The sequence below is a fragment of the Alnus glutinosa genome, chromosome 3 (assembly GCF_958979055.1).
Source record: "Alnus glutinosa chromosome 3, dhAlnGlut1.1, whole genome shotgun sequence".
NCBI classification, from domain to species: Eukaryota; Viridiplantae; Streptophyta; class Magnoliopsida; order Fagales; family Betulaceae; genus Alnus; species Alnus glutinosa.
The window spans coordinates 29,984,533-30,128,711 of NC_084888.1; the positions used below are offsets into that span (position 1 = coordinate 29,984,533).

The 144,179-nt window shown below is 38.7% G+C and overlaps 5 protein-coding genes, 1 long non-coding RNA gene, 1 other non-coding gene and 1 pseudogene across 10 annotated transcripts; 3 read left to right on the forward strand and 5 right to left on the reverse strand.

Annotated features, from left to right (window-relative positions):
- The first annotated feature begins 15,187 nt into the window (after positions 1 to 15,187).
- On the forward strand, positions 15,188 to 68,055 carry LOC133862931 (BEACH domain-containing protein C2). Of its 3 annotated transcripts, none has more exons than XM_062298855.1 (32): positions 15,188 to 15,493; positions 15,942 to 18,032; positions 20,436 to 21,223; positions 23,538 to 24,248; positions 25,177 to 25,311; positions 26,816 to 26,920; positions 27,166 to 27,279; positions 28,689 to 28,765; positions 32,288 to 32,369; positions 32,795 to 33,127; positions 33,582 to 34,147; positions 36,562 to 36,646; positions 36,855 to 37,049; positions 39,012 to 39,557; positions 39,636 to 39,779; positions 39,947 to 40,423; positions 41,403 to 41,548; positions 46,649 to 46,718; positions 46,876 to 46,959; positions 47,798 to 47,854; positions 47,994 to 48,062; positions 48,144 to 48,230; positions 48,311 to 48,427; positions 54,545 to 54,694; positions 54,855 to 54,939; positions 55,040 to 55,160; positions 55,322 to 55,418; positions 55,511 to 55,624; positions 59,511 to 59,880; positions 65,666 to 66,438; positions 67,203 to 67,325; positions 67,586 to 68,055. In XM_062298855.1, the coding sequence occupies exons 2-32, from the start codon at positions 15,986 to 15,988 to the stop codon at positions 67,661 to 67,663; spliced, it is 8,946 nt and encodes a 2,981-aa protein (XP_062154839.1). In that variant the 5' UTR covers positions 15,188 to 15,493; positions 15,942 to 15,985; the 3' UTR covers positions 67,664 to 68,055. The 3 variants fall into 3 exon arrangements, with proteins under 3 accessions (XP_062154839.1, XP_062154838.1, XP_062154840.1); XM_062298854.1 differs by having other exon boundaries at positions 15,188 to 15,390; XM_062298856.1 differs by having other exon boundaries at positions 15,188 to 15,390; positions 32,798 to 33,127.
- On the reverse strand, positions 53,198 to 53,336 carry LOC133865116 (small nucleolar RNA Z247). Its single transcript, XR_009899646.1, has one exon. It is a non-coding gene; the product is annotated as a small nucleolar RNA Z247 (small nucleolar RNA).
- A 2,057-nt stretch (positions 68,056 to 70,112) lies between the features above and the next one.
- LOC133862947 (uncharacterized) lies at positions 70,113 to 71,627 on the forward strand. Its single transcript, XR_009899337.1, has 3 exons — positions 70,113 to 70,402; positions 71,271 to 71,372; positions 71,469 to 71,627. It is a non-coding gene; the product is annotated as an uncharacterized LOC133862947 (long non-coding RNA).
- A 654-nt stretch (positions 71,628 to 72,281) lies between these two features.
- On the reverse strand, positions 72,282 to 74,526 carry LOC133862945 (uncharacterized). Of its 2 annotated transcripts, XM_062298873.1 has the most exons (4): positions 74,275 to 74,526; positions 73,313 to 73,418; positions 72,863 to 73,216; positions 72,282 to 72,749 (listed from the first exon to the last, which is right to left on the reverse strand). In XM_062298873.1, exons 2-4 carry the CDS (start codon positions 73,416 to 73,418, stop codon positions 72,715 to 72,717), a joined length of 495 nt encoding a protein of 164 aa, XP_062154857.1. In that variant the 5' UTR covers positions 74,275 to 74,526; the 3' UTR covers positions 72,282 to 72,714. The 2 variants fall into 2 exon arrangements, with proteins under 2 accessions (XP_062154857.1, XP_062154856.1); XM_062298872.1 differs by lacking the exon at positions 72,282 to 72,749 and having other exon boundaries at positions 72,762 to 73,216.
- A 243-nt stretch (positions 74,527 to 74,769) lies between these two features.
- On the forward strand, positions 74,770 to 79,156 carry LOC133862943 (uncharacterized). The gene is made up of 5 exons (XM_062298869.1): positions 74,770 to 74,975; positions 75,070 to 75,101; positions 75,960 to 76,189; positions 78,610 to 78,739; positions 78,834 to 79,156. The coding sequence occupies exons 1-5, from the start codon at positions 74,810 to 74,812 to the stop codon at positions 78,969 to 78,971; spliced, it is 696 nt and encodes a 231-aa protein (XP_062154853.1). The 5' UTR covers positions 74,770 to 74,809; the 3' UTR covers positions 78,972 to 79,156.
- Positions 79,157 to 84,010: 4,854 nt separating this feature from the next.
- On the reverse strand, positions 84,011 to 92,180 carry LOC133863332 (cytochrome P450 704C1-like; annotated as a pseudogene).
- A 2,257-nt stretch (positions 92,181 to 94,437) lies between these two features.
- On the reverse strand, positions 94,438 to 98,207 carry LOC133862935 (cytochrome P450 704C1-like). The gene is made up of 6 exons (XM_062298861.1): positions 97,789 to 98,207; positions 96,649 to 96,864; positions 96,277 to 96,567; positions 95,875 to 96,195; positions 95,320 to 95,523; positions 94,438 to 95,067 (listed from the first exon to the last, which is right to left on the reverse strand). Exons 1-6 carry the CDS (start codon positions 98,140 to 98,142, stop codon positions 94,879 to 94,881), a joined length of 1,575 nt encoding a protein of 524 aa, XP_062154845.1. The 5' UTR covers positions 98,143 to 98,207; the 3' UTR covers positions 94,438 to 94,878.
- A 27,308-nt stretch (positions 98,208 to 125,515) lies between these two features.
- On the reverse strand, positions 125,516 to 129,974 carry LOC133862936 (cytochrome P450 704C1-like). The gene is made up of 5 exons (XM_062298862.1): positions 129,413 to 129,974; positions 128,551 to 128,835; positions 127,628 to 127,966; positions 126,370 to 126,570; positions 125,516 to 126,068 (listed from the first exon to the last, which is right to left on the reverse strand). Exons 1-5 carry the CDS (start codon positions 129,932 to 129,934, stop codon positions 125,853 to 125,855), a joined length of 1,563 nt encoding a protein of 520 aa, XP_062154846.1. The 5' UTR covers positions 129,935 to 129,974; the 3' UTR covers positions 125,516 to 125,852.
- Between the last annotated feature and the right edge of the window lie 14,205 nt (positions 129,975 to 144,179).

Consider the following 144,179-nt stretch of genomic DNA (forward strand, 5'->3'; position numbering starts at 1 on the left):
TTTTCATTCTCAGGCTAATCTTATTCAAGAAATAATCTTCAAATTTTATGCCTGATTTTCTCCTGCATCATACTCAAAATACTTTTTTTTCTTTCTTTCTTTTTTAGTTTCTAACTTTTCAATACAAACTCCAATATGTATATGTTATCTATCTCACCCTCTCTCTTTTTTTTTTTAAATATTATTTTTCAATATATTGTTTATTGTAAAAGTTGAGGGAGAGAGAGATCGAGAAAGATGGAAGAAAAAAGAATAAGAAAATACTAAAAAGTGCTACATACAGTGAACTTTCGTATAGCAAAATGAATAAAAATGCTCTATTTTAAACTATTTGCTGGAAGTTTAAAATCAACATATGCATGCGACACTTCATGTTAAAAAAAAAAAAAAAAAAAAAAAAACACGCATGCAAGCCTTCTGATTCGGTTGAAAGATTTTCATGATTTTTTATTTGTTTCTCTAAATTTTACACATTAGATTGATTGATTTTATGGTTTTTTCTTTTTATAAATGACTCGGCACCTGCTAATTAATATGGAATTGCATTGAGTGCTAATGGAATGATTTATTTTAAATTTAGACAAGACCTAAAAAATTATATTATTGAAATTGAAATCAAAGACAAAATCTAAATTAGATAAAAGCCTAAGCTGCAGCTCGATCCAAGTATGATTTTCTTCCCACCACGTCTTTCCTGATCCCCATAAAAGCTACACTATAAGTCTGATGCAAATATCAATGTTTTTTAAGTAGTAGAAATTCCAATATCCCGGTATCGAATTATTATTGGATTTAGAATGCATGAATCATTAATAAATTTTTTAATTTAATAATAATTTTAAAAGTTATGTTATATTTGAAAATCAAAAAAGTAAGAATCTTATGTCTAGCAAATTTTTTTTTCAATTAAAATGGAATAAAAAGAAAAAAGTCTTACGTTTTACTTTATTCTCACTGAAAAATGCGACTGACCGTCGTTCTTGACTAATAACAGCAGCAATTATTAGCACGAAATATATAAAAGATAAGACCAAAGCATCTGTATCAAGTTAGTTATTTTAAATTTTTCTCTAAAATTTAAAAAATATGTTGCAACAAACTCCCTATAATTAGGCCGTATCTTTCTTCTTATAAATGTTTGACTTTTAATAGAGAAATTAGTAAATTACTAGCACGAGGTTGGAATTTTATGTCATATTCGTTACTTTACTTGTCGGGTCTTTTAATGTGTTCTAATCTAAAAAGTATCACTCTTTCTTTATTGGGCAGGTGAAATATTGTCACTTTCACTTTATTGGGCAGGTGAAATTGTGAATTTAAATTAGGAAAAAATTATATTTAATTCCCAAATTTTCAACTCATTTGGATTTAAGGAAAATGATAGCATGTCCGATAATAGTGATTCTTTTAACTATTCAAAAAAAAAAAAATATATATATATATATATATATATATATATATATATATATATATATATATATATATATATATATATATATATATATATATATATATATATATGTTCTTGAGAGGTAGTTCAATCAGCTGAGGATCATGTCTTATGAAGCAGAGGTCACTAGTTTAAATCCTCTTTCCCCCTCTTGTGTGGACATGTTGAAAATATATATATATATATATATATATATATTTTATTTTAATTACTAGTTTTTCAATACAAACTCCAATGAATTATTTATCTCATAACCGGCCGGTAATCGAAAACCGTGTATCAACCGGTAACCGATAATTGAAAAACCAATTTGATACTCCATTGGAAATAACCAGTAACCAGGTACCCAGAGCCAATTACCAGTTTTAAGATTTTAATATACCCGGTTATAAACCTGAAAATCGGGTGTATATATATATATAATAGAATATTATTTATTTAAAATAATACTGGTTAGGGACGGGTTACTGTGTTAGTCGTGCTTCCTTAGTTCCTTTAGGGTTTTCACTTTTCGACTTCCGCCTCTCTGCTTTATGAGTTTGCGCCTTCCGCCTCACTTTTCACTTTCCCATTTTTTAGGATTTTAATTCTCAGTTTCCCCTTTCCGTTGGACCGCCTCACTTCGACCTTCGAGTCTCCGACCTTTTCCCTCACTTCGACCTCCGACCTAAGACCTTTCCCTTTCTGAAGCCCACGCCGTCAACGCGTCTATGCCTTAGCCGACGCCAACGCCTCTGCTACTGCATCTCAACAATCAGTATCTATGCCATAAACTCAACCGATGTCGTCAACGCCATTTGAGGTTTGTGATTAAGTTATGGAGCTCTGCCTCTGCCTCAATCGGTCTTAACTTTCTGGGTGTCTGTGATTCTTTAACGGGTTGGTTTACTTTTCTCAGTCTTTCTTTTCTTATTTTTTTTGTATGTTTTTGTGTAATATTACCTTACATATGATCCTTACTTATCATGTTTGGTCTGTTTGATCTCCGAGAAAATGCTGGAAAGTGGAAAATTGAAGTTTATGCTGATTACTTGACCCATTCTCTTGATATGGTTGTGTCATTTTGGTGGCAAATTAACTATATCTATAATTGTAAGTGGTTAAATCAGGACCCATTCCGGATAACCGAGGTAGCTGGTTAACTGGCTACCCGGTTTCGGAGCTGGTTGGTAATTTTCAATAACCGACTACCCTGAAGTTGGTTATCGATTTTAGCCAATAACCGATAACCGGCTCCGAGTTTTCACCACTACTATCTCACCCTCTATTTTATTTAAATATTACTTTTCAATGTATTTTAATATTTTTTTTTCAAACGACATGGAGAATTCATATCTGCGACAAGACATTTAATTTTAACAAATGACATTTTGTGTTGAGCTACATATAGTTCTCTTTATGTATAATTTAATCTGCACAATACGAAATTTACTTTATTCTAAAAATAAAATAATAATGAACAAATTTAGACGACATGTTGGTTTTAAGTATATGTAAAATTATGAGTGTATGTACTGCTTTAGGGGTGTCATTAATGTGACTTTCCATTTTTCTCTTTATTTTTTTCCTAAAGTCTCAATATATTGAGATTCAATTATTTGTAATTATTTTTATCATAATTGGAACCTTAATTAGAGAGTATTGGCTAACTTTTTTTTTTTTTTTTGTCATAATTGAGCCCTTAATTTTTAATTTTAATTTTTATAAAATAAAACTTAATTATACTATTACTATATTGCCTAATTCGCCTATGAATCGACTCTACACTTCATTCGAAAGAGAAAGCGCATCATTTGCTAGCATATGAGCTGCACCATTCACTTCCCTTCTAATGTGAGACACCCACACTGTTGTAAAGAATTCAATATTATCCTGACATCGCCAAGTAATTGACCATAACAACACCAATTTTTGTCGTCCTTTTGTAATGCATGCACTACCTGTAAAGTATTTCCTTCCAGTTCCACATTTTACCACCCCAATTATCTAGCAAAAATTGTAGCCCTTAAAGCTGCAAGGGATTCTACAATAGTCGGATCAATAATATTATCTTTTGGAGCTGACAACGTTGCCAACACCTCTCCCATAAGATCCCTCACAATCGCACCTATGCTCATCTTATTATTTTTCTTATCTATCGCAGCATCCCAGTTCACATTCTCAAGCCCCCGTTGGGGAGCTTTCAGCTATGTCACTTTAAAAGGTTTCAAAAACAATAATTAGCTGACATGAACTTTAATTGAAGAAAAAAGCAAATGTCACTTTAAAAGGCTTTAAAAATTATAATTCTTTAACAGTTGTAGTCATGTAGGGATGGAAATATCACTTCAAAGATAGCTATATTATGTAAGTAGAGTGGTCAAATTACTTTTTGCAATTTTCCATTCCATACATGATGAATAAGACTGCAAATTTTTAACACAATTTGAAAATTTAACACGAAATTAATAGATCAGGGTAAAAGAGTTTAACCCGTTTAATTAAATGGGTTGGGTTATGGTTGACCTATATAGTCTTATACCATGCATCGGCATAACCTAAATCTCACACGTGACATAAGGGCTGGCAACTTTATACACAAGCCGCGAACCTGACATAAACGCAACTCAAACTTAGCAGATTAGGATTTAGGGGTCTAACCCATTTAATTAGATGTATAGGTCAAGTTAAAGTTTACCTATATAGTCTTATACATATGTTTCGACACAACCCGAAACCGACAAGCAACGTAAGGATTGACAATTTTTTACACGACCCTACGAACTCGACATGAATTTAGGGGTTATGGTTAAAAGGTTTAACCTGTTTAATTAAATGGAGTGTGTCAAGGTTGACCAATATAATTTTATACCCTCGACATATCACTGACCAACACGCAAACACCAAATGCTACCCTATGATACATCCCAAAAATGTAACACAAAGTAAATAAGATTTAGGCCTCGTTTGGTTTGCGGAATAGATCCCTGGAATAGAATGACTATTCCATAAGAATAGTCATTCTTATGTTTGGTAGGGATCTGTTCCTTAGAATAGTTATTCCCATTGGAATACATATTCCCTTACGAAGATGAATACCTATTCCTCTAAAAAATGAGAGGAATAACTATTCCAATGGGAATAGACTAGATTTTCCAGAAAAAACCACTATTATTTTTTATTTTCTTTCATTTTTTTTTTCAAAAAAAAAAAAGGAAAAAGAAAAAAAAAAAAAAAGGGAAAAAATGAAACCCCACCCCCCTTTAACAGTGACTGGCCGACCACCCACCCTATTGTTTTCAAATTTTTTTATTTTATAATTTAAGTTTTTATTTTATTTTTAAATATATATATATAATGTGGTTTTTTTTTAGTAATTTTGATTATATTCCAATTAATGTATATGAATTGTTACCAAACTAAAGATTAAGAATAACCATTCTATTCCACCATTTTCTATTCCTAGGAATAGCTATTCATTTTCATAATGGAATAGTCATTCCGCAAACCAAACGAGGCCTTATGAGTTTTGAGTTAAATAGACAACCTAGCGTCAAGTAATGGCAATATCAAAACTGTTGTCTTTAAAAGTATTTTTAAACTTATTAAGCCAATTTTATTTCCTTTATAAACCAGGCCTTTATCATCAATATACTATCTTTTTGTCATGGTCTTGATTTTCCCAAATGTGGAACTGTGATAAATCAAATTGGGAAGCACATTAATAAACATATAAAAATATTTGCGTGCTTACACAATATATATGGTTTAAACTCGTGGTAAAGACAGAAGGCTAGGGGACATTCTCTCCATTTCAAATGAAATTGATATATATTATCTATTTTATTGTCAGAATTTAAAATTTGATTCATCTAATGGTGTACATAATTTTACATTATTTAAATTTTAAAATACGTGCTTACATTAATTTCATGTACATCATTAGATGTATCAATTTTAAATCCTGACCTTTCATTTGAAATGGATAGTATCTATTTTATTAAATGAAATTGAGAGGACTCTTTTCCGAGGACATGCATCCCCCTTAAGCCCCCATGGCACCGCATAAGCAAAAATAAAATAATAAAATAAAATAAAATAAAAAGGCCTTTTAAGTCCAAACCCAAGCTTCACCCTCCCTCCAATAAAATTTTAAAATAATTGACCCCACCCTCCCACCTAAAAAAAGAATACATGGACTTTTTTAACCCCAAACCTAAGTGAGTGCCAATCCTATATATATATATATATATATATATATAAAAGTACATATATCTTCATCAAATAACTACTCAATTGTTAATTTATTCTCCAAACTATCAATTGTACGTGCCATATTCTTTCTCAAATTACTAAAAAAATGTCAATGTTCTCCTTAAGACCAACAAAAAGACAATTATATAGAAAAAAAAAAATTATATATATATTTGGTGTTCTAAACCCCTTAAAAAATTATATTGAAAAAAACATCTAACAACATAATTCTTGAAATAAAAAATTTATGGATTTTAAGCCCAAACCAAAAATGTTCTTGGGTTAGCCACCAAACATTGATAATATATATATATATATATATATATATATATTATCCCCTGAAAAATAAATTATATAGAATGACATCCAATACATTATAAGTTTTCACACTTTTTTATTTTTTTTACCTAGTCATTAACATTCTTTATAACTTTGTTCATTCTTCAACAGTTTGACTCTTCATTGTTTTCTTTCATCCTGCCTCCAATTTATTCATTTTCTTTCTTTCCCTTCTCTACAAGTAGAAAATGTCAAATCCCAAAAGAAAAAAAGTTACAGAAGAATAAAGCCTAGAGGATACTCAATATTCCATAAATCTTCTTCTTCTCCTTCTTCTTGCTGCTCCTCTCCCCTTCCAATTTTTCTTATTCTTATTCTCGTAGCCAGTCTCACTGTGTTATTTTGACCAGGTTATATATGGAGTTAATTACTTAACTGTTAGGTAGTTGTTAAATTGCAATTAACGCAAGCCACGCTCATTGACAGATAAATTAGAACTTGTTAATGAAAGAAAACGTAATCTAATGGAAAACTAAAGAGAAAATGCGGAAATAAAATAATGGAGACAAGAGAATTTTATGTGGTTCGGTCTATAACCTACGTCCACAGAGTAAAGCCCAAATGTCTACATTGTTGCTCTTATTGCTTAATATTTTTACAGTACATGAGACTCCTATTTATATGAGGATTTGGGTAGATAAGTATGGTAATCAAATCAATATTATTTGATTACTATTAGAACAAATTCCGTTTGGTAACTTGTTAACCTGCGAGAGCCTGCCTCATAACCTGTAAAAGAGAAAACTGCATCGAGGGGACTCGATAATCCCACTCCGATGCTTAAGTCAATATTATCTCAAGCGTATATATCTTTGGTATCACAGAGATCGAGCAATCAAATCGTACTTGTGTAGTTGTGTGGTATTTATAGACGGAGTGTCGAGAGTAGTCATGTCTATTCATTGGACCACGTGTCTGGTCTGGAGCATTTGTCGACAATCTAGATCGTGGGATTGTGGTACATGCTCCACAATGATCGCGCAGTTGGTCTTCAACCGGCTGTAGATCGTGGGGCACCTTCCATGATAATCGCTATGGTGCAGGTCGTGGAGTTGGTTTTCAACCGATTCTAGATTGCGGTATGTGTTCCACGATTATTGCCAAGTCGGTTAAATTTGGGGCTCGGTATTATACCGATTTGGGGTGAGATAACCTCGGTAAAATATTATTATGAACTATTGGGCTTTGCCACTAACAAGCCCAATAGGTCTGGTTCTGGTAACTTGTTGTTCGACCTGGTTGAGCCAAAGGCCGGCCCATTCGGCAGGGTCAGGATAATTTCTCAACAATTACCATTAAATCTGATTATAATCAAATCTTATAAAGGAAAGTCTTGTAATATAAAATATAAAATATTAATATAATATATTTCCTATATTGATAGGAAATATATTTTCTAATAATCTCCCCTCAAACTGAAGATGCAAGGATTCTAAAGCTTGAGTTTGCAACAAATTCTTCTTCTTCGTTTGGAGATGATAGCAATCGACGACAGTTGACGTCGATGATTGGAGGAAGTCGACGACGCTGGAGGTGCGCTTTAAATATCAATAGGCTAACTATGGGCCAAAATCAAAGTCAACGATGGGCTAACATAGACATGGGTTTGGAACAATACCACAAATGCCAAAATAATATGAGCCAACTATGGGCTAAAATAAGAGCCAACTATGAGCTAAAATGAAAGCTAACTATAAGCTGAAATGGGCCTGGGTTTTTAAACAATACCTCAAAGGCCAAAAGATGGGTCTCGGTTAATAATTGAACAAACAATAACCAAAATAATGAGCCAACAAATGGCCAAAATAATATGGACATATTGGCTTATTTTGAATATTTTTTTTTCTTTAATGAACGAGAATTCTTCCTTTCTTTTCTCTCTTCTCTTCTCTTTTTTTTTTTTTTTTTTTTTTTTTTTGTCAGATACTATGTAAGATCTATGATAAGGAGATTTGCTAAACATTTTTTTTTTTTTTTATAAATACCACTTTCATTCATCAAGAGCAGGTTACAAGCAATAAAAATAGAGGGGTGGGATGCCCCAACAAAAACCCAAATCTAATACAGCCGTGCCTATCACAAGAAGGAAGGAATGAGTGTTTTTTCAATTCCAGAAGAACTAAAAATGTCCCGGCCCTATTAACTTTGGACAAAGCCAAGGATTTGTCCAAACAAGTTGGACTTAAGACCAAACCAGTGAAGAACAGGGGCATGACCCGTGCAAAGGCCTTCCACCCTGTCCAAAACAACCTTGATGAAAGGATTGGGCGGGCACTGATTCGGTAAAGGGAGTAACAGCCCCTATGCAAGGGGTAGAGAAAAGCAGGCACAACTAATAACAGATCAAAAACTCTAGAGAAAGGGTCTACATGAGAGACCAAAACCCAACCACATAAATTATAAAGACAGAAAACAGTTAAAATATTACAAAAAACCACAGTTGCAGACCGGAGGACAAAGTCGTTGAAGGTGGAAATCTGCTTGAAAATCATATGGATCTGGCGCATGGAGTGCACGCTCCGACGAGTTGGAACCAGACAACTAACTGGCTAATGGTGGCTTGAAGAGGAGAGATCCGGGAAACCGATGGAGTGGAGCGTAAGGTGATGAGGCCCCCTGAAGATAGTAGATCTAAGTTGAAAAACATCAAATCTAAGAGCTTCAAGATACCGGTTGTTTCCCGGCCAAGAGCGGATGAAGACGCTGAAGTCCGATCTGGTGGTGTAAAGAGCAAAACAGTAAAAAACATAGACGAGTATATGGAGTTTATGTGATTCAGTTTATGACCTACATCCAGAGAGTAAAACTCAAAGGGCTACATTATTGTTTTTATTGCTTGATATTTTCATAGTACATGATACTTCTATTTATAAGAGGATTTGGGTAGATAAGTATGGTAATCAATGTGATTTGATTACCATCAAATCTGATTACAATCAAGTCTTATACAAAAAAGTATTGTAATATAAAATATACAATATTAATATAATATATTTTCTATATTGATAGGAAATATATTGTTAAATTGTTTGACTGCCTATTTGCTTTTATTGTTTGGGTGTAAGCAGATAATTAGGTGAAAACAAAGGGAAAATTGCACCGTTGGTCCCTGTGGTATGCTATAATTATTTTTCACTCCCTATGGTTTAAAAAGTTCATGGGAGGTCTTCGTGGTATGTAATAATTACAAATCGATCTCTAGCGTCAAATTCTGTTAAAAATTTTAACAGATTCCGTCAAATGCCACGTCAGCGACACGTGTCGCTAATAAGATGGCGACACGTGTCCATCTTAATAAAAAAATAAATAAAAATACCTATTTAAAAAAAAAAAACAAAAAAAAAAGCTGAAAGGGTGGCTGGGGTGGTGGCCAGCCACCCTTTTAGCTTTTTTTTTTTTTGTTTTTTTTTTTTTGAATTTTAATTTTTTTTTTTAAAAAAAAAAATTAGTATTTTTATTTATTTTTTAATAAATTTATATTTTTTTATTAAAATGGACACGTGTCGCCATCTTATTGGCGACACTTGTCGCTGACGTGGCATTTGATGGAATCTGTTAAAATTTTAACAAAATTTGACGCCAGGGATCGATTTATAATTTTTGCATACCACGAGAACCTTCCATGAACTTTTTAAATCATAGGGAGTGAAAAATAATTATAGCATACCACAGGGACCAACGGTGCAATTTTCCCGAAAACAAATGACAAGTCCCGTTCATTATGTTGATTGTTAATGCAACGGTTTTGTTGTTTTTCTTTTAATTTTCCGGTTACTTATTTAATTTTTCTTTTAGGAAAAACAAAACAAAGAATCAGTTATTTGTGCAGTTGTTTGTCAAAGAAAAAATCTAACATGTAACTAAGTTCGTATATTTTTATTTAACTTATGCACATACTTTTATCGACCTATTGAAAGAATATGTTGTATCAGTTGCATGAGACATTGAGATAAACAATTTACTAACAACAAATTATTATTATTTATTATTCCAATCCCTCCCAAAAAAAAAAAAAAAAAAAAACTTAACTCCACCATTGATTTAAAAATATCCTAAAATAAAAAATAAAAATGTTCAAAGGTGTTAAACCTTTACTTTTTTCAAAAGCTTAAGCACGGAGGAAAATATTAATTTTATAATTTAATTTCTATTCTAATACTCTCCTCATGTAATACCCTAAAATAATAAGATAAAATAAAGAATAATTATCCGCTTTATAAAAACCAATAGTCGTGACTTAAAATTTATTTTTAAAATCAAATCGACAAGTGCCCTAAACTATTTTTCCAAAAATCCAAACAATTAAATATTTGTTTAAAATAAACTCTAGCTGAACATTTGAATTTCCCCTGGAATGTTCGAAGTTAACCCTAGACTCGAACTTTTGATGCATCTTTGGAACATTCGTCTCTACCTGAAAAGCAAATTTAACTTACTAGCCACATCATCCAACCTTATCCACTTCACTCGTGCCTATAAAAGGACCCCTTACGCCATTCAGATCTCATTCCTCACCAATGCATCCCAGTCACCCAAATCCTTGATAGAAAAAGATTCTAGAGAAATAAAAAAAAAATGATTTTGGTGTTGTTTCATTTTTATTAAGGTAAACCATAAACCTTGGCCCTTAAATTCATTTTTCATGTTGTTGATATTCTGTCCTTGTGATTTATCATACTTTTTATGAGTCTTAAGCATACCGTGATGAATTATAATTTATTTCTTTTTTTTAAAAAAAAAAATATAGTTTTCCAAAAAGTTAGGAACTTGCTCTTGTTTTTCATGAATTTTCACGTTGACGTGGTTTAACATGTTTTTATTAAGCTATTAGAAGCTTAGATTAAGATTTTTTATGTGGTGGGTAGAAGTTCGGAGTATTTTTTTTTTCATGAATTTTGGCATTCATTGAATGTTCCACTGCATAAGACCGAATGTTCGACCTTGTTAGCCGAATGATCGACCTCGATACCGAATGTTTAACAGTGACTAGAAATAGGTAATTATGAGTTTAATAATAGATTATGGTACTTAGTGTATTGCTAGGATTTTTATGTGCATGATTTAGAACTCTGTGTATTTTATGTTTAATATTAAGGTATGTTTCGCAGTAGCGGGAGTTTGAGGTGTCCAAGTTTGTGGATAAGTGATTTATGTAAGTAAATACTTACAGACCTAATTTAATTTTAACGTGCAATATGTCAGATGACTGAGTATACTTTACTTTTCAAAATAATATGTCATGAGCCTACTAGTTTTGAAATATGTTTAGACTACTTCAAATGGATAAACACTTATATATGATTTTCTTAAAGTAAAGGACAATACTTGTATCGTATGACATGGTACACTGGTAAGTGCGGTATGATGACTATGAATATACAATTATGTGGGCTTCACCTTATGGTTAAAGAGATTTACTTTTATGTTTGGCATTGGATCCAATAGTTTTTTGTGACCGGCACACCTTGTACGGATTGAGCCACCATCACAGCTTTGCTAGTAGCGTGGGCAACCCGAGGTCGGACTAGATTGGGCTGCTAGTGTAAGACTGTATGCAGCAATATCTAAAGCATTGGTATTGTATTACGGGTCCCTCGAAACAATGTCAACCCTACCAAAAAAAGGGTGAAGGGCTTGGATAGACCATATGGAGGATAGCTATGATTAATGAATATATATTTATATATCATGATTTTTATTTATTAAAATATCAGTGATTGTTACCGGAATTACAGCTCACAATTCTTTAAATTAAAATACATTTTTAATGGAATAACAGTGGAGGCAATACAAATTATATTTGTGAAAACTCACATTTAATATTTCAGAGTTATGAACTATGCATAAATGGTTTTGTAGTAATTTGCTTACCATGTCGTGGACTTATTCCACGAGTAATAATCAGAATTAAGTAATTCTTCATTAACAAGTGAGGCTCAATACATGGAATATTTAACTGAAATGATGAGTGTATTATAAATTAAAGGTTCAAACTTATGACCTCTGATTCTAATACCATATTAAATAATCATTTATCACAAAAGATTAAAGTGACATGGGACAAAAATTAGCTACAAATCAGTTTAATAAGCTGACAAGTGTCATAAAATATGTAAAAGACACATATGACTTTTAATAGATTTTAAAGGTATTAACTTCCCTTTTGTTTTGTTTTGTTAACTTCCCATTTGTTTTGTTTTGTACCCATTTTTCGAAACAATTTTTCTCCGCTCTGTGCTTGCTTGAATTTGCAGATGGATATGCAGTCCAGCCATATGCACTGCATCAGCGTCAACTGGCGGGGGAAGATGTAGTCCAGCCAAATGCTTGCTTTCAATTTGTGTTTGTTTCTTAAGAAAATATTTTGTATAATAGAAAAGTTTTCATTTTGTTTCCCATTTGAAACTGCAGTAAAATTCCTAGTCAATTATCTTAAGCTAGAAACAGAGTTTCACACATGGGGTGTTTTTTCCAAGTTTTTCTCCACATTATAAAAGATTTGTTTTGCTGGCAATTAGCTCTGTCACATCTGTTTCCAAAAAAACTGCCTCATCACCATAAAGCAAAAAACTGGGAAAAAAACTTGTGAAAAAAATAATCTAATAATAAGAATGCAAAAATAAAAAAAAAAAATGAAAATGAAAATAATACCGTTAAAATCCATTAAAAGGCACACGTGTCCTCTCACATGCTTGGATACTTGTCAGTTTATTAAACTCGTTTGTAGTTAATTTTTGATATTTCAGTAATATGTTAGCTTTTTTTTTTTTTTAATGGAAATAAATATTTCATTTCTTTCAAAAGAGATCAAAATCTCCATTTAAAAAAAGAAAAAGAAAAAAAGAAAAAGAAGCGATCAAAATCTTAAATAATAATCTTACCAAAAATAAAAAATAAAAAATCGTGAATAATACTGAGGTGGTTGGCCCGTCCATTAGTCCTTAAAAAAATTATCCAGCCCAATCTTGCAAACAAGGTCTTATTTAGAAAACCATTAAAGCCCAAAGCCATTCTCCAGCCCAATCCTTAGAAGCACGAAAAACCATCCTTGACCTCCATGCCCTCGACAGTCGACATTCTCTTTTGGGGGCTATTGTTACTAAGGCCCTGTTTGAAAACTCTTAAACCCCTTTAAAAAAAAATCTGCTTCAAAACACTTTATTTTTTTATATTATATTAATAACTTTTTAACAATTTTTTTAACTTTTTATATCATATTAATTACTTTTCAATAACATTTTTCACTTTTCTTTACAAAAGAATTCAAAACTTATTTATACTTTATTATTATATCACATCATTATTGGGCCTCTCTCTCTCCTTGAGTCTGGGGTTGACCTTTCTCCATAAACTTCTTCCCACCGTTTCTTGCTGCTTGCCGGGGCCTCCCTCCTCCCGGTTTTTGTTCTTCTCTTAACCCTTTTTCGGGCTAGAGATCCCTGGTTTTCTCCAGTGGAGGCTAGAGTCTCCCAGCCGCTAGGGCTGTTTGGAGTTTTGAGTCCCTCCGGACTTGTTTTTTATGGTGGATTTTAGTCCTCCAAGTCCGTTTGGACTATGGAGGTTTGTGGAGTCTTTTATTTATTTTTAGTTTCCTTCGGTTGGCAGGAAAACATTTCAGAGAGGCGTCGGAGGGGGAGATTCCGCCGTTTCTGTGGTTGGATGAAGTTTTGGGTGGGTTTCAATTTTTTCACTCTTTGAGGCCAGATCTGCACTGTTTCATAGCCCCCCAGTTGACACGCGGCCCCTTGCCGTGCTTATCGTCTTCCTCTGGCTCAGACGCTGCCTTCTATGGCCGGGTAGCTCAGCGGTGACCAGCGCGTGGTTTCCATGCGTCAGGGTGCTCTTCACACTTTGGCCGCGTGTGATGGCCACGTTCCGTATCTTCGCCGTGTAGGGTGGTGCCAAAGGGTTTTCTTGCTTTAGGCTGTTGCAGGGGTTTGTTCTGTAGCACATGCGCTGTCTCTGGTGGTGTTTCCTCCGACGGCAGTTCCTGCTTTGGGTTTTTTTTGCTTTTGACAGATTGTATTTAACAGTTTGTTTTGGTTTTATTTAGCTTGGTCATTGCTTTTAAGCACAGTTTTGTAACAGACTCCATAGTGCAAGCAGATGTTCATATCTCAACGTAGAAGCACATTTATGTTGATTAGGCTTATTAGTAGCAGCTGTTGGTATAATCTGTGTTCTGAGTAACTGTAATGGGACACCTGTATTATGTTGAGTCCCTGTAATCTGTACTTTCGTTACCTTTGGGTGTTATTAATGAAATCTTTACACTTTCACTTCAAAAAAAAAAAAAAAAAAAAAAAAACTTTCTATTATTATTATTTTTTAAAAAAACTACTAAGACTTTACCAAACACACCCTAAAAATACACATGTGGCTGTGGCAATTAAAAACCGTTCTGCATTTGCTTTTTGTTTATTTGTATGGATTAAGAGTGTATTTGCGGCCATTAACCTTGAGCGGATATATATCATATTCGCTATTTGCACATAAATGCGTAAATAGTAATATATTCACATTAGTAATCCATATATATATATATGTATAAATTAATTTTTTCCTATAAATCAATGTTGTTTCGGTATTTAATCCCTACATGACGTCGCTTCGTTTAGGAAAAGGTGTAGAAAATAAAATCTTAATGCCATGTTATATTTCTTTCCCTCTGTCCGCAGCTGCCGCTTTCCTTCAACCTTTTCTTTTACTCTTGCATTCTAAAAGACGAAGCCCAAAATACGAAGCAAATGTTATGGACAGTTAATAAAAAAAAAAAAAGAGAAAAAGAAAAGAAAAGAAAAGAAAGGCTGCATACTTGTGTGTGGTTATGGGCGAATTCCATTTGCACTGAGCAGGCGGCGGTACTTTAATTCGTCCACCACATAGTGCAGATACGAAATAAGATATATATTTTACAAATTAATGATACAATTAGCATTTATTAAAAATTTGTAAAAAGTGTCGTGACTTTTTGAGTTTCGTTCGTGCCCCTTCCAATCAAACCTAACTCATCATATGTCTCTTCGCTTACAAGCCAAGGAAAAAACAACCTTGGAAATACCCATAATTACGATTGCATGGGTACCTAAGTATTAAATTATTAATCAGTATTTTATCATTTTTTGACTGGGCAACCACAGGCGTAGCCTATTATTAGTTGCTAATAAATCCGCCACTCTCATTTCTCTCTCGCGCCCAATTCGCCTCCTCTTTCTAGTTTCTCCTCCCTCCGAATCGCTCTCTCTCTCTCTATCTCTCTGTTCCTTCACCGTGTCGATAATTTTATTTTCCCATTTTCAATCAAATTCTCGCTGCGAATCAAAGTCAGACCCGAACCGGACTTGAATTTTTGGGATCCAGTTTTTCTGGTATATCTTCCATTTGCATTTTTTCCTAATCGATCGAAATTTCGCTCTGATCTGTGCATTTTCTTTTTAAATCAAGGAAGCTCGGATCAGTATGCCTATTAATGTATGTTCTGGTGTGCCAGATCCCTTTCTGCATTGATAATTTTACAATGCGATGCGATCTCTTGTCGTTTGATAGTTCAATATGTATCTATATATGCATCTGTTCGTATGTATAATCTTTTTGAGCTAGATCTGTGATTATTTTGTTTAAACTCTCTGCCTGTTTGATTCAGACCTTTAATTTATTTTCTGTCTTGGATAGGATGGCCGTATTGGCCATAACCTTCTCTTTGGTTGGTATCTGTTTCCTTTCCTTGCATTCCATTTTCTACTAAATACGCATGGGGTTTAGTTAATTTTCAATCCTTAAAGACTTCATTTGATGTACACGTAAAGTTTTTAGCTGAAACAGTACTCTACCTTCTATTAAAGACGTGGTTTACGTGTTGAGTTCATTAGTTTAAATTGGTTATGATAAAATGTGACTCAGGTTTCTAAAATCTTTGTAGGTAGCTCGGCATGTATATAGTGTGAATGAGTATTTTTTAGATTCATGAGCAATACTAATATGGAAGAAGAAGAAGAAACAAAAAGAGTTAAGGGAATTTCTGAGAAGGATTCAGATAGTCATGATGTAACCAGTGGTGTACAGGAAAGTGTAGGATCTTCTTATCAAGAAAATAGCAAGACTACCAATGGAATTGGTGGAGAGATTGAAGATAAAAATGTAGCTTTGCTGGGAGTTGATTTTGTGACTACAGTTGTGGATGAAGAACAGTTTGAGCAGGTATCTTTGAAAGATCAAGAGAAGTTGGCTGGTGAATCTCAGGGTGGCGATGTGGATCCAAAGTGCTCTTCAAATTCAGATCATGTGAGACACTCATCCGTTCAGTTTGAAGATGCTTCTCAATTATCTAGCACATTTGGGGCAGAAATTGATTCTTCTGCAGTTGCTGAGATGAAACATGATCACCCTCTATCAGGACCTGGGCAAGAGAGACAATTAGGTCATACCATCAAGCAATCTTCCTCGTCGACTAGTCTTGATTCTGCTGCATATTCTCCCATTGGTTCACCACCAAAGCCTAAGCCAAAAGCTGTTATGCCAAATGTGTCTCCAGAGTTGTTGCATTTAGTGGATTCCGCAATTATGGGGAAGCCTGAAAGTTTGGACAAACTAAAGAATATTGTAAGTGGTGAGGATAATTTTGGAAGTGGGGATGAAATGGACAGCGTTGCTTTCTTGGTGGTTGATTCACTTCTTGCGACAATGGGTGGTGTTGAAAGCTTTGAAGAGGATGAGGATAACAATCCTCCTAGTGTTATGCTAAACTCCCGGGCTGCCATAGTGGCAGGCGAGCTTATTCCTTGGCTTCCATGGGTAGGTGATACTGAGGTTATCTTGTCACCTAGGACACGTATGGTTAGGGGATTGCTTGCTATATTACGAGCTTGCACGAGAAACAGAGCAATGTGCTCTTTGGCTGGTTTGTTAGGAGCTCTTTTAAACTCGGCAGAGAAGATTTTTGTTCAGGAAGTTGGTTCGGCAGAGCAAATGAGATGGGATGGAACTCCTTTATGCTACTGCATCCAATACTTAGCTGGGCATTCACTCAGCGTTGTTGATTTGCATAGATGGTTTCAAGTCATTACAAGAACACTTACCACTGTATGGGCTACTCGCTTAATGCTTGCCTTGGAGAAAGCAATGGGTGGAAAGGAGTCGAAGGGACCAACACGTACATTTGAGTTTGATGGTGAAAGCTCTGGTTTGCTTGGGCCTGGTGAGAGTCGTTGGCCATTTACTAATGGTTATGCATTTGCAACGTGGATCTATATTGAATCATTTGCAGACACATTAAATACAGCCACTGCTGCTGCTGCAATTGCTGCTGCTGCAGCGGCCAAGTCTGGAAAATCATCAGCTATGTCAGCAGCTGCTGCTGCTAGTGCACTTGCTGGTGAAGGCACAGCGCACATGCCGCGGCTATTCAGTTTCTTATCTGCTGATAATCAGGGGATAGAGGCATACTTTCATGCACAGTTTTTGGTGGTTGAAAGTGGTAGCGGAAAGGGAAAGAAGTCTTCTTTGCATTTTACTCATGCATTTAAGCCGCAATGCTGGTATTTTGTTGGTCTGGAGCATACTTGCAAACAAGGGCTGCTTGGGAAATCAGAGAGCGAACTGAGATTGTATATTGATGGATCCTTGTATGAAAGTCGTCCTTTTGAGTTCCTTCGGATCTCCAAGCCACTTGCATTTTGTTGTATTGGGACAAATCCTCCTCCTACAATGGCTGGTTTACAACGTCGGCGTCGTCAGTGCCCTTTATTTGCTGAGATGGGGCCTATTTATATCTTTAAGGAACCAATTGGTCCAGAAAGGATGGCACGGTTGGCTTCTAGAGGAGGAGATGTGCTGCCTTCTTTTGGTAATGGAGCAGGACTACCATGGTTAGCGACAAATGATCATGTCCAAAGTATGGCAGAGGAAAGTTCTCTTTTGGATGCAGAAATTGGTGGATGCATTCACCTTCTCTATCACCCCAGTTTGCTTAGTGGGAGATTCTGCCCAGATGCTTCTCCTTCGGGTGCTGCAGGTTAAATCATTTTCTATGTTGTTTAACTATATTTTGATTAACATCACATTTGATATAATTAGACAGTTCGATATCTATATAGCAAGCCTTTGGTACCTAATACATTGTACTCTTGTAGAGATTTTACTTGTACAGATGCCTGTGCATTGGGTTAGAGTCGGTAAATTAATATTGGGCGAGGGAGAGAGGGGAGTGGGGGGCCTGGACTCTAAGGATTCCTACCTTAAATTTTTTATTTTTTATTTTTTATTTTTTATTTCAAAAAAGCCTTAAATTATTATTCTAACCTATTCTTATGAGAGTGCACATGTATGCTTTTGATTTTTTAGTTTGAATAGAAGTTTATTACTTATCAAAAAAAATTATTACTTTAACTTATTTGTAAAGTGTGAATTAATCAGATATAATTTGATGGCTTTTTTGTTGATCTATTGTATCTGACACAATAATCTGTTTGGTCAACTCTGGTGTTCCATAAATTACTAAAAATTATTGGAGAAAAAGTAGTATTTTTCATAAGGATTGATATCTATTATCTGTAAGTGGCTATGATGCAGGAGCAGAAAATTAAAAAAAAAAGTTCACGGGTTACTGATCATGTAACTGTAGTATTGTTCATGCGGCTGTGGTGAAGCAGTGTCCAATTTTTTCATTTAGGGGTTTTTATGTCTTTTTGAGTTATTTTATTTAGGTTATTTTCCTTGGCTGAGATTTTAGTATTTTATTATTTTAAGCCAATGAGCTTTAGCTCAAATGGTACTTCCTCCCTTTGTAGCAAGGTGGAGGGTGAGGTCGTGGCTTCAATTCTCATTATTGTCGAACAAGAATGTGTATTTGAATCATATCAGATCTTGGTAAATTTACTGCGATGGATTATTTGGGACTATGTGAAGATGTGGGACATAATTCTTTGCCTACAACAAGTCAGTTAATTAAACCGTCAAGAAAATTCTTATGAAGTTGTGTTTAGGCACCAGCCACGACATGTAAAATTGCCTAATGATCTTAAATGTGGGTTTTTTATTATAAATATCTGTAGTACCAACCAGATCTATTTTTGTGGGTTTTTCCTACATTAGGCTAATTTGAACATGGTTAAAATAATTATTTGCGAGTCTCTTGATAAAATATTTGCAATTACTGTTTGAAGAATATAGTTTGGGGGGTTGTTCTAGTAGAGCTAGTCCTCTCAACTCTGCGGGTGGTTCCCAGGCTATTTCTCCTATGGAGTGGTCCTTGTTTTGGTCTTCGATAGGGTTCGGGGACAAGGGGGAAGAGGATAAAACTGTGGCTTTCCTATTTGCCCTTGATGAGGAACATAGGAGGTGGGATAAGATTGAGGGGTGCGAGCTTTAGGGGCTTAGGGTTGAGTTGTTTTGTGGGCTGTTTTTGTAGGGTCAGTGGTGAGGTTGTTGCTTCTTGTATACTCCGTGTGTACTAGGGGTGCCTTACGTTGTTTTTTTAATAAATTTGCAATTACTTATATAAAAAAAAAGAATATAGACTGGCCTGTTTATGCAGAGGGTTCTAAGGGAAATATATATATAAAAAAGGTCCAAGGTAAGTGAAGTATCTGAATCTTATCGAGAAAGATCTGCAGGGGTCATAACAGAATGATGAAGTTTGTGGATGTAACACTAGTATAAATTTGAAAAAGCAAAAGGTTGTTATGAAAATATGAGAATTTGCAGGTGAGGTTTAAAAAAATCTTGAGAATTGGATTTTGGGGTTTTGTTAGGAATTTTGAAGTACATAAGCAAGGTTGTGTAACGGTTTATACAACTCTTTAAGGAGGAAGGGTGGTGGACGGGGGAAGAGTCCTCTGTCAGCCTCCGCTTCCCTTTCCTTGCCTATGGAAGAAATTATTTTTCTTGTGAGGCTAAGCTAATGCTTCTCTAGCATTGTTTTAATTCAATTTTGTTAAATTGGATGAGTATACAAATGACAGAATAAGTTGGTTAATAAGTTTTTTTTTTGTCCTTTCTTTTATTTATTCTTAAACCTCCAATTCATTTTGATACTCATAATTTGAATTGATCCCACCTCTTTCTTGTATCTTTTGCTAGCTTTCAGATGTCAAATAATGCTTGGCATTGATATATGATTCCATGGAAATATCATTACTCTTAAAGAGTATATACTTAAAATAAACCTTTAACATTTATGTGTTTTGTCATATGCTTTGCTTACTTTTCTGGAATAGTTGCTTCTAGCTAGGCGTCTTTCTTGTATACTTATGTGTACTTGGGTTGCACCTTTACACTTTTTAATGAATTTGCGATTACTTATAAAAAAAAAAAAACCTTTTTTGGAATATGAAAATTTGTCTTATGCGTCGTGCCTCGAATAATTTGCTAGCCTGCTTGTGTCTTCCTTCTGAATTACCCATCAGTTATGATTCAGGCATGCTTCGACGACCAGCTGAGGTTCTTGGGCAAGTCTATGTTGCTACAAGGATGCGACCACTTGAGGCTTTGTGGGCCTTGGCCTATGGCGGTCCTATGTCTTTGCTTCCGCTGGCAATAAGCAATGTTCATAAAGATAGCTTAGATCCACAGCCTGGGAATCTTCCTTTATCATTGGCCACTGCCACTCTTGCTGCCCCAATATTCCGAATTATTTCTATGGCTATCCAACATCCTTGGAACAATGAAGAGCTGTGTCGTACCAGAGGGCCTGAGATTCTGTCAAGAATCTTAAATTATCTTTTGCAAACTTTGTCTTTTCTTGATGCTGGAAAGAGCGATGGAGTTGGAAATGAGGAACTTGTTGCAGCCATTGTCTCCCTTTGTCAATCTCAAAAGATTAATCATGCCCTCAAAGTGCAACTTTTCAGCACGCTGCTGTTGGATCTGAAAATTTGGAGCTTATGCAACTATGGACTACAAAAGAAGCTTCTGTCATCACTTGCAGACATGGTTTTCACAGAGTCATCAGTAATGCGAGATGCAAATGCCATTCAGATGCTTCTTGACGGCTGCAGAAGATGCTATTGGACAATTCGTGAGAAGGACTCAGTAAATACTTTTTCTCTAACTGAGGCAACGCGTCCAGTTGGTGAAGTGAATGCTTTGGTTGATGAACTCCTGGTGATTATTGAACTTCTAGTAGGAGCAGCACCTCCTTCTTTGGCTTCGTATGATGTCCGTTGTTTGCTAGGGTTCATGGTTGACTGCCCACAACCCAATCAGGTCGATTTACAATGCGGAAGATTTTTCTCTTAGTAGGATTCATACTGGTGTGGCTGTTTGCTTGATGCTGTTAATCTTTGTTTGTTTTTCTCTTTTGTTTTATATATTATTGACTTTTGCTTTTGCTAATGATGAGTCTTTTATTATTGGTTTTAAAATGCTTACAATATATTTTCTTGTGAGTTTTCCACATGAATAATTTTAAGTGATGAGTGCAATGTGCAAATTAATCATTACATGAATTTTGAGATGGTGGATGCAGTCATATTATGTATTATATATATATATATATATATGTTGTGTGTGCGTGCGTGCGTCTTTTAATTATATGTTTATACACACAAATAAAGGTTTATTCTTGTGGTAAATGTTTTTGCATGATGTGTTAATTATTGGTATTTTCCTTGTTTCTGTAAATGTTTTTTTGGCTCACGCCAGTACTAATTTCCCTTGTATCTTTTATTTGTGTAATTAGATTGAGATTTTGTGGGTAAAGCAGGGATGAGTTTTAAGCCAAAGTAGTAACTTGATTAGTTGAGATGAAAGTAATTTTTTAAATCTTTTCAGTGAGGAATTATGTATATTGTAAAATGTAAGATAAAGACCTATATGAACAATTTGATATTAATTTTATAAATTTAGTCCTTTCTCCTTTGCTGCCTGATTGCATCTTAATTTTTTCATCTTAAATTGGAGAGTCAATTAAAGGGACTTTTGTTGTTTTCCATCAAGTAATATTCCTTCTTCACTTTTGCATGAGTATCACCCGAAGTTAATGTAGCAGTTCTCAGCCCAATTGCTCTATATGGTAGCTATTTGTCCTTTTTAACATTGAAAAGCACCATTTAGTCCAAATATTGGAAGTTATGCTTCTGATTTTGTTAGCGAGAACACCAAGCCAAACTAGAAAGTGTCCTATATGTTGGTGAAAATACAGATTGGATTTAGAGAGCGAACTGAATTTTTTTTCCATTGTCAAGGTATAGAAGAAGTTATAAGACCGGAAATCGACTATCTTTATGTTTATTTTCATAGTTCTAGAAGAAAATCCAAACAAGGCCATGGAAAATTAGTTCTGGAAGAAAATCCAAACAGGGCTATGGTTTCACAGTGCTAAACTGTTTGTTGAGAACTTGGTGACATATCAATAGGTGCATATCTTTTGCTTCAATCATCTAATTTTTTTGATTTGGTTACCTTGTAAAAAACGTAGGCCTCGTTTGGTAAGGGTTTTGAAAACATTTTTCTACTTTGAAAACTAAAACCACACTTTTCTCAAAACCATTAACAAATAACTCAAAAACTCACGACACAAAACACTTTTAAAAAAAACTTTTTACACCTTTTTAGAGGAATATTTTGAGAGAATAGGTGCTTAATTTTCATGTGTAGGGGTGGCTGCACAACCACTTCTAACAAAGGAGAGGGATAGCCGCACGGCCACCCTGACTAGCTAGGGGTGGTCGCATGGCCACCACAACAGGCCAAGGGTGCCCGCGCTCAGGGTGGTCGTGCCGCCACCTTGGCTAGTTGTGTTGGCCAAACAGCCACCCCGATCAGATAGGGGTGCACCTTAACTACATAGGAGCGGCTGTGTGGCCACCTCTCTCCTCCGTTTAGGTTGGCCACACAGCCATTCTTTTGTTTTTATTTTTATTTTTTACAAGTAAGAAGTCAATTCTACACCTGATTGTGTTTTTTCAAAGTAAGCATGTTTAGTATTTGTTTCTTTGAAAAGACAACCAAACAATTTTCTTAAGTGGACCCTACTGAAAACATTTTCTCCAATGTGGACCCACCAAAAAACTCTTCTCACCTTTATACCACATCAAAACACTTTTTTCAAACCCAATGCAAAAAACATTTTTGATAACCATTATCCCATAGTTTTTTGGGGGAATGAAGATTCTGATTATATTCATAGAAAGAGTTTGGGTATGTTTGTTATTGTGTTTTAGGTGATGTTTTTTGTTTTTGGTTTGAAAAAGTGTTGTAATGTGACATAAAAATGAAATCTGTTTTTGTGTTTTGGGTTGTTTGTTAATGTTTTTGTTTTGAGAACAGAAAACAAAAGATATAGAACAAAACTTTTAACAAACATAGCATTTTACTTTTTTCATGGTTGTGGATCTCTGTGAACTTTGTGTTTTGTTGTTTCTACTCTTCAGAATTAGGCAGTAATAATTAAGAAACTATCCACTCTTTGTTATCATGGATATGAAGTGTTTATGGTTCCTGTTGATATTCAAAGGGATTTTGTATGAACTATTTTCTTATTATTCTACTAAGAATGAGTCCTATGTTCCTCATCCAGATTGCGAGGGTGTTGCATCTGATGTATCGATTGGTAGTACAGCCGAATACATCTAGAGCTCAAATGTTTGCAGAGGCATTCCTAGCATGTGGTGGGATAGAGACACTTCTTGTTCTGCTGCAACGGGAAGCTAAAGCCTGTGACTATAGTGTTCCTGAAACTGTGACTGCGAGTGATGAAAATTTGTCAGTCCAAAGACCCGAAGTAGATTGTGGTAGTGGGGTTCCTGAGAGAAGTTGTGGTGATGTGGCATCCATGGAGGAAAAAGAATCTGTTTCACATGAGAAAGATTTTGACTCTCACCCTCTGGAAAGTGGTATCAGTCCTGTTGCCTTTTCCCCTAGTGTGAAAATCGAAAGGATGGCATCTGCTTCCGAGAATCCTTTAATTAAGAACTTGGGCGGTATAAATCTATCGATTAGTGCTGACAATGCCAGAAATAACGTTTACAACAGCGACAAAAGTGATGGGATTGTTGTTGGGATCATAGGGCTCTTAGGTGCTTTAGTAGCATCGGGGTATTTGAAAGTTGGTTCAGGTGGTTCTTCGGATATGACAAGCAACATTTTCGGTAGTGGGCTGCATGACGGAGGTGGTACTATGTTTGATGATAAAGTTTCTCTTCTACTCTATGCTTTGCAGAAGGCTTTCCAAGCAGCACCAAATAGGCTTATGACTGGCAATGTATACACAGCTTTACTTGGGGCTTCGGTATGGCTTTAACTTGTCATGTCTCTCATATTCACTATTACATATTTGATCATCATTTTATCACTGATAATAATGGTCCACGCAAAATCCAAATATGCAGTTCTTTTCCTATGGTTTTATTTGGTAAAATCATGACCTAGCATGGGAGATAATTTCTTATTTTATTATTATTTTTTTGCATGTTTTTGGCATACAAATACATCCATTTGTATGCATGTATGTATGTATGTACGTTGGAAGGAATGGATATGTTGTATGTGTGTTGGTAGGAATGGATATGTGATATTCTGATTCATATACAGAAATTGTTATTCATTTTACAATGAAAGGTCTCAAGCTGTTTCAATTGCCATTATTTGGTCCACTCTGTTGAAAATTGAGGCTTTTGATGAATTTAATGTATGCACCCTTGAGGCTCTGCTGCACCCTTATGGTGCCACTTATCTCAAGATAACTGTTTTTGATTTTTTCACTTTTAAGTACTAAAATTATCTACAAGATATTACATTTTTAAAACTTTGCATCTTCTTATATTATAGGCTGCTGTATTGGCCTTCATGCTTTTGTGTATTTTTGTAAATAAATCTTTAAGTTGCTTCTTGTTGTGAGGTCATTGTTTTGCTTGTTTGTGTGGATTGGTTTTTGAACAGATGCTTGATTTACAGATGCAATTCTTTCACTCTTTTTTTTTTAAGGACCTTCAAATTTGCAAGGGATAGTTGTGTTCAAATTGCAATCTCCAGTGTTAAGATTCATTCAATCCACACAATTTAACTATGCTCAATTAAAGTTCTTTGGAAGCAACCTTAAAACAGTCCTTAAATCTCACTTTTTATGAGCTATGCTCGTTTCAGTTGATATCTTGTAAGCGTTATAAACATATACTTGAAATCAAGAATCTGACTAAATTTGCCTGCTTTTGTTTCAGATTAATGCTTCTTCGACTGATGATGTGCTGAACTTCTATGATTCTGGTCATCGCTTTGAACATTCACAACTTTTGTTGGTTCTTTTGTGTTCACTTCCATATGCATCTAGGAGCTTGCAAAATCGAGCTCTGCAGGTATTATTTTCATGCTTCTCGTGCTTCAACACATGAATTCCTTCTATGTAAATTTGTTGAATGAATGCTTGTGTGAGATCTGCTTGCAGATTGTATTGCATTTCAATCTGCATGAAGTCCATTATTTGTGGCTTTTGTGTTTGATATCTGTTAAACGGAGTGAGAATCAGAGTCTTTTCAGATTTTAATATTTGAGGGAGGCGAATAGATCTCAATGATATTTGAGATTATTTGTCTTGTTCAGTGATGTTGGAGTGCGGGGTTTCCATCTACTCGACAGCTTTTCCAAGCAGGTGCAGAGATATTACCGGAAAGCGAAGAAAGGCAGGGTAGGACAGGTGGACTCTTCTCTGGTTGCTGAGGCTGTGGTGGCGATCAATGTTCTGATTGCGCAGTCTTTGGGTATTCCTTCTTATCCCCCTTTCGGGGCCGTGGACTAGTGATCGACGGCGCTAGGTGGGGGAGGGGTTTAGGTTGCCCAGCCCTCGTCTGGTGGTGTTGGGCCTGCTTTTTCGTATCCGTTTGGCATTGAGAGGGGGGGGGGGGGGGGGGGTTCCTTCCCTCTTTTCAGTGGGTTTTGTTTCCTCCAAGGCCGTTCTTCTCGGTGTATGGGTGTTATCCCCAGTTTTTACCTGGTATGTCTTGGAGGGACCAACAGTCTTCTTGGGTCTTCGAGGTGGGTTTTCTTCGAAGGGGGTTGATCCTGAGGGAGGGATTGTTGTATTCCCTAAGGTAGTGCAAGATGCTAGGTCATGTTTGCGCAGGATGGGGATTTCTTTCAAGGGGTATGAGGAAGGTTTTCTGGATTTCTTGACTTTAGTTGATAAGGGGCAGCACTTTGTCTCTACTTCTAAGAAAAATAGGAAAAGAGAGGTCAAGAATCTAGAATGCTCGATCAATTTCGATGTTGGGGGTGTGGGTTCTAGCTAGGTTAGAGGCAAGAGGATGAGGGTTTAATGTAGCCTTTCTTCTATTTTTCTTTTGTTTTGGTGTCCTTCTTGTATACTCCTTGTATGCTTAGGGGTGCTTTTATGCTTTTTTAATGCTATTTCTTTTATTACCTATAAAAAATAAAATAAAAATTAACACATTATTTAGTGGCTGCTCATTGTAAAAGAGTTTGACGGACGTATTCTCTATTTTACAGCATCATTAGTATGAGGCCTTTGTTTTTTTTTTTTTTTTAATTAACTGATAGTATGCTGTAATACTAGTCTATTTTATTTCAATTCAATCTTTCTTTATGTAGAGCTCTTCCAATTGTAAATTGCATATATATTTGCTGCCAGCCAAGTGTTGGAGGGAGTATTTGGTGTGTTATCAATTGCTAGAAAGATACAACCTTTGCGGAAGTTAGTTAACTGCTTTCATTTGTTATACTGTTGCAACAAGTTGCATTAGTTTCTTGAATGTCTTGCTTTTGTTCTTCACATTTTTGGTTTTCCTGATTTGGTTCTTGATACTCTGGTTTAGTTCTGAGCTGTTCCTCTCTATATGATTTCAGGATCTTCTGTTTTTGGCTTGCAGTCATCCAGAAAATAGAAGCAGCCTGACAAAAATGGAGGAATGGCCTGAATGGATTCTTGAAATTCTTATCTCTAACTATGAGGTGATGCCAGTAGACTGATGGACTCTCCTCTCTCTTTATCTTTTTCTTTTCTTTTCTTCTTTATTTATTTTTATTTTTTTATTTTTTTAATGTATGTTTAGTCGTACAGATAAACTATGAAAAACGTGACATCTTGGGGCAAGAAAGTATTAGTCTTTTGTGGTGATGTGTGATCTTGTTTGTTCAGTATATGCCAATATGCAATAATCCTTTTATTGAGGATTCTAACTTTATTGTTTTTACAGATGGGTGCAAGCAAAAACTCTAATTCTACAAGCTTAGGAGACATAGAGGACCTCATACACAACTTCATGATTATCATGTTAGAGCACTCAATGCGCCAGAAAGATGGATGGAAGGTTATTTCATCTAATCTTAGACACTTATTGCCCCTGTGGAATTTCAGTGGACTCCTGCATATCGTTATAAGTCTGTTGTGTATTATCATATCGATGTTGATACCATGCCTTTTTGTGCAATGGTTTGTTGAGCATATCATGTTATTCGTTGTATTTGACTGAATGGCTGCTGCCTTGGAGCCTAGTTTTAGCTATCAAGTTAAATTGATGTTAACCTTGGTGGAAGTTGATATGAAATACTGGTATTTCTTTGAAATATTGGAAGTTTGTATCAAGAGCCAATACTTTGAAATGCTAAAGATCATGGAATGTGCAAGTCAACAAAAGTCTCAAATTTCACTGAAAGTTGTGGTTCAAATTAATGTGACGCATAGAGGTCGATGAATTGTATGATATGCCCTTTCAAATAATTGTTGGGACTGCATATATCTGGATTGTTGATTCTGGGGGACCTACACAATATGCATACGTGTGGACAGTTTCTACATCTTGCACAGTCCTGCAGTAATTGTGGGGATCTTTTCTCTCCCATAAACTTTTCATTGGTTGGCATGCCTTCGCAGGAAAAAAGAAAAGTGTTTTAGTGTCTAGTATATGCATTATTTTGATAAGTGCATGTGTGTTCCTGGTATGTGCATGAATGCAGGACCACTTGCTTGTTTGGTTTTTGTTGTTTCGTTATAATCAGTTTCTGTTGAAGGATGTCTTGTATTAGTCTGTTTCTAACTAGTCCTGTAGAATGAAATTCTTTGCACTCACAGGCACTAACTCATGCAATCCCAAGTATCACGGTACAGTTTTTCTGTTTTGATTAGTTGATGAAGCTGGGAAGAATAAAGTTTGTTTGCCTTGTAGGGCTTTGGTATCATATCTTCGATCATGTTAAAGCTGGGGAATTTGGTTCCTTTGGAAAGCTGGCTTTTGAAACACATGACCAATCTTGCTGAATCAACTTGCTAGTTTATTTAAAAGTAAATTAATGTGAAAATAGAATCTATAATAATGAAATGAAAGTAGAAGAAAAAATCATAAGTTTTAAAAATAATGGAAGTTAAGATATTTTTGATGTGGAGGCTGAGTTCTCCAATTAAGGTCAATGGCCTTACCTTGTTGAGGGTGAGCTAGTTGTTTGGCTTATGGACTGTTTTGCCTAGGTTTAACAACTGGCATTCAGAATCTTGAAATAGTGGTGATCCTACCTGTTAAATCTTAACTGGTTGATACAAAGTGTCTGTGATTGGATATACATATGCATGTTGTACTTACAAATGAATGCTGGAAGTTGTGTCTATTTTTCCCGTACTTATGTTGGACATCGATAGTCTGATCTTGATTAGATTTGCTTCCTTAATCTCTAAACATGTCAGTTTCATTTATATAGTTTGGTTATTACTTCCTTTTTTTTACAGGATATTGAAGCTACAATTCATTGTGCAGAATGGCTTTCTATTGTGGGTGGATCTAGCACAGGAGACCAGCGGATCAGGTACTATTATATATCTTTGGACTTATTATTCCTGTCTATTCATCAAAAAAATTATATATCTTTGGACTGTTCCGCAAATTGTCCCCTGTTTTTTTTTGAAAATAAATGATTTTCTTTACCTTAGTTTTACTACGATATTGTTTCTTCGTACCAATCAGGTTTTTGATAGGTTCGCTGTGAAATTTTTTCCCTTAAGTAGGGTTTGATTTGTCTGACCTGCTATATTGCCATCCCTATTTGTTGTGAACACGATCTAGTTTTTCTTTTAATATCATTTATTCAATAATTATAGAAAAATTAATATTTCGTATACGCAAAAACACACACAGAGGTTGTGCTCTTTATGTGGGACAATTTATCAAAAAAAAATTATGTGGGATAATTTTTCCATTGACATGTCCAAATTCTCTTTAATCATGCTGTAATAACTGCAGTCAACCGATAAAATTTTTGAACTTGAGTGGATTATGTGTTGCACTGTTTAAAAATAGGAGATAGATAAAGGACCGTGAGCCTTTGTGCCTAGCATTACCTCTCCCTTCTTCTAAATAGTTTGTTATTCGTATCATAACTATGACTTGAGTGGGGATTCTATTTTTTTTTTTCGCGGGGGGGGGGGGGGGGGGGGGGCGGGGGACCTATGGAAGAGGAGAGTTTTGAGTTGGGGGAGGATTGCGCCCATTGTTCAGCTTAGTGTTTAATACATTTATTAAAAAAGGGATAGACAAGGAAACATGTAATATTTATTTATTTTTTATAATTCCCATACAATACATTACAAAGGCTGATCCTTGCCGCTATCAAGGGAAGATCGAGAAGGGGGAAAATACAATTGGGAATGCTACCAGAGAATCTTGAGGAAGCGGCCCATTGAGTCAAGTAAGGTTATGAGTGCGAGTATTCTTGCTCCTATGAACCTTGGAGATTGACCAGGTCTGGAAAGAGGTAAGCACTCTGAGGATGTCTGAGATCAGTGGAGTGAACTACTAATTTGATATCAGGTCACGATGCTAAGGAGCGACGATCACTGCAAGGGAGTCGCCTTCCAAATTAACTGTTGATCTGGAAGTGATGGTCTGTGGACACAGTTAGCAGGGCTACTGAGGCTTCTCCCAACGTCGGATCACAAGATTTGGGAGGGGGGGGATTGCAAAATTGAAGTTCTAGCAAAAATAATGGATCCCTTGGAATTTGAACCTACAACAGCACAAATAGAGAAATTATCTCTAATTCTAACATCAAAATTCAGCTTAATGACACCTAAGGGAGAGGGGGGGGGGGGGGGGGGGGGGGTAGGGCGGGATAGGTGGGTTAGGGAGGAAGTCCAGGATCTAAGATGCTCCTTGCTAATTGTGGTTACATTATGTACAAGCTGAAGTGCATCTGGGTGGAGTTATCATGGACAACCTTGTTTCAAGTGTACTGAGTAATGTCAAGGGCGTTTGAGGTTAGAGTTGGAAGTGATGGAGAGACTCACCATGAAGGTTGAGAAAGTGGGAGGGTCAAATGATAATCTTGATTCAGTCAACATTGGTCAATTCCCAGAGTTGGAGAGTGTCTAGAGGCCTGGGGGAGTGTCTCCAAAGGACACGAGAAAAGTGGCATTGAAGAAAGAGATTTTTGTAGCTTCTAGGTGCAGAATTACAAACAGGGCAGGAGGATTCATGGACACTGGGAAGGAGGTGGGAGAGAATGCTACGTGTAGGGATGATATTCCAGATCAACTTCCCCATGAAGAGTTTTAAACGTTAATGGATCTTCAACCGCTGTAAAGTTTTCCAATCCTTTGTAGAAAGGGGATTGGAGCAATTGTAGGCTGAAATAGTGGAGAAGGTCCTAGTTTTGCTTGGGGTCCAAATCAGTTTGTCCTGAGTGGGAGATTGAGGAAGGTGGATGGCTAAGATGTTGGCAACAGAGTTGTCCGAGAAGTGGCGAAGTAGCGCAGATCTCCGGGAATTGGTGAGAATGAGGTCCCCCACTTTTAGGAGGGGATCAGGGCTATCATTGGGGTTCCTGGGAGAGGGAAGGAATGAGAGGGATCCGGGAATCGACGGGTCAGACGAAGCAAGGATATAGGATCCTTCTTAGACTTGGTAGCACATACCTTGCCGGATGATATCTGGATTTGAGGATGCCTTTCCAGATCATAACGGTAGTGGGGGAGGCTTGAGCTTGAAGGAAGGTTGTGAATCTGAAATATTTAGATTTGAGAAGGCGCACCCAAAGGAAATCTGCATTAGATTGAACCTGCCAAGCAAGCTTGGAGATAAGGGCTCTATTATTGTACCACATGAGATGCAGGCCGAAGGCCGCCTTGAGTGGTTGGTTGACAGATGGACTGCCAAGATTTAAGGGTGAGGTTTTTGTGATTTCTTCGCCTTGAAACCCCACCAAACGTTTTTGAATAGGACGTCCAAGGACTTGTAGACAGTTATGGTATAGGAAGGGAGAGTGGCTGCGACAGACTTGATGAAAGTGGAGCGGCTAGCATGGGAGAGCAACTTGGCTTTCCAGCCCTCGATGCGTTGCTGAACTGACGCGAGAAGATCTTCAAAAGCTTGTTTCTTGGATCGAGAGATGAAAACAGGTAGGCCAAGGTGTTTAGCTTTAGGTGAGAGCCGATTGAGATGGAGGATATCCTGTACCTGATGGATCATCTACGGTTTGGTGTTTTTGCTGAAGAAGATGGAGGATTTGTGGACATTGATTTTTTGGCCGGAGCACTGGGCATAGTGTTCAAGAAAGGTTTTAATGGAGGTAGCCTCGCTAGAGTTGGTGCGGCCAAAGATGATAAGGTTTTCAGAAAAGAGAAGATGGGAATATGGCAGGTGAGTTACATGATATTTTGATTCCTTTGAGATTTTCTGGCGTTCTTTCCAGAGGAAGAGTGGGGATAGAATTTCGGCTCCAAGTATGAAAAGTAAGGGAGAGAGGGGATTGCCTTGTCAAAGTCCCCTGCTGGATGTAAACTTACCAAAGGGATGTGTTGAAATCACTCGCTTATACTCACATGGCTCATTACCTATTATTTGTTAAGAAAAGAAAAAAAAAATACAAACATGTTAATTGGTGTCTTACTTGGGTGCTAGTTTGAGACACATCAATATGGCTAAAATGGCATTGCAGAACTGATTTAGTAGAAAAATAGGAGGATAAGGGCTCTTAGATTTGTCATTCTTGATAATATTTGGAATTTATGATTGGCGGAATATTTAGATAATTCTATGCCTTCTCATTGTCAGTTAAAGTCTCTATTGAAATGTGTCTTTATTGTTCAGATATTGCCTTTGATTAGGTTTGTCTGACTTAAATTTGTCTTGTGGTTTGTGCAAAATGTTATCCTTTTCTAGTTGTCTGGAGAGACTTTTGTAGAACATGGAAATGAATTGCACAAAAGCTAATATGTATGCATATGTATTCTGATTTGAATAATATCAGCAACAATAACTATTTTTTCTTTCATCTTGAAACTCTTGCCATTTATAATTGCCTTATTTGGTTTATCTTCCTCAACTTTTGAAGACGCGAAGAATCATTGCCTATATTCAAAAGAAGGCTGTTGGGTGGCTTGCTGGACTTTGCTGCAAGAGAACTGCAGGTTCAGGTAATTTTTGTATGTAAATGTTTTAAGTTTCCCTTGTTTGTTAGAGACATTATGTCAGGTATTTTTGGCATTTTATTAGTCTTTTGGAAGATTGTCTGATATAAATTCCTTTTTTCTTTTATCAAGCTAACTATTGAACACTTTTAGAACATGGCTATAATCAAATGTCCTTCTCTTCTTCCCCTTTTCTTTTTTCTTTTTCTTCTTCTTCTTCTTTCTTTCTTTCTCTTTTTTTTTTTTTTTTTTTTTTTTTTTTTTTTTTTTTTTTTTTTCCATCACGTATTGGAGCTACATTTGAGTAGCTAGTTATCTCTCTTAAAGTTCTTAAACGTAGGAATAATAAAAGCTATTCTGATTTTTATAGTTTCTAGTTTAATAGAAGCGGAAATCTGCAATAATGTCTACATCCAGCCTTTCTTTTGCAGCAGACTCAAGTTATTGCTGCAGCTGCTGCTGGTGTTGCGGCTGAGGGGTTATCACCAAAAGATGCTAGAGCAGAAGCAGAGAATGCTGCTCAGCTTTCAGTGGCTCTGGTTGAGAATGCAATTGTTATACTAATGCTTGTTGAGGATCATTTACGGTTACAGAGCAAACTCTCCTGTGCTTCACATACTACAGATGGTTCTGCATCTCCCCTCTCTTTTGTGTCTCCTTTGAATAACCGCTCAAATTCATCAACTACAACTGGCAGAGAATCATTAGAAGCTCTGGGTGATCGCAGATCATCATCGAGTGATACTGGGGGACTCCCTCTTGATGTATGTATACACTTCATCTTACACCATATCTCACATATACAACCATGCGTGCACACAACGGGATTTTTTTTTAATTTTTTTAATTTTTAATTTTTTATGGACGATCCTTACAGGTTAGTAATGTGTTTCACATAGTAAGCAATCCATAGAACTCTTTCATGATTCTTTTATATTCCATTTATGTATGTGTTATTTTTTATATATCAATGTGTTATTGACATGTCAACCTGGGTGCCTGGCTCTTAGGAGCAGAAACATTTTTCTTCTTTATGCTTAGCTTCTGAATGTCATCATTTGTTGTCTGGGTTCACTTTGCTTTTCTTGAGTGAGTAGGCTATTTTATTTCAGTTCGATTTTTATTGCCTATTTTCTTCTCATGCTGTCATGTTCTTGTATATATCATGATGGTAATTTTTTTATTCATAGGTCTTACTCATTTTAATATATCAATCAGGTCCTTGCATCGATGGCCGGTGGAAATGGGCAAATTCCTGCAGTAGCGATGGAACACCTTACTGCAGCAGCAGCGGCTGAGCCCTATGAATCTGTTGCCTGTGCTTTTGTGTCATATGGGAGTTGTGCTATGGATATAGCTGAGGGTTGGAAATATAGGAGCCGATTATGGTATGGTGTTGGCCTTCCTGCCAAAACAGCGGTCTTCGGTGGTGGGGGCAGTGGCTGGGAATCTTGGAAGTCTGCTTTGGAAAAAGATGCAAATGGAAACTGGATTGAACTTCCTCTGGTAAAGAAGTCTGTTGCAATGCTCCAAGCTTTATTATTAGATGAGTCTGGACTTGGTGGTGGTCTTGGTATTGGTGGGGGATCAGGTACTGGCATGGGAGGAATGGCAGCACTGTACCAGTTATTGGACAGTGACCAACCATTCCTGTGCATGCTTCGGATGGTGCTTCTTTCCATGAGGGAAGAAGATGATGGTGAAGACACTATGCTTATAAGGAATGTAACCATTGAGGAAGGCATGCCAGAAGGAAGGAAACCGCGCTCAGCTTTGTTGTGGAGGTAAATTAACCAAAGCTATTTCCTAGTTCCTTTGGATCTTAAGTAGTTCTTCTTGATTTTTCTTTTAGACAAGAAACGCTTGCAAACAAAGGGTTGGTTTGGCAAAATTTTAAGAAATCCTTCTCAATTTTAAAATGGAACCTTAGTACGCCAAGCATTTTTCCAAGGGAAACAGATATCATCATGACAACCCATGACACTAAAGAAGGGTTAACACCAAACAACCCCTTTTTGGAATGGAGCCACCACAATTTGTCCTCCCTTTCCTGTCTCACTCTCGCTAAATACAACGCCCTGAAGAACGAGGCAAAGGCTTCCACTTCCCAATCATGAACCGCTCTAGTAAAGTTCACGTTCCAATGAATGATATATCCAGAAAAATCCATGATAGTCGCAACAAAAGCATCCTTTATGTGAGCAATACCAAATAAAACTGGGAAGACTTCCTTAAGGGTTGTATTCCCACACCAAAGATGGGGAGATTTCTTTGAAGCTTTGTTTTCCAGTTCTGTATAGTCTTGTGAGGAACAAAGCGGCTATGGTGGTAGATAATATGGCTGTTCATAATGGCAATATTCATTGGAATGTTCTCTTTACGCGGCAATTACAGGACTGGGAGTTGGAGATGGTGCTCTCTTTCTTCGAGCGGTTGTACTCCACTCCGATTCGACAAGGAGAGGGTGACAAGTTAGTTTGGAACCTCTCTTCAAGGAGCTATTTTGAAGTAAGGTCATATTATGAAGCACTTAGTCGGAAAGAAGGTCCATCATTCCCGTGGAAGAAGATATGGTGTGCTAAGGCTCCGACAAGGGTGGCGTTCTTTGTATGGACTGCAGCTTTAGGAAAAATTTTGACTCATGACAATCTACGAAAGAGGAATATTGTAGTTATTGAGTGGTGTTGTATGTGTAAAAAGAAGGGGGAGTCTATTGATCATCTGTTACTTCATTGCGACACCGCCCGTGAGCTTTGGAGTTTTGTGTTTTCTTTGTTTGGAGTTGAATGGGTCATGCCACAATCGGTGATGGGTTTGTTGACTACTTGGGGTGCTTTTCGAGGGCATGGCCTAGCAAAAAATGTTTGGCGTTTAGTTCCTCACTGTGTTTTGTGGAGCATTTGGAGGGAGCGGAATGCGAGGCTTTTTGAAGATGTCGAGACGGTAATGGTGGTTTTAAGGAAGCGTCTTCTTAACACGTTATATCTATGGATAGCTCCCCATCTTTGCCACCTAGGTGTTTCTACTTTTGTAGACTTTCTTAATTTATTAGTTGTTCCTCCTGTTTAGGGGCTCTCTTGTATACTTCCCGTGTATTAGGGTTGCGCCCCTCTGCGCTTTTTTATTGAATTTTAAATTACTTATCAAAAAAAAGATCATGCCAGAATCTAACCTTGGAACCATCTCTTACCTCAAATCTAATATGACTACCAAACTTCTTCCAACCCCTTCTAATATTCTTCCATAAACCCACCACATACACCTTGATTGACTCCCTAGGACACCACCCTCCCTATGCACTTCCATATTTAGAGTCCACCACCACCCTCTACCAAGCCTCTCTCTCAAGACCATAGTGCCAAAGCCATTTATTTACCTAAGAGAGTATGATTGAACCTTAGCAAGTTTCTAATCCCCAACCCTCCCTCAGAAATCGGTGTACAAACCTTGTACCATCTTATCAGGTGATATTTGAACTCTTCACCTAGCCCTCCCATAATAAATCACATTGGAGCTTCTCAATACGGTTTGCAACACTCGCAGAGAGAGGAAATAGGGACATGAAGTATGTAGGTAAGTTGGATAGAGTGCTCTTGATAAGGGTAATCCTGCCACACTTAGACAAAGACAACCTTTTCTAAGTAGCCAACCGACATTCTATCTTGGGTTATGCCTAGACGAGTAATCAATTTGTATGCTTGTTGATGGTCTGTTGGCAACACTTAGAGTGTTATGTGGGATATGGTGTCTTCGTGTTTTTTGTAGTGTCTATGGAGGGAAATGAATAATAGAAGTTTTGAGGACCGTGAGAGGACTTTGGAGGAGATTAATGTCTTTTATTTTTAAACATATTGTATCTTTGGAGAATTGCTTTTGTTTCTCCTTTGGTGATTAGTTATCACGATTCTCTTGTTCTTTTTGCTCTTACTAACTAGTTGGCTTCTCTTGTATATTTCCTATGTACCTGAGAGTGCCTTACGCTTTTAATGATATTTCGATTATTTATCAAAAGCAAATTTTGATACAAACGTATTTAAAATGTGTAGTTGTAATCATATGGCAAATAAAGGCTCTTCTATATTTGGCTTTACGTGAATTCTGTATTTATGGTATCTTCAGCATAGTATCTTTGATATCCTGCTATTCCAAGTTTTCTTCAATATAGAGCAGTAAACTAATTTATGTCATGGATGTACAGTGTGCTTTCACCTGTCCTAAACATGCCAATTTCCGATTCCAAGAGACAGAGAGTTTTGGTAGCATCTTGTGTTCTTTATTCTGAGGTTAGTTCTCTATGAAATCAATTTGCAATGGTATACAGCTGTTTCATGTTTCCTCAGCTCTTAGCTGTTATGTTGTTTTATGGTAAGATCATAATGGAAAGTTTATTGCTTTACTTCCACTTACTTAATCAAGAGACATGGGAGCTATTACTGTCTTGATTATTGATAATCATTCTTGTAGTTACCTTACCATAAACGTATGTTGCAGATATGGCATGCTGTTGGCAGGGACAAAAAGCCTCTTCGCCGGCAGTACCTTGAGTCCATTTTACCACCATTTGTCGCTGTTCTGAGGAGGTGGCGGCCACTTTTGGCTGGTATTCATGAACTTGCTACTGCTGATGGTTTGAATCCTCTTATTGTTGATGACCGTGCATTGGCTGCTGATGCCCTACCAATAGAGGTTATCCAAGACTGTCTATCCTTTTATTTTGTTTTAAGTTGTTCTGGATTCATGGCCGCTAAAGTTTTAGTTCAATATTTCCTCCTGCTGACTATAATATGTTTCTGGCCTTAAAAGACTGAATGGTTGCCTGACACTCTTTTTCTTATTTCAACATTTATTCTTTGAAAAATGCTGTCCATTGATGAATATTGACTTGTTTTGCTCATTTTCCAAGATTCCATTTTATTGGGACACAAATTGAAGAATCATCTTTTCTGAAAGGTCCTGGTTCATGTATATTAATGTTAGTAAGTTAGCATTATGCTCAGTATTCAGGTTGGGCTCTTGATCGTTATCCCCCTGTTCATTATTTTGAAATCAGCCCAAGACTAACAACTAAGTTCATTAAACCCATTTTCCAAAGAGGCCCGAAATCACAACATTTTGGCTTTCATTGTTAAAATGCTGTATTTAATGGCGTTATCATTCAGTACTCAGGTATGATGGACTGCAATGCCATTGATCTAAAGAGGTGCAAGATCCAAGTCAAGATTTAAGAAAAACATGTCAATCAGTCCAAGTTGGAGCCGTTTCTTAACCTATTTTACTCGTTGGTTTTACACAGTATCCAATGTCTTGTATTCTTCACTAGCGTGGTGTAACGATCCACCACAATGACACAATATTGTTCGCTTTTGGCTCTTCCAAATTAGATTTCCTAGGAGGTTACCCATCGTGGTACTACTCTCGCAGAAGAACGCTTAACTGCTGAGTTCTAATTGGGTTATGGCCATCCTGACTTTAAAACGTGTTGTATTGAGAAAGGTGCGAATATACATATAAGCACATCCCCATTTCCATACTTAGGCAATGTGGGACGTCACAATCGCCCCCTCTTAGGACCCAATGTCTCTGCTGACAATTCTCATGGAATCACCCCATTCTTGGTGTCCCGGCGAGTGCCCACTGGCTACCCTCATGGGTTTGGGCTTGTGCATGCTCCCCCTTCATCTCAGGCTAGGCAATGACTCTGATGCCATTTGTAACGACCCACCCTAAAGACACAATATTGTCGACTTTTGGCTCCCCCGAATTAGACTTTCCAAGAGGTCACTCATCCTGGTACTAATCTCGCAGAAGCGCGCTTAACAGTGGAGTTCTGATAGGTTTATGATCATTACGGCTTTAAAACGTGTTGTGTCAAGAAGGGTGCGAATATACATATAAGCACATCTCCATTCCCAAACCCAGGCGATGTGAGACGTTACATGTGGGAAGTGGGATGGTATAACAATTTATATAAACACTATGTATGTACTATCTGTCTGCGGTCTCTAGACTATTCCTTAGTAAGGGACTTTATCCGAAAATAAAATACTCGTCCTTACCAATGGTGCCAAACTTTTCAACATTTTATGTTAGTTCTTTGATTCTGTGTTACTCTCAGCATTTGCATTTGTTTTTTTTTTGTTTTGTTTTGTTTTGTTTTGTTTTTATTTATTTATATTTTTTTTTCAGTGATTCATATTTCCTCTGGCCAAGTATTCCATAATTTATTTTGGCAGATTCTCTAATCTGTTTGGGGATAGCATTATAAGCACTCTACTTTTAGTTTCCGGAGCTAGACCATTTTTTTTTATATAGATTTCATGCGCTCACAGTTTGGAATGCTGGAAATTAAAATGGAGGGCCAATGTTCATGTCCCTTTTGTCATTCCTTCTTTCTATTAAACGATTAGAAGAGTCTCCTCATGTGCCCTTTCTTATCTCTTTATATGCCTTTTATATTGCTGCCTTTTTTGAGGTATATTTATTAGCAATGGTCTTTGGATCAAATGGCGTGTCCTCCCCCTGTAAACAAGGGGTGGAGGATGACATTACAGTTTCAGTTTTGATTGAGTCAGTTTCAGTTCTGATTGAGTGTTGTGTTTGCCTATCAGAATCTTTTTTTTAAAGATGTATAATTTTTATTTCTTTCAGGCTGCTCTTGCCATGATATCTCCAGCTTGGGCTGCTGCTTTTGCATCTCCACCTGCTGCAATGGCATTGGCAATGATTGCTGCTGGTGCTTCTGGTGGTGAATCCCTAGTTCCTGCAACAACTGCACAGCTTAGGCGTGACTCCTCATTGCTCGAGAGGAAAGCAGCTAGGCTTCATACATTTTCGAGCTTTCAAAAACCTTTGGAGGTGCATAACAAAGAGCCAGCACTTCCCAAGGACAAAGCTGCTGCAAAAGCTGCTGCCTTGGCAGCTGCCCGTGATCTTGAACGCAATGCAAAGATTGGTTCTGGAAGGGGACTCAGTGCTGTGGCAATGGCCACTTCTGCACAACGGAGGAGTGGTAGTGACGTGGAACGTGTGAAGAGATGGAATGTATCTGAAGCCATGGGAGTTGCCTGGATGGAATGTTTGCAACCAGTTGATACAAGATCGGTTTATGGGAAAGATTTTAATGCTCTTTCCTACAAATACATTGCTGTCCTTGTTGCGAGCTTTGCTCTGGCAAGGAATATGCAACGATCAGAGGTTTGAGCAGTGCTTGTCCTTTTTCCACTACTTATTTAGGCAGCATTACCTGATTTATCATTTTTTGTTACTCTCCAGATTGACAGGCGTGCTCAAGTTGATGTGATAGCTCGTCATCATTTATCCACCGGAATTCGTGCATGGCGCAAACTCATCCATTGCTTGATAGAGATGAAATGTCTCTTTGGGCCATTTGGGGACCAATTATGCAACCCAGCACGTGTATGTTGTGAGATAACTTTTTTCTGTTAACTGCATTCTTCAGTTATTGCTGCATTTGCGTTAGGTTCTCATGATTTGATAGCTCTACACCTTTTGTATCATTTATGACTTGTTGACTGCAAATATAGGGATCATATTCTCTGAAAGAAAATATTATGGATCTGTAGGTTTTTTGGAAGCTAGACTTAATGGAAAGTTCTTCAAGGATGAGACTTTGTTTGAGGAGAAACTATAGAGGATCTGATCACCTTGGTGCTGCTGCCAATTACGATGATCATATTGAGACGAAACAGGATCAAGAGAATGTCATAAATTCGTCAAATGCTCCTATTCTAGCAGCAGAAGCCATCTCGGTGGAGCTAGTCAATGAAGAAGATGAGCAAGTGGAAATAGACAATTTGGATGTCAGAGTCCATGAAACAGAAGGAAATGCAGATAATCAGCCAAGGCTGTCTGGAACAGCAGAGCAAGCCCTGCAGGCATCCCTGGGAAGTGATAATCAACTTGCTGGTGATCAAGATTTGGTCCAAAGTTCATCACCAGTTGCACCTGGGTATGTTCCCAGTGAACATGATGAAAGAATAGTTCTTGAGCTTCCTTCATCAATGGTCCGGCCTCTGAGGGTTATACGAGGAACTTTTCAAGTAAGTTGTACAAGCTTTAGCTTGACATTTCTTTCATTTACGTAGAGTGATCTCATTTGCTTTGCTATAATTAAATTCATATCTTGATGGTAACACAAAATCTTTTTGTGATTTCCATATCAATGTATCGGAGGTGTATAAGAAGTTAGAACTAAGGAACATCCCCATTCATGTCTAAGGGCCAACTTTGTATTGCTGCTGTTGTCCCTTCTATTTGTTGCTGTGTTATAGACACTGAACCTTGTTAGACACTGCTTTGAACATTGGTGGTGAGTGGTAACTTTTTTCTAGCAATGGTGTTATCATGTCGTCCTTTAGTGACAGAGTTCAAAGGCTCATAGGGTTTTTTTTGGTTGCTTTTGTTGCTTTGAGTGCTCCTTGTGGGTTTTGAATTTAGGGCTTAGGTCTTTGTGGGTTTGTTTGGGTTTCTTTTTGTGGCTTGGTTTGGTTGTTCCTGTGTATACTTTCTGTGTACTTAGGAGTACCTTACGCTTTTTGATAAAACATTTCTTACCTATAAAAAAAAAAAAAAAGAGTTCAAAGGTTCATGGTAGTCATCTTATTTTTAAATGAAAAATTGGCTTACAGACCAAAATCTGGATTGGATTAGGAGATATTTAGTGTTTATATCTTTAAATAGCATATAAGAACCAATTTCTTGCTTGTCCAATGTGCAAAAATGAATGCATTAGCTGTAATCCCTCCCTGATCTGCCTCTCTTTTGGTATGAAGAGCATGTAAATTTTGTTCTTGTTCTTTTATTTTAATAATTTCCTCCACAATGACTGACTGCCAAACCTTTTTCTTGTTCTTTCCAATAGATTGTTTTTGTTTTTTATTTTTATTTTATTTTTGAAGTCATGAGAATGGGAAGCTGGTATCAATATATCAGTGCTATAACATGTTCCAAGAAATTTGGCTTGTTATAATTATTCTTAATATTTTCAACTAAGCGAAGGCACCAATGTCACATTTCCAGGTAACAAATAGGAGAATAAATTTTATAGTTGATAATAGCGAGAGTAACATTGCAGCAGACGAGTTGGAAGGTAGTTCTGAATTGAGAGACCAAGAAAAGGATCACAGCTGGTTGATGTCTTCTCTTCATCAAATATATAGCCGAAGGTGAAGTTATCATTATATATATATATATGTTATTTTTATTGTACTTTATATTTGGTCTTGTCAGCACTGAAGTGAATTGAAGATATTAATTTCAGGACTGTCATTCAATATCCCAATTTTTTTCGCTGTAGGTATGAGATGTTAAGTGTGTAAATTGGCCGTGGTTCTTAAACAAAAAGACTGCCGAAAATCACGGTTAATCTAGCTTATTTATTTACTTTTAGCCATATGTAACACATTATATATTATGTTAGTCTTAGGGAACATAACCATAAATTTAGCTTATGAAAAAAGTTTGTTATTGGGGAGCTTTTTGATGAGTAATAATTTATTGATAGAAAAGACAAACCTGTCGCACACAAAAGTATACATGAGATATAACCACGCGAAATGTGTCTAAAGTCTAAAAAGTTAACAAGATCTAAAAGATTCGAAGAGGAGAAATTAGGGGGCATAGATTGAAGCCCAATCCAAGAGAAATCTAAAAAAATATGATTTTAAACGGAGCACGGTGGACTCGCAGTCGTCAAAAAGACACCGATTCTTTTCTCTCCAAATACCCCACATTAAGAATGTAGGAATAACTTTCCAGATAGTCTCTTTGGGATTTCCCCGCCCTCGAGTCTTCCAACAATGTAGCAACTCTAGGATGTTTCTGGTCGCATAGCCACGAAACTCCAAATAAGTTGAGAACCAAGTGTCAAAGATCACTAGCGTGGGAGATTTTAATGTTGTTCGTTTTCCGAGTGAGAGGTCGGGCATGGCCAGTTTCTCAGCTGCTATGGAAGAATTTTCAGACTTCATCTTCATGCAGAACTTGGTGGATCTACCTCTTCAAGATGGCCAATTTACATGGTTGAATAACCACACATGGTCTAGAATTGATAGATTCTTAATTTCTGTGGAGTGGGAGGAACACTATCCCGAAGTAGTCCAAAGGAGGCTTCCAAGACTTCTGTCCGATCACTTCCCTTTGTTTTTGGATTGTGGGGCACCAAGAGGAGGAAAAAGGTCTTTTAAATTTGAGAACATGTGGCTGAATTATGAGGGCTTTGTTGAGCAAATCAATAAGTGGTAATTGTCTTATGAGTGTTCGGGTTCTCCAAGTCACATTTTGGCGTTTAAACTGAAGGCATTGAAGACGGACTTGAAGAAATGGAATGCTGAAGTGTTTGGTGATATAGGGAAGAAGAAGAAGGAATTATTGGAGGGCATTTGTGAGCTGGATGCAGTTGATGAAGGCCGAGGCCTAGAGGAGGAAGAGAAGGTTCGCAAGATAGATATGTCTAGAGAGCTGGAGAAAACTCTTCTGTGTGAGGAAATAATTTGGAGACAGAAATCCAGAGCTTTGTGGTTGAAGGAGGGGGACAAGAACACAAAATTTTTTCACAGGATGGCCAACTCGCGTCGCAAATTTAATCAAGTGGATTCTATAAGTATAGATGGTGAAATCTCCAAAGACCCAAAGGAAATTCAGGAGCATATAGTTCAATTTTACAAAAACTTGTATGTTGAGAATTCTTTTTGGCGGCCAAGGGTAGAGGGCCTTTCTTTTCTTTCAATTGATGAAGATGAGAGTAGCTGGATAGAGAGAGGGTTTGAGGAGAAGGAGGTGTGGGAGGTCATCAGAGATTTCAATGGAGATAAGGCTCCGGGCCCCGACGGTTTCACTATGGCTTTTTTTCAAAAGTGTTGGGATATCTTAAAGCATGACATTATGGCTGTTTTTGCAGATTTTCACTCTCGAGGCAAGTTTGAAAAGAGTTTTAATGCTACTTTTGTCTCTCTGATTCCAAAGAAGAATGATGCTGTGGATGTGAGTGATTTTCGGCCTTTCAGTCTTATTGGGGGAATTTACAAGATTATTTCCAAAGTCCTTGCGAACAGGTTTAAATCAGTGTTGGGTAAGATTATTTCAAACACCCAAAATGCGTTCATTGGTGGTCGACAAATCTTGGATTCAGTGCTTATTGCTAATGAATGTGTGGATAGTCAAATCCGTTCAGGGGAGTCTGGGTTGTTGTGTAAGCTGGATCTGGAAAAGGCCTATGATCATGTGAATTGAGACTTCTTACTCTACTTATTACAACGTTGTGGCTTTGGGGAGAAATGGAGAGCTTGGATTCGTTTTTGTATCTCTACGGTGAGATTCTCCATCCTTGTCAATGGAACTCCGACGGGTTTCTTTACTAGTTCTCGCGGGTTGCGACAAGGTGATCCTCTGTCGCCTTTATTATTTGTGGTGGTTATGGAGGCTTTGAGTCGGATGTTGGCTGCTGCGATGGAGCAGGGTTCGATGACAGGCTTTACTGTGGGACATAGTGAGTCAGAGGCAATAGTAGTGAATCATTTATTGTTTGCTGATGATACGTTGATTTTTTGTGGAGCGCAAGAAGAACAGATTCGACATCTGAGGTGCATTTTCCTTTGTTTTGAGGCAGTTTCGGGATTAAGGATTAATTTAGGAAAGTCAGAAATTGTTCCTATTGGTGAGGTGGAGGATGTTGAAGGGTTGGCCCAACTTATGGGTTGTAGGGTTGGATCGCTACCTATGACATATTTGGGTATGCCTTTGGGTGCCTCTTACAAGTCCGTTCTTACTTGGAAAGGGGTGATTGAGAAAATGGAAAGGAAACTGGCTGGTTGGAAGCGTATGTATTTGTCAAAGGGCGGTCGGTTGACTCTTATTAAGAGCACGCTGTCCAATATCCCCACGTATCTCTTGTCGCTGTTCCCTATTCCTTTGAGGGTGGCTAATCGTCTTGAAAAAATTCAGAGGGATTTCCTATGGGGTGGCATAGGGGATGAGGCCAAATTTCATTTAGTGAAATGGAACAGGATTTGTACTCCGTTGCATTCAGGTGGGTTGGGAGTTCACAATCTTTCCCTGTTTAACCAAGCTCTTTTAGGTAAATGGTTGTGGAGATATGGTAGGGAGAGAGAGGCTCTATGGCGTTTGGTGATTGACGCCAAATTTGGGAGCCTAAAGGGTGGGAGGTGCTCTATTGAGGTGTCGGGTTCCTATGGAGTAGGGGTTTGGAAATATATTAGGAAAGGGTGGGAGAAGTTTTGTAATTATGTTCGGTTTGTGGTAGGGGATGGATCATATATCAGTTTCTGGCATGATCGGTGGTGTGGGGAGATTTCTTTGAAGCTTTGTTTTCCAGTTCTATATATTCTTGTGAGGAACAAAGCGGCTATGGTGGTAGATAATATGGCTATTCATAATGGCAATATTCATTGGAATGTTCTCTTTACGCGGCAATTACAGGACTAGGAGTTGGAGATGGTGCTCTCTTTCTTCGAGCGGTTGTACTCCATTCCGATTCGACAAGGAGAGGGTGACAAGTTAGTTTGGAACCTCTCTTCAAGGAGCTATTTTGAAGTAAGGTCATATTATGAAGCACTTAGTCGGAAAGAAGGTCCATCATTCCCGTGGAAGAAGATATGGTGTGCTAAGGCTCCGACAAGGGTGGCGTTCTTTGTATGGACTGCAGCTTTAGGAAAAATTTTGACTCATGACAATCTACGAAAGAGGAATATTGTGGTTATTGAGTGGTGTTGTATGTGTAAAAAGAAAGGGGAGTCTATTGATCATCTGTTACTTCATTGCGACACCGCCCGTGAGCTTTGGAGTTTTGTGTTTTCTTTATTTGGAGTTGAATGGGTCATGCCACAATCGGTGATGGGTTTGTTGACTACTTGGGGTGCTTTTCGAGGGCATAGCCTAGCAAAAAATGTTTGGCGTTTAGTTCCTCACTGTGTTTTGTGGAGCATTTGGAGGGAGCGGAATGCGAGGCTTTTTGAAGATGTCGAGACTGTAATGGTAGTTTTAAGGAAGCGTCTTCTTAACACGCTATATCTATGGATAGCTCCCCATCTTTGACACCTAGGTGTTTCTACTTTTGTAGACTTTCTTAATTTATTAGTTGTTCCTCCTGTTTAGGGGCTCTCTTGTATACTTCCCGTGTATTAGGGTTGCGCCCCTCTGCGCTTTTTTATTGAATTTTAAATTACTTATCAAAAAAAAAAAAAAAAGATCACTAGCGTACTCACAATGAATAAGGAGGTGATTTATGGTATCATTTTTTGCATAGGCAACATCAATTTACAAGGGTGATGCCCTCTACCTTCTAAGATTATCATCCGTGAGGATTCTACCTAAAGCTTCCATCCATGTAAAGAAAGCAATGCGTGGCGGGGCCTTAACATTCCATGGGCCGAGAATTGAGTTTACAAAAAGAGAAAAATGAAGGATTGGCCCTTGGTCATTATAATAGAATGATCTTCATTTTTAGTGAAAATTATTTTTTGTTTCGTTTATTTTATTTCCTGAAAAACGTGTTCGGTTAACAAAAATGGAAATGGTTTTCGAAATGTGTTTGCAAATAGATTATGTTTTCACCAAAAAATGAGGACAGAACTGGAAATTGCTCATTAACCAAAACCCCATCTTTTCATTCCTGTGCTCTTCTTAAACTTAGCTTTACAATTCGGTTCTTTCCAGTCAGGATATTCCAATAGCAGCGTGCAATAGTTTGCCCTTTTCTAATTTCTCTAATTTTTTGGAGTTCTGCTCTTCTTTTTCTATACATTAGGGGTTCTTTTGTATACTTCTTATATACTAGGGTTGTGCTCCTCTGCTATTTTAATGAATTTGAATTACTTATCGGAAAAAATATTTTGATAGATTGGATGGTTTTGTGTCAAAACTAACTCGCTATGAATTCTGATTTACATATGACCCTTAAGCACCAAACACCAAGGCTAGATTGAGAATGGTGAGGGCCAACTGGTATTGATGTGATATATCTTAATAGTTATTCAATACAATAAATATTGAGCCACTTGGAATCTACGAAGTGGCTCACAAGAGTACAGCCTGGAATCTTTCTGCTGTGAATGAGGATGGCCTTCTTGCATTGTTTGCTCACTTATGCCAGAAAAGTTGTTATTTCTTGTATTATCTTCTGTGTGGTTGTGTGTAACATAAAATGAAGCCATTGCCTCTCAGCTGTTCATGTTTTGTTATTTGATTCTATTCTGTTTTGTTTTGTTTTGTTTTCTTCATCTCTTTTGGCTGGGTTTTTTACCCCACAGATATCTCCTGAGGAGGAGTGCTTTGGAACTGTTTATGGTTGACTGCTCAAATTTCTTCTTTGATTTCGGGGTACGTCTGTTTGAGCTATGCCATCTTCGTTTCCTTTTCTCTGTGTTTATGTAAATGTAAATAGAAGCATTTTGATCCTCGTAACATGCCTGCTAATCAACCTGTTGTTGACATTTTTTTTTTCTTGTTTCTCCCCCTTTTATTATTTTCCTTTCAGAGTGTTGAGGGGCGAAGAAATGCATATCGAGCTATTGTTCAAGCACGTCCTCCTCATTTGAGCAATATATATTTGGCGACTCAGGTTTGCATCTTGTTGTTCCTGAAATATGTGTAGGTAATTCTGTTTGTGTGTTTTGTATGTGCGCTCCTGTGATGTAAAGATCGATTAGTGAAAATACAACGGGTGTACAGATGCTACTGTTACACCTGCAATCACTTCATCTGGGACCCAATCTGGTCAACCCCTTTGTTTAATTGAATATCCTCTCATGCCTGTCAAACTCACTAAATATCAAAACATTTCAAGATATGGAAATTTCCCATCCATATAGTGCTCAAACTAAAGTTTTGTCATACTATTTTTTATAAGATATATGAGTTTATGGATTAGACGTCTATTGGCATCCATCAATGTAAAATTTGGTGTATCTGACAGGCATGTGGAGGACATTTAGAAGCTGTTTGGTAACCGATCCATCCCATTTCAATTTCCATTTCACTTCTCCCAAAAAAATCAAATAAAAAACATTCCAACTTTTTTACACTTTTTACATCACATCAATAATTTTTTATTACTATTCAAATAAAAAAACTCACTACAAAACAAAACTTTTTCACTTTTCTATAAAACATTCTCAAATTCTATATCACATCAATCATTTATTACTACTATTCAAATAAAACATCCCATTTTTCACAACTTACCAAACAGGTCCTTAATCTGATGGTGGTGAGTGTAAAATGGGAGTTTTACACCTGGTGTAACTTTAATGCTTTTAATCTGAGGGCATTTAATCATAAAAGCACAGATCAGTGTTTGTTTGAGTAACCTTAATGTTGGATTATAATTTATACAAGGTTTCTTTCATTCATCTGTGCTTTTATGATCGAGTACTAATGTGATTATTTATTTGTTCTAGAGACCTGATCAACTCCTGAAGAGAACTCAGCTTACGGAACGATGGGCGAGGTGGGAGGTATGAATTCAAAGTGAACTTCAAATTGTCATAAATCTTGTTTTCAGTTGTATATCGTCAGTGCTTCCATCTTCTCAATTTTAATATGCACCATAAAGAGATGGGAGTTATAATTTGTAGAATCAAAACTCTTCTGCAGATCAGCAATTTTGAATATCTAATGCAGCTAAACACACTGGCTGGGCGTAGTTATAATGACATTACTCAGGTGGATTTTTATCAATAATTGTTCATGTTATATGAAGGAATTCTGTGCACCTATTACTAAGTTTCTTTTCTTTTCTTGCAGTATCCAGTATTTCCTTGGATTCTTTCTGACTACTGTTCAAAGTGTTTGGATCTTTCCGATCCTTCTTCTTATAGAGATCTTTCAAAGGTTGCATCATCTGAATATTTCTTCTGATCATTCTAGAATTTAACCTTTTCTGCTGTCTTTAAAGCCTCATATTCTTGCAGCCTGTCGGTGCATTGAATCCTGACCGTCTTAAAAAATTCCAAGAGAGATATTCTAGCTTTGAGGATCCCATCATCCCCAAATTCCACTATGGTTCACACTACTCAAGTGCTGGAACAGTAGGTTTTCGCTTCTATGTTATTTTTTGTTTTCAAAAGTTGGTGTTTGTATTATAGTGATATATTATAATTGCTGCAAGTTGGGATACTGCTAGCTGTGGACTGTAGAAACACAGAATATTTGGCTTTTCAAGCTTACTCATCTTGTGAGCATCTATTGATTTATATAGAGTTTGTACATAATACAAGATAACATCAAAGTACTAGCTTCCTAATCTAATACTATCTCTTAGAGATAAGCCTAATCTAAATACAAAACTGTGATCAGCAACCTAAAGTAAACAAATACAATTAAAACTCTTCCGGTAAATACTAGTAGGACTCTTTCTCTTTAGGAACCGGTTGTCACTAATAGTCGTGATCAACCGAGTTTCTCCTTAACACACTCACTAGAACTCTTATTAGTTTGAATAGATCTAGGAGTATGTTGTGCGTTATTATCCTCCCTCAAGTTCAAAGGGAGTGAGCGGACGTTGAGCTTGTAAGACAGATGATGAAATCTTTTAGAAACAAGTGGTTTGGTTAGCACATCTGCAATCTGATTAGCACTTGGAACAAATAGAATCTCTAGGTCCTTGGATGCAACCAACTCTCGAACAAATTGGAAGTCAATAGCAACATGTTTGGCGCGAGCATGAAAAATAGGATTGACAGACAAGTTGCTCCAATATTGTCACACCGTATCTTCGGTGGACCAGACAGTGTAAGACGAAATTCTTTAAGAAGAGAACGAATCCAGAGCAACTCTGCAGCCGTGTTAGCAACAGACTTATACTCAACCTCTGTTGAAGACCTTGAGACAGTAGGCTACTTACGAGAACTCCATGAAATTAAGTTGGAACCAAGGTAAACACAATAAGCACCGATTGAACGTCAATCATCACATCCTGCCTAGTCAGCATTCGAGTAGGCTTGTAGAGAATTGAATGAAGTCTAGTGCAAAAGTAAACCATGAGAGATGGTATGTTTGAGGTACCGAAGAATTCGCTTTACAGCTTGCCAATGGAGCTTGGTTGGACGATGCATAAACTGGCATACACGACTTACAGCAAACGCCAAGTCTGGGCGTGTAAGAGATAAGCACTGAAGTGAACCAACAACACTTCGATATAATGTGGGGTCTTCCATAGGATTGCCTGTGAAAGCACATAATGTCGAAGAAGATGCCATGGGAGATGGGACTAGTTTTGCTTCGGTCCTATTGGTTTTGTAAGTAAATCCTGAATGTAGCGTTGTTGAGAGAGTAAGAGACCATCCTTCATTGGTATGATAAAGAAACAGAGAGGAATTGTCTTTGGAGCCAATTAATCCAAGTTCAATCAGTTTTCTACTAAGACGAGCAAACCATGCCCGGGGTGCCTGCTTTAGTCCATAAAGTGCCTTCTTTAGCTTGCATATATGATGAAGGTAAGAAGGATGAATAAAACCCGGAGGTTGCTCCATATAGACATCCTTGGACAATAAATCATGCAGAAATGCATTTTGGATGTTTATTTGTTTTATAGACCACCCAACCGAGTAAGCATGTGATAGAAGAGTACATATGGTAGTTAGCTTTACCACAAGGCTGGAAGTCTCACCATAATCAATTCCAACATGTTGGTGAAAACCCTTAGCAACTAGTCGTGCCTTGTGACGATCGATAGACCCACTTGCCTTTCTTTTGAGTTTAAAAACCCATTTGCGGCCAACCACATTTTTAGCAACTGAAGATGGAACAAGAGTCCAAGTGCTATTTTTTATCAAAGCATTAAATTCAGCATGCATGGCAGACGCCATTCACTAACCTTGACAGCATTGGTGAAGCATGTACGTTTTGTAATAGCAGCTTCAAAGAGCAAAGCCCGAGGTAGAGGATAGCGCACTGTCCCGTCAGTGAGCTTTCGGATGGTGCTAACATTATTTTGAGATCGAGTCCGCATAGGATGTATACAGGTTGGTTGCTGATCAGGAGCCACATCCAGTTCTGCAGGAGATGAAAATGAAGGAATAGAAGGGCTAAGAGGACTGGCACGATCAGGTGAAGAAGGTAAAGTGGGGATAATGTCGGTAGGTGGAGTTGATATTGCCATTGAATGTGGAATGGATAAGGGTAAGGAAACAGAAAGAGGAATGGAAGAGGGAGGAGCCGGATTTGCAGAAGGTATTGTGTTTGAGAAGGAAAAAACATCTTCATGAAAGATGATATCCCTAGATATATAGATACGGCCAATTTCAATATGATAACATTTATAGCCCTTATGAAGAGTGCTATAGCCTAGGAAGACACAAGGTTTAGAACGAAGGGAGAATTTGTGAGAGTTATACGCATGAAGATTTGGAAAACACGCGCAGCCAAAAACCTTGAGAAACTTATAATCTGGAACTTGAGAAAAAAGTTTTTCAAAGGGAGAAAGATTTTTGAGTAAGGGAGTTGGCAAGGGGTTTATTAAGTAGCAGGAAGTTAAACAAGCTTCATCCCAAAATTTCTTTGGAAGGGAGCTTGTAGCCAGTAAAGCTAAGGTGGTATCAATGAGATGTCGATGCTTCATTTCCACACAACCTTGTTGTTGATGAGTGTGAGGGCAGAAAACACGATGGAGAATGCCAACAGATTGAAAATATTTGTGAAGGTTGCGATATTTGCCACCCCAATCAGTTTGAACAGATTTTATTTTGGCATTGAGAAGACGTTCAACCATGGATTGAAAATTGAGAAAAACTTGCATGACATCTGATTTAGATTGAATAGGATAAACCCAAGTAAAGCGACTAAAGGCATCCACAAAAGAGACATAAAAACGATTGCCATTTATTGAAATAGTGGGGGAAGGACCTCAAACATCAGAGTAAATTAAATCTAACGGATTACAAATAGAAGTTTGTGAAGCTGAAAAGGGCAATTGGTGACCCTTTGCCCAAGGACAGACAGTGCTGGGAGCCGGTGCCTTATTTGACAAAATAGGAAGCTGAAATTTGGATAGGACAAAGTTGACATTCCGAAGGGCTGGATGGCCCAAACGTTGGTGCCAACTCTGTGAAGAAGTCCTCTCACCAACGAGTGCTTGTGATGTGGATGAAGGCACTTGCGGAGGGAAGAGATGATAAAGACCATCCTTAAGTTGGCCGTGATGAACTGGCATTTTGGTCTTGCAATCCTTAATGATAAAAAAGGAGTGAAACTCAAAGAAAATATCATTGTCAAAAGCAAACTGACGGACAGAGAGAAGATTTTTGCAGATGTGAGGAACATGAAGTAATTGGTTTAGAAGAAATTTGCTTAGGTCTCCCTCCCAGTAAAAACCGTCTTGAGGGAGGGCCCTCCCTCCCTCCTCTTCTGGTCCCTTCCTCCTAGTGCTTTTCTTTTTCTTTTTTTTAGTCTTTCAGCTTGGGGTTTCTCTTCTTCTTGGGTGTAGATCTACGGTGGTTGGGTTTTTCCGGTGCTCTCGCGTCCTGCCAGAGGACTGCCGGCCTGCTCCGGTCTTATATGTTGTTTTGTGGATGGCTGCCGCGCCGTTGTGCATGGTTGATGGGTTCTTTTGCTTCTTGGGTAGTAGATCTACAGTGCTTGGGTCCTCACCCACGTGCACGTGCTTCTCTGGAGGGTTCTCCTTCGTGGTCCGGCTTTTCCCCGCCGCTGTAGCAGCTGCGGGTGACCGCCACGCGCTGGTGCCGGAGTGCGTGGCCGTGGGTGTTTTCTGAAGCTTGGGTGTTAGATCTGCGGAGTTTGGGTCTTCTTCACCGCGTACGCGCACCTCCGGCGGCTTCACCGGCGCTTTCCGCGACTTCTAAGGGTTTTCCGGCGGGTTTCTTGTCGGCGCCGGCGCGCGTGGCTTCACGCGCCACCGTATCTGCGGGTTTTTTTTTTTTTCCTGGGCTCTCTGTTGTATTTTGGGCCTGTTTTTCGGCTGCTGTTGGCTTGGGTTTAGGTGTCTTTCATGGGTTTTGGGTCGGGTTTTTTCGGGTTTGTTGGGTTTTTTTTTTTTTTTTTTTTTTTTTTTTTTTTTTTTTTTTGTGTTTTTGTGGGTTGGGTGTTTTTTTAGGGGTTTTTTCTGTAGCTGGGTTTGGGGTTTCATCAGGGTTTTGTTGTTATTTGGGTGTTTAATGGTGGCTTTTACTGTTTTGGGTTTTGGGGCTCTTGAGGGTTTTGGGGTTTATGAGGGTCTTGTTGGGTTCTGCTTTATGGGCTAGCTGAGTTGTTCCTTTGTATACTTCCTGTGTACTAAGGGGCGCCTTACGTTTTTTAATGAAATTCCTATTACTTACAAAAAAAAAAAAGAAATTTGTGACGAGAAAGTGAAAGAGTTGTAGAATTGGAGTGAGAAATAGACAAACCTGTACCATTACCTATGCGGATTTGATCTTGCTCAGAGTATTCTTCAGAGGAAACATTCAGATTCTGCAGGTTGTTGGTGAGGTGGTGGGTTGCACTAGTATTTGGGTACCAATTTTCTTCCCTAGGAAGATTAGGAGAAGAATAATAGGCTTGAGTAGGTTGATATGGAGCAGAAGGTGGTCCAGCAAGGGCTGGATCGGGATGCTGATAGCACCTAGGGGCAGTGTGCCCGATTTTCCCACAAAGCTGGCAGATGGGACGTGAAGACTGTGTCGAATCAAATGGGAAATATGTACCTCTGCCATGGCTAGGATAGACAGATCCCCGACCTCAGTAGTTGTTGGTGTTGCGGCCACGACCGCGATAGCCTCAACCTTATGATGGTGAACCTCGGGTTAAAAAATTAGCAGCAGGTGAGACATGCTCTACGGGTTTGAGATGATGTTCAATCCGCATCTCATGAGCAAGAAGGTGTCCATAGATTTCATCTAGGGACAAAGGATCCAGTCGAGTAGTTATGGAGGTAACAAAAGGATCATAATCAGATCCGAGGCTAGCCAGAAAATAAGAGGTGCGCTCAAAATCGTTGAGGTGTTGGCCAGCAGCAGCAAGGTTGTCACAAAGAGCCTTGAATGATTGAAAGTATTCCGTGATCGATGCGCTACCCTTCTTGGAAGTCGTATGCATCTTGCGCTTTAACAAAAGCCATGATCTGAGTTCTCCAACTAGGAAAGTTTGTATTGGAGAGCTTGATTTGCAGGGTGTGGTTCATGTTGGGGACAGTAAAAACAACATTAGATGAGGATGGAAAAAGGGTGGGATTTGTCTCTGCCGCCGAAGAGGTTGTAGAATCGGACATGATAATGGAAAAAAATAAAAAAGAAGAGACACTAGTCTATGGATGGCTTTGATACCATGTAGAAACACAGAATATTTGGCTTTTCAAGCTTACTCTTCTTGTGAGCATCTATTGATTTATATAGAGTTTGTACATAATACAAGATAACATCAAAGTACTAGCTTCCTAATCTAATACTATCTCTTAAAGATAAATCTAATCTAAATACAAAACTGTGATCAGCAACCTAAAGTAAACAAATACAATTAAAACTCTTCCAGTAAATACAAGTAGGACTCTATCTCTTTAGGAACTGGTTGTCACTAGTAGTTGTGATCAACCGAGTTTCTCCTTAACACACTCACTAGAACTCTTTTTAGTTTGAATAGATCTAGGAGTATGTTGTGCATTAGTATGGACCTTCTATTGGTGAATTTATTGATATATGTAGTTTATTTGCTTCTCAGAGAGGTTGTTGCAGGAACATTTGATCTCAATATATTATGTTGCTAGTGTGTATTGTATGTTGACCGTAATTAAAACTTCTCTAATTTATATATCGGACTTGTGCTGTTTGATTTCAGGGTCGTAGTTTGTTAGGTTAGTGGTGAATTATGGTAATTTTTTCTTGCTGATGGTTGACATGAAATTCTTGGTACATATATTATCTGCATTATATTATATCAAATATTGCCTGTTTTCCAGAGTTATTTCTAAGAATACAGACGTCAACTTTATTTGAAAGTAGTACACTTTTTATTCTTTGGTGATTTGGCTGTCTATGCTGAAAATTGGCAATTTGTTTGATTTATTTAAACATGACATTTCTGATACTTATACAATGTTCTTTTTCTTTTTTGCGCTTTTTCTACCAATCAAATTTAGTGTCGATTGGGTGAATTTTCTATATTATTAGTAGACTCTCTGATGACACCTCTCGTGATTGTTGGTGTTTCTTTTACAGGTTCTATATTACCTTGTTAGGGCTGAACCATTTACAACACTCTCAATTCAATTGCAAGGAGGCAAATTTGATCATGCAGATCGGATGTTTTCAGATATTGCTGCTACTTGGAATGGAGTTTTTGAGGACATGAGTGATGTGAAGGAATTGGTATGTATATGACCATTATCTTATAGGTATCACTTTTATATCTTCTACTTCATATTTCTTTAATCGGTTGTAATGTTTTCATCTGCTCTCGTCATTCACATTTCAACTGCTTATAATGGTTATGAATTTTGGAGTAAGTGTACATATTGTTGCACCTTAGGTTCCTGAGCTGTTTTACCTCCCTGAGATCTTAACCAATGAGAACTCCATTGATTTTGGTACAACGCAGTTAGGTGGAAAGCTTGGTACGTTCCTGAAAGTATTCTGTTTTAGTAATTCAGATAGACATTGGTGGCCATTAAACTGAAGTTGAAAGATCTACTTTCATTTATATTCACTGTACAGATGCTGTCAAACTTCCTCCTTGGGCTGAAAACCCAATTGATTTCATTCATAAGCATCGGATGGCTCTTGAGAGTGAGCATGTATCTGCCCATTTGCATGAGTGGATTGATCTTGTGTTTGGGTAGGTTTCCCCATTCCGTGAAGTAAAGTTACAATTTTCTGCGGCATTGTGCTCTGTTCTTTTGTTTTTGATTTTAATATGGTTGTAACTATGGTTATAATTTTCAACTTTGAGCTTTTCCTTTCCTTCTAGTGTTTACATCATTGGATTGGAACATTCAGGTATAAGCAACGAGGCAAAGAAGCTATATTGGAAAATAATGTGTTCTTTTACATCACCTATGAAGGGACAGTTGATATTGATAAGATCTTGGACCCAGTAAGTTGAGTTTTCTGTGCCATAATGTCTTCTTCCTTTTGGCCATTTCTTCTTATTTCTTTGTTTTCTGTTCCCTTTTGTACCAACAAAAGGTACAACAGCATGCTACACAAGACCAGATCGCGTACTTTGGACAAACCCCATCCCAACTTCTGACTGTCCCTCACTTGAAGAAGATGCCATTAACTGATGTCCTTCATTTGCAGGTAAAAATCAGTTTCATTTGGCTGAAGATTAATGTCCTTATGTTTGATATGGTTCTGCTTTTATGCGTGCATGTGGATCTGCATATACATACAGCATTGTTTGTTCTTGTTTATTTTTACTGTAGCATTATATCCTCAGTTTTTATGGTGTTACCTTCTACTCTATTTTTTTGATCTAGTGTCATGTATTTCATGATCATTTAAGCCATTCAAATGGGGCTTAAGCTTATGAGTCACACCATGGAGCTTCAGGAGAGAATGATTGAGCATAGGTTAAAATATATGAAGCAATAGTATTGGAGAATCAATTTGAGTTTATGCCAGGACAATCAACCATGTAGGCTATTTTCTCGAAATTTAGAGAAATGAGTATAGATCTTCATATGGTTTTTTTTTCGATTTAGAGAAAGCGTATCATATGGTACCTATAGAAGTAATGAGTGGATTTTAGAAAGGAGCAGAGTTCTTCCAAAATATATCAATTTTGTCAAAGATGTGTATGAGGGAGTGATATTTAGTGTAAGAACTAATGGAGGTATCACAAGTGCGTTTCTTATCACAATAGGTTCACATCAAGGAGTAGCGTTAAGTCCTTATCTCATTACATTGGTTCTGGATGGGCTTACTTCATCGTCTCGTGATGAGATTCAGTGGTGTATGCTTTTTGCAGATAATATTGTGTCAGTTGATGAGACTAGAGGGGAGTTAACTCTTTAAGCGGAAGTTCAGAAAGATACTTTTAAGTTTGAAGGATTTTGTGTAAGTGGGACTAAAACTGAATATATGGAGTGTAAATTCATTAAAAGTAGAAATAGAGATGGAGGGATAGTAATTTTTTTTTGAAAAAATACCAAGATGGCATTACATTAACCCAGTAGCTTAACTGGTAATGCAAAAAAGAATTGCCACTAAAAATCAAACATTATCTTTCAACATTTCAAAGGCTTAAACACACTCACCCAAACAGATCCGTCTACAGCGGGTCACATTCTGGAATCGGATCCGCGTTCAAGTCAAAACCCACCTTCACCTCCACCACACCCTCTTCTCCCCTCTTGCCCTTCCCTTTCACACCGTTATCATCCGCGTCACTCTCCCTCTCCAGTATTGCCCTCAATCTCCTTGACCCTTCCTGTGTCGTCATCCTTCCGCCGTTGCCGTCAACCTTCATGAAGTAACTGACCACCATGTGTATTCGCTTCAGAATCGCGAAGAACTCCTCAACCTCGTCCTCCATTACTGTATCCTCTCGCAGCCTCCCGAAAATGACACCGTCGTTGTCCTCCACCTGCCTCCTCTTCTCCTCCACTTGTCCCTCGCTTGCGAGTCCCGCGCTCCTGGAGGTGACCCTATCAGAAACTACCTCTTTTTTCTTGCCTTGCTTATGCCGTTATAGGGATAGTAAAATTGGACGGTCAAAAGATACAAAGAACGAAAACTTTTAAGTATCTTGGATTGACTATTCATAAGGATAGGAAGATTGAGGAGGATGTAGCTTATAGAATAAGAGCAGGGTTAATCAAGTGGAGAAGTGCATGTAGGAGAGCATTATGTGATTGTAGAATACCTGTTAAGTTGAAGGAGAAAATCTATAGGATCACCATAAGACCTCCTATGCTTTATGGTGTGGAATGCTGAGTTCTTAACAAGCAAAATAAAATGAGTGTAGCTGAAAATAGAATGGTAAGATGGATGTGAACAAAAACTAGGAAAGACAATGTAAAAAAATGAAGTTATCTGTTCAAAGGTGGTAGGAGTGGGTCCTATTAAAGAAAGGATGAGGAAGGGACACTTGAGATGGTTTGGTCATGTGCAAGGAACACCAAATAATGTTTCAGTGAGAAAGAATGATTTAATCAAGTCGATGGGCTGGAAAGCGGCTGAGAGAGGCCTAAAAGGTGTGAGAAATGGAGAAGAATGATATGTCAAATAACGAGATGGTAGAGAGTATGATTTTAAATAGGATAAAATGACAAAAGAACATGTGTCTGACCCCAATTAATTGGCGAGGATCTATAGAACCGATCCCTATGTAAGTTGGATTGAGACTTATTTTAGGTGAGTTGATAATGTAGGATCAAATCAGTCTCTAGGTAGATGTACACAGATCACACAACAATGTGAGTGCTTGAAAATCTGTCTTAGAAAGTTAGAAAGTCTCTAGGAGAGTCTTTGACTTGTTTGCCAGTTTGTGGACATCTGGAAGGCTGAGGAGTGCTGCGATTTGGAAGATAGTGCCGACATGCCTTTTTTGGTGTGTTTGGAAGGAAATAATTAATAGGTGTGTCGAGAATTTGGAGAAGTCCTTGGAGGATATTTTAGTTTTGTTTTTTTATACTTTGTATCTTTGGACGGTGACTTTTATATCTCATTTTTTTTCCGCTTAGTTTTGGCAATTTTCTTGTTCGTTTTTCGCTTTCTAGTTAGGTGCTTCCTCTTGTATACTTCCGGTGAATTTAAGGGCGCTTTACGCTTTTAATAAGACCAGTTTATTATTTATCAAAAAAGAAAGTTAGAATGTAGACAAGCAATGACTGTTCTAATCAAGAAATGGTAGAATAGATGATATCGTTTTGGATTATTTAATGCATTTTTGAAATAGATATTTAAGTTGTTTACTTCCTGTGTACCTCGGTTGCGCTCTGCACTTTTAATAATATTTCGATTACTTATAAAAAAAAAGAAAAAAAAAGAAGAAGATATTTAAGTTGTTGAAGCAAGTCACTTAGGTTCCTAAAAGAAGATAGAAGATTCTATCTGCTGTTAAAACCTTGGCAGAATAAACAATAAAGAAACATTCTGGTAAGGAGACTTGTTGAAGTGATGCTTCTAAAAAGGACTGCATCAAAGGAAGTGCTGCAAACAGCTGACACCCACAAAACAGCTGATCGTGCCTGTTTCACTGTAACTTAGGTGACAGAACAGCCTCTTAAGTGCTGCTCAAGAGGCTACTTAGAGGTCATAAAGGGCAAGTGACATGTGATGAGTTTAAGAATGATTTATATTCTGCTGGATTTTAATGTCCTAGCGTGATCTCCATGGTGAAATGTAGATAAGAAGGTTGATTTAGTGGCCATTTTGGGAACAGAGTTCATAGGCATCCAATGGATGGTGACCATTCTAAGATATGGAAGTAAGAGTTTCTCATGATTGATTCTATGCTCTTTAGAGCCTATTTGAGATTGCGTTAAGGAGCTTAAAAAGTACTTTTAGTACATAAAAAGTTGTGCAAAGCAAAAGTGGGCCCATTTGGTAAAAATTCAAAAAGTACTTTGACTTTTTTGCTCTAAAAAAAGGTCAAAACGCTCTTTTGGAAAAAGCTTGAAAATAAAGCTTTTTCTAAAAAGCCATTTTTGGATATAAAAGCTCTATTTCCGAACACAATCCCTCATAGGCTCTTAGTGAAATAATATATCCCATCAAAGGTGCTCTCTTTTCACTGATAACCAGCAATGAATAGGAATTTTGCCTTGGGAAGTGGTTAAATGTCACAAGCATGTCTGCGCTGACCAATTAATTTTCAGAAAATGGTATGAGAAAAATATTATTCTTTCAGCATTATTTTTTCAACTGATTTGTTATGTAAAGAAATTTGCTTTCTGATGAAAGTACTCCAGGTATGTAAAATGCTGTCATACCTTAAATGGTTATGGCATGATTGTGCTACACTGCTATGTCTTCTTTCTTTTCTCTTTATATGATTATGTACTCTTTTAAGCGGGTATCTGGTCAACTTATGCCCTATTGAAATATGATGATTAGACTTAAAGATCCTTCATTTCACTTTAACTCCCATAGAAATACTGAGGTTTCAGCTGTTAGGGTATCCTGTTATCTGACAGATTATCTACTTAAAGTTGATCCTGATTGTACTCTTTCTTGTCAGACCATCTTTCGCAATCCAAAAGAAGTTAGACCATATGCTGTTCCAGCACCTGATCGATGCAATCTACCCGCTGCTGCTATTCATGCTTCTTCAGATACTGTTGTAATTGTTGATATAAATGCACCAGCAGCACATGTTGCACAGCACAAGTGGCAGCCCAACACACCTGATGGCCAGGGTACACCATTCCTGTTTCAACATGGAAGGGCCTCAACAAGCTCCACTGGTGGAACACTTATGCGCATGTTCAAAGGACCAGCTGGATCTGGTACTGATGAGAGGCACTTTCCCCAAGCTCTAGCATTTGCTACGTCTGGGATCAGAAGCTCGGCTATAGTTTCAATTACATGTGACAAAGAAATCATCACTGGTAAGCATCTATCAATTTCTTACTTTACCTTTACTGCTTGCATATGAATTTAATACACCAAGTAGAGTGCTTCTTTTCTTGCAAGAAATTCTAAGATTCTTTAACTTGATTAAGTAATTCTCATTGCTATATAGACTCTTTCCTTGGGTATGCTGTCAACATTTTTAATCTAATAATATATTCTCACTAGCTTACAACCTTGCAATTTTTTTGTTCTTGCTTCTTTTTTTAATGTTTTATTTTTGTTTTTATTTTTTTAAAAAAAAAATCTGAAAGAACCCATCATCTTAGCAGCTTTGTCAAACACCTAGACATATCTTACACCATTTGTGGTAATTTTTTAAATAATTAGTTTGATCCCTTCACATCGTTCATTTATTGATTATACAACATTTTTGTTGTGACAAATTAATATTTTGGATCGTTAAAAAGTAGAAAAGAGCGTAGAAGATTAGCCAATCACACAAGACATCAAGATTTGTTTGATTTGGCTTGAAAATGCGACATCTACAAGTGGAGACAATCAAGAAGAAATTTCTCTATGAAAGGATGGAGTAAAAAATAGTGGTGAAGAAAAACTACTCAAACCTAAAATCCTAATACACCCGCAGCCTCACACTCTGACAAAAAGAGAACTTTTTCACAAAAGAGAAATTCTTTCTCTAATTCTCTTGGTGTGACTGGCTACAAAAATTGCTTCTCTTATGGGAGTAGCCACCTTGGGATAAAGCCCTACTTCGACTTATTCTGAAGCCACTAAATCTTTAGAAGCAACACTTATGTATAGGCTTTAAATTCCTATTCTTTGTTTGACAAGGAATACCAAACTGCTTATGTCTCTAAATATTACTAATTACTTATGTGACAAGGAGAATACTTTCCTTTCACGCTAAAGAGATTCAAAATAGGAATTTGAGACCCCCAACCCTCCTTTAGAGAGCAACAAACAAACCTTGAACCAACTAACTAGGTGACAGTTGAACTCTTCACCTAACGCAGCCCATAAGAAATCACGTTGAAGATTCTCAATATGGTTTGCAACACTCGCAGGGATAAGAAAGAGGGACATGAAGTATGTAAGCAAATTGCAGAGTGTGCTCTTAATAAGGGTAACCCAACCATCCTTGGACTAGTACATCATTTTCCAACTAGCCAACTGATGCTCTATCTTCTCAATAACACCGTCCCAAATATGCTTGACCTTATAGGAGGCCCCCAACGGTAAACCAAAATAATTCCCACAATCTAGAATGCCAGCCAACCTTTCCCCATGATCAACATTTCCCATAGGAACCAATTACAACTTAGCCAAGTTAATCTTCAAGGCTGAAACAACTTCAAAAAATAAGACTAAGCAACGTAGATGACATAGATGATCTGCAATAGCCCCACAGAATATCAAAGTATCATCATCATCAAATAGAAGGTGAGAGAAATCAATCCCACTACCATTACCCACAAAGAAGCCAAACAAAAAACCCTCACTCACAGTAGCGGAAAGCGTTATACACAACGCCTCCATCATAATTGCAAACAACAAAGGGGACAGTGCACCCCTTGTCTCAAGCCATGCGAACTACTAGAAAAACCTGTTGGAGTGTCGTTCACCAAAACTCAGAATCACATAGAAGAAATACAATGAGCTATCAAAGAGCATAATTTCCCCCCAAAAATCGTAATAGTAGCTTTTTTTAGCTAGTAGAGAAGGCAGATGATGCTATGGGATTCACCCCTCTTTGGAAATGTCTTGGCTAATAGTTTCCCCTCCCCTATGGAGACTTTTCCTCCTTTGGATTGGGCTCTATTTTGGGTTGAGAATATTTGTCTTCTGGTGGGAGTTTCATGTGAGGGGAATAAGGATTAGACTATGGCTCTCCTAATAGCCATTGAAGAGGATCATCCTCGTGAGGTTAAGGGTGCTTGCTCTAATCCTAGAGGTAGAAGGGAGCTACTAAGCCTAGAATGGCCAACAAACTATGATACTTCAAGCGCGTCCGCTAGGCGTGGGAAAGGCTAGGCTCATGTTTTTTAGCGATGAGTGCTTCGTGTGGGTTTTGAGTTTGAGAGCTTTTGGTGTTTAGTGGGATTTTCTTGGGTGGGTTCTTTTTGGTTTGGGCTGTTTGGGGGTCTTTTTTGTGCTTGCTTTAGTTGGATGCTTCCTGTTGTATAATGCCTATGTGCTTAGAGATGCCTTTCGCTTTTAATATAATTTCTCTTTAAGTTGCACAATACTTTTGTAAACTAATTACTAAAATTGGATGACTTTTAAAGGCCCATAAGAAAATTTAGAGTTGCATATAGAGAGAATCAAATAACGGAATTGAAAGCTAATTGTGGAACCATGCATGGCACTAGAGGGTTTAATTTTAACATTGAGAAATATTTTCATTTCTTATTTTATTCGTTTTCAAATTCTTCTAACTATACATGACATTAGGAAGTTCAACATATTTTTGTGTTACCTATACTTGTGCCTTCTCGATTATTATTATTGTTAATTTTTTTTGTGTGTTTGCTATATCTATTAGTTTGATTTCTGAAAAGGAATTCGAAAACACTCCGAGAAGAGAAAATGAAAATTTTGGGATCCGTACTTGTCTATTTTCTCCATTCCTGCTAGTGTGGAAAATCGAATAGAGAAGCTCTATCAAGATTTTTTATGGGGTGGGTTAGATGAAAAATTCAAATATCACCTGGTTAGTCTAAGGTTTGATCCCCCTATTTCTAAGGGAGGTTTGGGGATTCAGAACTTGAAGATGTTCCGTATGGCCCTTTTAGGGAAGTGGTTGTGGTGTTTTGTGCATGAGAGAGGCATGGTAGAAAATTGTTGTGGATGCGAAATTTGGTAGAGCTTGGGGTGGGTGATGTTCTATTGATCCCCTTGGGTTGCACGAGGTGGGGCTATGGAAGAATATAAAGAGTGGGCGGAGTTTGTTTTGTAGCCATACCAGATTTGAGTTGGGAGACGGTTCCAAGATTAGATTCTAGGATGATGTGCGTTGCGGAGAGATGACCCTTACGGAAGCTTTCCCGGTTTTATTTGGCATTGCTTGTGAGAAGGTTGCGTTTGTTGCAACTCACTTGGACTTTTCTTGTGGTTACCTTCAGTGGGATGTTAGCTTTATTAGCGCGGCTCACGATTGGGAGGTGGATTTTTTGGTTTCCTTCTACACTTTGTTGTATTCCCTTAGAGTGAGAAGAGAAGGGGAAGATAAGCTTTGATGGGCCCCTTCTCACAAAGGGAAGTTTGATGCTAGATCCTTTTACAAGGACCTTGTTTGTAAAGATTATGTTCCTTTCCTCTGGAAGAGTATTTGGTGGACTAAGATTCCTTTGAAAGTGGCTCTTTTTTTTTTTTTTTTTCGCTTGGTTGGCACCTCCAGGGAAGATTCTTATCATGGATAACCTTAGGAAGATGCATGACATCGTGATTGATAGATGATACATGTGCAAAAGGAATGGGGAGTTTGTGGAACATATTCTTCTCCATTGTGACTCTATGAGGTTGTCTACGCCTTATGGAATGCTATTTTTTGGTCGCTTTGGGCTGTCTTGGGTTATGCCTAATCGGGTGGTTGATTTATTTGCTTGTTGGTGGACGCTTTTGGAGTGTTGTTGTGTGGAAAATAGTGTTTTCTTGCTTTTTGCAGTATCTGTGTAAGAAACAAAATAATAGAAATTCCGAGGACCAAGAAAGGACTTTAGAGGAGCTTAAGACCTTTTATTCTCTTTATACTTGGACAATTGCGTACTTATCTCCCTTAGTGATTAGCTTTAATGATTTTCTTATTCTTTTTTCCTCTCCTAATTGAGTGTTTTTTTTATATACTCCCTGTGTTCCTGGGTTGCACTTTGCACTTTTAATGATAATTCGCTTAAAAAAATACTATTTGAATGTCTAGTCTAAAAATGGATTTTGATGTTTAAAGGTAGCAGGCCCATAAGAAAATTTAGAGTTGCATATAGAGAGAACCAAATAATGTTACTGGAAGAAAAGAACGGGAAGCTGATTGTGGAACTGTGCATGACACTTCAGGCTTTAATTTTATCACTAAGAAATGCTCTCGTTTCTTATTTTTGGATCTGGAAAAGGCATATGATCATGTGAATTGGGAGTTTTTGTTGTATTTGGGGGAAATGACGAGCATGTATAGCATTTTTTATTTCTATAGTATGCTTTTCCGTTTTAATAAATGGAGCCCCTCTGGTTTTTTTAGTAGTACTTGAGGTGTAAGAAAGGGGCATCCGTTATCTCCTCTACTTTTTGTTGTTGTTATTGGAGGTTCTAAGTAGGATGATGTCAGCTACAATGGGCAGGAGCTATTAGATGGCTTCCCAGTGAGGTCAAGAAATAATGTAGAAATGGTTGTCACATCTATTGTTTGCAAATGTCACATTAATCTTTTGTGGGGCTAATTGTGAACATCTTCATAATCTGAGATGTCTCTTTTTGTGCTTTGAAGTGGTATCGGGTTTAAAGATTAATTTATCGAAATCAGATATCATTCCAATTGGTGAGGTGGATGATTTAGACAGTTTGGCAAGAATTATTGGATGTATGCTGGCTTTGTTACCGATGAAATATTTGGGTCTCTCATTGGGTACTCCATACAAGTCTTCTTCTATATGGAATGATATTGTTGAAAAAATCTATAGGCGGTTGGCGGGTTGAAAGAGGCTATATTTGTTAAAGGAAGATAGGTTGACTTTGATGAAAAGTACTTTGTCCACATACTATCTGCACTGTTCCTATTCCAATGGGTGTGGTTAATAGGATTGAGAAACTTTAGCAAGATTTTTTTTATGTGAGGAGTTGAAGTTCCATTTAGTTAAATGGTTAAAGATTTGTTCTCCGAAGCAAGCTGGGGGATTAAGGGTAATAAACTTGACTAAGTTTAATCAAGCACTACTGGGTGAGTGGTTATGGTGGTACGCTACAGAGAGGGAGGCTTTGTAGCATTTAATATGATAGTATGAGCGTAGGATGGTGTTCTAAGGAGGTAGGGTGACCCTTTGGAGTTGGAGTGTGGAAACATATTAGGAGGGGGTGGGGAGATTTTTCGAGATTTGTCAAATATGAAGTGGGAGATGAACTAAGTTTAGGTTCTGGCATGATTTATGGTGTGGGGGATCAACCACTGAAGGAATCTTTTCCGAAATTGTTTAGTATTGCTCGTTGTAAGGAGGCGTGGATTTCGGATAATATGCAGTTTTCCAATGGTGATATTCAGTGGGTTGTATCTTTTATAGGATCTGTACAGGGTTTGGAGGTAGATTTGATGATTGCATTTTTTGTTTTGCTGTATTCCCTCAGATTGAGAAAAGGTGTTGAGGATCGTATTTGTTAATAGACATCTTCTATTATAACACTGTATGAAAATGGGCACTGCGCTCCCAAGAAGATGGTGGGAAGGACAAAGGAAACAATGTAAATTTTTCCACTATAACACTGAATGATTATTTGTATTTTCTATTTTACTTTCATTATTTCCTCGCCATTTCATTTTCTGGCAGCCAAGTGGAGCCTTAATGAAAAACTCTGTAACTTGTTGTGGTTTTATAAAGAAAGGGCCTTGAGGATGTTAGCTTATCCATTCAGCATCATGTTAATGTTGCTTTTTTTTTTTACTTGGATGCAATCAAGATTTATTTTAGTGTAAACTTTTGTTCCACTGCTGCATGTGAAAGTTCAGCCTGCCACTGAATTTGGTGACTGAGATAAATATTTGCTCTTTTACTTCTAGATCAACTAAATCTTGTTTTGTAATTTTTTGTTTGTAACTAGGTGGACACATGGATAACAGTATCAAGCTAATATCATCAGATGGAGCAAGAACCTTAGAAACAGCCCATGGGCATTGTGGTCCAGTCACTTGCCTTGGTCTCTCACCTGATAGCAACTACCTTGTAACAGGATCGAAGGACACGACAGTACTACTTTGGAGAATACATAGAGCATTTACTTCTCACTCAAGCAAAGTATCAGAGCCTTCCAGTGGGACAGGCACATCAACTTCAACCAACAGTACTATATCAAACATGTTGGCTGACAAAAGCAGGAAGCGTTGTATTGAAGGTCCCCTACATGTTCTTCGGGGCCACCACAGGGAAATACTCTGTTGTTGTGTCAGCTCAGATCTTGGAGTTGTGGTTTCATGCTCCCCTTCTTCAGATGTTCTACTGCATTCCATAAGAAGGGGTCGCTTGATGAGAAGGCTGGCTGGTGTGGAGGCTGATGCTGTCTGCCTTTCATCTCAGGGGGTTGTAATGACTTGGAATAAATCACAACAAACTCTCAGTACGTTCTCTCTTAATGGGGCTCCAATTTCCAGAGCACAACTTCCTTTCTCTGGCAGCATCAGTTGCATGGAAATTTCTGTAGATGGGGAGAGTGCTTTGATCGGATTGAACTCATGTTTGGAAAATGATATCTGGGATATGAAGTTAAAGAAGCCAGGCACTGAAGGTCTTGATCTGGAATCAGATGAAACTGGGAAAATCAACAGATTGGATATTCCATCACCTTCAATTTGCTTCCTGGATCTGCATACTCTTAAGGTATGTGACATAGAAAAATGTTTTACTGGTAATTAAAGGGAGAATGTGTTAAAATACAGAATAACTTGCATCATATTTATCCTCCTATATGTTGCTAGTGGTAACCTCGTAGGTAGCTTATGTACTTGATATCTGGTACATTTAGGTGCTGAGATTTGGCATTTACCTCCGTTGTTAAGATAATGAGACTTTGTTAAAAATATTAAATTACTAGTTGTCGCCAAAGTTTAAGTTGATAGAAAATGATGAATTTAATCATTTAATTAATTTTTTAATACTCGTCCTCGATATGTGGGGCTTAACACATGGAATATTTTTTTTTTTGATAAGTAATGTTGCAACTTTATTGAAAAAGCGTAAGGCGCCCCAACACAGAATATTTAACTAAAAAGGGAGGTAAAATATGGAGTTAAGGTTTAAACTCAGAACCACTGCTCTAATGCCTTGTTAAATCGTCAATTGTCTCAAAAGTTTGAAATAAGAAACAGTGAATGTTATCATTAATTAATGGTTGAAGTCCTTGGTCTTTTTTCTTCCATGCCATACTCGCGATGAAATGAAGTTTGTTTAAAATTTAGCATGCCTCTATATTGGAGTTACGCAAATATTTATAATATTCATGTTCTTACTGCCGGCATGTCAAAAGCTTATCTACGCGCTGTTTTGGCATGGCTAGTGTAGACGTAGCCCAGAATATGCTTGCTAGTTGTCAAAAGTAATTTGGGTGCTGTCCTACTAACAAGCAGCAATACTTAATCCTGCAGGCATTTCATACATTGAAGCTGGGAGAAGGGCAAGATATTACAGCTCTGGCTCTGAACAAGGATAACACAAATCTGTTGGTGTCAACTGCAGATAAACAATTGATAATATTCACTGACCCAGCTGTAAGTTAAATGTTCTGTTCTTTGGAGATGGCGTTCTTCATTAATTTTATATTTGTTACCTTCGTTGACCCCCGGGTGCTAGTTGATGGGATAACCATGCTCAATGGTTCTGTCAAATTATCTTCTTTTATTTGCTTAATTGAGCAATTCATAGTGATGATAGAAGAATAGGTTATGGGGGCAAAAGAAAAAGAATCATAGCTTTCGACATTAATCCTAGTTTGGAAGCTTGTTATGACTCTTTGGGCTTTTGCATGCAGCTGAGTTTGAAAGTGGTGGATCAGATGCTCAAGCTTGGTTGGGAAGGCGATGGGCTCAGCCCTCTTATAAAATCGTAGTTTAGGCCGATGAAGTTTGGTTTACCGGAGAAGGAACACAGAATACATTGATATCATTATACCACCTGGACAGATACTACAAGGGAATTTTGGCTGCCCTATTTGAAATCAAGTCAATTTTGTGACTTGTGGTTTGTGTAACATAATTAATAATCTAGAAGAGCAATCATATATATATATATATATATATATATATATATGCATGTGTGTGTCCATAGAGTGCCAGGTTGTTAGACTTACTATAGGCTTCTTTTTTTCATTCAATTGAGTTTGTAAGTACGCCGTCATTGAGATTGATGAGCTTTAGGCTCTGACGTTAGAGCTGTACATTTTTGTCCATCAATTTTTTTGATAGAAAATTAAATGAAATTATAGTGATACGAGTTCTTGTATCCTTTGGATCGAGGGTACCATGCATGAGTTGCTGACTTTCTCTAAAAAAAAAAATAATTAAAAAAAAAAAAATAACGCCTTTCTCTTTTCAAATCGAATTGAATCACTTTGCAAAATAAACCAAAACTACAAAAAAAAATACCGCTATAAAAAATCTAACAAGTTACACAAAATAGGGGGGGGGGGGGGGGGGGGGGGGGGAGTGGTTGGTGGTGTGGTTTGCCAAGCCATCCTCTTGGCTAAGCCAACCTGCTTGACCATTTGGGGGTGCCAAACCACCACCAAGAGTCAATATTTATTTTTTATTTTCTATTATTATTATTATTATTTTTCTATTCATTTTTATTATGTGTATTTTTAATATTTGAGATACATTGCAATTTTTTTGCAGTTTGGGGGGACATTAATGTAATCTTCAGTTTGAGGAAACATTGCAAATTTGGTAGTAGTTTGAGGATGTATGTGTACTTTTCTCAATATATGAAGTAATGCTACATACTATATAAATATCCCACAAATATCTCATTAAATTAACATGGCAAAGTCTAGTAGCTATTAGGTCAATCATTGTTTTTAAAAAAAATATATTTTCAATGTGGTAGGTAGCATTACTCAACATAATATATGTTGTTAGAAGTTCGATAATCACACTACTGTTCAAAGGCGTTACAATCCTGCTTATGATATAATATTTTAGGAGAACTGTTACTTTTTAACTTTTTCACTACAATCATACTATGCTAATGCGATATGGGTTAGTAGTTCTCGAATTAGCCCTATATATATATATATCAAATTACTATTAGCCCATGCCATTTCAACATAATATGATTGTGGTGTAAAGTATATCATTGCTCATAGAAAAATGCTATATACTACACTTCATCTCACCTCATCTCACTTGATTGTTGTGGAAGTGTTATATATACATATATATTAACAAGAATTGATTTGAGAGTTGATGGACATTGTTATACTAATAGGCCAATGGAATATTAGTGTAGCATATAACATTACCCTTATATTATAATTGCTTTAATTAGTTAGAATATATTTGCATCCAAAAAAAAGAAAATTAGTTAGAATATACCACATTATTAACTAACTTTTATTACACTTTGTTGAAGAGGCACGCCAATCAGCCTCAAGATCAACCTTTATTTTCAAAAAAATAAAATAAAATAATAAAATAAAATTCCAAATTAGAAATGCTAAATCACCAAAGTGGGATAAAAACGTTGTGTAAAGCATTACTCAATTAGCTATATTTATTTTTTTGGGATGAATTAAACATTTTATAAAACCAAACACAGCAACACAATCCCTCCGGTGAAAACTAGAATAGAAAGCTCAAACTGAGCAATACAACGCACCTGCAGATCAACGCAGGAAAACCAACAGATTACTAACTACTCACAAGCAACCAACATCAATACATCTCATCTATAAACCAAACAGACCAACAACCTACGCCCTAAGTAGCTCCAAACAATCATCAATTACAACTGCAGCAAAGGTTGCAAATGCCATCTATTAACTAGAGCAATACTAGTTGCAGTCTTCTTAGTAGATCCTTGAGCCAAAACTCAATTAGCTATATTTGTTTACAAATAAATGTTATATACTACATTTTTATTTTATAATTATCCTATAATGTTTGTGTGACCCAACTAACGTGTGATTTTTTTCTTTTCTTTTTAAATAATGCTAAATACCATACCACTATTCTATATCTTACTTTATTATTATTATTATTTTTTAACCGGGGCTAATTCAAGGAATGATTAAGTTGTAAGATAACTGAATAATAAAAATATAATTTTTAGACGGAGATGGATGGAAAATGGAAAAAGAGCATTTCTCATCTTGTTAACAATAGGTCGCACGAGTTCGTCTATCCGTAGGACGAGAGTCAGACGCTCGACCGACTCTCGTCCTACGTGGCATAAAAATATAATATATTATATATTATTATATTAAAAAAAAAAAAAAAAAAAAAAAAAAAACCCAGCAAATGCCAGCACGCGTGAGCTTTCCCTTTCCCCCCAATTCTTCCCCCAAATGCCCTAACATTTTCAAAAACACTGCTGGGCTGCTCTGTCTCCCTCTCCAATCCGGCAACGCCCATTGACACAAGCCACGCCCACAGACCAAAAAAGCACCGCCCACCACCAACCACTTCCTCACCGAACGCACCGGCGACGCCCACCCACGGCACCAGCTCGAAATCCGACGACGCCCATCGACACAGGCCGCGCCACAGTCCAAAAATCGACCGGCCGAACGCCACCCACGGCACCAGCTCAGAGTCTCACTAACCATACGTCGTGTACGGGTAAGAAGAAGGTATGTATACATGTTTACATATCGATTTGATTTGTGTTACGGTTTTTGTTTTGATTTGGATTTGATTTTCTTTAAGGAATAGCTGAATTCGAGCGTTCTGATTTTTCATTTTCCTCCCATTTCCCAAATCTCCACCGTCCCCCTCCCCCACCGACGGACCACCGGCCACCAAGACAAAGGGCCTACCAACCGAGCGCTGCCAACCAAGACGAACGGTCTTCTGACCAGCCGGCCGACACCGTCCCTCCCCTCTCTCTCTTTGACTTATTATTCATGGGTTTTTGAAGTGATTGGCTAAGCAACTGGGATATCGAAATCATTTTTGATGTCCAGTGGAAAGAAAAATAATATTAATGAGCGGAAAAATCTGGATTAAACGTAGATTAAGGAAATTATTTTGCTTGGTCGAGTTTTGTTGTCTTTGTTAATTTCATTCCATGCTTTGTTTGGTTGCTTGGAAAATGTGAATGACAAATTTTGGTGTATGGAATCTTGTGGGTTTTGTTACTTTTATGATTTTCTTGGTTCTATGATGATTATATAAGCTGTTTTTCCTTATTATTTGATTATTTTAAGCTGTTTGATTTGTTCATCTGTTATGGTGCATTTTCGATTTCCTTTTCTTTCTTTTTTCAATTGTTGTTTGAAGCTGTTGTCCTTCGTTTGCACTAGATTTGGCCATTTTCACTTTGCTTGGTTGGCATTTAGAGTGACTATTGTTGCTTTTGAAGGCATTTTGCTGACAGAAAGAAGTACTGCTCGGTGCTTGCCCAACAACACCATTGAGTTCTTTTAATTTTTAGTAAAAAAAAAAATTAGTGAAATTATTTATACTTTGTTGTGAGCTGTTTTACTGGTTTTGTTTCAGATAACTGGAGTGTAAAGGCCATTCACAGAAAGACCACCGAAACTGGCCGAATGAGGTACCTTCATCACATGCCTCGCAAGTTCAAGACCAATTTTAGAGGAGGTAAATTATTATTGGCTATTTGCTTATATATTATATGCTCTTGAGTTTGTTGATATGTTTTGGCTAAATGATTGGTTATCTTCTGTGTATGTTTAGGTACGCAAGATACTCAAAAGGAACAAGGGAACATCTGCGGCCACTTGAAATTTGGAAGTGCATGCTGCCTTTTTTTTTTTCTTTTTTAAATTTATTCCGGAATTGTCAAATAAAGTTTTGAATTATTGTATGAGTGTTACTTCAAGTTATCTTGGAGTTATCTCTGTTTAAATTTTGATAATCAATGATAATTTCTTTGAACTAGTCTGTCTTGTGTGTTCATGAATAGGTTTTCGGTGATCTTGAGAAGTTGTGCTTGATATGATTATTTCATGTCTGTTGCATAATATTTTTGGTTGAGACTCGGTTTATTTTGAGTGTGTATGCAGAATTGGGCGAAGAGAACAAATGTAATGGACATATTTGTCAATCTCAAGAAACTAAAAAAAAAGAAACCAAAGAACAAAAAAAATCACCTACACAATCAACAGTTTGGATGAATAGGAGCTATGATAACTTTAAGGTAAAATTTTGGCTGTCTATATGAAACTGATTTCTCTCCACGCAAAAGTGCCCTTAAAATGGCCTCACATACTTCATTGCAATACATAAGTGTCCATCTATACTTTCAAGCCAAATTCATTCATCCCTAACCATATCTATACTTTTAAATAATCACATTCCTAACAATTTTAAATAATGTCCACAAATTCATTCATCCCTAACCATTCCATAACTGCAATATATGCAAAAAATAAAAAAAAATTATTGAAAACATATACCTTCAACATATCATTCCACAGAGAAGCTGATTTAGTACTTGAACAAATATTATTGAAAACAAAAAATAAATAAAAAAAAGGAGAGTAGCAATTCACCCAGGAAACAAAAACACTATTTGTTATCCATTTTCAAGCCATCACTGGCAACTAACATGATGTTGATTATATTACAAAACAAGTAAATATGAAGAAACATCACAAAGAACAATGTACATGCCTCATACATGACACTAACAACTTCAACATTATCACAAGCTGGATCATATTCTTCCCGTGCTATTCTTGCCTTGATCTTTCTCAAGTGCTCAGTTACCCTTTCCTCATTAAGACTTCGTAACACATCAAGAAGGGGACTAATGCAACTCTGCTCATACTCCATATTGTATGTCTCTAGGACTTGATAGTGCTGAGAGATGCACGGACTAAAAACAAGCATTAAAGTAGACAACATGCTTTTCCTCATCACTTACAATTAAAATTTTACATTTTCCTCTTATTCCTGTTCTTTTGCATCTACCTCTCTTTCAACAGAACATATTGACTGTAAATTCATGAAGCTCTGAAACAAATATTACTCAATATTAAATACTTTTAAAGGAAATGTCATTTAAAAGGTAATATTACTTGAGCTTGAGCTACTAATTGTTTGAGAAGGCTTGCAAAAGCTATTACTTGAGCTGGATTGTCTTTTGCCTTGACGAGCACATCCTAGACTGATGTAATGTACATTTTCATCTTTATTCTTTTTCTTCTTCTTCTGTACCACACCAAAACCCTCTTGCTTTGCATAACTCCTATAATACTCATGAAGTTCCTCTATGGAGCCAAATAGCATCCCTTCCTTAGGTTCCTCAACATTTTTAACTTCATATATGAGCTTCAGCTTGGAACTGCAATTGTCCACACCATCTTTCAATTGTTCATCAGCTACAGTTTCTACTTCATCTTCATCTATGAGCTTCAGTTTGGAACTGCAATTGTCCGCACCATCTTTCAACTGTTCATCAGCTACAGTTTCTATTTCATCTATATCAACATAAATAAAACATTAAGTTCTTTTAACTTTCACTCTACTACGATATGTTACAAAAATTAAAAGTAAGAATTAAAGGCCCAATATACCGTTTTCGAGGTCTATTTGGATGGGCACAACATCATGAAATTGTTCATGTATCAACGAACAATCTTCTTCGCATTGTGAATTCAAGGTTGATTGCTCAAAGTCCATCTAAGAGTTATTTCGCATAAAAAGTTTAATCAATCAATTGTATTTAGTCACTTGAGTGAATATAAAGCATATGATAGAAACTAAAAATATATACATATAAATAATACATATCAAATAAAGCAGCACAATCTTAATTAACAAAAAAGGATCAAAAATGGAAGCCTCATTCCACAATCATAAAGGAGAAGTTAATATACCATCATCTGTAATTTATTTTTACACTACTTGAACAAAATTTAAGAAAAATTTCAGAAAAAACACTAACCACATGATGACACAAACCAGCCCCATATTCATAAACCAAAAAAAAAAAAATTGCAGAAAAAAAAAATCTAACCTTCAAGAACAAAAATAAATCATTATATTTTAGTGTTTAGAGCAAGTAACACCAATCCAAGGAAAACAATGTATTGTTTCTAAAAAAAAAACCAGCCCCATATTCATAAACCAAAAAAAAAAAAAAAAAAAATTGCAGAGAAAAAAAATCTAACCTTCAAGAACAAAAATAAATCATTATATTTTAGTGTTTAGAGCAAGTAACACCAATCCAAGGAAAACAATCTATTGTTTCTAAAAAAAAAAAAACCAGCCCCATATTCATAAACCAAAAAAAAAAAAATTTGCAGAAAAAAAAAAATCTAACCTTCAAGAACAAAAATAAATCATCATATTTTAGTACCAATCCAAGGAAAACAATCTGTTGTTTCTAAAAAAAAAAAAAACCAGCCCCATATTCATAAACAAAAAAAAAAAAAAAAAATTGCAGAAAAAAAAATCTAACCTTCAAGAACAAAAATAAATCACAAGCATCAATAACTTCAAAAACTCATGAAAAATCAGTCAGAGAGAGACGGACCGTAGAGAGTCAGTTGGCCCGTTCGTCTTAATGGACGGATTTCGAGCTGGTGCCGTGGGTGGGCGTCGCCGGTGCGTTCGGTGAGGAAGTGGTTGGTGGTGGGCGGTGCTTTTTTGGTCTGTGGGCGTGGCTTGTGTCAATGGGCGTTGCCGGATTGGAGATGCCGGATTGGAGAGGGAGACAGAGCAGCCCAGCAGCCTGTTTGAAAATGTTAGGGCATTGGGGGGAAGAATTGGGGGGAAAGGGAAAGCTCACGCGTGCTGGATTTTGCTGGTTTTTTTTTTTTTTTTTTTTTTTTTTTTTTTTTTTTTAATATAATAATATATAATATATTATATTTTTATGCCACGTAGGACGAGAGTCGGACGAGCGTCTGACTCTCGTCCTACGGATAGACGAACTCAGGTCGCACATCAACCGGTGGGCTATTCAGCCTCGAAATCACAAATCATTCAAATGAATCTCGACCGTCCGATTCATCCTATGATAAACATTGAAGCCCTGCGTGGTTTTGGTAGTCGTCGGCGCGAGAGAGATGGGAGGGAAAGGAAGGAGAAGAAGAGAGAAAAACTACAAAGCAGCGCACGGAGCGTACAGCCGACTCCCTCCTCCGCCAAATCTCTCCCAAGTCGACGCTCTCCCCTCCAAACTCCGCAAGCTCATCTCCTTCACTTCCGCTCTCTCCTCCCCTAAACCCCATGGTCCACTCTCTCTCTCTCTCTCTGTATTTGCATTTGCCATTTATGTGTGTATTTATAGGCGTTTGTATCTCAAATGCTTTTCTTTTTAATTCAGGGTCTGCTGCCAAGGATGGTGATGCTGGTAAAGTATGTTTCTTCTAATTTTTTTATTTTCTCTCTTTTGATTACTGATCCAAAATTCTAAACAAAGTAATTGGATTTCTGAAGAGCTCGCTCAATTTCTTTTGTCTTACGACCCTTTTCTGCCTCCTAATGACAGTGGCGGAAAAAGGTGATAATTATAATAACGGTAGTGGAATTCATAAAAGAATGCGTTTTAGTCATGAATTTTGGGAATTTAGGGCGACAACACCTTGAGATTGAATATTATCAACCTATGTATTTATTTATTTTCCATTTCCAGAATGAAGAGAGATTTTTTTACGGAGTTGCACTTCCTTGTTTATGCATTGGATTTTGACTGCATTGATTTGGGTGACCTTAGATACTCCATATTTCGTTGTTTGAATCACGATTTCATATTTTATATTCTGTAGCTAAAATCTTAATAGAAAGGTGCCAGTTGATGCAGCTTACTTTGGATTTCTAGTTGCTTTCATTTTTTATTGGATGCTGAACTAGGAGTGGGCCGAGTGGCCCAGCATGATTGGCTTACAAATGTTGGAATCTTATTCACTACTTCATAATTTATATTTGGACTCTCACTATGGGAGAAACTAGCGGATTTTCTTATTTACTTTTATTATGTTGGTACAAATCTTGCAAAATTAATTGATTCATTCTTCTTCCTCTATTTTACCTATTGTTTCTTGTCTGTATATTCTATGGGGACCCCACTATTCATGCCCTAAGTAGTTTTCACCATGCTGTAATTTTGTCTTATCAGGCTTTTTAGTTTTTTTTTTTTTTTTTTTTTAAGTAATAAGCCAATCTCATAAAAAACATAAGGCGCCCCTTGATTATATATGTCTGAAATGTTTACAGAAAGCCCTTCCAAAGGACGGATTGAACTCGGGAACTAGTGGGATCAAAGGTGGTGGTAAGAATGATCATTTGATGACACCTCAACATGTAGATGACAGTGATGATATCGTGCAAAGCAGCACAAATGAAAAGAGAAAGAAAAAGAGAAAGAGTAAGAAGGTTAATGACCTTCGGTTTGAAACTCTGGAGAACTTGGACACCAATCTAAAAAAAGGGGATCGTAAGAAAAAGTAAGCATTTCATTTCATTGTATTTTATTTATTTATTGTTTTAACTATTTCGTCTTTAGTACTCAAGTAACCTAGTGGCTATAAAATATACCTGCATTTTTCACATTATTTTATCTTCTACCGATTTTGAATGATTTTGGTATTTACTCAAACGCGTAAAAACACAATCTGAAAATGAGCAAAATATTTAGTCCTCATATGCATTAGTTGCATGGATATCTGGTCCTGATGCTCGGTAATTGATGTGCTTGACACATCTAACTTGGAGTTCAAAATCAAGATAAATACATTCCTTGGTTGTGATTTGTATATATATATTTGTTGTTATTGTCATAGTTGTCATCTAGGTTATTTTCGCACCACTTCAAAAATTAAATGGGATAGATTTTGTGGCGTCCTTTCCTGGTCTGGTCATGTAATAACGTAATAAAAACACAGTAGTTCTACATCTGTTCATTAAAAAAGTCTGCTTTAGAATTAAAAAACCTGAAGCCAAAGAGGAAGCTGGATAGAAAACCTTTCCTGGAGATAAAATTCGCCACTTTCCATGAGTCACAAATTGATAGCATTTGCGATGTCCCCCTTGATGATGGTTCCAACTATTGGGTATATAATATCTCTGAGAACTGGAAGTAGGGAAGTTTATCCTTATTGGAATCTATTGAACTTGCTGGTATAAAAAAGGTAAGATGTCATCAATAGGAATTTCTCAACTTCTCTAATTGCCAGTTGACCCAAATTCTTTTTGGAGCATATATGCTATGATCCTAAGTGTTCCACATGACTTAAGTGCAGTCTTAACCATGTGGATATAAGCTTTTGAACACTTTCTTTTTGCAAGCCGATTTTCAAGGGTGAGTTCTACCTGAAATTTGCAGGGAGAGTGCACCCAAAAGCATGTACAAATGGTTAAGATTGCACTTAAGCCATGTGAGACATTTGGGATTGAACATACCACTACACTTTGCAGTTGATGTTCACGGCGACCCATTCTATTAGCGCTAACCCGATGATAGCTCTTTCTCTTTTGATGGTTCCACTTACCTATTTAATGATTTAACATTATACCATATATAGTACTAAAACATTTTAATCCAGCCTATAAGTCGTCCCCCTCCGTGAGTCGACCACAAACTTGCAATCCATTTGATCCCATACTCGACCAACTGCATCCGATCTCATACCCAACGTGGCGGTTGGCTCTGATACCAAATAATGCAAACCTCAAATAAAACTCATCATTGAAAACCGGCTTGCAAGAGGAGAGTGTCCAAGAGCTTATATACACATAGTTGAGATTGCACTTAAGCCATGTTGGACACTTGGGATTGTAACACTATACTGCTGTGAAAGTTCTTTGTAAGATTCATTTGAAATGTATACTCACTACTGATTGTCAATGCAAGGAAATTTTCAGATTTTCAGTGTCTTGTGAGGTTGGTTGCCTGGATATGTAGAATGTGGCATCTAAGTTTTAAAACTGGTCTGCACAGAACTGTCTACCATATGTTTCAGGCCAATGACATATGATGCTACTTTGATTTTTTTTTCTTTTTTCTTTTTTCTTTCTTTTTTTTTTCAGCAGGTGCACATCAAATTCATTACAATAGTTGTGAACTTCCCCTGTTTTGACAGTAATCATGTTGTAATTTGTATTAACTTTGATAGATTCATAGTCAAAATTTGATGAAAATATTTAGTCGTTGGTGATGCTTAGAAAAAAAAAATAGTCATTGGAGATGTTTAGGGGTTTTGAGGATATATTTCTGGAAAGTAATAATAAGGAAAACAGAATGTCACAGGAAGTAAAAAAACATATTATGTGCTCGCTATATAATTGAACATTAAAAATCCACAAAATGCCGTAGTAAGAGCATGAAAAATTGAGCGTTTCTTATCACAACCTTTTTTCGTAGCCGTAATGCCCACCTATGTAGCCACACTAAGAGCCCCAATGATGCTGATCAGGGCCCTATCCCGGAGGAAGATATTTTTATTTCACTCTTTCTTCCACTTATCATCTCTCTGGGGGACTTGTTCCCTCCTTACTCCAGCTTCAGAGGAGCATCTTTGCTTTACCTCCTCCCTTTTTGTTATAAGTTGTTCTTCCTCTTCCACCGAAAGTGGTGCAGGAGGGGCAGCCTCTGATTGGGGGGTGGGCCCTCTACTGAGCTGTTCAATTGAAAAAAATAGGCATACCCATAAAAAATAGGTGTTCCATCGTCAGAATGAGCACTGTGAACTATCTGCTTCAAAAAGATAGTTGCCAATAATCTTTTTGCAGCGAGTAATAATGTTTCATGGTTCATTGTGAAAGCAAACAGAGTTGGAATGCCCAAAGGTTCTATTACTTTTTGCACTCAGCTTTGGCGAGCTGCCTGTACTTACCATGTATGTGATTACATCTTAAATCTACACAGGTATTTGGAAGCGAAGAAAAATAAACATAAAAAAGCCAAGTTGGAAGCAGATCTGGACTTTCCTGGACATGAGGAAATCAAATTTGGAGAAGTGGTTAAAGCTCCACCAAAGTTGCTTGCAGTTCCTAAGGTATCATCATAGATGCTTAGTGTTCCATAATAGATTAATGATCTTCCATGAACGATAAATTTTATTCTTTTTTATTACTTTTGTTGTTATGAAGGCATTCAAGAATGCCCCAGATGCTTCGCAAGAGAGGATACGGTTGCGGGCAATCGAGGCATATAGGAATCGCAAAGGATGGGCATCGAGGCCAGGGATTCAACTTCCTCCTCCTGTGACTTCTTCACCAGCATTTTAGTCGGTCTCAGATGATGCTTACCTATATATTGGTAATCCATGTCTTTTATGTTTGCACGAGTTGAGGATTTCAGGCCTCACTCTCTCTTCAAATTTTGTAATGAATGTATTATTTGTAGTAAGACATTACAGTGGACCTTTCCAAAAGCAAGCTTTCAAGAGTTCAAAATAGTTCTCACTTAAAAAGGATGTTTTTGAGGAATTTGCTAATATTGACTATCCGATTGAAAACAGGATTTCTAGCGGCATTAACAAAACCAAAGATCTCAAACGTCATTTATATGCAAAATATGATTATAAAATCTCAATGTTTAACAACAATGTATGTGGCGGTAATCTTTGAAGGAGGAATTTTGGAAGTCATGACCATTGATTAAGAACCCTTTGTCATGATTCCAGCCGTTTGCTCATTCATAGGATTCGGTTAATGAACAAGGGCTATGTTCATGTAAAGGGAGAAGGCATAAAAGTATATTTGGCTGTAATTCCAAGTTGTTACGAATAACTGAGATATTAAATTGACGAAAAGGCAAAAAATGTTTGTTTAGTTTAGTAAACTAATCCTTGGGTAATAAAAGTATTTTAAAGATCACTTAAATAAGTTGTCTATCTAAAATGATTAGGATGGCCTTCTCCCATACCTAGTGAGTGATGGCCTCACCTCATCATGTGAGGCGGTCGGCCCGAGGAGAGATTACCTCTGTTCGAGCCTTTTTTTTTTTTTTTTTTTTTTTCAAATAATTTGAGATAAAACTACAATTTTACAACAGATTAACTCATCACCTATGTCATACGTCAATCAACGATTAATTGTGACATGAATTCATATGTCCATCTGACAATTTATGTCAATCAGCTGACGCATGAATCATTTTAGACAAATAGCTTACTTTAAGAATTTTTAAAATACTTTTGATAACCCTACAAATTAGTTTGATACAACTACAAAACCACTAGGATTAGATCGATAATTTTCCCATAGAAATATGTTCAAAGCCTTGATGGACAAAGCATAAATGCCTAGATAGTTAAGTCTAAAATATATATTGTGTAGTGACATGACTTTGTTTGACTCTAATCTTAATTTAAGCCCTTTTCCTAGACAAGATCTCGGATTCCAACATAATATGGACAAGGATCCTCTGGATTTAGCAACTTCTCCAAGACCAAAACATATGAAGTATCTCACTGTCCGGGAGCCAGCAAATGCAAAGACAAAAGCGAAAAATATCTTAACAGGTTTAGCAGAAGTGAGAATAAACAAACTAATATATATATATATATATATATATTGGATTTAAAAAGCATTCACATCGAGCTAATCAAACTTTTTAGTTAATTTGGTAGTCCTTAAGATGCTGCATCCAGCTCTCCAAATTAGCTTAGACTTCTTGTTGAATCTGTACGTAGTACTCAACCAAGCCAAAAAAAAAAAATAGTTTTTTAATCCCCATTCTCTCTCCTCTCAAATGGATTTGAAGTAGTTTTGTAAATAAACGATAAAATAAGAGTAAAAAAGAACATTTAAATAGAATAGAGAAAGATTTAAAGAGTGGGGCATTGATATCTAAAATAAAAACAATTGATTAAGACAAACTTCATTTACACCCCTCAAACTATCATGACTCTTGCAATATCTCCCAAAGTTCGAAAGTTTGCGATGTGGGAGTTCGAGGGTAGAAGATTTTGTAGCTGCGGAACAACTGTGAAGTAAATTTTTGCCAATGAAGATACCCTTGGTAAACCTAGGATGCCTATCAGTCGATTGAGATGGCATTGTCTGGCAAGATCCCCATACCTCCACCATTTGCGAGTGAATGAGATTCGTTAGCTCACAAGACAGCCCTCGGCCTATGACAAGCAGGAGCGTGGAGACTTGTACTCGCACCTTTTGGGCTTAAAGACAAGCGCGAAAATGACTCTTGGCCACCATTTGCGAGTCATGTCTAAACACCGTCGGCTCACAACATGGCCCTTGGCTACCTCCAAGCCCAAACGAAGATAAACATCGACCATCCACCAGCGGGAGTCAGGGGACAACCTACAGGAAGGCCGTCCTTTGAAACAAGTAACCTCCCATGAATAGCGCACTTATGGGGAGACACTTGCTTTAATGCAATTAATATGGTAAATGACAACCTATAAGGAAATTAGACCTAATCAATATGAATGCTACCATATTGGGCACAATGTCTCTCCCATAAAAGAGCCCCCCACCCACACATACAGATATGTTGACGTAAACCCTTTTCTATCTATGTCATTTTCTCATGGAGCTTTACTGATTCAGGCGTCGGAATGCCTTCGGTCTCTGGGATGACAACCTTCTGACATCCTTTCCCTTCTCTTGAAAGTGGAGCTCCTCCCTGGAAGACATACGGCATGAAGCCACTAGTTGGTTTTTGGTACCAACCGTACTGATACATCGGACACCCACGTTACAAACTTTTTAAACTTTTGAGGGACGTTGCAATAATCGTGACACTCCGAAGGTGTCAATGAAGTTTCTCCAAGACATTAATATACGGAACATAGTAATTCTAACATGTAAAATACAGGTCTTATATATCTTTGTTGCTTTCACAATAGCCGTGGAGAATATTATGCATTTTGTTTTTCCTTTTGTTCTTTTGGTTAGAGTAGTGGTTGACAACATGTGGATTTTACGACATAGGTTGGAGCTGGTCTGAGGATTTAAACGTACGTACAACTTTCTGCTCTTATTATTTATTGGGTGATTTTGCTTTGCTTCCATAGAGAATTATACAATGCATACCAATTAACATGCATAGAGCATGCAAGTCAACTTCCATGTCTCTTGAAGGCACGAACATGGTGAAAGAAAATACGATAGGATGGAAAACTTAAAGACAAATAGTAGAATAATAGAATAAAGACAAAAGAATTTTATGTAAGAAAGAGAAAGAAAGAGAGAGAGGAAGAGAGAAAGCGGAAGCGTATAATAGACTACATTGTGCTTCTTTATTGCTTAATTGTTTACAATACAGAGGTCCCTATTTATAGGGTGTAAAGTAAATACAAATATGGTAATCAAATTCTCTTCAAATATAGTAATTAAATCCCCATAATTTGATTACAACACACCATCAATGTAGAATATTACAATATCAATCAAATATGGAATATATGGAAAGTATATTATACTTTCCATATATTCTAGCCCTTCATATCTTCTAACATCCCCCTTCAAACTCAAGGTGAAAGATTCTGGAATCTTGAGTTTGCAATAAATGCTTATTCTTCTTCTTTTGGAGATGACAACGATCAACGACAGTCAACGACGATGAATGAAGGAAGTCGGCGACGGTGAAGATGCGCCTTAAATATCAATAGGCCAACTATGGGCCAAAGAAAGTGAAAAGAAAAGAAAAGAAAAAGATTGGGCCAATTACGGGCCAAAAAGAAAAAGTGAGCCAACTATGGGCTAAATAAGGCATGATATCACTTTTCAAATGCCAAAATAAAATGGGCCAACTATGGGCCAAAGAAAGTGAAAAGAAAAGAAAAGAAAGATGGGGCCAACTTTGGGCCAAAAGAAAGTGAGCCAACTATGGGCTGAAATGGGCATGGGTTTTAGAGAATACCTCAAATGCCAAAAGAAAAGAGAGATGGTGCCAACTATGGACCAAAAGAAAATGAGCCAACTATGGGCAAGAATAATATGGGCAACTTGGCCTCTTTTGATTTTAATTTTTTTTTTTTTTTTTTTTTTTTTTTTTTTTCACTTCTATTTTCTTCTTCTTTTTTTTTTTTCTCATTTTTTTTTTCATCTTCCCGAGACTACCCATTGGGCATTCACTGCCAAAACTACATCTTTTTTTTTATTTTTTTATTTTTTTCTCTCCTGAACAACAACCAAAGTAGCAACAATCATTTTACCAGATAACTGCTACAAGAATTCGCAGGAATAAAAGAAGATACGAGCACAACCTTAAAGGGGACGGTGGGACTGATGGACGGCCGGCAAAGGGGCGGTAAGATGGTGACTGCGAGGGTGAGGAGAAGCTCTACTTGCAACGGGCCATGGATGACCGGAGGAAAGGGCGCCAACGTTGGGCCTGCACAACCGAAGGAGAAGGCGCCGAATCTGAGAAGTGGACGACGGCAGAGAGACCGATCCCGACTGTGAAGTGCGAAACTCGGCTGGGTTTGTCGGAGATCAGCAGTAACAAAGTAAGATCTGACGCATGCTGTGTATGAGAGAAGCAATATCTGATGCTTGCTGTGTATGAAAGATTAAGAACAAGACAAGGGTTTTGGATTGTAGGAGACACAGGTGGCGTGGGTTGGAGTAAAGCTTATCTCCAACTCACGCGCACAACTTGTTTGAAGAAGAAGAAAAAAAAAAAAAAGAAAAAGAAAACACAAACCAAAGGAAAATGAAGAAAAACAAAAAAGAAGCAAAAACAGGTTCTGCTTTGGAGTGAGATTTTTTTTTTTTTTTTTTTTTTTTTTGAATAAAAAAAAAAAGGAATAACAATACAAAAAGAAAAGACATCTAAGGGGAAAGGAGATTTTTTTTTTTTTTTTTTTTTTGGTCAATAATACACAAAATTTATGGTGAGGAGATCTGCAAAATAATGACTATCAAGAGAAAAATGAAATATAAGAGAACAAAAAAAAAATTTCACAAGACCATTAGATGAAACACTGGCGTTAGCCTATAGCTCTGATACCATGAAAGAAAATACGATAGGATGGAAAACTTAAAGACAAATAGTAGAATAATAGAATAAAGACAAAAGAATTTTATGTAAGAAAGAGAAAGAAAGAGAGAGAGGAAGAGAGAAAGCGGAAGCGTATAATAGACTACATTGTGCTTCTTTATTGCTTAATTGTTTACAATATAGAGGTCCCTATTTATAGGGTGTAAAGTAAATACAAATATGGTAATCAAATTCTCATCAAATATAGTAATTAAATCCCCATAATTTGATTACAACACACCATCAATGTAGAATATTACAATATCAATCAAATATGGAATATATGGAAAGTATATTATACTTTCCATATATTCTAGCCCTTCATATCTTCTAACACATGGAGACCTCCATCAATGTGAAGATTAATCATTATTGAAGCATCAATGCAAGACATGTCTGCTGAAAACGAAAAGTTGAACGTGAACAGTGATCAGCCAAATGAAGTGCACCCACCTCGTCAAATGAAAAGTCATCAGCCAGGTGCTATGAATTTACCTTGACATCCAGAATAGCCAACCATCTTCAGTTCTTGGTTCTCTGAGTTTTCAATGATTTCAATGTTTGTATTTAATTTATTCTTCTTCCAATATTCTGTGATGTAATTATAAATAAGAGTAGCCAACACCCAAAAGATCATTGAGGTGAATTATCACATTCAATCCTTTGTCTTTTTATGGTATCAAAGCATATTAAGACCATCGTCTATATCCATGGCCTCCAATTCATCTTCCCAAACTCAATCCCATACTCATTCAAGTTCTCCTAATAATCCAGTTGCTGTCACTGTTCCTCTCTCTAATATCAATCCCAATTTTCAAATCAAGTTAACCCGTGACAACTATCCCTCATGGCGTTCCCAGCTGCTTCCTTATTTTCAAGGCCATAATATAGATGGCTATTTAGATGGAACCACCCCCTGCCCACCAAAGGTGATTACCTCTATCACAGATGATGCCTCTTCTTCAACTCTCATTGAAAATCCAGCCTATATGGCTTGGTATCAGCAAGACAAACTTATTCTCAGTGTGTTAATATCCACACTTTCTGAACCCATTCTTACTCATGTGGTTTCTCATGAAACCTCTCGGGATGTCTGGCTTACTTTAGAAAAAATATTTTCCTCCCAATCAAAAGCCAAGATTATGCAGTCAAGATATCAACTAGCTACCCTAAAAAAGAATGCTCTCTCTGTTTCTGCCTAAAATCTTGCCCACACTCTTGCTGCCAGCAATGAAGCACTTCGAGAGACAGAACTTGTTTCCTACATTTTGGCTGGGCTAGGCACTGAATATGATCCACTTGTTACATCTATTACAACACGTCTTGAACCTGTTTCCCTGGATGAGTTATATAGTTTACTTTTAACTCATGAGCAACGTCTTGAACTTGCCAATAGTGTCATTGATCTCTCACAATCTAGCATCAATATGGCTCAACGTCAGAACTCCAATTATTCCAAAAATCATCGCAGCAATTCTGGTCCTCCAGCAGGTCGTGGTCGTGGCAGAGGACGTGGAAGAGGCTCATCCTCTACGTTTTCCTTCAACTCATCAAATCGTCCACATTGCCAAGTCTGTCACAAGCCAGGCCATACAGCAGCAAAATGCTACCATCGGTTTGATCACTCCTATCAAGGTGACAGTTATCCTCCAGCAGCCTATCTCACATCACCCTCCTCCTCTCCTGATATGAATTGGTACCCAGATACTGGGTCTACCAATCACCTCACTAATGATCTAGCAAAGCTGAATGTCCGATCTGATGAATACTCTAGCAATGAGGTGATTCGTGTAGGAAATGGCCAAGGTTTGAAAATCTTACACACGGGTTTGGGAAATTTATCTACCCCTTCTCGCAATTTTCAATTATCCTCACTGTTAAATGTCCCTGAAATTCAAAAGAATCTTATTTCTGTTTATCAATTTACTCATGAGAACAATGTGTTTATTGAATTTCATCCCTCCTGTTTTCGTGTCAAGGATATTCGCACGAGGAGATTGCTCCTTCAAGGCCCGAGTAGGGGTGGCCTATATCCGTGGCCAATAAATAAGCCCATGTCCTCCAATCTTACTGCACTTATTGGTGAGCGAGTTTCGGTGGATCAATGGCATCATCGTCTTGGTCATCCTGCACTTAGAATCGTTCGTCGTGTTATCTCCAGTCATTATCTTCCAGTCTCATCAAATAAGCCTTCGGCAGTGTGTTCCTCATGTCAACAAGGCAAATCTCATCGCCTTCACTTTGGTCCATCACCATCTGTTTCTCATGGTCCTTTGGAACTTTTATTTTTAGATGTATGGGGCCCAGCCCCCTTGTTATCCAATGCTAATAAACGATTCTATTTATGTGTGGTTGATGATTTTAGTCGCTACTCTTGGTTGTTTCCCTTAACAACTAAATCTGATGTTTCCTCTGTCTTTTCTCGTTTTAAACTTCTTGTTGAAAATTACTTCAATTGTCGAATCAAAAGTGTTCAAACTGATGGCGGTGGAGAATTTATTCCTCTCCAACGTATGCTTGCTACACATGGCATCTCCTACCGTCAAACATGTCCTTATACTCACCATCAAAATGGAAGTGTTGAACTGAAGCACCGTCACATTGTTGACACAAGTTTGGCTCTTCTTTCTCATTCTCATGTGCCTTTTCAATTTTGGGATGATGCTTTTGACACTGCATGCTGCTTAATTAATAGGCTTCCATCTTCCAACAATCCCTCTAAATCTCCTTTTGAAATTCTTTTCCAAAAGAGCCCTAACTATAACATTCTTAAGATTTTTGGTTGTGAGTGTTGGCCTCTCCTAAGGCCTTACAATTCTCACAAATTTTCCTTCCGCTCTCAATCCTATGTTTTTCTTGGCTACAGCAAGCCACATTCAGGGTACAAATGTCTCAACATCTCAACTGGTCGTGTCTATATAGCCACACATGTTATTTTTAACGAATCTGTTTTTCCTTTTCAGCACCAGCTCACAAATTCTCCAGCCCTCCCACACCATACAACCAGCCTTCTACCTCATGAAATTCTCCTTACACAGTCCACATCTACTCCCCATTCTCTTGAGGCCTTTCCAGCATACACGCAACATTTAGTCAGCTCTTTGACGCGATACCCGCAGTTTCTTTGCCACTCCACCTACTAATGCCACTCCTCCTGCTGATTCCTCTGCAACTCCAAATATTTCGACTCCCTCAGATTTGCCCCATCCCTTACCCTCCCCTGTCCCATAGTCTCCTGCTTCCACAACAGATCACTCAAGTAATAATCTATCTTCAACAGTCGCTCTTGCACAACCCAACAACCCATCCCTTCCACCTCGTACTCATACCATGCAAACCCGATCTCAGCATCATATTTCCAAACCCAAAGTGTTCACCGATGGCACAATTCGCTATCCATTACCCAGAGTCCTTACCACTGAACTTTCTTGCTCAAAAAAAGAACCCACCTCCTTCACCTCAGCTGTCAAGGATGCTGTTTGGCGACAAGCCATGTCAGAAGAATTTAATGCTCTCCTTCACAATGGGACATGGTCCTTGGTTCCCTATCATCCCTCAATGAATGTGGTTGGCTCCAAATGGATATTCAAAATTAAAAGAAAAGCTGATGGCAGTGTAGAACGATATAAGGCCCGTCTTGTTGCCAAGGGCTTTCATCAACAACTTGGCATTGATTTTGAAGAAACATTTAGTCCGGTGGTTAAACCCATCGCTATTCGGACTGTGCTCTCTTTGGCGGTTTCATCTGGCTGGCCACTTCGCCAATTCGATGTAAGTAATGCCTTTCTCCATGGTCACCTATCTGAAACAGTTTACATGGCCCAACCACCAGGCTTCTCTCATCCCCAGCATCCTCATGCAGTCTGCAAGCTTCAAAAGGCCATTTATGGCCTAAAACAAGCACCTCGCGCTTGGTTCTCCCGATTGAGTACAAGACTTCTTGAACTTGGTTTCCATGGGTCCAAAAAGGACAGTTCGTTATTCATTTTTAATTCTGCTGACATTCGGATTTTTGCTCTCATTTATGTTGATGACATTATACTTACTGGCTCAAGCAATAATGTGTTATCTCAGCTTATTGCCACATTGTCCCATGATTTTCCTATCAAAGATTTGGGAAACTTGAACTTCTTTCTTGGTGTTGAGGTTATTCGCCAAGCTAAAGGCCTACTTCTCTCACAACAGAGATACATTTCTGATCTTTTGCACCGCACAAAAATGACTCACGCCAAACCAGTCCACTCTCCAATGTCTTCATCCACTTCTCTTAGCAAATTCAGGGGACCTTCATTTTCTGATAAAACCTTGTACAGAAGCACAGTGGGAGCTCTTCAGTATCTCTCTTTCACAAGACCAGACATTGCCTTTGCTGTCAATAAAGTGGCTCAATTCATGCATGATCCTCGGAATGATCATTGGTCTGCGGTTAAACGAATTCTTCGATACTTAAAACACTCAATCACTTATGGGTTATTCATTTCCAAATGCTCCTCCATGCATCTTAGTGCTTTTTCTGATGCTAATTGGGCTGGTTGCCCTGATGACAGAAAGTCTACCTCTGGTTATTGCATCTATCTTGGCAACAATTTAATCTCTTGGAGCTCAAAAAAAAACCAACGGTCTCTCGATCTAGTACTGAATCCGAGTACAAAGCCTTCGCTAATGCATCTGCTGAACTATTGTGGGTACAATATCTTCTTCATGACCTTGGGATTTTTCTGCCTTCAGCTCCCACTCTTTACTGTGATAATATTGGTGCCACCTATTTGTCCTCTAACCCAGTTTATCATGCTCGCACGAAACATATCGAAATTGATTACCATTTTGTTCGTGATCGTGTTGCCAAGAAAACTCTTCAAGTTAGATTTATGTCCAGCAAAGACCAAATTGCCGATATACTCACAAAGCCTCTCCCAACAGTGCGCTTCTGCTTATTACGGAACAATCTCAACGTTGCACCTCCAACGTTGCGATTGCGGGGGGCTATTGAAGCATCAATGTAAGACATGTCTGCTGAAAATGAAAAGTTGAACGTGAACATTGATCAGCCAAATGAAGTGCACCCACCTCGTCAAATGAAAAGTCCTCAGCCAAATGAAGTGCACCCACCTCGTCAAATGAAAAGTCATCAGCCAGGTGCTATGAATTTACCTCGACATCCAGAATAGCCAACCATCTTCAGTTCTTGGTTCTCTAAGTTTTTCAATGATTTCAATGTTTGTATTTAATTTATTCTTCTTCCAATATTCTGTGATGTAATTATAAATAAGAGTAGCCAACACCCAAAAGATCATTGAGGTGAATTATCACATTCAATCCTGTCTTTTTAATCATTGTCCTGTAATTGACTATTTTCTTATCATCGCTTAATTCAAACACAAAACACCCCAGCAGGACTACTGAAAAGATCTTCAACTGCCGATATGCAAACTCCTTTCCCAGACAAATTCGCGGGCCACCCTGTTAACACCATTAGAGACTTGAAGAGCTCTTAAAAAGCTTGAAGCATGATATATATATAGCTAGGAGTTTGAAATGTCAGAGAAAACATCTATTAACTAACCTGGAATGCAGTAAACTTGAAAGGGCTTTCTTGTCGGAATACACCATCCTCATCAAGCCATCTCTCTGGTCGAAATTCTTCTGCATCATCACCCCAGATGAATCTCATCCTGCCCATTGCGTATGGTTGGTAAGCCACCATATCTCCTTTCTTCACGCTAAAACCGTCTGGGAGAATATCCTCAGAAAAGCAAATCTTTCCATCCTGTACACAAAGAATTGATGAAGATAATGTAAAAAGCTGGAACCATAATGGTAATTGGTAACATGCTATTGTTGCCTTTCCTCTCAGAATTAGATTTAGAAGTAGTGGTAAGCATTAGGCTTAGGGGGGTCTCGGATACATGTTTTGGACTTTGTTGTACATATTGGTGGTTTTTATTTGTAAGATAAATTCAATTACTTACCAGAAAGGAGAAATGAAGGGAAACTCTTGGGATCAACTGAAGGGGAAGAATCCATAGTAACACGACAAAAGTATGTTACAAATTAGTCAATTACACTATATAGGAATTTGTAAGCATAACTTGTATTTCAGGATTTGGCTATGCATTGAAAAAACTATAGCACATGTGCTGTAATTTTTTCAACGGTACAGATTTAATTTTAAGTTTTTCACGAGAAAGAAAGAATTAAATTAAATATGAACTGTTAGGTGCTGTAGTTTTTTTTACCGTACCTAAGACAAATCCAGTATTTCATCCCATTATTTGGATGCCAAAGTCTTTTCGGATTTCAAGAACTTTGTCAGCCCTTTCCTGTTAATTATCCACACATGGGTTTCAAGGAGGAAATTTGTTAATGAAAAATTGCTTACAGACAATATTTTCCATACCACAGGAAGCGGGGGGTAAAGTCTGATAGTTTCAGTTATAGCTGCATGGAGATACTGCATCTTTTCCAGAACTTCTTCACTCATACTGGCTGCAAACTCAGCAAAATTATCTATTTCTTTTGTGTTGGTTGCTTCCTTCACTTCTACTGCGACCTTGTCTTGCACAGTAGGATGCCTACAGAGCATGTAAATGAGCCAGGAAAGAGTAGTTGCTGTTGTGTCTTTGCCAGCAATTATGAAATTGAGAACAATATCTCGTAAATATCCTTTACTTATCTCTCTTCCTTGCAAAAACCTTGATAAAATGTCTTCTTCCTTCATCTGCTAATGAACTGAGACATTAAGATTATGCCTCTACCCTCAATCCCATATTGAAGATTTTAGGTAGTGTGCTTACAGCTGAATCATCATGTGTGTTGGTACAGTTTCCGGTATGATGTGAATCTGCACGTTCCTTTGATGTTCTTCACGCTTCTCAATAACTCTGCAAAACAACAAAACCTAGGGACCCTTCCGGGGGTCCCGCTCCGATGCCTAAGTTAGCTTCTGTGGGGGAAATAATGCTTTGTGCATAAAATTGAGTCTTCGTTTATACCTGGGGTATGGGCCTATTTATAGGCATAGAGGTGGAGTCAAATCTGGATTAGGACTCCTGCTCCTTGTTGATCTAGAACTGCTGTCCGAGTTCTAATTGGACTTCAATCCTTTACTAGACTTCTAATTGGATATCTTCTTAGACTTCCAATCTGATATCTTCTTAGACTTCTGATCTGATATCTTTTTAGACTTCTGATCTGATATCTTCTTAGACCTCTGATATGATCATTATTCTTATCTGTTTGGACCTTATTAGACTTTTGAATCTCCTCTTTGGATCGGGTTGAGTGGGATTTATCCCCAACAATGTGAATCATGCATTTGCTGAATCTTAGTATGGATTAGCTTATATACAAAATTGTCAATTACTTTGATATTTTTCTTCAGTGCTGCTTCTAATCCAATATTCAGAAACCTCTTCATCCTCCGAAAGATATCAACATATCTCCAAAGGATTAATGCACTAGAATCATCGAAAGCTTTGACAAAATCGGCGCATTCTTCACTTGATCCACACATGCTGTCTAGTTCTACTCCAAATGCAACCTTAAAAATTGAATCCAAGGTTGATTTCATAAAGAGATCCTGCAGTCATTATAGGGGTTACTTCCTCTGCAAAATCAGATGGGCTCATCATGGGCTACATTTTCAATTCTTGAGTAGAGCAAACTCACCTGAATATCAATTGTCTCGTTGGAAACAGTGGCTTCAGACAATATATGAGCAAGCCTTGCCACATTCTTTTGGTAGATTATGCTGCTGAAGTTCCTCAATACCTTTGTAGAGAACTCATAACTTGATACTTTTCTCTGTTGGCGCCACTTGTCACCATCAACTGCAAAAATCCCATCACCTAGTAAATCCTTCAGACTGCTGTTATGGTACCAACCCTGCACAAAGTTTGAAAAAGAGTTGAAAATTATATTCGTTCCTCTTTTAGGTAGTTTGGGAGGACATGATAATCTAGTAGTAGTTTGAGGGGGTACGTGGACTGTACCATGAAAAAAGCAACTTAAGTTATGGTTATTATGAAAAATCTAGCTGTCAAATTTTCATTGTGATAAGCAGAATCATCTTTACTTATTTTTACGTATATAGATAAGTATTTACATGTACGTTTTCCACTTCATTGATACACTTTTCTATTTTTCTTGTCAGCAAGTCATGCAGACTCTGGATCAGGCTATACCTTGCCATAATTTTCGAAGTTTGTTTTCAGTATATACTCAACATTTGCTGGGTCTGTTGTATAAATCTCACTCCTAAAAAGGCTGAGCAGCCTGTAGGTCTTGTACTTCCCAGCAAGATCAGTCATATAGTGCTGCAACCTATGAAAATTCAGAAGCTGGTTAAATATGGTGCCACCAATTGGATGAAACTTCTTCTTCCTATGCTTTTGCTGCAATTCCCTAAAGAGGATAAGGACAAAGAGAAGAGCTGGGATAAGAGCTATAGAACAACTGGATATGGGGTTGGAAAGGAAATCCATGGAAGCTATATTGTATAATGAAGAAGGGCTGAATTATATAGAGGAAACTGGTGTCAGTTCATTTATTGGACTATTCATGGCTGGAGTGATTCGCTGGCCGGATGGAAGGAAAAAGGACAAAAGACCTTGGGGTTTATGAATTTGAGCTCCAATATAAGCACCATCTTCTATGTTCAAAGAGGAGAGAAGACAAAATATATGATTGCTAGATTCATGTAAAAAAAGACTTCAATTCAAGTCTTTGGTGTGGCCTTTTCGATGCACTTCTATGTGTTGAAATCAACCCTCCTTTAGTCTTGCTGAATCTGATTTAAACAATGATCATGACAAACCTCATGAAAGGTCCCAGTTAATCACACACATACTTCCTTTTGCCTCAATTCAATCATTGCACATATGGAATTCACTCTTTTCTTTTCTTTTTTCCTTTTTTTTTGGTCCTGGCCGGCACATACTGAATTTCACTCAAATCTTCAAGCAATTATCTTGATACGTCCGAGAACAACAAGAAGTAAATAGAAAGATCAAGCCCCTTTCGAGTAGGAGAGACAATAATTGTTTGATAAAAATCTTGTACATCTTTTTTTATTGATCAATATCATCAGTGACAGGTTTAAGGGGGGGCTGGGGTGGCCATGGCCCCCCTCAATTCAAAAAAAGAAAAAAGAAAAAATTAGATAAAAAATAAAAATTTTAGCCAAGTGGATAAAAGTTTCTGTCTCCGTTCCTTATCGATAGTCCTTCAATAAGCAAAGGTAGAACTCTAATCCCAACTTAACTAATACATCCAAATGATAAGAGATAAAAGTCTTAAACTAAATACTATCAAGAGTAAATGGTCTTTAATTAAATATACTACAATAGGATCATAATTCGTAAATTGATAAGATTATTTTAACATCTGAAAATTGAAATCCTAGTCTTAAATAAACTAATCCTAATTAATTGGAATTATATTATAACATATCTCACCCTAAATATATTCCTAACATATCTCGTCAAAAGGTAATTAAGCAACTCAGACTAGAAAGGCTAGCTTCGATCAACTAATCTAATTAGAGAAAGGAAGTAAATTTTTCAAAAAATTCATACAGGTCCCTTAAGTGATGACACCATGGCATGGTATATATCAACAATATTTTATGTGATGGTGAGCCTCAGTAAGATGTTGAAGGCAGTTATTACAGTTAATCTTGTTATCATCAGCCACATAGTAGTCCACAAGCATATTAGATTTCCATGGCGGGGCAAGAAAACAAAAAGGAATTACCCCTTTTAAGAAAGAGCATCACATTTCTCTCAAGAGAGTGTGGTGGACTAAATTTTATCGTTTATTACATGAAAACGACACCGTTAAGAGGTATTCAAGAGAATGAAAGCCCACTAACGGCAGTCTAGGTTCTTGAGGCATACAGTGAGCGTTTTCTTAAGTTGGAGCCCATGATGAATGGCTGACAAGGATGGTGGCCACTTGAAAGGTTTTGCGGCGGCAGTGGAAGGCAAGAAAAAAAATTGGGTCATGGAGTTGGACCGGTGGGTAGGGTTTTAAACCCGCTAAGGCCCATTACAAAAATATGCGGGCTGATCGAAACGTAATCTAGGCCTACTACGAGCCCAGTCTGATTGACCCAAGAAGAATTTGTTTGGATCATTTCGGTGGGCTTGCCCATTTGGGCCAATTCAAGCCATGTGGACCTGTCAGAATCCATGGGTGGTAGGCGTACTGTTATTTTTAATAGTGGGAGTGTACCATTGAGGGAGAATGTAACACTATAGAATGACTCTCAAATTTGTGATTAAATATAAGATCTTTAATGAGTAGCGTGGTAACAATATATAATTTATTCTTTCATCACTCAGAAATTAAAAGGGAATTTTTTATATGTGCTCTGCTAGAAGTGTTGAACACACAAACATACACACACACATATATATATATATTTGAATGCTAGTAAAGTGTACATGATAGAATGTATAGGTCTATCTCATGTCATTAGTGAGTTGCCTTAGTATATATATATATATTTGAATGCTAGTAAAGCGTACATGATAGAATGTATAGGTCTATCTCATGTCATTAGTGAGTTGCCTTAGTATAACCATCCATCACACATCTTGAAACTTTTCTTAAAGAAGTTGGATAGTTTATTCTTATAGGAGAATTAGATGGTGGTCTTTGTGATGTTTGGGACCCGAAGTACAAAGAGCGCAGAAATTGTAGCTTGTACATTTTCACGCGGCAAAAAACAACCATCTATACAAAGATACTCAATATATTTAGTATTTATTGTTAATGATTTTACTATAAAAATGGGTTCTTAAAGATACCTAATATACCCACTATCAAGTATTGTCATTCTTTGCACATTACATTAGATTTTTCCCCTTTAAGAAATTTGTATTTTAAATACAAGCCTTTAAACACTGAATAGTTTTGAATATAAAGAAACTGTATAAACATGAAATTCTCAAGCTTTTTTTTTTTTATATAAGTGAAATTCTCAAGCTTTTACTTCCATGCTCATATGATACCTAGCTAATTGGCTAATGCTTGGGAGAAGCATTTTTTCTGGAATTCATCCGGAAAAAATGCTTCTCCATGGCATACTTCTAATTATTATAATTACAAGTGTGCCATGGAGAAGCACTTTTCATGAATGAATTCCGGAAAGAATGCTTCTCCGTAGCACTGCTCTAGCTAATTTCCATTTCTGTGGACGGCACGAACTTCAAGACCTCCATCTATGTGAAGATTGATCATTGTCCTGTAATTGACAATTTTGTTCTCGTTACTCATTTTGAACTGAAAACAGCCCAACATGACAGCTGAGAAGATCTTCATCTCCCTGTAGGCAAACTCCTTTCCTAGACAAATTCGCGGGCCTGCCTGTGAACCAGAAGAAATTTGATCTTAGATTCTTTGACAAGAAGATTAACGCTTTCTGCAAAAGAAGTGAATTTGCATAAAAGGGCAATTTGTACAATATAGTTTTTTCTTTTACTTGTTTATGGTAGCATCTTTTGTTGCTTTAAAGACATTTAAATGTTATCCAAAACATTTAGACACATGAATGGTCAACGTGAGCTTGAAGCATAAATTAATTGAAATGCAAAATGTCTCAATAGAATTTATGCTAACCTGGAAAGCTGTAAACTTGAAAGGGCTCTCAGGCTGGAAAATTCCATCCTTATCGAGCCATCTCTCTGGTCTGAATTCCTCTGCATCATCACCCCATATGAACTTCATCCTGCCCATTGCATAAGGTTGATAAGATACCATATCTCCTTTGTTCACACTGTATCCATCTGGCAGAGTATCATCAGAAAAGCAGATCTTTGGATCCTGTAAGCAAAGATGTTTAAGGTTTGGAATTAAGTTAGGCATGGAGTATGTCAAACTACTGGGAATCTCCTAGGAAGCTGCTGTCGGAAAGTTGGGAAGCTACTGGTAATTAACTGCGCTATTTGTACATAACCACAAAACTTTTAGAGTCGTCATATCAATTCAATGAGACGGGTCTAAAAAAAAAAAGAAATGAGTGGATTCCAGATATTGAAAAACTATTGCAGCAATCACTCTATCAGCCCTCAAATACCGGTCCCAAAGAGAAAATGTACTGGAAAAGAGCAGTCATTTAGTATTTATATGCAACCTTGATGCAGTGATGATTCATACAGTTGAAGTTTTCCTTACCACCGGAACTGCAGGATATAGTCTGAGAGTTTCAGTGATCGCCGCATGGAGATAATGCATCTTTTCTAAAGCTTCTTCACTTATACTGGCTGCAAACTCAGCATAGTTTGTGAACTCTTTCTTTTTGGTAGCTTCCTTCACTTCTTTTGCAATTTTTTCTTGCACAGCAGGACGCTTGCAGAGCATGTACATAAACCAAGAAAGTGTGGTTGCTGTTGTGTCTTTGCCAGCTATTACGAAGTTAAGAATTATATCCCTCAAGTATGTTGGGTCATTCTCAGTCACTTGCAGAAACCTTGATAGAATATCTTCTCGTTTCATCTGCATTGCGTATAACAAGAAGTTTATCTCATTCCTGTACAATTAATCAAAAATAAAAACTCTTAGCTAGTATTCACTCACGGAAGATTCATCCTTTGAGTTCTTCATTTGCTCCATCTTGCTGCGTATTAGCTTAAACACGAAATCATTAACGATTTTGGTACTTTTCTTTAAGGAAGCTTCTGATCCAATGTTCAGAAACTTCTTGATTCTCCAGAATATATCAACGTAACGCCAAACGGTCATTGCACTTGAATCATCGAAAGCATTGGCGAAATTCTTGCCTTCTTCATTTGATCCACACATGCTGTCTAATTCGATTCCAAATGCAACTTGGAACAGTGAATCCAGGGTTGATTTCATAAATAGATCCTACATTAATATCTAAAATTGTCAACGTGTAATATCATATGGGATTAGCCTCTTTGTGAATATTGACTTATCCAAACTCACTTGGATTTCTATTATCTGGTTAGAAGTTGCTGCTTCAGACACCATATTAGCAAGTTTTGCTGCATGCTTTCTGAAAATCAAACTGCTAGAGTCCCTTAAAACCTTTGTGGAGAACTCATGGCTTGATATCTTTCTCTGCTGGCGCCACTTGTCACCATCAACTGTGAAAATCCCATCGCCTAGAAGGTCCTTCAGAATGATGTAGTTATACCATCCCTGCATATAGAAGTTCATAATAAGGTATCGAGATGGAAGTAGGGAAAAAGAGACAGAAATTATGTAGTTCAGCCAAAGGCCTAAATCTTTTTTTGATTGATTTGATTGTTTACAACGCTCTTATTTATAGAAATTTACAAGCAATTTGAATAATTTTAAATGTAAACAAATCACATAAATTAGGATAAACAAATCCCTTAATTTAGGCTAAACAAATCACAATTTACCACCCAAAAAAAAAAATAAAAAAATTATATCCTTTATCATGGCCCCTCAAGATGAACAGTTTGTCAGCGAGCATTAACCTTGAACATCGAGCGGCTTTAGAATGGCTATTATCGCCTGAATTCGAACATCAGCTGCTGTGGCAAAAATTTAGACATCGGCGACTTTGGCCAGGACTTTGTCATCTGCGACTCTCGCCGACAACGGTTACTATGGCCAAACCCACTGTTTTACGAAGAGGACACCTTGTGGTTAAAGATGTGGGAGGGATGAAAAACCCCAAGAAAAGAAAAAGGTCATATGGATGAGTTTTTGAGTTCTGATACCATTCACAGTAAAAACCTTAGAAGCTACATCTTTCTATGATCGATTTGATTGTGTCTATAAATTATTTGAATAATTTTAAATGTAAACAAATTAAAGTAAAGGAATCACCATTTATTACAAAGAATTTATATTCTCATCACTGCGCAAGGTTTCAATGAACAAAACTAGAACTAAAATCTTCAATCCCAGAAATTTACTTCATTTCTCGGGCCTTGCCAAAAGTTGGTCTTCAATCCTCAATAAAATAAAATAAAAAAATGACAATAATATATTCAGTGCGTGCGGCAGGTGAGAAGTTAATAGAAAAACATAGGTGGCGCGTGGAGGCGCGTTCCCTGAACCAGCTAGAGATCGATGAGAGGACAAACATACCTTGCCATAATTCTCAAAGTTTGTTTTGAGTATATACTCGACATTTGCCGGGTCGGAGGTGTAAACCTCGTACCTAGAGGGATTGAGGAGCCTGTAGGTCCTGTACTTGCCGGCAAGGTCAGTCATATAGTGGTGCAACCTGTTGAAGTTGAGGAGCTGGTGAAATGAGGTTCCGGCAATAGGGTGGTACTTCTTCTTTCTCTTATCTTTGCTCAATTTCCTAGCTAGGATTTGGATAGCTACAAGGGATGCGATCAGAGCCAAAGCAGTGAAGAACATGGGGTTAGAGAAAAAATCCATGTGGGTCATGAGAGAACTGGCGATTGAAGAGGGAAGCCACTTGTCAATGACCATTTTTACAGAGTTAGATGATTAGGTCCATGTATCGAACTACCTTGAGTTGCAAAGAGTTGTGTGGATTTCCTTGGGAGACACGTGTATGAAATAATTGAGAGTATTTAAAACTAGTTGCCACGTCAACGCTACAACGTTTTTAAATCTTTCTTTATGTGCAAGTGACACATTAAGCACTTGAGAGTGTATAAGAGGGAGTTCATGTTGCATTTTCTTTAATTGGACTTGCATTGATCGCAAATTTTAGTTTGTTAAAAGATAAGTGCTACATATACTTCTAAATATCCACTCTCAAGTACTTATTGTCTAACGTGGTGGTAGTAAAAATTATCATTAGATAAAATAACAAATAAAAGTATATATAACATCCGATTATAATTTTCAGCCATAATAGAAAGTGAGTATTTAATTAAGAGTGAGTACTTAAGAGCATGTGTAGCATTTATATTGTTAAAATGAATTCGACATATAGCATAGAATAATAAACCCAAATGTTGTCGAGTAATTATTGAGTTAATAGGCTTTATACGCTCTTTTTTTTCTTTTTCTTTTTCTTTTTAATTGAGTAAGGAAGGGGTTACAGGAGATGATCATTTCCACACCTTATCCAAAAGGAAAAGGAAGTGGAAAATCCTATAAACGAAAAAATGAGATGGTCTCTCCAATAATAGATCCAAAACAAACCAAAACAATGCATAAGTAATTACAAAGAGTAAGAAATTGGTCAAACAAATGGCCTGATCCTCTCAAAAGGTAACTCAATGCGGTTATAAAAGCAAAAGTAACATAAATTAAAGCGAACCTATTTGAACCCCAACATTACACATAAAAAATAAAAACCAAGATTTTATGCCGCTTGAATAGTATTGTTTTTGGGCAAAAAAAGACACTACTTATTTTAAGTCATTTAAATAGTGTTGGTTGGAAAACAACTTAATAAATAGGGTTTGGACTCCAAATTAGAGTCATTTACTATTTAAACGACTCTAATTAAAGTCGTTTCGGTGCAAACGACATTAATCGTTTGGAGTCATTTGACTAGTGAACGACACCAAATGATTAGTGCAATTTTACTGTTTAAGCGACAACCACTGGAAGGAGGTTAAAGTGGTAGAAGCACTGTTAGAGTCCAAATCCGGGACTGCAGAAGAAAGAGGTATCAACACAAATCCAGTTACAAAAGTCTCCACTAAAGGAACAAATCAATAAAAAGCTAGGAGATAGTAACCCATAAAACACAAAAGCAGCAATAAACAAAACAGGTTGCGAAAAAAACAAAGAAAAACAACTAGAAAATAACAAAAACCCCATAAACAGATACAACAGTGGAAGAGAGCGGTAGAAATGACCACCAGAGGGGCCATGCGCCAGAGCGTGGAGGACACTCTCGGGAGAGTGAGATCCATGTGCCGGTGTGTGGAAGGCATATGGCGACAAGGGAGAAACTAGTGTGAAGCTGGGAGGCTCTAGAGGATGGGGGAGGGGTGTGTGAGGAGGCGGCGCCGGTGGAGACTTACAGATCTAGTTTTTTAAAAACCAAATTCATTAACCTCTACAAGTCCGAAAACCGGTTGGCTGGGTAGAGCGAAAAATGGACGATGGGTAGCACGACGGCGAGCAATGACCCAGGGGCGGTGGCTGAGTTGCAAATGTAGTGTTTGGAGGAAAGAAAAACACAAGAAAAAAAATAAAGAAAAGGAAAACTACAATTTATCCCCTGATGTTTACATCAATTTGCAATCTTGGTACCAATGTTTCGATTGCATCAATTGCACCAATTGCATCCTAGAAAGTTTCAAAAATTTGCAATCCACCCCCTTCCGTCCAATTGTTCCGTCTCAATTGACGGAAACTCAGAAACATGCGCAGCACGTGCGTTTTTAAACAAAAATGGATTGAAATGCCCTTATTAAAAACGCTGCGTTTAGGTTGGTTCTTTACATATACGTCACTGTTGCAAAAGGGTGGGAAAGACGCCATCGTACTCGCTGGAAACAAAGTTAGGCGATTGCAAGAGACCCGGCGAGAGGCGGTGCAGAGGGTGAAGATTGTGCGCTAAAGCCATGCAGAAGCAATGCTATTAACGTTGTTCTCACCGCCTCAAATGTGGCTGTCGAGAAGTTCTGTCTTAGCCTGTGTGGGACTCACGGGTTTGTACCGGGCTCAAAGGCTGGCCACGTTAAGGGCAAGAACTACAGGTTCATTCATCTTTAGGGAGGGAAATGAATGACAAAAGTTGACCATCTTCTTAATTACGTACTTCCTCTTGTATATGGATATGGACTGTCGACCATCTTCTCACCAGAGGACAAGCACAGGGTGCGACACCGTCTTCTCGTTTTTGTTTTTGGGTTGGTAATAAAGGGTTTTGAAATTTGGCGTGCAGAGTGTTCCCATCCAATTGCATCGAATCATCAGTGTCGCTGTCATTCATTGTTGCGTCTAGGCTCTAGCTCTCACTCTTAGCACACCCCATAGATAGATTTTTGTAGATATGGAGTACGTGAGCCCTGAAGGCCTTCGCTTATATGGTCTCTTTGTTTACCTATTCTCTTATGATCTACTTTATTTGTTTTAGATGAGGCAAATTCGAGCAGAGATTGGTGTCGGGCTAAAGCTGACGAGTACTAATCATATATATGAGTAATTCTTCAAATTAATTTTAATTTGTTATGTTTTTAATTAAATTTACTCTGCCTTTCAATTTCTGTTCTGTTGTGTTTGAGATGGGCAACACTAAAGTCATCGCTACAGTATATGGTCCTAGAGAGGTACCCTGTAAGAACCATGAAGAATGGGAGACGAGGCTGGAGATGTCTCTGAGTACGTGAACGTCCATGAAGAATGGGCTCCACGTGGCCTTCAAGTGTTTACATAAAACAAGAGGACAATGCTAAGCCATACGCCAAGTGGCAAAAACAAATATTACAGAATGACAAGAGGTGAAAAAGATGCATTACAGTCTACAGAATGATGATCCAGGATGGTTTCAAACCGGAAGTCTGGCAAGCCGTCAAGTGAGTAATTAGGATCCCCACAAAAATGCATGGCCAAAAATACAGAGTGTAAACTATTATAAATGGAAGAGAACAAAAGATTTTTTTTGCTTTTTTTTTTCTTCACCGGGATACTCTCCTCTGTTCACCTTTGTTTTCATGTTCTAAAACAGAGGTGAATAGAGCTATAAGGAAGCGTCTGAAAATCTCATTAACCTTTTGTTGTACAACAGCAATTTCAACCGGGTTTGTTTACAGTCTGGGGAAAACATTTGTCACCACTCACCAAGTTTTCTCTAATCATTCATACACACTCCGAAACATGTAATCAGTGAATATTCAAGCCATTTAAGGACAACCTTTGTAAAGCATGTCCAGATTGTTCAGTAATATCATGACACTCGCCCAATATAGACAGAACAAGCGGGAAAAAGATGAAGTGAAAAACAAAAACAGAAGGCCAAAATGGAGTTCCATGACAACCACGTATGTGTTGAACATCGGTCTGGTCCGATTCTGCTGAGCTGCCTTGTGCAAAATGGAATCAACTTTTTCCACGTCCCCAGCTCCCAAATAGAGCCTCACTAGCGCATCCCAAGCGAAGGGGCATCATTTCAAACACTAGCTAAACATTATTCATGCCAGTGAAACAGTTTTAGTGCTATTGTGCGCTAAAGCCATGTGTCAAACTAAAGCCATCTGGTTATTCTTCCGACTCGCTCCACTCCACTTATGTATCCATCTCCGATGAAAACAACATCGAGTTGATCTGCTATAGCTTTGAAAATCCTGGCAAATGATTCTCTTTGCCACACACACATACCAGTATATGATCTCCCCAGAAGAAGCTCTACAGTGCACATGTGAACAGAGTGGCCCATGCACTCCAAATCTTTCCTGTACGAACTCCCCGTAGTGTCAACAAGAGACTGAGAGATGAACAGACGTGTGAAGCATGCGTAGGAGCGCATGGCGGTCATCGACGAAGAAGACGACGAGGTGGAGTTGAGTTTTTTGTTTTTTTTTTTGGGAATTTGTGGTCCAGTGCCTTTTTTCAATATAAAATTATTTTGAATGAGAAACGTTGCCGTTTAAATAAGGGTATTTTTGTTAAGTTTAAACCAAAAGATGCACATGCCGCGCACGTGGTGTGATTTCCGTCAATTCAGAAGGAACAATTGGACGGAAAGGGGTGGATTGTAAATTTTTGAAACTTTCTGGGGTGCAATTGACGCAATTGAAACATTGACACCAGAATTGCAAATTGGTGTAAACTTCAGGGGGATAAATTGTAGTTTTTCCAAAAAAAAACAAAAAAAACAAAATGGAAAGGAAGGAGGGAAAAGTTGCCACTGGAGTTGGAGGAAAGACCTTGCTAAGTAGGTGGAGAAGCCTTACTCTAAAGAGAAGGAGAAAAGTCTCACTAGATATGTTAAATATGGATGTGGGTTTACAATCCTATTAAGATTACGTACTTATGATGGGTGAACTCTATTTGGTTTTCTACGCATAGACTAGGTCTCATTCCTCTCAAAAAGACAATTACACAAAACTCAACTCTCATTAGGGCATCTCCAGCGGTTGGAGTTAAAATAGCTACTCAAAAAGTATCAATCTCTACTTTAACCACTGGCTATCTTAAAAACACTCCAACAATAATCTCTATTCCACTCTTCATTTTCTTTAAATATTGTTTTTTAATCTTTTTCTTTATTTTTATTTTTTTTTCACTTCTCCCTCTCACTCTCCGGTCTCCCCCAACCCCCAACCCCAACCCATCTCCCTAACCCCAACCCGTCTCATTTCTTTGAGTATTCGGAGCTAGCAAAATGGAAGGAATCCCAACAGAGCCGAAGCTGAGTGATCGGCGTAGTCGACGGAGTTAAGGATCTGCAATGAGGATGATGAGGATCGGCGAGCGTCGAGATGATCGGCGACGAGGAACCAAAACCTGGACGAGTCGAGGATTTGGCGGGCCCCGGCAATGACGATGCAGAGATCGAATCCGACGGTGATAGCGTAGTCGACGGAGGCGTGGATTTTGGTGTGGGGGAGGAAGGCAACAACGTGCTGAAGGTCGAGCATCTCGCCCCGAAGCTTGTCAGGCTTGGTGTCGACGAGGACGAGCTCATCGGTGAGGTCTTGGGTGAGAACGACGACGTTGCTGGGGACGGAGGAAAGAAGGGTAGCGGTGATGAAGAAGAGGGAAGGGGTTGGTGGTGTTGACCGAGAGGGGCGGAGGGTTTCGTTGGGCATCAGGACCGGGAGGGACGAAGAGGGAGAGTGGGAGAGTGAGAAAATATTAATAAAAAATGTTTTGTAGTGTTGAACAATGAATAGCCATTGTTGGCTATTTACTGTTCACTATTAAGAACAAGTAGTTAAAGTAGCTAATCTGCTAGAGAAGAAAAAAGGTCAAAAATAGTTAAATTTGACTTTTTGGCTAAAGTAGAGCATCTGCTAGAGATGCTCTTAGTGGGAGAATAATTAGACTTGCCCCATTGGGGGCCATGGAGCAAATGGGGAAGACTTAGCTTCTAATAATATTATTTGTAGCACACTTGTTTCAAAAAAAATTCCATAAGATGAGTTCTACAGTCATTTTCAAATCCTACAAATTATTATATAGTTATCTTCTAACTTATGGCATATTTATTATAGAATTTACAATCGGTATCAAAGCCTCTTCTCAAAAAATAAAAAATAAAAAAAATCAGGTCTTTATTTAACCGGAAAATTCTCACACAATTTGGCTGTTTTCCGGCAATCTTCCAGCCAAGTGAGATTTGTGGTTTTATTCACCTCCTTGGTTAATTGTTCTATATACAATTTTATGATAGGATTTGGCCATATTCTTGTTGAATTTGATGTTTCCCCTGGGGCCGAAAATTGGGAAAAATATTCATAAAAAAATAATTCTAAATATTCAAGCCGATATGACAATGTCCATTAGCTCTTGAATTTTCTTTTATTCACTTTTTAATAACGGTCGGTCTAATAGCTAACTGCCACTACTGCATCAGCTCAATAAAATATAAGTTGAGTATGTAGCATTACCCTTCATAAAATACACAATCATCGAGTCTTTTTCTTCATACTACAAAATACATATTTTTGGGGACCCTCTGGATCAATATTACATGATTTTATTACATAAAAACTTGGTATTTATTTTATATTTAAAGTTTCATTAAACGGATTTTCCATCAAGAAATTTTTTCAAAACTAATCGATTCTCGAATGCCCACATGATTCAAAACCCATAAAAAAAAAATAAAAAAAAAAAGAAAAAAAAAAAAGAAAAAAAAGATCTCATGATTATGAATTGAGAAAACATGCTTTAAAATCGAGTTTTGAGGGAAAAAATTAGGGGTGTAAATCGGGATCGGGTATAACCGGCCGGGAAACCGGAAAACCCCGTTGATACCCGGGTACCTGGCCTCGGGTAACCGGGTTCCCGGAGCCGGAGCCGAGTATTATTTTAAAAAATCCCGGTTATACCCGGGTACCCGGCTCCGGGTAGCTTAGTTTTTTTAAAAAAATAATAATTACCGGTAGTTATTCCATCTACATCACAAGTAATCAATATTCAAATCAGACATGCAGTCGTTTACTTTCATTTATTTATTAAATTGTTTTGCTTTATCCACTTAGACACATATCCACACACACACACAACAAGAGAGAGCGGCAATACGAGTATCCATACTTCTTTAACAGGGGTGAGTCTATAATGTCTCCTGAATGCTTGAATTTGAGCAATGATCCAAATTCGACGATTTATCCATTTTATTTGCCAAAAGAAAAAGCTGGTTCGAAGTTCAGCTAAACACAATCACGAGCATGTACCGCACATCATTCAAAGACGCAATCTATCATAACATGAAACTAGAAATACTGAATTATACACAGATTTCTGGTCCTTATACCGAAAATCATTGACGTCTTCACCTTGAATTTTTGTAACACTCGCGATATTTTTAACCATCTCAAAAGAAAGTACGCAGAGAGAGTAAAAGAAGAAGAAAATAAATCAACAAATTTCATAAAACTTGCTCCTTCAACCACAGTATTTCAACTGACACTCCAGAAACACAAACTGATGCATACCCAGAACAAGTTTCTTCCATCAATATCCACAAAAGTAGATTCAATACTAAAAATAAGCCCAAAAAAATAATTTTTTTTTTTTTTTTTTTTTTTTTTAAAAAATACCACCCAGCCCGGATAACCAGGGTACTCGGGTCCGGGGCCGGGTGTGAAAAATGAAAAACCGGGGACCCCGGAGCCGGTTCCCGATTTTTACCCAATACCCGGAAACCCGCTCTGGGTTTACACCCCTAGAAAAAATTAGAGAAAATTGTACCATTGGTTCCTATGGTTGGCACAAATTACAAATTACTTCATCTGGTATCAATATTAATTCAGAGATCCTTTTGATTAGCTAAATTTACAAATCGCTCCCTATTATCAAATTTCGTTAAAATTTTTGACAGATTCCGTTAGGCGCCATGTCAGCACCAATAAAATGACGACACGAGTCGATCATAATAAAAATATTAAAAAAATCTAAATAAATAATACTTAAAAAAAGAAATTTAAAAAAAAAAAAAAATTGAAAAGAGAAAAGGAGTGGTTGTAGGTAGCCACTCCTTTGGGGTGGTTTTTTTTTTTTAACCCCTGTATTGACAGCTACCTTAAGAAATGAGCAAGGAGAAGAAGACTCAGCTGCTAACAACATTACTTGCAGCACACATGTTTCAACAAAATCGAGAAGATGACTTTTCCATGTATTATGAATTCTGAAAATTCTTATATGTTTATGTTAAATGTAGCTTCTGGCATGTCAGTTTATTGTAGAATTTAAAGTAGCTACGTACGTACACTACTAAGAGCATTCCTAGCGGCTTCCTTTCTTTTCCCCTTCATTTTTCCTAAATGTAAGGAATGAAACTACTTTTTGCTTCCCTATCAAAAAATACCTCACAGCAGCTTCTCTTTCCCTTAATTTTTTCATATATCATTAAAATATTATTTTGTTACTTTTACTTTAATTAAAAGTAAAAAAAGAAAGAGATAAAGTAAGAGAGAGGTTATATTTTTAGAATAAACAATTGAATGGGAGGTAAACAGTGCTTCCCAATGCATTGGGAATCACTGTTCACTTCCTAGGGAACAGATAATTGTAGGGAAGCTGCTGTAGGATGGTTTTGTTTATTTTCTTAAAATTTTTCCTACAATTTAGGGAACAGATCCCTTGTAAGAAAGCTGCTAGTAATGTTCTAAGAGAGTTTCATCACATCTAGAGCTTGCGAGTCCGTCCTATAAATTGCACAAACATGGAGGCCTCCATCAATGTGAAGTGTGAACATTGTCCTGTAAGTTACATTTTTGGTATCATCGGCTTGTTGGAACTAGAAGAACCGGGGAAGAGCCATTGAAACTATTTTCATCTCCGTGTAAGCGAACTGCTTTCCAAGACAAATTCGAGGACCGGCCTACGCATAATTGCACAAGTGAAAAATATTAGAAGTGTTCGACATGTGTATATATATATATATATTTAAAAAATGGATCCTCTCCGGTTCTGGAAAGTATCAAGTTCCTTATAGTGTAGGAGTATTTTTATATTAAAATACCCCCACACAATAAGAAACTAAATATTTTTCTGTTCATTTGAATTAGAGATGATCCTACTCTATATGTGTGTGTATACATATATGGAGTAACAAAAAAATGATACGAACGTGAAAGACAATGAATTTGAATGGTGATTCAGGTTGAAAGATCCCATTTTTGAGCCATCTCTCTGGTCGGAACTCCTCCGCGTCTCCTCCCCCAAATATAAGGCATCCTGCCCATGGCATAGGCCATATAAGATAACCCATCCCCTTTCTTCACTCTATAGCCATCGGGAAGAATGTCATCCATTTCTGAACACCTCCCATCCTTCAAGTACACCAAAGAGAGACCACATGTTACTACTATCATGGGAATTTGTATCGTCTCCTTAATTTTTCTATTTGGTTAATGTGTCCTAACAATTTACTATTGGGGCTAGCTATAATGTTACCTTCATACTCAAAAAGACAAAAATACCCCTAAAATAAATAATAAAAATAAAAATAAACTAACTAGTCACGCCGTGGGTTAGGCATTTTTTTGCCTTTTTTTTTTTTAATTATTTTTTGGATTTTAAGGGTATTTTTGTGTTTTTGAAAACATTTAGGGGTATTTTTGCGTTTTTGAATGCAAAAGGAGGACATTGCAATGCAACCCCTTTATTTGATCAATAGCATACAATGGTTGATTAAGACTTGCATACAAATATTATGTGATATTGACTTGCATGTTAGGGAAATTTACATGAATTAAAAAGAGATTTTTAATGACCCCGGACAAGGGCAGAGTCCGACGATAACGACATGGAGAGTCCGAAGAAGAAAGGCGGAACAGTGAAATATTAAATGAGGGCATTAATGGGAGAAATCACTTCACAGGAAAGTAGTGGTCCATCGGGTCAAAGACGCCGCCGCCATACAGGAAAGCCTGAGCTGCGGCATGAGGTGACCGTTTGGAACGGCTGAGAGGCATTAATGAGGAAAAGATAAGCATCTCAGAGTAATAAATGGTCGTACGGACTAAGGGAAAAAGGAGAGGATAAAGAACAAATGAGGAAAAAGAAGCAACACATGATATGTTTTCAGGTGAGAGAACCCAGAGAAGTTTTATCCATCCTACACACTGAAAAACTCCTACTAACTTGATCGTCGGAGGGGATTTGGCCGGAAACCCCGCCAGTCCTTTTTGTTTTGCAGGGCTTGGAGAAAGTTGCACTCTGGCTTCTGGTCTAATTGTTCGAGGTCCGAGAGCACCAGGAGCTGACACGTGTTATATTTAAAATTTGACATCAACATTTTGGCGCCGTCTGTGGGAACGACGTGGTCGCGTGTTCCCACCAATACAACGTGTCTGACACCTCTCATGGTGAGTACGCGGTGGACTCGAAGAAGTATGACTGAAGAGAATGTGCGGGAGGAGGCGGGGACCTCACATGATCCCCAGGCAGAGATAGCCTGCTTGAATGAAAAGGTAGCACGGCTCGAGAAGGAGTTGCAGGAACGAGATCGTACAGAACAGCAGGAAACTCAGGAAGAAGTGTCGCAGAGTGGCCAGAGGGACCCTAAGCGTGATGCCGGGCTTCCAGAAGGAGTAGCGGGAGATGGAGGTGAAGCTGACAGAGACGCCGAACTTGCTAACTTTGCTAAGAAGGATGAAAAGGGGAAAGAGAAGTGGGTGGAAAAGTTGACAAAGTTAGAACAACAGTGCGATTATTTGATGGGCTCTGCTCAAGCGGGAGTGACGGGAAAAGCTTTGCTGACTGATAGCTTGTTTTCCGCCGCTGTGTCCCCTTTTACCGAACATATCATGTCGCGCCAACTCCCAAACAAGTTCAAGATGCCTGAGATACCGGTGTATACGGGGTTGGGAGACCCTATCGAGCACTTGGCAAGTTTCCGTGCGCATGTGGCGCTTCATGCCACGCCGGACGAGGTCGTGTGTAGAGCGTTCCCCCTGACCTTGGCAGGAGGGGCCAGGGAGTGGTTCAGGACCTTGCCACCCGGCTCGATCGCAAACTTTGAAAGTCTTGCTAGAAAGTTTGCGTCCCAGTTTATGGCTGGTATTGTCCGCAAGAAGCCTGCTCAGCAATTGATGACCATCAAGCAAGGTCCTCGGGAGTCGTTAAGAAGCTACCTGCTTCGCTTTAATCAGGAGAGGTTGGCGGCTGAAAGCCAAAATGAGCAATTCATTCATTGTGCCATCTACCAAGGCATAAGGAAGGATGGTGCTCTTATGGCGGACTTGGCGAGAAGGCCGGCTGAGAGATTGCAGGATTTCTATGATCGTGCGGAGGAATTTGTGAACCAGGAAGAAACCCTTCGGGCATTTCGAGAAACAGATGAAGCTGCGAAAAGTGGTTCCGGGGATAGAGGAAGGTCGAAGCAGGAAGTTGTCCCGGTAAGGAAGGAGTTCACCCAGCGCAAGCCTGTTAAGAGAGTCGAAAATTATAGCTGGACGCCTGTTAATGCCCCGGCTAGAGAAATCCTTATGGAAATCAGAAAAGACCCGAATTACAAGGATCCGTCCCCGATAAAAGGTCGGCCGCATCCCCGTAATCGCCACAAATATTGTCATTATCATGACTCCTTCGGCCACTAGACCAATACATGTGTTGCCTTGAAAGAGATGATCGAGAAGTATATAGCTGATGGCAAATTGACGCGCTTTTTGGGAAAGCGTGAGGACACGACGGCGAGATTCCCGCCGAATAGACCAGCTGGGGGTCAAGGTTCGGGCGGCCGGGATGCACATCCGGCGCGCCCCCCGTACCGCTACGAGAGGAGGCCGGTTCGACTGCCCGACAGAGACTTTCAGCCTGAGAGGGCGCGTCAGCGGGAGCGGAGTAGAAGCCGCAGTCGGCACGGGGGGCCGGGCGATTTTCCCGAGATTCAGACTATAGCTGGAGGCTTTGGAGGAGGGGGCGAGACTTACTCAGCCCGAAAATCATATGCCCGAGAGATGAGGGAGGTGTCCATTTATTCGATTGCAAGACCGTTGAAAGCAGCTAAGTGTGAGAAGCTGACCATTACTTTCTCGGACAAGGATTATGAAGGGGTATACTTGCCCCACTCCGATGCTCTGGTGGTGACAATGGTGATAGCGAATCATAGGATACACCGGGTCTTGGTGGACAATGGCAGCTCTGCCGATATCCTATACAAATCAGCTTTCGATTTGATGAAGATTAGCAGGGAGAAAGTTTCCACTTTCCGCTTCCCTTTGGTAGGGTTTGCCGGGGAGCAGGTAATGCCCTTGGGATCAATTGAATTGCAAGTTACTGTGGGAAGTTCCCCCACCCAGAAGACAATACCGGTTAAGTTCCTCATAGTTGACCAACCGTCGGCTTACAACGCGATCTTCGGAAGGACGGCTCAGGCCGAACTGAAGGCGGTAACTTCGATACCTCATCTTTGTATGAAGTTCCCGACGGATGATGGAGTAGGAGTGGTCCGGGGAGAGTAGAAGGTGGCCCGCAAATGTTATAACATCTCTTTGGGAAACCCTTCCGGAGACGCACGCCCTAGTGCGGGGGCAAGCCCCTCCAGAGATGCGCGCCCCGACCCGGGGGCAAGCTCTTCAGGCAAATAGCAATTACAGATGAGGAGTCCGACCGGCGACTTGGAGGATGTGACGGTAGGGCCCCAGAACCGGAAACTCCGGATTGGAGCGCAACTCCCGGAGGCGGAAAAGAAGAAACTGGTGGGATTTTTGTGTGACCATGTTGATATCTTTGCTTGGGAACATAATGAAATGCCGGGGATAGACCCCTCAGTTATTGAGCATCGACTAAACGTTGATCGGAACTACAGACCCGTGAAGCAGCGGAGGAGAACTTTTGCGCCTGAGCGTAACCAAGCGATTGCAGCTGAGGTGTGTAAATTGCTCGAGGCCGGCTTCATTCGAGAAGTTGATTATCCGGAGTGGTTGGCCAATGTAGTTCTGGTGAAGAAAGCGAATGGAAAATGGAGGATGTGCGTAGACTTCACGGACCTCAATAAAGCTTGTCCTAAAGATTGCTTCCCCCTTCCCCGGATCGATCAGCTAGTAGACTCGACGGCGGGACATGAAGTGCTGAGCTTTATGGACGCTTTCTCCGGTTACAATCAGATACGAATGGCAGAGCCTGACCAGGAAAAAACCTCTTTCACCACCGATCGGGGATTATATTGCTACAAAGTAATGCCGTTCGGGCTAAAGAATGCTGGGGCCACTTATCAGAGGCTTGTAAATAAGATGTTTGAGGCCCAGATCGGACGGAACATGGAAGTGTATGTAGATGATATGCTGGTTAAGAGCCTGACCTCAGGTGATCATGTCGCGGACCTGGCGGAGACATTTGATACGCTGCGCAAATACCACATGAAGTTGAACCCGCAGAAGTGCGCATTTGGTGTTGATTCCGGTAAATTCCTAGGATTCATGGTGTCGCAAAGGGGAATCGAGGCGAATCCTGACAAGGTAAGGGCAATTCTGGAGATGCCATCCCCCCGGACAACGAAACAGTTGCAGCGGTTGACGGGAAGGTTAGCAGCATTGAATCGTTTCGTTTCCCGGTCTTCGGATAAATGCCTGCCGTTCTTTAAGGTCCTGAAAAAAGCCTTCAGCTGGACGGAAGAATGTGAGCAAGCCTTCGCGGAATTGAAGGCGTATTTAGTTAATCCCCCGCTCCTGAGTCGCCCGATGGAAGGAGAGATCCTCTACTTGTATCTCGCGGTTTCACAGACTGCAGTTAGCTCGGTGCTAGTAAGAGAGGAGTCTGGCAGGCAGAAGCCGGTGTATTTCACGAGCAAAGTTCTGCATGGCGCGGAGGAACGATACCCCCGCATAGAGAAGTTGGCATACGCCCTTGTAATCTCGGCGCGAAGGTTGAGGCCCTACTTCCAAGCACATGCTGTTCGGGTGTTGACAGAATATCCCCTCCGAAAGATATTGCAGAAACCGGACTTATCAGGAAGATTGGTCAATTGGGCAATTGAATTGGGGCAATATGATATTGAATATCATCCCCGGACGGCAGTGAAGGGACAGGCTCTGGCGGACTTTGTCGTAGAGATGAATGAAGCGCCTGGAGTGGAGGAGTTACCAAAAGACTCAACCTGGATAGCCTGTGTAGACGGCTCGTCGGCTGCGGGGAGATGTGGAGCCGGGATAGTTTTCCGGGGACCCGATCGGGAAGAGTTCCGATATGCTCTTAAGTTCGGATTTCCCGCAACCAACAATGAAGCTGAATATGAGGCCGTCCTTTCGGCCATGGAGATTGCACGGGAAATGGGAATAACGAATCTAGAGATCCGGAGCGATTCACGTGTGGTAGTAGAGCAAGTGAATGGGAGCTATGCAGCTCAAGGGGCGAAGATGCTACAGTACTTAAACAAGGTACGCCATTTCCACCGTTACTTTGATAAGATCGTTCTAACCAAAGTCCCCAGGGAGGAGAATATTCTGGCGGATGCCCTTTCGCGTATTGGCTCGGGTACAGACCCGGCAATGACCGTACGAGGCTACAAGATTTTGGTTAAAGCCTCCCCAACGATACTGGCAGAAGCAGAGGTGATGCAATTGAACGAAACAGAGCCTGAGTGGGGAGCAGAAATCGTGCAGTACTTGAAGACAGGAGAACTTCCCCCGGAGAAAACGGAAGCGCAGAAGGTCATCCGGAATTCGGCTCGCTATGTTCTGGTCAGGGGGGTACTTTATAGACGGGGGTACTCCCTACCCCTGTTGAAGTGCTTGCCGAATGAAGAGGCGAACTATGTCTTGAGGGAAGTACACAATGGTGTATGTGGAAACCATTCGGGGGCGAAGGCGTTGGCGAACAAAGTTGTGAGAGCGGGGTATTATTGGCCGACGATGATCAAAGACGCAAAGGAGATGGTGAGAGCATGTGATGCATGCCAGAGATTTGCTCGTCTGTCGAATAGCCCCCCGGAATATCTTCATTCAATTACTTCCCCGTGGCCGTTTGCAAAATGGGGAGTGGACATCGTCGGACCCATGCCGTTGGGCAAAGGTAATCGGAAGTTCATCGTGGTTGCGGTCGACTATTTCACTAAGTGGGCCGAGGCTGAGGCGCTAGTCACTATAACCACGGAAAATGTTATAAAGTTCCTCTGGAAGTCTGTGATATGCAGATTCGGTATTCCGTACGCTATGGTGACCGATAATGGAAAGCAATTTGATTGTGATCGCTTCCGAGAATGGTGTGCCGAGCTGGGCATAAGAAAAAGCTTCTCGACCCCCGTGTTCCCCAAGTCTAACGGCCAAGTTGAGGCCACCAACAAGACACTGATCCAAATATTGAAGAAGAAGCTCGGCCCCAAAAAAGGAGCTTGGGTCGAATATCTCCCCGAAGTGCTCTGGTCCTACCGAACTACTGTTAAAACGGCTACAGGGGAGACCCCCTTCGCTCTGACTTATGGGATGGAAGCAGTACTCCCCGTGGAAGTGGGGTCACCAAGCTTTAGGGTGGCCCACTATAATCCGGGATTGAACGACGAAGGGATAAGTCTGCAGCTGGATCTGCTGCAGGAGAGGCGCGAAGATGCCCGTGTAGCGTCCGCAGCATGTCAGAGCCGAGTAGCAAAGTATTATGATAAGAAGGTGAAGCCTCGGTCATTCGGGGTTGGTGATTGGGTCCTACGAAAGGTGAATCTGATGACTAAAGAGCCGGCTGATGGGAAATTGGGCCCAAAATGGGAAGGGCCATACCGAATAGTCAGTTCCAGCAAAAATGGGGCCTACCGCCTGACCACAGGACAAGGAAAAACAGTGCCGAGGGCTTGGAATGTAGATCATCTTAAAAAATATTATTTTTGAAATTATGCATCCTTGTAAAACAATTATTCCATCTCTGCACCAACTAGAGCAATTATGTCCGACCTCGGACTAGGCCCTCCCCTGGATTTCGGACAGGGGGGTGGAGAGGAACCCGTCCTTAATAGGGGAAAAATCGGGAGGATGTCCGATCTCGGACTAGGCCCTCCCCTGGATTTCGGACAGGGGGCTGGAGAGGAACCCGCCCTTAATAGGGGAAAAATCGGGAGGATGTCCGACCTCGGACAAGGCCCTCCCCTGGATTTCGGACAGGGGGGTGGAGAGGAACCCGCCCTTAATAGGGGAAAAATCGGGAGAATGTCCGATCTCGGACTAGGCCCTCCCCTGGATTTCGGACAGGGGGGTGGAGAGGAACCCGCCCTTAATAGGGGAAAAATCAGGAGGATGTCCGACCTCGGACTAGGCCCTCTCCTGGATTTCGGACAGAGGGGTGGAGAGGAACCCGCCCTTAATAGGGGAAAAATCGGGAGGATGTCCGATCTCGGACTAGGCCCTCCCCTAGATTTCGGACAGGGGGGTGGAGAGGAACCCGCCCTTAATAGGGGAAAAATCGGGAGGATGTCCGACCTCGGACTATGCCCTCCCCTGGATTTCGGACAGGGGGGTGGAGAGGAACCCGCCCTTAATCACCTAATCACAAACTCCTATTTTCCACGCTGTAAACTCACCTCTCTGCAATACAAAATCCCTCCCTTCCCTTTAACCGGGAACGCAGGGATTTGGGGGGAGCAGGGAGAGGGAGAGTTAGGGGTTGAGCTACGTAACCCCACAAGCACTACGCTTTTGTTTTGTTACAGCAATTAAGGGTAAAAGTAAGTGCTCGAGAATAACAGAAGAATAACCTTGAAAAGGAATATTTTGAGACAGAAAAAGAACATGTTTATTGATAAAATACACAGTTACATGTTGCAGAATATCGGGACTGGCATACATGAGGATGAATCGGGTACCAACGGGTCTCCGACCTCTTCCACTTCCTCCCCATGAAGGTGTTGTTAGGGGGCGACGTCCCTAGCAGCGGTTCAAAGGCGCAGGCGGCCAATGCATAGTTGGAGAGTGGCGGGAAGTCGGACGATGGGGTCCACTGGACGCCGGAGTGGACCCTGAGGCGACTCCCCACTGGGCAGGGCGAGCAATGGAGTATATCCGGCGTAAAGCCGGAGATCGCGCCTCCCTTACTAGATAAAGCCGAAGATCACGCATCCAAGTGAGTATAAAGGCTGGAATTGGGACACTCTTGACTCCATGCCTAAGTGCTGGAACTGCGAAGCAACTTCAAATGAAAAAAAGAAGAAGCAAGTGTGAGAGCTTGAGATGAAAGTATGATGGACGAGAGGTCCAGGGGTACACACATATATAGGTGCAAAGTTGTTTAAATGCATTCACTATTTCCTTAAGGGCAGGTATACCTAACGCTGAGAAGCCAGATTGAAAATTAATTGGGGCCGGTAGCCATTAAGGGAGTGAGATCAGACGAAATGTTCATTAATTGCAGTCATAAATGAAACATACAAATCTCTTCTTTTCATTGAAATAATAAAGTAAAGCAGTACATCGGTATTTTCAAAAGAGAAAGAAGTCATCGGGGGTGTCCGGGGGCACGACTGGTGGAAGAAGCCCCTTGTCCAGATGAAGAGGAAGTGGACCCCGACTCTGAGTTTCTGGCCGGAGAGGGTTTAGAGGTCTTTGGGCTCCAATCAGTTACATGAGGGAACTGATCGACCCCAAGCTTCGCCATGGTCTCCAAGGCCTCGTCCGGGATCTGAATGGTGCTGATGTCAAGATCCTTGAAGGACTCGTCGCCGGGAGGGGCACTTCTAGCAACGCCCCTTAAGTGTTCGTAGCCCCAATTGAAGCCTACGGCCCATGATGTATCTCGAAGCTCCGGGACCTGGGAAAGCTCCCTGGTAAGCTCAATCACCTGAAGGTGGAGCTCCTCCATCCTCTCCACCGCTTCTCTTCTTTCCTGGTAGGCACTGGTCTGTTCGTCGAGAGCTTGCTTCTTATCAGCAACGGCTTGTTCGAGCTCCGACGTAACCCTATCCCTCGCAGTGAGAGCTATCCCCTTCTCGGACAATGCTTGGTCTCTTTCCTCGGCAAGCTTTTCATTGTCGGTCAAAGCTCGGTCTCTCGCCGCTCGGGTGGATTGCAGCTCAGACTTCAACTCCGAATTTTCGGCTTGTAAAGACTGGACAGTTGCCCGCAAGGAGCCCGAAGACTGAAGCTCTACCCCCAATGTAGTCTCGAGCTTGGCCTTCTCGGAGAGAGCGTCTTTCAACCGAGCTTGGGCCGCGGACAAGTTGTTCTCTAGAGCCCCCATGTCGTTGACCATCCTCTCGCAGCTGTCCAAAGTGGTCTGTAGCGTGCTTCCCCGGAGCTCGGACAGCTTCTGGAATCTTAGCCGATGCTTTTCGGACTCGGCCAAAGCTCTCCTTTGCTCTTTGGATTCGCCTTCCAACTCCTTCACGCGAGCCTCCAATGATCGGATGGATTCCCGTTGGTCTTGCTCAGGATCGCGAATGCTCCTCCAGGAGGTTGCAACGTCCACGGCGAACTAAAACAGAAATAAAGTGTCAGTGAGAGAGTGAGAATGGCGGACAGTTTTAACCCAAATGAATATTGTCGGGATCACATACCTGAAGGATCTTTCCGGTAAGTTGTTCGGCGTAGCTTTCCACTGGAAGCTGTCCGAATAAGGGACTGTATTCCGGAGAGACCAGGGAACTCAGGGCTTCTAGGGGACATCCCGTCAGTTCTTCGGTTTGGAAGTCCTTCCGTCGCCCGGCAGCCGCGTAGGCGTCCGGAAGCGCAGAGGTTGAGGCTTGGGGGACCGCGTGGTCCGGAATCGGGACCGAAGACTCAGGCCTGGAGGGCGAAGCAAATACGGTCGAACCCTGCTCGAGTGCCTCCCTCTCGGAGGCCACTTCTTCTTGTAATTTATCGAACTCCTGGGAAAAAGTGTCTGGTTCTTCCCTCGATGGAGGATGGATTGGTGACCCCCTGGGCAGAACTTCTCCCTCGACAACGACCTCAACTCCGGAGGTCGGTTCGGGCTCCGGACAGGCAACGGGATTGGCTGGAGGGGATTCCGACCAGGCGGGCTCATGAAGGGACACGACAATCGGAGGGTTCCGGCTGCTCGGAGGAGCGTAAATCTTGGCCATAGCTAGAATCCGGCCGACCATGAACCCACTGTCTCGCTGGGCTCGAGATTTTTTGAGCTCGGGGCCCTCGTCGGTCTCCGTAGCGACCCTCTTCCCTTTCTGTTGAATTGAAGCCGCCTCATCTGGCGCAACCGGACTCGCTGCAAGCCGTGAAGGATGTTCGGAATCGGTCGGAGAAACAGCAGGTGGTTCAGCCGCCTCGATGGGAATAGTCACTGTAACCACTTCTTCGACGGTATCCTCAAAAGAAATGGCGGGCGAGCGGGCGCTCAAGCCGGGGGAAGAGGGACCTGTTCGGGGGTCTTGGGGAAGGATCCTTACGACTGGGGAAGAATTCCCCTCCTCTTCTTCGGACGCGGCTTCGGCCACTTCGTCAATCTCCCTCATAATAGAGTCGTCGGAGCCGATTGAGGAGCCAGAAGATGACCTGTCTGGAAGGACCTCAGGTCCCCGGGAAACAGGAACCTGTGTCTGTTGAGCCTTTAAGGCACGTGTTCTCCGGGGAGATCTAACAACTGGCGCGCCCAGACGTACTTCCTTTGGGGGCCACCTTCCTCGGAACCTTACCCGGAATGGGCCTACTGGTTGTTACGGACCATCCGGTGATCGGGGTCCCCCGCTTGTCCAGGATCACTTTTTGCTCCGGGATTTGGTACCCGAAGCACTCGTTCAGGCTTTGAACTGAAACGAGATTCTCGTAGTTGATTGACGGCTGGCCCGCCCTGGCCGAGAAGGAGAGCATGGTGTTGACCTCTTTGATCTTGGCTATACTTAGGCGGGGTGGAATCCGCAGGTCGTCGACCAGCGGCCTCCATTCTCGGGGTACTCGTTCGGAGTCCGGAATAACCGACTGGGAAGGGCATTCCCATTCCCCGGAGACTCGAAAAAACTGCTCTCTCCAGCCTTTATTATTCCCGTACTTGCGCTGGTCCAAGTGAATGAAAATCGGGTCCTGGCGCACCCGCAACTCGACAGACCCGTCCTTAGTAGACGGACGGTATATGCTGAAGAACTGAGCGGCGTCCATCTCTGTTCCGAGGACCAGCCACCATAGTATGGACGACGCCACTACATACCTCCAGCCGTTCGGCGCTATCTGACCGGGGGGCCACCCCAAGGAACGCACACACTTCGCGCACGATCTTCGGAAATGGAAGCCGTACGCCGGCCATGAGCATACGCTCCATCAGGGTGACCTCGCCATCGGCTATACCCAGTGATCCGGGCTCTTGGAAGAAAAGGTTGACGGATGGGCCGATGTCGTAGGCCCTTCGAAGGACCGATTCATGATTCGCCAGCCAAGTCGATTCCAGCCGGTCTTCCGGCGGCACCAAACGGACGGCCCCGGGCCTGGTAACCGGAGGTGGCACAACGGCCAGGGGAACCGGTTCGCCGGAAGTAGCCGCGTGGCCCCTAACCGTCGAATCTCCTCTGCGAGTGATAGTCATTTGGTGATCGAAAGAGTTAGTGGAGCTGAGGAAGAAGAAGAAGATGAAAACAGAGTAAATGACGGAAAGGATGGTCGGAGTCGATGTCAACAGGAGATATTTATAATAAAGCTGACAGCCCCTGGAAGATGAGAGGACGCGACCGTCTGACTGATGGCGGCGAGCGTTCATACTGTCAGCACGATAACCGAAAAGGTACATTTCAGTCATTGAATAATTACTTATTTTAGGAACCCCGCACTTAAAGGCTGGGCGCCATTAACCAGCACGAAAACATCCCAACGGCCGCCCGTTTAGGACGATTGAAATTCACCCATAGTAGACGGGTCGCAGATATCAGCTTTAGAGCAGGGTCGTGAACAGACACTTTGCTCCCCATACCAAGGGTGAGTAAAGATAACGCCACGAGTAATTGGGATGTCCGGTACCCACTGTCTGAAATCGCGACGCCGGGATCCTCACTCTCAAAACCCAAGCGTCAAAGACTGACCAATGTAGGGTCCGACCTCTCAGCATTTTTACGGGCATCGCCGGAATTCCCGTCTCCTTATGGAAAAGGAGAGAGAATTCGGGGGGTAATTGTTAGGGAAATTTACATGAATTAAAAAGAGATTTTTAATGACCCCGGACAAGGGCAGAGTCCGACGATAACGACATGGAGAGTCCGGAGAAGAAAGGCGGAACAGTGAAATATTAAATGAGGGCATTAATGGGAGAAATCACTTCACAGGAAAGTAGTGGTCCATCGGGTCAAAGACGCCGCCGCCATACAGGAAAGCTTGAGCTGCGGCATGAGGTGATCGTTTGGAACGGCTGAGAGGCATTAATGAGGAAAAGATAAGCATCTCAGAGTAATAAATGGTCGTACGGACTAAGGGAAAAAGGAGAGGATAAAGAACAAATGAGGAAAAGAAGCAACACATGATATGTTTTCAGGTGAGAGAACCCAGAGAAGTTTTATCCATCCTACACACTGAAAAACTCCTACTAACTTGATCGTCGGAGGGGATTTGGCCGGAAACCCCGCCGGTCCTTTTTGTTTTGCAGGGCTTGGAGAAAGTTGCACTTTGGCTTCTGGTCTAATTGTTCGAGGTCCGAGAGCACCAGGAGCTGACACGTGTTATATTTAAAATTTGACATCAACATTGCATAAAAAAGACAAGAAAAAAAAAACATTTGATTTGGTCAACTAAAGTATCATCGAAGAAAACAAAAACAAAAAGCAAAAGAAAAGAAGAAGCGAGGTTTCACATGAGTTCTTAGTAAAAAATGAGGTCTAGACTTTGTTTAAAAGTACCGGTAGCTCTTTCCATTGAAGGCAAGTACTGTCATATTCCAAAACACAAAAAAATTATAGGTGGGAGACTTTCCAGCACTTATAACTACAAGAAAAAAAATAAAAATGTTCAAAGAAGATGGCATGTCTTGCATTTACATAAATTTTTATTTAATGTATAAAAAAATAAAAATGTTAGCAGCAAAGTTTTAACAAAAAAGATGGCATGTCTTGCATTTATTATAAAGAAACTTTTTGTCAATAGAAAAAAATGAAAAATAAAGCACAAACCTCTCCATTGAAGGCAAGTGACATATTTAAAAATAAAAAAATAAAAATTATAGGTGAGAGACTTCCTAGCACTCATAACTATAAGAAAAAAAAAAAATGTTGACAAAGAAGATGACATGTCTTGCAAAGAAGATGGCATGTGTTGCATTTACATAAATTTTTACTTAATGTATAAAAAAATAAAAATGTTAGCAGCAAAGCTTTAACAAAGAAGATGGTATGTCTTGTATTTATTATAAAGAAACTTTCTGTCAATAGAAAAAAAAAAAAAAAAAATGAAAGATAAAGCACGTATCACTCTTCAATTAATTCATTCCCATGTTTTGTTTGTAAAATGCACTTCTTTTGTCTATGTTTTTTAAACAAAAAAAAAAAAAAAAAAAAAAAAAAAAAAAAAAAAAAAAAAAAAAAACCCAAGGGAGTGGACTAATACAAAAAAAATAAAAATAAAAACTTTTTTTTTTTTTTTTTTTTTCCGAACAAATGCAAAATCAATCCATATTATTCGTCTAAATTACAAATTACTCACTACTGTATAAAAATAATTTAGAGATCATCAGGGTAGGCCAAAATAACAAATTAGTCCGGGCAATCAAAACACTTGACAGATTCCGTTAGTGTCCATGTCAACACCAATAAAATGATGACATGTGTCACTCTTCGTAAAAGAAATGAAAACATACAAAATTAGTTCATGTGGTTTACCTTATTTACAATTAACTCCATGTGGTATCAAAATGAACTTAGAGGTCCATGTAGTATGCCAAAATACAAATCACTCCCTTCAATCAAAGCATTTAACAGATTCCGTTAATATGTCATGTTAGCGCCAATAAAATGTCGATACGTGTCATTGTTAATAAAATATATATAAAAGATAAAAGTTAAAGAAATTAAAAAATTAGTTAATTTTTTTTAACCCTAAAAAAATAAATAAATAAATAAAAATAAAAAAGAAAGAAAGAAAAAAAATCAAGGAATGGCTGTTGAGCCACTTGAGGTGGGGGTGGCCTTCGAGGCACCCTTAGTGGTGGCTCTAGGGCCACCCCAGAGGAAGCTGGGTGTGGCGCACGCCACCCCAAAACGCCACCGACCCATATGGGTGGTCGAGCACCACCTTCAGCTTCCTTTGGAGTAGCCTGATGGCCATCCCAGAACTAACACTAGGGGTAGCTTGCGGCCGGAGAACATTAACAATATTTGGTAAGTAATTGAGAAAAGTGTCTGGTTCTGTCACGAACAGTGATATGTTAGATACCCTTCTCCACATCAATGAAGAAAACAGTGAAAAGATAGACAAGACCACGATGAAACATTTCTTCTTGGTCAGTATTATTTCTTCTTGGATTTATTTCATCATTGGTCATCTATTTACTTTGATTTTCATGAATATGTTGTGATGGGTTGGCGTTAGGGAATAGGATGCTCCTTTTTCATGACATTAAATTGAAATGAAGAGATAGTTTTTGGTCAAGATTAAATATTATAGCTTTTTTTTATTAAAGGTATTTTTGTCATTAGGGAAAATTGACGATATTTGGTAGTTTGGAAGAACATTGTCCAAATTGAAAGTTTGGGGGGACATTGACAATTGTGTGGTAGTTTAATGGGAGTATATGGACTTTACCCTTACATTTTTATAACCGCAGTCGCCCCGTCGTTTAGCAGTTATTTAAAGCTATAAATGCACTGTATAACCACTTTTTACATTTGAGCATTTTGGGCTTATTTTTGGGTTTTGAGCTTTCATTCGACCTATTATTATTATTATTATTATTATTATTATTATATATAGGTAGTTGGTTAGCTGCTAGTAATCGCCTTCGTCCACCCCTAGAACTATTAACTACCTCTGCCTACACCTAAAACTACTAACCGCCCCATCCTAAACAGTTAGCAGTTTTTTCCAACCACTTACAAAAACAGTTGGCCATTATTAACAGCTCGCTTTTTCACCCCGGTATTGACAACTGGATTCGGCTTCAATACTGTAGTTTTTAAAAATATCGAAGGGTGCAAATTGTTTTGAGTTAAACTCGTCGTTTTACTAAACTTAAGACTTACGAAGCATAAGCTTAGACTTGACGCCGTTTAAGTCTCTTTCAACCTCTACCCCGTGATTCTCTTCAAATGCGTGACTTAATATTGGCAATTATCGACATGCCTTGTGAGAGAAGCTTTGCCTTCTCTCTAGCCTCTCCCTAAAAAAAGCCTCCAATCACAAAACACGGGAGGAGGGAAGCACTGTGCTTCCCTCCTCCTCACCTCCCTCTTCCCCTTATCTTCTCCCCTTCCCTCCCAATGCTTACGCCTCTTCCGTGGCTTCTATCATGCTAAAGCTTGCTCTAAATTTATCCACCTTCTCTGAGGTCCTTTTCCTACTTTCATCCATCGTGTTGTTTGTGATTTTTGGCTAGGTTTTTGGGCCGGAATCTTTGGTTCTAGATCTACGATCCTTCGTCAACTATTGCCCGACACTCACCTCTCCAGTGAGTTCACCCGAGTCTTCTGTTTCCACCGATGGCCACTGCAACATTAGCCGATGTCCACACATCGGAGTATGGTCTGCACGGCTAGGAAGTTTGTCTCCCTTTCTGGCTCGTGGCCACGCTCCCCCCGCCTCCATCGTCCCCCCGCCTCGGCTTTCGATGGTCTTCAGTGGCTTCTGGTGTTCTCCATAGGAGAAAGGCCTTCCAGTAGGGGTGCATGGTCTTCAAGCGCCGCCATTGGCCGCTACCATCTCCTGTTCCGCCTCCCTACCAAAGCTATGTTGTTTTCCTTTTTCTTTGTTTTTGAGCTTTTTTGTTATTCCTCCTTGCTTCACTTTCCCATGTTTATCTCTGTAATTGTTGTGTTTGGGTCCTTTGGACTTTTAATACAATTTTAACCACCTTTACTGGTGGCTCAGTATTTTGGCATTAGTGCCAAAAACCAATAAGCTCATGTCATCACGCATTGTCGCGGAGTACTTACTTTCTTAGATTTTCTTTGTTGGGTTGCCCAGCCTTGTACTGTTGTAATTTATTTTTATGAAGGTTGTAAGGTTTTTCATGTGACGTCCCACATCGCCTGGGAATGAGGATATGCTTATATGTATAAATGCACCCTATATGACACAACGCGTTTTAAAGCGGTGATGGCCATGAACCGATCAGAACTCTGCAGTTAAGCGTGCTGCTGCGAGAGCAATCCCAGGATGGGTGACCTCCTGGGAAGTTCTGTTTGGGGAGCCAAAAGTGGACAATATTGTGTCATTGGGGGTGGGTCGCTACAAATGGTATCAGAGCCATTGCCCAGCCTGAGATGGTAGGAGCGTGCATAAGCCCAAGAGGGTTGCCGGCGAGCACTCGCTGGGAAGCCAAGAATGGGGTGATCCCATGAGGGTCGCCAGCGAGGACGCTGGGTCCCAAGGGGGGGTGATTGTGACGTCCCACATCGCTTGAGAATGAGGATGTGCTTATATATATAAATGCACCCTATATGACACAACGCGTTTTAAAGCCGTGATGGCCATGAACCGATTAGAACTCTGCAGTTAAGCGTGCTGCTGTGACAGCAATCCCAGGATGGGTGACCTCCTGGGAAGTTCTGTTTGGGGAGCCAAAAGTGGACAATATTGTGTCATTGGGGGTGGGTCGTTACATTTCATGTATCTAAAAAAATAAAAAATAAAAAATTAAATAAAAACAACCCCCTTCACACACAGATCACGGCTCATCTGGTTTTGGGTAGATGATATTGTACTGCACAATATCAATTGCAAGCCTTCCTAATAACCAGTCCCTTCGTCCTCACCCTCTCATCTCTCTTCAGGTTATGGACAACCAGGTCCATCTCTTTCTCCCACATATCACTGTAGTAATGGGACACCACGACAAAGTTTTTTGAGCCAAGTTAATTTGAGGAAGAACAAGGGGTTGTTGGTATCAGCCCGGCCTGATGTAACAGAGTGCCATGGTGCAACAACATGAAGTTGTAGGCCAAAAGACTTTTACTTTTGGTCATTTTTTAACTCTTCGAGACATCTTTAGCAGCCTCAGACTTCTCTTGCTTGATCAACCCAGATCCAAGACACTTTGACTTTGCATCTCAAGGTCTGAGTTGAGTCAACCTTTGAAGAAGCTCCTCCTTAGTCCTCCCCCTTCAGGATCCACCAAACCCTCCAAACCCACCACCCCAAAATCCATTTTGGAGATACCACAGATCTACAATAACTCTATTAAGTATGAGTTCATGAACATGAGAGAGGATAAGCTTCAGATAGCCATTTCCTAAGGGTGGGGTTTGTACTTTGCTGAACTTCGAGTGCGACCCCTCTGCCGTCCTCCCCAATTGCCTCTTTCGCCCAATAATAAACTTTTTTTTTACTTTTTTTTTTTTTTTTTTTTTTTTTTTTTTTTTTTCTAATTGATTAAGGAAAAGGATACATAGGGGGATCTTTACCACTTCTGATCCGAAAGAAAAAAGAAGCGGCTGATCCTAAAAATAAAAAGGGGGTGAGCTCCCCACACTAACTAAACCACATCAGACATATATAACAGCAAATCATAAACACAAAGTAACAATAGACAATGGTTATCATCTATGACTCTAGAAGAATCACAAATGAGCAGGACCTCTTCAGGGGCCGCACGAAGTAGTTTCAAATGGCAAAACCAGTAAAAACGTCAACCACCAGAAGATGGTTGTGTTTTTCACAAAGAGTGCCAGATGCTGGGGTAGAACAGTTACAGCAGGAAACCCAACACCAAAAGACTCAACAACTAGATCTAACTTAACAAGAACCGAGAGTCTAAAGCCTAAAACAAAAAATAATAACAACAAAATAGACACAAAAATACAAAAAACAACACTGCAAAACAATGGAAATTGCCGAGGTGGAGGAAACCCAACACTGCAAAGAGATGGGCCGTGATCTGTGTGAAGGGGGTAGCCGGTAGGGGTTGAAACTTGAAAGAGACTAGAACGGCGTCAAGTCTAGGCTTTTGCTACTTAAGTCTCAAGTTTAGTAAAACGACGAGTTTAACTCAAAACAATATGCGCCCTTCAATATATTTATTCAAACGTGCGAAGCCGGATCCTTGACAGCTACCTTAAGAGATGAGAAGAAGACTCAACTGCTAATAACTTTACTTGCAGCACACATGTTTCAACAAAATCGAGAAGATGACTTTCCTAAGTATTATGAATTCTGAGAATTATTATATATTTATTTTCTAGCTTCTGGCATGTTTATTATAGAATTTACAGTGGCTACTGTTATAGGCTAGAGATTGAAAACGTGTTAAAGCATTCCCAGTAGTTTTTCAATCATTTTCTTTAAATATAGGGAACAAAACTGTTTTTTACTTCTCTATCAAAAAACACCTCACAATAGTTTCCCTTAATTTTTCTTTATATCATTAAAATATTATTTTTTTTTACTTTTACTCTAATTAAAAAGTAGGAAAAAAAAAAAAGATAAAGTAGGAGAGATCATATATTTTGTGAATAAACAATTAAATGGGAAGCAATGGGAAGCACTATTCACTTCCCAGGGAAATAAAAAATTTTGAAAAACTGATATTGAGGGATTTTTGTAACTTTCTTGAAATTTTCTTTAAAATTTAGAGAACAGACCTCCTTTACGGGTTTAGTAGCGGGAAAAGCTGCAGGATCTAACCTCTTGAGTTTACCTATATATTTGGTGACAGATAAGTAGGATATTTGAAGTACCCTAAACCTTCCAATCAACTATTAGAGTTCTGTAATAATATTCTGATAAGTTTTATTGATAAACTTTCCCTTTATATAGAGTGATACATGGTATGATGAAGAATAGAAAAGGAATACATGGTTAATAGGGAAAATATTAAACCTACTGGGATATTAATTCCCTTATTGACACTGCCCAGACCTTTGCTTTAAGAGCAAGAATCTGAATTACCTTATTAAACTTACTTGATGCACAAGTCGTGGAACATACCCACTGCATCTTTTATTCCTTACTAAGACAGCTATTTAAGGATCTTCCTTAGTTCAGCATCACAACCTTCCTTAGCAGGAATTTCTTCTAGTGCACGGCTGCTGCCTTGTAACACTAAGAGAGTTTCATCACATCTAGAGCTTGCGAGTCTGTCCTAGAAATTGCACAAACATGGAGGCCTCCATCAATGTGAAGTGTGAACATTGTCCTGTAAGTTAAATTTTTGGTATCATCAGCTTGTTTGAACCGGAAGAATCGGAGAAGAGCCATTGAAACTATTTTCATCTGCCTGTAAGCAAACTCCTTTCCTAGACAAATTCGAGGACCGGCCTGCGCATAATAGCACAAGTGAAAAATATATATTAGAAGTGTTGGACATTTGTATATATATATATAGGAAACGGATCATCTCCGGTTCTAGAAATCAAGTATCCAGTTCCTTATAGTGTACGAGTATTTTTGTATTGAAATACCCCCATATAATAAGGAACTAGATACTCTCTCGTTCATTTGAACTTAAGAGGATTCTACTATATATATATATATATATATATATATATATATATAGAGAGAGAGAGAGAGAGAGAGAGAGAGAGAGAGAGAGAGAGAGTAACGAAAAGATTATACGAACATGAAAGGCAACGAATTTGAATGATGATTCATGTTGAAAGATCCCATTTTTTAGCCATCTTTCTGGTTGGAACTCCTCCGCATCTTCTCCCCAAATATAAGGCATCCTGCCCATGGCATAGGCCATATAATATACCCTATCCCCTTTCTTCACTCTATAGCCATCAGGAAGAATGTCATCCATTTCTGAACACTTCCCATCCTTCAAGTACACCAAAGAGAGACCACATGTTACTACTACTATCATGGGAATTTGTAACGCCCTTTTTAATTTTTCAATTTGGTTAATGTGTCTTAACAATTTACTATTGTGGTTGTAAGGTTACCTTCATACTCAAAAAGACAAAAATACCCCTAAAAATAATTTTTTCCTTAAAAAAACTAACTAGTCCACGTGGTTGGCTTACATACTCAATGCAATCCCTTTATTTGATAAGTAGTATACATTAACCAAATTGAATGATTGAAATTAATAACTTTATAAATGAGCTAACAGATTGAATGAAATAAGCGTAGTTTTCATGTTATCATACTATTAGAGTTGAGGACCAAAGGAAATGGGGAAAGTTAAATATAGAAAAAATTAGTTCATTGGTCTATGTGGTTAGCCTAAATTACAAATCAATCTTTCAGATATCAAAATTAATTCAAAGATTCATGTAGTTAGGTTAATTTACAAATTTCTCCCTAGAGTCAAATTCCATTAAAATTTTTAACAGATTCTATGTCAGCGCCAATAAGATAGCAACACGTGTCAATCATAATAAAAAAAATATAAATCTATTAAAAATATAAATAAATAAAGGGAAATGATACTTACACATCACCCTCGTAACAACTACACTCACACAAGACACATTGGGATAGGGCACAGTGTGTGAGATCCACCTTAATGTGCCTTGTGTGAGTGTAGTTGTTGTGCACAAGAAGTGTAAATATCATATTCCATAAATAAAACTTAAAAAAAAATTAAAAAAATAAAAATAGTGAAAGAGGTGGCTATCGGTTGGGCAGCCACCCTTTTGGGAGTGCCTGGCCACCGACCTCCAACCCTTAGGGGTGGCTGCATGCCACCCCAGAGGCAAGGGTGGCACGCGGCCACTACAGCCCGCAAGCCACCCCCAAAGGCATCTAGGGTTGGCATAAGGCCACCCCAGGGAGTCGGGATTAGCCGCACGCCACCCAGCCACCTTTGAGAGTGGCCAGGCAATTAAATAGCAAAAATTAATGATCAATAAACTATTGGGATTAATTATTACAATGGGAATTGCAGGGTAGAGCCTCAAGGTCTCTGTCAAAGCTGCATGAAGAAGATGCATACGATCTATAGTTGCATCGGTTATATTTGCCACGAACTCGTCGACGTTTGCTCCATTGTCTAGACTGCCGGTGACATTTCTCACTTCTTGTGCAATTTGTTCCTGTATCAAAGGGTTCTTGCAGAGCATGTAGATGAACCAGGAGAGAGTGTTTGCACTTGTATCTTTGCCGGCGATCATAAAATTCAAAATTATGTCCCTTAGGTATTGATCATCCATTTTCTCTGGATTCCTTATGTTCTCCACCAAAAACCTTGAAAGTATGTCCTCCTTGTCATTCTGGAAATTAATCATGAAGCCAATTATCAAGATTCAACTAAATCAATCTTCCTGATTACCTATTGATGTAACTGGAAGGTACAAATGCTTCCTCTAGGATTATCCAAATAGCCCTTAATTATCACGAATTTAACACAGTTTATGGAGGGTCTAACTACGAACGGGCATAAAAGACAAATTTATGAATGACTAGCAAGGATCCGAGTGCATTCTTACCAAAGTACAACTCCCGACAACTGATTATTTACTCTTACCAGCTCAGACAACAGCCTTCTTACGCCATTCGCTTTTCTAACAAACTTGAGAAATGAATCTCAACGTAAGACTACTGGCGAAAATTTCTAAAACCCTAAGAAGAACGACGAGGAACGAAGACCTATAAAGAGAACATACATGAAGGTATTCATTCAAGTATGCCTGATCAACCCTACTAGTTAGTACTCTATCAAAATTCCCTCATATCTCACTAGCTAGACCGACTTAAGCGATGAGTTGTCTCATCAGATTCGTCTCGTCAAACCCTCTAACCTCAATCTTCTCTTGCAAATCCACCTTCAAAAAAGAATAGTATTTGAAAAACTTACGCATTCTCGTTGTGTTGCCAGTAGTTTCCTCTTGGTCCTGATTAGTCCATGCACAAAATCATCGATGATTTTGATGTTCTTCTTGAGGGCAGCTTCAGAGCCAATGTTGAGAAACCTCTTGAGCTTCCAGAAAGGATCAACAAAGCGCCAATACACCAAAGCATTTGAATCATCAAAGGCCTTCATGAACGCGCTTCCCTCCTTCCTTGATCCCTCCAAGCACTCCAATTCTACCCCAAACCCAACTTTGAATATGGAATCTAAAGTGCATCTCATTAGCATATCCTACAAAAACAAACATATATATATATATATATATATATATATATATATATATATATATATATATATTCAGAAGAAATAATTCACACAATCTTTTTCTTTTAATATATACTTTTTATTTCTATCATAAATCATTAAATAATTTTCTTTAGTTTTTTTTTTTTTTTTTTTTTTTTTTTTTTTTTTTTTTTTTTTTTTTCTGACTGAGCAAAATCATGCATGGTTAGTTCCATATTCTTTTTAGTACTTTTCTTTTATTAACCGGAGAGGGAAAAAAAAAAAAAAGAAGAAGAAGAAGAAGCTAAAACCTATTTAAATCGAACAATTAATTTCAATATTAACCACTCATTTTTTACGACAATTAACCACTGATGGTCACACAAATATATTCCCCAATTAATAATATACATACATGATACATATAATTAATTAACAAGGCCACCGGATTACCTAAAATCTTTTGACCAAATTTAGCTCAAGAAAAATGGATAAAAGAATTGATAAATTAAAATATTATTTTCCAAGAAACTTATAAACATTCATGGATTAATTATAAACATGTATCGGGTTACATATATACCTGTATATCAAAGGCCAAACCGGCATCCGATAACTCGGAAACAGCTCTAACCAGCTTAGCAGCATTTCTCCGAAACACAGAAGAGCTAAAATCTCTAAGCACTCTCGTGGAGAACTCAAAGCTCGCAAGCTTCCTCTGCTGCCGCCACTTGTCCCCGTCCACAGCGAATATCCCCTGCCCAAAAAGATCACTCACAATATCCTGGTTATACTCACCTTTCGAGTACTTGTCGAAATTGGTTTTCAGTATGTGCTCGATGTTTCGCACATCGGTTGTGCATATCTCGCTTTGCGCCGGAGCGAGGAGCCGGAAGGTTCGTCGTTTCTTGGCAACTTCTGTTTGGTGGTCATAGATTGTGTTGAAGTACAAGAGCTGGTGGAAGACCGTGCCATCCACGGGTGGGTAATTCGGGTTCTTGATGGATTTTCCCGTGAAGATTCTCAGTATGAGAAGAGAGATTGTTAGGAAGAGAAAGATTAGTGAAAAGGCTATGAAGTTCAACGTGATCCAGATGATGTCCATCTTTGTTTGTTTGTATAACTCGTTGAGAAGGAAGTGTGCCCGAATGTCGTATATATAGGCTATAGCACTAGTGTGCGTATATATATATAATATTTAGGACATAAATTTCCTCCAATTGGATCGAGATTCACAATAATTAATTAGCTGTCCCGATAACTACTGTGAGAGAGCTGATCATGAGAAATCCAACTGCTTGGATAGGTGGCTAGTTGAGCAGACAAAAAAAAATTTGAAGTATTTTTAGTTTTGGACCCCCTAAAATTATTTTTTTAGTTCCGCTCTTGCTTACCGCCCTAATTTATAGAGGTGAAAATGCTGGTAAATAATAACCATTTGCATTCGCTATTCAAACCTAACCGTTATTCGCTTTTTCATATATGCACTATCATCTCAACATCATAAATCACTACATTTACTTTTTGTCTTTTCTTTGGGTAATTCAAAATCTTGAGTACGCTATGATACAATAACCTTCTATGGTTAATAATCGTAAATTGTATAACAAATGAAATCTTAATTTTTTTAAGCTTACATATAGTAATAACCACATTATTTAATCTTACATTTAGATTTAGATAGTAATTCAAAACACCCATTATATCATATGCAGATAGCAGATAATAACTGCAATAACCATGTAGATGCAGATAATAATCACATGATATGAATATCAAAAAAAAGATAACCACATTATGCAACTTCAGATGCAATTATTTACAATAACTGCATCTGCATTTTCACACACTCACATAAGTAATGATATTTGTACACACATTATATACACACTCACATAAGTAATTTTATTAGTACATTAAGTGTCTATCAAAAATTGAGGTGGCTTTTAAAATTACTATTGGATGTGTAATTGATCAAATGATGATTTTGATTAAGTAGTGATTTTAAAAGCCACCTCATTTTTTGATAGATACTTGATGGACATTTAATGTACTAATAGAATTGAGTAATGATTCACCATCACCCAAAGATACAATTTTTCACCACCTTGCCTATGTGGCAAGGTAGTCCCCGACTACTTTTTAAGTTATTTAATTTTTAAAAAATAAATTAAGGTAAGGGACCACCTTGCCACATAGGCAAGGTGGTGAGAAATTGTATCTTTGGGTAGTGTTGAATCAATTGCTCAATAGAATTACTTTACTCACATTTGGTGTGGGACTCATCGTCCCACACTAAATGTGAGTGTGTGTGTAGTGATGTAAATAAACCAGTCCGTTCGACAGCCCGCTCAATACCTGCTCGATTTAGCCCAATCCGAACTCGAGCTCGATACTGTAGAAACTCGATTGTTACTGTAGAAACCCGTTCGATTAGTAAGTGATACATACCCGACTCGCTCGACAAAACTCGATAGGGGTTCGCGAGCTCAGCTCATTTAAAGTTCGACCAGATCGCTCACCCGGCTCATTAGTTCAACTCGTTAACTTGTTCATATCTTACATATATATTAGTAAATAGTAAATATAGTATTACATATTAATTATAATACTTTGATAACAATATTTAGTATGTTAAATTAACATATTAAGTTATTAATAGTTAGTATATAACGATATAACAATATTAAATAGTTAGCATATATATATATAAACACATATATCACATCACACATGGTTAACAATAGTTATATATTATACTTATATTTTAGTTACTTAGTTATATAGAATATATTAGACTTACTATTTGTTTAAGTTATACATATACCATAGTTTATACTCTCTACTTATATATAATAACATATTGTTAATTTGTTACTTATAAACTATAGTTATGTACTATATTTTATAATATGCCTTATATAGTTACATATTATATATTTTTGTTATTAATAAATGCATAGAGGTTGTTCATAAACTTGGGCTTGAATTCTGCTTTGATTTCTCATTGAAAGATTTAATAGTCTACATCGAGCTCTAATTGAGCCGAGCTTGTCCAGTAACCCGGTTCGGCTCGAATGTCATTTTCAACGAACTCGAGCTTGAGCTCAAGCTCGCCCGAGTTTTAAACGAGCCGAGCTTGAACATGCAATTCATAGCTCGGCTCGAATTCAAGCTCGACTATCTAGGCTCAACTCATAAATGAGCCAGTCTTGAAATCTTCAAACTCGACTCAACTCGGCTTGATTACATCTGTGTGTGTGTGTGTACAATGTGTGTACAAATGGCACATCCCCTCCACGCCAACTGATCTGATGAGGAGGGAAGAACATTTGTTCCCCTCTTCTCCTCCTCTCTTCTCTCATGAAGCTTCTTCCTTCTAGTTTGGTATGTCTGAGTTTCTTTTAGATCATTATGCCTCTTATGAGGCTTTATTCATCGTCTCTGGTGATCTATCTCTGATCCTCTCAAAATCGCAACCTCCAACCCCCTATAACGCTTCCTCCTCCTCTCAGGACTACCTTGATTTTTAGATTTGATTTCTTCAAAGCTCGATCTGTCATCTTCGATCTGCCAGCTACGCCCACAAACGCACCTCACCACCACATCTTCACCATCCTCCCTGATTCACGTCGCCACCTCACATGCCTTCGTTTGGCTTTCACGTGCCCGCATATGGATTTCATGCATCCTCGCAGTCTTTGCCGTTGGTGCTGCTGATTTTTGGGTTTGATGATTTATTTCTATCATTTTCTTTACATTTTTGTTGTTTTTTGTTATCTTCATTGGGTTTTAACATCTTTGTCAGTGTTTGTTGCTATTTTCTTGTTAGGTTTCAGGAAGGGTCGAGGAATATTTTAAGATTTGTATTCATTTACATGCTTTTTTATTGTGTCGTCTCTGGTATGCCTTGTCAAATTGCCTTAATTAACAACTAATTTTTTAGTATTCAAGTTGACCACGTCATTCATTTGTTGTATTCAAGTTTATTTTCTATTTTATCGTGTCAGTCTAATTATTTTAGAGTTTATTGTCAGATTGCATAACCCTTTGTTATTGTCGTTATTTGTGGTTGGTTTTTACTTTTAGAAAAGAAAAAGTTTATTGCAGAAAGAAGACAAAAATTATATATATTAGATTTATGCACGCCTACACGGCCATACCTTAAAGAGCACGCAAATCCCGATGATACGTTGATTAGCCTCTTGATCCGCTCATATATGTCGGATAGTAAGATTTAAATGAATTTATTTTTGGCTAAGGAAAGGAACGAGTCCTTTAATTTGGTTCATTAGGCGGAGACATTTTCTTTGAAGGACGTCACGTCGACGTCGTGATAATTTTTATAAGATAATAGCCTTGTTTGTTAAGTTTACAGAACAGTATACTGGTTATGTATTTTTTTTTACACTATTAATCGACATGAAAATATTTTCATTTTTTTCACTTTTTATATCACATCAATAATTTTTTATTACTATTTAAATATAAAAATTCACTACAAAACAAAACTTTTTCACCTTTTTATATCACATCATCACTTTTTACTAATTCTAAAATTAACAACCCACTATTCTATTTTGTTCTGTTCTGTACATGTCTTTGCCAAACAAGCCCAATAACACCAAAAATTTGTATATGCTTTATAAAATTATTTAAATCAGATTATTTTGTTATTCATTAAACTATAAAAATATCAAGCTAAAAACCAAAAGTCGCACTCCAAACCTATGAAAACAAAAATAATTTTCTTAACATTATTTAAATATATATTTAAAAAAAAAATTCAACTTTTTCTTTTCTCTTTTTTTTTTTTTTTTTTTTTTTCATTCATCTATCATTTATTTGAAATAATATTTAAATAGTATATAAAAAAGATAAGAAAAGTTATTGTATAGACTGCATTTAAATAAGGGAAAAAACACGTGATTTAATTTCTTAAATTAAAGAAGAAGAAAAAATTAAGAAAAGTTTCTGCTAGGTATAGTTCCCTTTTCAAACCTATATGATAATTTATTTATTTTTGAGAGATATATGATAATTTATTGAATAATAGGCCAAAATTTTCTCCAACGTATATATACTTTATCCGATAAAAATTGAATATATGAAAAATATTGTAAGTATTACTGTCAACGTAGTAACACGCATACTACAACCCTTTCGAAAATGGCAGTAACTTTAAGAATGATTAAAACAAAGATTCATATAGTTAGGTTAATTTACAAATTTCTCTTTGGAGTCAAATTTTATTAAAACTTTTAACAGATTTTATGTCAGCGCCAATAAGATAGCAACACGTGTCAATCATAATAAAAAAAAATATAAATCTATTAAAAATATAAATAAATAAAGGGAAATAATACTTACACATCACCCTCGCAACAACTACACATCACCCTCGCAACAACTACACTCACACAAGACACATTGGGATAGGGCACAGTGTGTGAGATCCACCCTAATGTGCCTTGTGTGAGTGTAGTTGTTGTGCACAAGAAGTGTAAATATCATATTCCATAAATAAAACTTCAAAAAAAATTAAAAATTAAAAAAAAAAAATAGTGAAAGAGTTGGCTGTCGGTTGGGCAGCCACCCTTTTGGGAGTGCCTGGCCACCAACCTCCAACCCTTAGGGGTGGCTGCATGCCACCCCAGAGACAAGGGTGGCACGCGGCCACTACAGCCCACAAGCCACCCCCAAAGGCATCTAGGGTTGGCATGAGGCCACCCCAGGGAGTTGGGATTAGCCGCACGCCACCCAGCCACCTTTGAGAGTGGCCAGGCAATTAAATAGCAAAAATTAATGATTAATAAACTATTGGGATTAATTATTACAATGGGAATTGCAGGGTAGAGCCTCAAGGTCTCTGTCAATGCTGCATGAAGAAGATGCGTACGATCTATAGTTGCATCGGTTATATTTGCCATGAACTCATCGACGTTTGCTCCGTTGTCTAGATTGCCGGTGACATTTCTCACTTCTTGTGCAATTTGTTCCTGTATCAAAGGGTTCTTGCAGAGCATGTAGATGAACCAGGAGAGAGTGTTTGCACTCGTATCTTTGCTGGCGATCATAAAATTCAAAATTATGTCCCTTAGATATTGATCATCCATTTTCTCTGGATTCCTTGTGCTCTCCACCAAAAACCTCGAAAGTATGTCCTCCTTGTCATTCTGGAAATTAATCATGAAATCAATTATCAAAATTCAACTAAATCAATCTTCCCGATTACCGATTGATGCAATTGGGCCCCAAGATCATTTAAAAGACACAGCATTGGAAGGTACAAATGCTTCCTCTAGGATTATCCAAATAGCCCTTGTCACGAATTTAGCATAATTTATAAAGGGTCTAACTATCGGTGGACATAAAAGACAAATTTATGAATGACTATCAGCCCAAGTTATTCAAGGGAAGCCACATGGGAGACTATTGTAGGGCCTAATTACCGAAGAGCCTATAAGACAAATTTCCATGAATACCTAACTACCAATGGGCTCTTGAAAGGTCGCCTATTGAAATTGGCAGGAGGCTTGACGGTCCATAGCCGAAGGGCCTAAGGAGCCGACAACCCACAACAAGAGTTATTCAAGGGAAGCCACATGGGAGACTACTGTAGGGCCTAATTACTGAAGAGCCTATAAGACAAATTTACATGAATACCTAACTACCAATGGGATCTTGAAAGGTCGCCTATTGAAATTGGCAGGAGGCTTGATGGTCCATAGCCGAAGGGCCTAAGGAGCCGACAACCCACAACAAGAGTCAAGAAGGCTCGGTGGCCTGCGGCCCAAACAACTAGCAAGGATTCGAGTGCATTCTCACCAAAGTACAACTCTCGACAGCTGATTCACTACTCTGCCCAATCAGACAATAGCCTACTCATGCCATACGCTCTTCAAGCAAACTTGAGAAATGAATCTCCATGTCAGACTACTAGCAGAAATTCCTAAAACCTTAAGAAGAAAGGTGAGGAACGAAAGCCTATAAAGAGAACGTACATGTGGGTATTCATTCAAATATGCCTCATATCTCACTAGACCGACTTAAGCGACAAGTGGTCTCATCGGATTCGTCTCGTCAAACCCTCTAACCTCAATCTTCTCTTGCAAATTAAATCCACCTTCGAAAAAGAATATTAGTGTTTGAAAAACTTACGCATTCTCGTTGTATTGCCAAGAGTTTCCTCTTGGTCCTTATTAGTCCATGCACAAAATCATCGATGATTTTGATGTTCTTCTTGAAGGCAGCTTCAGAGCCAATGTTGAGAAACCTCTTGAGCTTCCAGAAAGGATCAACATAGCGCCAATACACCAAAGCATTTGAATCATCAAAGGCCTTCATGAACGCGCTTCCCTCCTTCCTTGATCCCTCCAAGCACTCCAATTCTACCCCAAACCCAACTTTGAATATGGAATCTAAAGTGCATCTCATTAGTATGTCCTACAAAAACAAACATATATTTATATTCAGGGCAAATAATTCACACAATCTTTTTCTTTTAATACTTTTCATTTCTATCTATCATATATAAATCATTAAATAGTTTTTCTTTTTTTTCTTTTTTTTTTTTCTGAGCAAAATCATGGTCAATTAGTTTCATATTCTTTTTAGTATTTTCTTTTATTCACTACGTACCTTCTTCAGGTTTGTCCTGCTCAAAGTTTGACAATATTTTTTAATTTTTTTTTTCATCAACACTAATTTAATTTGTTGATGCAACCTATAATTTCTTGGGCCTAGATACTATTAAATTTTTTAGGAATTATTTAGATAGTTAACCATCTTTGATTCTTTGAAGTTGCAATCATCCTTTCTTTGTCTTAAGTATCTCATGCAGTAAAAGACACTTTATAAGCATGTTTTTTTATAAATACTTGAAGATTTAGTCATAATTAATCAATTGTTAGCTAGAAATATTTTTTTAGTTTATATCATTATTAATTGCATTAGAAAACCTCTTAATCTATGTCTGGACACTACTTAATTAGCCGGGGGGAAAAAAAAAAAAACCATTTTTTTTTCTAATTAAATAATGAAGATGGTTATAAGGGAGGATCATTCCCACTTCTGATACGAAAGGAAGAAGAAGTAGGCAATCCTATTAATGAAAAAGGGGTGGGCTCCCCAATATTAAACCTAAACCAAACAAAAACAACGCTAAAATATAAACAAGAGGTAGGAAATGAGATAAATAAATAATCCGGTCTTTTTAAAGGGCCGTACAAGACGGTTTCAAAAGTGAAAGGAAAACAGATCAGGACAAGCCCAACTGTATCTCCACTTATGACTTGCAACAGGCACCAAAAGATAGCAGCAACAGTAAGAACACTGTTAAAGTCTGGAAAAATGACTGCAGACAAAACAAAACCCAACATAGTTCCAAATACGGAAGTTTTCCATGAAGGAAAACAAAATCCCAAGCAACATAAAAACACAATAGATAAGACAATAGGTAAAACAATAATAGAAAACCGACTAAGGAAAAAGAAGCAGAAGCCACCAGCATTGGGGTGTGAGGACAACGCGCCGCCGCTGGATGGCCACTCGCCAGTAGGGAAAGCAGGATTCGCCAAGAACCACCAAAAGCCGTCGCAGAGGAAATTTGGAAGGGAAGATGTGGTCGGCACGTGCCGAAAAGGGAGACAAACTCCATGGCGCGTGCAGGCCATGCGCTGATGAGGTAGTGGTTGTAGACATGGCGGCCATCGGTGGAGTTAGAGAACGCTGGCGAACCCACTAGTGAGGTGTGTGTCGTGCAAAACCAGAAAGAGAAACACAGATCTAAATTCAAAGATTTCGACCTTACAACCTATCCAAAAATCACATAAAACACAATGAGAAGAAAAGAGGAAAACCGGTTGGCTTTGTGTTGATGATATTGAAAGCAGAAAAAACATAAAAGTCGGCTGAAAAACTAGCATGATAGTCACCTCCGAAGAGACGGAAGGTTCATGAAAGGATGGAAATGGGAGTTTTATGCTTCCCTTCCATGGCCTTTGATGCAAAAGGTGGATGGGTAGGCGGCCGGATTACCTCATAAGAGGCAGGGGTTACAGAGAAGGGGTTAAAGGTACAGGGAAAGGGAGGAGGAAAGCTAATTGGCTGGCACAAAGGAGTTGAGGAGAGAGAACGGAGAAAACTATTTGATGGCTTAACTGCTAGTAGTATTTTTACCTAAAACCTGCTTTAATCGAATAATTTCAATATTAACGACTCATTTTTTAGGACAATTAACCACAAATATTAGTCACACAAATATAGTCCCCGATAATATACATACATGATACATATAATTAATTAACAAGGCCACTGAATTACCTAAAATATTTAGCCCAAATTTAGCTCAAGAAAAATGGATAAAAGAATTGATAAATTAAAATATTATTTTTCCAATAAACTTATAAACATATATCGGGTTACATTCCTGGATATCAAAGGCCAAACCGGCATCCGATAACTCGGAAATAGCTCAATTAGATCCCTTAAAGCATTTCTAATAGCCTCATCAAATTTTACTTACTAAAGTAGCTAAAAATCACTTTTCTCTATTCTGGCGAGCCACTTTTTAAAAGTTCTCCCAACAGCCTCACCATTTTAACTATTTATTATCACTATTCCATTTAAATAATATTTTTTTTCATATTTCTTTATTCTTTCTCTATTTAATCTTTTTATAAAGAATCCTTCATATCCATGAAATAAGGACATTATCGTGTGAAAGAGATGGGAGATGGGAGAAGAAAATGAGAGAAAAAAGGAAAAAAGTGTGATGATCATGTGAAAGAGAAAGGTGAAACAAAATTTGGTGAGTGGATATTACTCATCAGAATTGGTGAGTAATTTCACTTATAAAAATTTTTTGGTTAAAATGGTGAGGCTCCTGGGAGTGGTTTTTTAGTGTTTTCATCAAATTGGCTCACCAAAATAACTAAAAAGCTATTTTGATGAGGCTACTAGGAATGCTCTTAACAATTTCTGATTTAATAGCCGGCCCTTAACAGTCTTTACAAAATTGCCTTCCTTCGTCACCTTTCCCGCACCTTTGACAGCCTTACTCTTCTCCTTTAAATTCAAAAAATCTTCCTTTCTTGTTACAGGCAAAATAAATTCAAGGATACGTTTTCCTTGATCTATTATATATACGCCCTTTTGCAGGGAAAAATTCCTTTCCAGAGAGTCGGGGCCAGCAACCAATTTGGGTTCCTTAATTTTTGTTGGAGAAATAATTAACACCAAAGACATGTGGGCCAAAGGTAGTATCGGGGGCCGAGCCCATCGGGTTGGCCCGGCCGGATCAGACCCAAGTACAAGACCATTCGTTATCTCCAAAAAGACAGATATTCAGAATATATCAAAATAGGCTTTTATCCCATCAAATATGGGATAAGGTACCTAATAGAATGACATTAGCTAAAGGGGTAGTGTCCTATCCAGTTTGAACTCTACTACCCAATTTGAATTCTATGAAGATAAGATTCAAGACTATGTGATCTAGGACTCAGACTCCTAATTAAATTATGCTCCAAGCACTCTAGCGGTTTTATAACTGTGAACTATGAGTCTATAAATAAGACTACGGCGTCAGGTATTGAAAAAAAACAAGCAGATTCTCTGAGCTTTTGAGATTACATATATTTTCCGGAAAATTAGTTTGAACTGACTTAGACATCGGAGTGGGGGTCCGGTCGGCACCCCCATAGTCCGACGAGCCGTTTATTATTTTGCAGATTACGAGGAGAGCGAAGATTAAGGAAGGCAACGAATCACAAGGCAACACGTCACCGTACCGGAAACTGTACCAACAGTTTGGCGCCGTCTGTGGGAACGAAGAATCGTTCTTACGAAAAAATAAATCCGCAACGGTGACTGCGCGATCAAGTCAAGTTTGAAATCACGGATCGGAACCTAATTTCTCGGTGATGATGGATTCAGCTTATTTTTGAAACAACAAAAAAGTACAAAATTCACAACGATGACTTCACGACAATTCATGGCTGAAACCGGCCAATGGTTTCCTTCATGAAGACCCCCAATCTGCATCCACCGACACAAAATCAAAACTCTTCACTGCGGATGCGCAAGATAAGTCCATACCTTTCTTTTCATTCTGATTTGTTAAATTGTGGAAAGAAATTCATGGTGTGGATAACTATATGTGCTATGATGAAATCCAATGATGAGAAATTTTGGAGTGTCAGATCTGAAACTCTCTTCAACAAGAGGCAAAGATCAATAATTATTGTGCCCTTGTCCGTTTACAAGCGCTTCGTAAAAAAAAAAAAACATGAAGCCTTACAACTATACTATTGAGTTTTGGTTGGAATGATGCTTCTCTTCTGAAACTTGTTGATTTTTAATATTTTTTATTGGCACTACAAGACAAATAATTGGGTTTATAAATGAAGAATGATGGTTTGAACTTCTCAAGCCTTGATTTTACGAAAAATTGAAAAAATTCTTAGCCCATGCCTTTCCTTTTATTAGAAAGAGATTTTTGAGTCAATAAAAGTATATCTCTAGATTTGTGCTCGTCTATAGTACCGGCAACGTGTTTGTTAACCTTCTCTGCAGAGATGACAAGAAAGAAAGGGCCATGACGTTGTCAATCACAATCTGATCACATGGGCAGCGACGTGATTGAGAGAGAGGGAGACAGACATGAGAGAAAAATAAATAAAGAGAAGGGTTTGAATTCTGGAAGGGATTGAAGAAAGGACTTGGATCACGCATTGAAAACTTGTAAAAGTGAAGAAGAGACAAGGCCAGGGCTCTTATTTTTCTGTTTGTCGAAAAAAAAAAAAAAAAAAAAAGCCCAAAGTTACAGCTCCAGGAATAAAAATCCTAGCTGCCTTCACGGAAGCAAAATACCAAACAGAAGAACCTGCAGCTTCTTTTGCCATCATGTACGAACGAAAAAAAAAAAAAAAAGAAAAAAAAAAAAAAAGAAAAGAAAAGAAAAGTTAGATCCGATGTGTTTTACTGAGGTGAAAAGTTAGATCCGATGTGTTTTACCTAAGCGAGAAGTTAGTTCCGAGGTGTTCTACACAAGTGAAAAGTTAGATCCGAGATGTTTTACCGAGGCGGAAAGTTAGTTCCGAGGTGTTCTACACAAGTGAAAAGTTAGATCCGAGGTGTTTTACCGAGGTGAAAAGTTAGATCCGAGGTGTTTTACCGAGGCGAGAAGTTAGTTCCGAGGTGTTCTACACAAGTGAAAAGTTAGATCCGAGGTGTTTTACCGAGGTGAAAAGTTAGATCCGAGGTGTTTTACCGAGGCGAGAAGTTAGTTCCGAGGTGTTCTACACAAGTGAAAAGTTAGATCCGAGATGTTTTACCGAGGCAGAAAGTTAGTTCCGAGGTGTTCTACACAAGTGAAAAGTTAGATCCGAGGTGTTTTACCGAGGCGAGAAGTTAGTTCCGAGGTGTTCTACATAAGTGAAAAATTAGATCCGACATGTTTTACCGAGGCGGAAAGTTAGTTCCGATGTGTTCTACACAAGTGAAAAGTTAGATCCGAGGTGTTTTACCGAGGTGAGATGTTAGTTCCGAGGTGTTCTACACAAGTGAAAAGTTAGATCCAAGGTGTTTTACCAAAGTGAAAAGTTAGATCCGAGGTGTTTTACCGAGGCGAGAAGTTAGTTCCAAGGTGTTCTACACATGTGAAAAGTTGGATCCGAGTTGTTTTAACGAGGCGGAAAGTTAGTTCCGAGGTGTTCTACACAAGTGAAAAGTTAGATCCGAGGTGTTTTACCAAGGTGAGAAGTTAGTTCCGAGGTGTTCTACACAAGTGAAAAGTTAGATCCAAGGTATTTTACCGAGGTGAAAAGTTAGATCCGAGGTGTTTTACCGAGGTGAGAAGTTAGTTCCGAGGTGTTCTACACAAGTGAAAAGTTAGATCCGAGATGTTTTACCGAGGCGGAAAGTTAGTTCCGAGGTGTTCTACACAAGTGAAAAGTTAGATCCGAGGTGTTTTACCGAGGTGAAAAGTTATTTCTGAGGTGTTTTACCGAGGTGAAAAGTTAGATCCGATGTGTTTTACCAAGGTGAAAAGTTAGATCCGAGGTGATTTATTGAGGCGGAAAGTTAGATCCGAGGTGTTTTACAGAGGCGAAAAGTTAGATTCGAGGTGATATACCGAGGGGAAAGTTAGATCCGAGGTGTTTTACCGAGGCGAAAAGTTAGATCTAAGGTGATATACCGAGAAGAAAGTATAATCCAAGAAGTTTGATCCGAGGGTATTCTACCGAGGCGAAAAGTATGTACCGAGATGACACATACCGAGAGTATTATTCCGAGGGTACTATCCCGAGGAGACTATGCCCGAGCTCCTAGTTCCAAATGGCACACTTTGAGAACCCCTCTAGATTTACCATCCTCCTAAGTGCACAGTCACATGCCGAGGGACAAATCCGAGCCGTGGGTCCAGTTTGAGGAACTCTCCCAAAGAGCACCATATCGAGTGGCGTGCAGGATAAGGAGCTCCAAGTAAGACGGTCCATCTTCATTGAATTCACCAGATAAGTTCATACTCTTCTTTTACAACTATGATTTATGTTAAAGTAAGGATAAATGTTGGTTTTTATCAACCAAGAAAAAATATATATATATATTTTTTTTGATAAAATAGACTCGTGTGTTGAGGCCTCACTCCTGCCGTGAGTGAAAGGATCACAAAATCATCCCGACGGATGAAAAGGATATATAGTGCTACTGTGCATTCTGCTATTTTGTTTTAGTATATGCAGTGCTTTGTTAACCCTTTTTGCAGAAAAGATACGGGGAGACAACCCCTACAAAAAATTGAACAAGGAAAGTCTCTCAGTTAGTCCAACACCGAGAGCAAGGAAGAACAAACAGTCCCCAGGTATCGATTGATCTCTGCTAAGAATAAAGCAGCAGTCCGAGACAGAATGGAAGCACTTCTTCATCAAACTTCTCCAAAGATGATCAAGCTACATCAGCGTCCATCTGACTCCCCACCTCGAACGACTCGAAAGAGTTATGGTGGGGATGTTCGGGAAAGAAATCCGCCCGAATCCTTTCCTCGAACAACCCGAAAGGGTCAGGGAAAGGATACAAAGGGTTGAAACCTCCCGGTTGGAGGTTTCCGAAGAATGAGGACTAGAATCCGCCCGAATCCTTTCCTCGAACAGCCCGAAAGGGCCGGGGAAAGGATACAAAGGGTTGAAACCCCTCGGTTGGGGGTTTCCGAAGGATAAGGCTAAGGATATCCAAAGAAGAATCCACCCGAATCCTTTCCTCGAACAGCCCGAAAAGGCCAGGGAAATGATACAAAGGGTTGAAACCTCCCAGTTGGAGGTTTCCGAAGGATAAGATGATGGATATCCCGATTAGAATCCGCCCGAGTCCTTTCCTCGAACAACCCGAAAGGGTCATGGAAAGGATACAAAGGGTTGAAACCTCCCGGTTGGAGGTTTCCAAAGGATAAGGTTAAAGATATCCCGAATCCTTTCCTCGAACGACCCGAAAGGGTTATGGAAAGGATACGACGGCGGGATTGCAGGTTTTCGGAAGGACAAGAACATCCAAGATAGAATCGGCCCGAGTCCTTTCCTCGGACGACCCGAAATGGTTATGGAAAGGACACCAAGACAAGAAAACCTCTCGGTTGGAGGTCTCCAGACGTTAAAAGATTGGAGCATTCAGAGATAAAGAAATTAAAAGGTAAAGATTTCAAGTTATGATTTCATTTCAGTAATATATAAAGTCTTTTACAGGTCACAAAGATTTCAGAAAGGAAGGTAAAGCTCAGCGACCTGACTACCCACCTCGAGCGACTTAACCTGCGGTCGCAGACTAAAGTTATGGGGGGTAGCTCATTAAGGTAAACAGGAAGGTAAAACTTCAGAATGATAAAGATTCAGGGAGAAAAAGCTCCAGTATGACAGAGCTTCAGGAAAGATTCAGTATGACAGAGCTTTAGGAAGGATCCAGGGAGATAAAGATTCAGGAAGATAAAGCTTCAAAAAGGTAAACAGGATGAAAAAGCTTCAGGATGATAGAACTTCAGGAAAGATTCAGAAAGATAAAGCATAAAAAAGATAAAGCTTTAGAAAGAGTTTCAGTAAAGATTCAGGAAGATAAAGCTTCAAGGATGACAAAGCTTCAGGATAATAAAGGTTCAGGATGGTAAAGGTTTAAGGAGATAAGGCTTTAGGATGATAAAGCTTCAGGAAAACAAACAGGAAGGTAAAGGTTTAGAAAGACAGATCTTCAGGAAGGAAAAGGTTCAGGGAGATAAAGTTTCAGAACGACAAAGCTTTAGGACGACAAAGCTTTAGGATGACAAAGCTGCAGAATGATAAAGTTTCAGGAAGGAAAAGCTT

Bases quoted from the DNA above. Each gene is read 5' to 3' on its own strand.
- LOC133862931 (XM_062298855.1), top strand. From the start codon at position 15,986: ATGAGCAATACTAATATGGAAGAAGAAGAAGAAACAAAAAGAGTTAAG. The intron at 37,050-39,011 runs GTTATCCAAGAC...TATTTCTTTCAG, and splicing joins CTGATGCCCTACCAATAGAG to GCTGCTCTTGCCATGATATC. The intron at 55,161-55,321 runs GTAGGTTTCCCC...TGGAACATTCAG, and splicing joins TGGATTGATCTTGTGTTTGG to GTATAAGCAACGAGGCAAAG.
- LOC133862945 (XM_062298872.1), bottom strand. From the start codon at position 73,418: ATGGACTTTGAGCAATCAACCTTGAATTCACAATGCGAAGAAGATTGT. The intron at 73,217-73,312 runs GTATATTGGGCC...ATGTTGATATAG, and splicing joins CCAAATAGACCTCGAAAACG to ATGAAATAGAAACTGTAGCT.
- LOC133862943 (XM_062298869.1), top strand. From the start codon at position 74,810: ATGGGAGGGAAAGGAAGGAGAAGAAGAGAGAAAAACTACAAAGCAGCG. The intron at 74,976-75,069 runs GTCCACTCTCTC...TTTTTAATTCAG, and splicing joins CTCCTCCCCTAAACCCCATG to GGTCTGCTGCCAAGGATGGT. The intron at 76,190-78,609 runs GTAAGCATTTCA...AAATCTACACAG, and splicing joins AAAGGGGATCGTAAGAAAAA to GTATTTGGAAGCGAAGAAAA.
- LOC133862935 (XM_062298861.1), bottom strand. From the start codon at position 98,142: ATGGTCATTGACAAGTGGCTTCCCTCTTCAATCGCCAGTTCTCTCATG. The intron at 96,865-97,788 runs GTATGTTTGTCC...TTCTATATGCAG, and splicing joins ACTTTGAGAATTATGGCAAG to GGATGGTATAACTACATCAT. The intron at 96,568-96,648 runs GTGAGTTTGGAT...ATATTAATGTAG, and splicing joins ACCAGATAATAGAAATCCAA to GATCTATTTATGAAATCAAC.
- LOC133862936 (XM_062298862.1), bottom strand. From the start codon at position 129,934: ATGGACATCATCTGGATCACGTTGAACTTCATAGCCTTTTCACTAATC. The intron at 128,836-129,412 runs GTATATATGTAA...TTGTTTTTGTAG, and splicing joins GTTTGGCCTTTGATATACAG to GATATGCTAATGAGATGCAC. The intron at 127,967-128,550 runs GTAAGTTTTTCA...ATTAATTTCCAG, and splicing joins TGGCAACACAACGAGAATGC to AATGACAAGGAGGACATACT.